General features: G+C 34.5%; 7 protein-coding genes across 15 annotated transcripts; 6 read left to right on the top strand and 1 right to left on the bottom strand.

Moving 5' to 3' along the window:
* Positions 1 to 9,036: 9,036 nt before the first annotated feature.
* Positions 9,037 to 19,456, top strand: LOC133286814 (ABC transporter G family member 39-like). 4 transcript variants are annotated; one of them, XM_061484275.1, is made up of 20 exons: positions 9,037 to 9,401; positions 9,500 to 9,620; positions 9,813 to 9,901; positions 10,546 to 10,630; positions 11,133 to 11,423; positions 11,523 to 11,613; positions 11,942 to 12,842; positions 12,999 to 13,159; positions 14,412 to 14,515; positions 14,648 to 14,813; positions 14,904 to 14,939; positions 15,244 to 15,380; positions 15,891 to 16,223; positions 16,334 to 16,624; positions 16,835 to 16,918; positions 17,334 to 17,467; positions 17,562 to 17,789; positions 17,965 to 18,136; positions 18,828 to 19,082; positions 19,187 to 19,456. In XM_061484275.1, the coding sequence occupies exons 1-20, from the start codon at positions 9,037 to 9,039 to the stop codon at positions 19,454 to 19,456; spliced, it is 4,314 nt and encodes a 1,437-aa protein (XP_061340259.1). The 4 variants fall into 4 exon arrangements, with proteins under 4 accessions (XP_061340259.1, XP_061340258.1, XP_061340257.1 ...); XM_061484274.1 differs by having other exon boundaries at positions 14,904 to 14,973; positions 15,266 to 15,380; XM_061484273.1 differs by having other exon boundaries at positions 14,904 to 14,987; positions 15,274 to 15,380.
* Positions 19,457 to 23,370: 3,914 nt separating this feature from the next.
* On the top strand, positions 23,371 to 31,686 carry LOC133286825 (ABC transporter G family member 39-like). Of its 4 annotated transcripts, none has more exons than XM_061484311.1 (20): positions 23,371 to 23,558; positions 23,659 to 23,779; positions 24,148 to 24,236; positions 24,567 to 24,651; positions 24,796 to 25,086; positions 25,190 to 25,280; positions 26,144 to 27,044; positions 27,221 to 27,381; positions 27,554 to 27,652; positions 27,792 to 27,923; positions 28,016 to 28,051; positions 28,388 to 28,521; positions 28,980 to 29,312; positions 29,426 to 29,716; positions 29,831 to 29,914; positions 30,051 to 30,184; positions 30,294 to 30,521; positions 30,673 to 30,844; positions 31,058 to 31,312; positions 31,417 to 31,686. In XM_061484311.1, the coding sequence occupies exons 1-20, from the start codon at positions 23,386 to 23,388 to the stop codon at positions 31,684 to 31,686; spliced, it is 4,080 nt and encodes a 1,359-aa protein (XP_061340295.1). In that variant the 5' UTR covers positions 23,371 to 23,385. The 4 variants fall into 4 exon arrangements, with proteins under 4 accessions (XP_061340295.1, XP_061340294.1, XP_061340292.1 ...); XM_061484310.1 differs by having other exon boundaries at positions 27,554 to 27,657; positions 27,758 to 27,923; XM_061484308.1 differs by having other exon boundaries at positions 27,554 to 27,657; positions 27,758 to 27,923; positions 28,016 to 28,099; positions 28,394 to 28,521.
* A 2,044-nt stretch (positions 31,687 to 33,730) lies between these two features.
* On the top strand, positions 33,731 to 34,604 carry LOC133286799 (uncharacterized). The gene is made up of 4 exons (XM_061484251.1): positions 33,731 to 33,747; positions 33,857 to 33,919; positions 34,010 to 34,136; positions 34,227 to 34,604. Exons 1-4 carry the CDS (start codon positions 33,731 to 33,733, stop codon positions 34,602 to 34,604), a joined length of 585 nt encoding a protein of 194 aa, XP_061340235.1.
* A 354-nt stretch (positions 34,605 to 34,958) lies between these two features.
* On the top strand, positions 34,959 to 36,544 carry LOC133286798 (protein FAR-RED IMPAIRED RESPONSE 1-like). The gene is made up of 4 exons (XM_061484249.1): positions 34,959 to 35,594; positions 35,681 to 35,845; positions 36,251 to 36,310; positions 36,422 to 36,544. The coding sequence occupies exons 1-4, from the start codon at positions 34,959 to 34,961 to the stop codon at positions 36,542 to 36,544; spliced, it is 984 nt and encodes a 327-aa protein (XP_061340233.1).
* A 4,484-nt stretch (positions 36,545 to 41,028) lies between these two features.
* LOC133286784 (1,4-alpha-glucan-branching enzyme 1, chloroplastic/amyloplastic) lies at positions 41,029 to 91,631 on the top strand. Of its 3 annotated transcripts, none has more exons than XM_061484233.1 (22): positions 41,030 to 41,308; positions 42,607 to 42,761; positions 44,809 to 45,089; positions 50,772 to 50,870; positions 57,608 to 57,650; positions 58,605 to 58,664; positions 68,832 to 68,912; positions 70,637 to 70,753; positions 72,113 to 72,196; positions 77,940 to 78,061; positions 78,253 to 78,372; positions 78,547 to 78,676; positions 78,770 to 78,880; positions 80,243 to 80,371; positions 80,560 to 80,663; positions 82,632 to 82,776; positions 87,182 to 87,329; positions 87,441 to 87,541; positions 89,572 to 89,649; positions 89,939 to 90,094; positions 90,801 to 90,875; positions 91,028 to 91,631. In XM_061484233.1, the coding sequence occupies exons 1-22, from the start codon at positions 41,188 to 41,190 to the stop codon at positions 91,136 to 91,138; spliced, it is 2,571 nt and encodes an 856-aa protein (XP_061340217.1). In that variant the 5' UTR covers positions 41,030 to 41,187; the 3' UTR covers positions 91,139 to 91,631. The 3 variants fall into 3 exon arrangements, with proteins under 3 accessions (XP_061340218.1, XP_061340217.1, XP_061340216.1); XM_061484232.1 differs by having other exon boundaries at positions 44,800 to 45,089; XM_061484234.1 differs by lacking the exons at positions 90,801 to 90,875; positions 91,028 to 91,631 and adding an exon at positions 90,354 to 90,790 and having other exon boundaries at positions 41,029 to 41,308; positions 44,800 to 45,089.
* Positions 46,708 to 48,309, top strand: LOC133286835 (expansin-A4-like). Its single transcript, XM_061484334.1, has 3 exons — positions 46,708 to 46,927; positions 47,495 to 47,804; positions 48,060 to 48,309. Exons 1-3 carry the CDS (start codon positions 46,708 to 46,710, stop codon positions 48,307 to 48,309), a joined length of 780 nt encoding a protein of 259 aa, XP_061340318.1.
* An 844-nt stretch (positions 91,632 to 92,475) lies between the features above and the next one.
* On the bottom strand, positions 92,476 to 94,714 carry LOC133286833 (growth-regulating factor 3). The gene is made up of 4 exons (XM_061484332.1): positions 94,510 to 94,714; positions 94,107 to 94,286; positions 93,517 to 93,808; positions 92,476 to 92,950 (listed from the first exon to the last, which is right to left on the bottom strand). Exons 1-4 carry the CDS (start codon positions 94,712 to 94,714, stop codon positions 92,482 to 92,484), a joined length of 1,146 nt encoding a protein of 381 aa, XP_061340316.1. The 3' UTR covers positions 92,476 to 92,481.
* Positions 94,715 to 121,843: the final 27,129 nt, after the last annotated feature.

Genomic DNA, 121,843 nt, shown 5'->3' with positions numbered 1-121,843 from the left:
TATACAACAATACATATTCTCCAAAAATACGTCTAAAATAACTAGTAGCCTCCGGCCACCCAGAACTCCATATCCTCATGCTAGTACCTCTAGCCACGGTTAGTGTCCTTGTCCCGTGAGGGCTCTTCAATTAACTGTGTTCCTGAAATCATATCCCCAAACGGGGTTAGAGACGAATTTCTAGTAAACTCCAGGTTTATGGAAAACTCTCCATACCCTGGGCTCACTCCCTGCATGACAGTCAGATACATAATATACAAAACATCATATAAGCAATTATCATAACTAAACAAAGCATATATACATATCTTATCAAAGACATACACATTCATTCCCAAGGGATGACCCCAAGCGAAAATCAACGCACGTAACAAATATCATTTACAAAAATCATCACGATACTCACATCAGAACAAAACGTGTTATATCAAAGACATACGCAATCATTCTCTAGAGATGACCCCAAGCGGAAATCAACGTACGTAACAAATATCATTTACAAAATCATCATACATATCACATAAAACATGTCATATAATCAAATATCATAACTAAACAAAATATATACACATATCTTATCAGAGACGTACGCAGTCATTCCCAAAGGATGACCCCAGGCGGAAATCAACGTACGTGTTCCCAAGGGAGGACCCCAAGCAGAACCAGAACATATCAGAGGTGTACACCATTAGTCCTGAGGGATGACCCCAAGCAGAAATCAGTGCACATAGGATCAATGGCCAGAGATCATCACATAACAGAGGTGTGCACAGTTAATCCCAAGGGAGGACCCCAAGCGGGAATCAATGCACATGTTCCCAAGGGAGGACCCCAAGCGAAACTCAACATATAGCAGATATATACACAGTCAGTCGCAAGGGAGGACCCCAAGCGGACATCATTGCATATAGAATCAATACAGAAATCACATCAAAACCTATCAAAGTAAACACATCAAAACATATCAAAGTAAACACATCAAAGCATATCAAAATAAACACATCAAAACATATCACATCACATCATCATATAGTTCTATATGAATGCATCTATATCATATATCTCATACATATCATACAACCTGACCACAGTCCGTACACTATGGTGGAACACAAAGTAGGAGCGAACCCCATAAACATAGAGCTTACCTATTGGAGCTTTACAATTTGCTTACTTGAAGAACAAGCTACTTATCTTGCTCCACGAGAATCCAAACGTTCACAGTCCCTAGGCACACCTAGAGAAGGAATTCAACACAAAACTCAATAAAATGATATAATGCCATGTAAATATACAATACACACTTTATTGTTTATTTTCTTTTTACTTAATCATATTAAGTCATGAGTGGGTGGTTCTTTGTTCAACAAATCCCCACAAAATTTCACATATTCACTTAGTCTTAGGATAGTCCCAAAAGGCCTTTAGAACACTCATTACTCCACTTAGCACCTAAAAGCCTATTTTCTCCAATTTAAGGCATAATGCCCATTACAAAGGAGCTATAAGATTTCTCTTTGTCTAGTGCCTAAACCCAAGCTTAGCCACCTATATAAATTATTTTACGCATATAAGTGTTCTCACTTTGCGAAACAATATCTCCGAACATATACCTACTTTGAAAATGGTCAAAACTCATTTTAAGGCCATACAAAGGAGCTACCTTATTTTCGTTTTTATTTCACCAAAGCGAAGGTCCATACACCTTAGAATATTATTCCACGCATAAAAGTATGCTTACTTCGTAAAACATTAACTCATAACACATACTTCCTTTGAAAATGGCTAAGAGGCACATAAAGGAAATCATGCCAACATCATGATTCTAATGCTTTAGTCCATCAAATTCAAGCTTATCACACACATCTAATCCAAGATTCATTAATTCATATATATACGGTATTGTTCATCTCTACAGTACTATTCATGTATACCTCACTATTCACGTATACGACACTATTCAAAAATACGGTATCTTTAATTTTCCAAATACATTTTCACCGTTAAAATTCTCATCTAAACACTTTTCTCAACATGAGCTAAACCTGAATCAAGCTCTAACATGCTTAATCAAACCAAATTTTCAAAATGAAAACCTAAATCAATCTTTCTCAAAACTCAAAGAAAACTAGGATTTCTTAACATAGACTTACCTAGAATCACCCAATGAGTGGATTTCCAACCTCAAATGAGATCAAAACGCCTTCTTGGACCTTCAATCAACAAAGGGGCACCACTTTCCCTTCCATTTTTCTCTCAATACAAGACTTTTTGATAGATTATAGATTAGGGGTTGTGTTTGTCTCCCAATTCTAAGCAACTTTGCTTTTTACCTCACTTGATTTCATCAAGAAATGAGTAAGTTGGAATTAAAGCCCTCTTTCAATGGCTACGGTCGACGCACAGAGAAGAAGAAGAAAAACGAGGCGCGTACGAGGAGAAAATTAAATGAGGTAGTGGTTTATACACTTAAGTATTTAAATTAGTTTAATTGGGTAAAATCTTATCTATCTACGCACCTCCATTCACTATCAAACTTTGCACACTAGTCCAGAATATTTTTATAGTAATACCAAAGGTGAGTTTATTTCTTTTTCTTTATAATTATCCTTCCATATTAAATCCATAATAAAATGTGAGGGTCATTATAAGGAGGCGGCTACTCGGGTAAATCAGCCAGATGTTTGAACTAATGACCCTTTTGATCATCTCTTCACATGTACCTGCAGTTATTTGGTGAATCTTCTCACCGTCCCTCGGAAAAGCAGTGTCTTGCTGAAATATGATGATGGCAATATAGAATTAATTGTAAGCATATCCTAGTCAACATGAGGCCCCTTACTTTCATTTTCGCACTGGGGGGTCTATCATGACCAAACTAGGCTCCACCATGAATTTAGAAACCAGAAATTTTCTTTTCTTTTCAGGCAAATGTTGCAGCCTTGTTGTCATAGTCTGAGTAAAAGAAGTTGATCCTTCTCATTTGTCCAATTACAGAGTTGAAGCCATTCAATCTCAAGTCGGCAGAGGAAGGATAGTGTTCGAACTTCGCCATTCTTGCTTGAGAAACACGATTTGCTTCGATAACAGATACTACAGAAGCCAGAATGCAACGTATACGTTAATAATAAAACCAAAATATATACAGAAAGAAAAATAGCTTTCGAGATTGGGAAAAAAATGGCACTGATCGAGAAAAAGGAAGATTTGGCTTATTTACCCGGGTAGCCGCCTCCCTATCCGGGTAAATAATTCAAGCATTTTCCCAATTTTATTAAATATACTCGGGTATCCCCCTCCTTATCCAGGTAGGGTAAAATTTTCAAAAAATACCCGGGTAGGGAGGGAGATACCCGGGTAGCCTCGATGGTCAACAGTCAAACAGGGGTAAATTGGTGTTATGTTTTCTGGAGAGGTTAAATTTTTGAAATAGTTTATAAACAAGGTCAATTTGGTAATTAATTATTAAATAAGGGTTACAGTGGTCAAAAAACCGATGATATTGTCTTACCGCATCAGGTCTCCAATATGATATTGTCTTATGCTTGACGTAGTTTCCAATATATTTTGATGATATTGACAAATATAAAAGTCATGGAAGAAGAAAGGAAAAAAAATTAATCAAGAACAAGAGCATATCCTAATCTGACTTTGTTTGATTTTTTTTTAAAAAGCTTTATTTTTAATAAGAAAATATGAAATTAATATCATTGGTCAATTATTTAGGAAAACAATGCAACCAGACGCGTGTTCAAAAGGGCACAATAGGGTACCACATCCAAAAAGGCACAATGGAGTATTGGGTTACTGGTTTAACCAACGAGTCATTGGTCGAACTGGTTCCGAATAAATTATGTAAATCTATATTTTATATTTAAAAAATTCAATGTAGAATTCTCAACAAAGTCACATCATATCAGTTTTCATATGAAAGTTGCTAAATTAATTACCTATCTTGTACATCAAATTCTACAAATTATGAAAAACTTGGGAAGTTGTAAATCAATTTCTAGTATGATTATTTTAACTAGATAAATCCACACATGGAAATTTGAAGTTTTTAAAATGAGGAAGGTTATAATTACAACCTTTTTTTTTACAACCTCTTACAATCATATCTTAACACCGTTGATTTCTGCCAATCAACAGTTATTATTTTCGCAAATTAAACTCATTAATTAATTATTAATTCACAATAAATGATAACCGTTGATTGGCGAAAATCAACGGTGTTAAGATATGGTTGTAAGAGGTTGTAAAAAAAAGTTGTAAGTATACCTCCCTCTTTTAAAATACATATTTTTAAAATTTTATAAAAAACCCACACCTGGATTTTTTACTATTCAAGACAAGATACACCAAAAAATATTTTATTAAGGACTTTATTTTTAAAATGAATTTTGGAGTTTTTCTATATGAAAAACAAAAAAAAAATTATGAAAACCATGAACACACTTGATCCTCGGCATTAAAGTGGTACTTGTAAACAATGCAAAGAAAGTGATGGTGCTAGAACAATGATGTTTAGAACAAGGGTAAAATTGTAAAATAAATATAAGGAGTCAAAAAAATTGGCATATATTTCACAAAAAAAAGTTCATCTCAAGAGCTTTTAACTTTTTTCTTCATTATAATTTTTTTTATAATAAGAGCTTTTATAAAATCATGTTTGGCTAACATTATGTTTTAAGGAGAAGAGAAACTAAAAACAATATATGCCAAATATTTGTTACCAAAAAAAGACATGCCAAATAAACACTAAAAAAAATAAGATAAAATCTTAACCATAACAACATGTAACATCTTTGTATTTCAGAAGTATAATATAGTTCGAAGGTTATATCTTTTATGGGTTTTATACTTCTTATATTACATGAAATGAGTCTTCTTATGTCATAGAGACATAAGTTATATGGTACCCATATGTTAGAAAAAGTCATGCGTGAGACCCATATCAGCCTGGAAATCAAGGGTGTATAGGAAAATTTCTCTTTTCATATTACATGAGAAGTATAAAACTCATATATATATATATATTATTTCTCTTACCACAGAAGATAAAATTATCAACCCAATGGGTGCAGCTCAGTTGGTAACTTGGCGCTGAGTTAGTGGGGTTGGATATGTGTTCGATTCCCGCTGAATGCATTCTTGGGGAGGGGGCTGAACCTTTAGCCATCACTGTTCCCCCGCACTCCGGATTAGTCCCATAGCCGGCTCAAAGAGTCGAAGCTCGTGGGGATACCGGGGGGAGCCAACTCGTCTCAAAGAGATAATTAGAGTTAGGTAACTCCAAAAAAAAAAAAAAAAAAAGATAAAATTATCTCTAACAATCTTAAAACTAGGTCGCGAAGGTTAAGAAAATTAATTAAGAGTGTTTTGAGAATTTTATTTATTTCTTTGTTATATAAATTTTATCAAAACATCCTTTATTAATTTTTCAAACCTCAAAATGAGTTAATTTTGGGTTAATAAAGATAATTTATCTAGGAAATTTGGTATCAGTAACCTGGTACTTCTGGAAACTAGAATAAGTGGGAGACGTGTTGTTCAAATAACTTGGTTTCAATTCCTATTTGGATTCTTTGATGGAATTTGGAATAAAGAAGTGGTAGACATTCAAGTTCTTGATGCGTAGGACCAGTTCATTCACTCTAAGCTAAGGTGGGTGAAGGGGGGAATGGAAGAACTCTCAACTTTCATCTATGGGATCCCCAGACGCACCAATCAGAAACATCTTTGGGATGGGCTCCAATATAACAGACCATTGGTTAATAGGATTTTAAAAATATCTTGGCACTAGCAACACCTTACTAGCTGAATTATGAATTATGGGGATGCTTCATTGGTTTGAACCTTGCTTGAGATCACGGATACCATATAGTTTGGCTTGAAGGGAGACTCTCACAATATTGGATCGATTTTATTTAGGGGTGTAAATGAGCTGAGTCACCCAGTCTACAGGGGTTAATCAGAGTCAGTCTATTAAATATAATGAAAAATAGAGCATACTTAGACTTTTAAAAAAGTCTATTTAGAAGACAGGTTATAGATTCTTTTTATATGTCGGGTCAATAAGTCTACATGTCAGCTTATATTATATTATTTATTTTAAATAAAATAAATAAAAATTATTATTTTAATAATTTTGAATATAGAGTGATATTATTTTACATTTTTTTTAATTATTGAATATTTGATAGGTTTAAACAGATTAACAGACCTAGAATAAAATTTTTATTTTTTAAAGACAGATCAAGTCAGAATTATAATTTGAACCTATATAAAGTTAACAGGTCAAATTAACCCTAAAATATTTTATAGGTACCTAAACTATTTAAGTCAAAGTCTAATATAACGTTGCCTATTTACCCTCCTAATCTTATTCATAAAGAATGTAACACGCTCATCCTGCCGCTGTCTTGGTTAATCGTATCAGAGACACTCTCCAAAAAGATTGGTTGATTCAAGTATTGCACACCTACGAAGAAGGAAATATTGTTGGGCTCTGCCCCTTTATTGTAGTGAAAAAAAGAAAAAAGAAGAAGGAAATAATGTTACTAATTGGCTTGCAAATCATGGACATCGCCTTGACTTGAGTTTGCTTTTATTTAGTTGTATGCATTTAGATTTAGTTGTTAGGGACTCAATCAGTGTTTGTCTACCCAGATTATGTAGCTATTTGTTTTCTTTTCCCTAGATTTCAAAAAAATAAAATAAAATTGAATTTTAACGGACATGTGACAAAATCTTTTATTTTTAAGTTATAATTAATAATTACACAAATCTTTAAAAAATGTTCAAAATTATTACAACATTTAATGAATATCATAAATTAATATTAAACATATTTTAACATGAAGTTTTAAAAAAATGGAATCAAGTGATATTAAGCATAAAGAAGTAAATAGAATAAATATATGTTAAATTTTACCAAATTTAATAAGTGACACACTAAATTATAGCAGTATAAACCGACCTGACCTATTACATGTAATCAAATCGAGCATGCTCATGCCTCAAAAAAGCCTATTTCTTTTACATGCCAAGATTGTAAGTCTACAGACTGGTCTATATCATATTATTTATTTTAAATAAAATAAAAAAATTATTATTTTAATAATTTTGAATAATAAAATAATATTATTTTAATTACTAAATGCCTAATAAGCTCAAATAGGCTAACAGGTCAAGGTAATTTTTATTTTTTTTACAATATAGATCAGATCAAACTTATAATTTGGATCTATATAAAACTAACAGTCCAGGCCAGATTTAAAATATTTTATTCACACATGGCATTTTTAAGGCAAAATCTAACATATTTACACTCTTACACTGAATTTTAATAGTTTGTATTATTCAGTGAGGAAAATATTTTCATTGACCAAAAAGTTGTTGGTATAGTGAGATCCTAATTAACACGCTGGATTTGATATCCCATAGAATAATAGGTTTGATTCTTGAGAATTGTATAAGATACTCCCACCCAAAATCAGACTAATGGGATGCACTCCTTATGTGGTATGAGTTAAAAAAAAAAATAATTGTCATGCGGGTAAATTATCTAATATCACTAAATAATTTTTTAAATACTCCATTTTAATAAATCATTTTGAAAAATGTCTTATTTTGAACAAAATGTCGAAACAAAGTCATAAAAGGAGACCGATCTTCTGGAAGGGAATAAAATCTTGCCAAATTGGGAAAAATTCTATGGCCTCTTTGTATCATGACCGTTTGGATGAGCTTTTTTTTTTTTTTTCTCTAAAAGCTACTTTTTTTTCAAGAAAAAAAAGTAATTTTCACTTTAATTTTGGTTGGATGTCTGCTTTTAAAAAAAAAAAACAGAAATCACAAAAAAGTCAAAAATTTATTTTTTTTAGAAGCTAAAAATTTTAACTTCTAAAAAATGTAGAAGTTAAAAGTCAAATATTTTTTTCAAAAACTAAATATTTTTATAAAAATATAAATAGCTTTAATTTTTATAAAAAATACTTCTAAAATAAGAAAGAGATAATTTTTTTTTTTTTTTATAAGCCCAAACAAAAGGAAATCCTTTCGCCTCTTTGTCTTAATATAGATCTTGAACATAATATTCATGTATCATTATATGTCTATCTACAGATAATTTTCTTAATAATATTATTTCCTTAATTCAATAACCAGAGTTAATATTATACTAAGGGTCTATTTGGTGTGACGTATAAGGCATGATAGTATAAGTTTATACTATACGTCATGACATTTTTAGTTATTTGGTGTGACTATCGTATAATATAAGCTTATACAGCATAATCCCTTAATACATCAAAACGATGTATAACTTAATTCGGCCTAAGGGTGAGGGATAAGGTCTGATAAGAGATTGATGTATTAACATCGTTGACCAATATAATTCTCAAAAATTAATATATTATTTTAATATTAATATATTAAAATAAAAATTAATTTTTCAATATATTAATTTTTAAAATACTGAATATTTTTATTTTTATAAAAATTAATTTATATTTTGAACATACTGATCAATAAATTTTTGTAAAAATTAATATCATATGATATTTTTTGAAGAATTATATAAATTCTTTATTAAAGGATATTTTTATTAAAAATATTTATTTTTATCATATATATATATTATACAGTGCATTACCAAATACTAGATGATATTATCTTATACAATATATTATTTTATACATACCGTGCCAAACGCTGGATAGTATTAAAATTCAATCAGGTCTTATACAATCAGACCTTATACTATCGGGTCTTATACTATCACGCCTTATCCTATACTATCCACCAAACATGCCCTAAATGCACACTCTTAATTTACTAATTCCAGGTTGTATTATCTCATCTTTCTCAATATTAATTTTGTCACTGCACTCAAATTTACTCCACTTTCTCTCCTTAAAAACTTGAAAAAGGAGGGGAGACACCTATTTTTTGTGCATATGTTGTATAAGTGAGATAGACGCGACTCTTTCTCTTCCTCTATTCGTTAGTTGATTGTTTCAGAAAATAAAAGCAATGGCATCGCCATTGGTGAGGGATGATTTAGCCGTATCAACAAGCAATCGCCGGAGCTTGATCTCGGCGAGTTTCAGGGAGGTGTGGACAGCGTCGCCGGACGTATTCAACGTCAGTGGTCGGCACACACCAGAGGATGACGAACGGGAACTCAAATTGGCTGCCATAGAACGCTTGCCAACTTTTGATCGCATGAGAAATGTGGTGCTTAGACAAGTTCTTGATGATGGAATGGTTGTCCATAAACAAGTCGATGTTACGAGGCTTGGCTTGCACGATAAGAAGGTGCTATTGGAGAGCATATTAAAGGTTGTTGAAGAAGACAATGAGAAATTCCTACGCAGTCTCAGAGACAGAGTCGATAGGTGTTTAATATTAATGTTTCTCTCTTTTTTCTTTTATTCTTAATTACTCTTATTTATTTATCTTTTCTGACACGGTTTGCATTTGTTACAACACACAGGGTGGGGATTGAAGTTCCGAAAATCGAAGTCCGTTATGAGAATTTATCAGTGGAAGGAGATGTGTATGTTGGGAGCAGAGCCCTTCCTACCCTGCTTAATGCTACTCTCAACATTGTCGAGGTTTGTTTCTACTCTAAAATCTAAACCAGTAATAGTGATTCAAGAACCTTATTTTCTGACATAAAACAAGGGTGCTTTCTGCACAGGTTTTGACGGTGTGTTGTATATGTTGTTGATTCGGTTTGTGTGGCTTTTAGAATTTGTGAGAGTATTAATGCTGTTTCAAGCTGATTCATTTGTTGTGCACGACAGAGTATGTTGGGATTGTTTCACCTTGCACCTTCCAAGAAGAAAGAAATTCAGATTCTTAAAAATGTTAGTGGAATCGTCAAACCATCAAGGTAGCTTTTTCGAACTGTATAAAATATCTCAACGTAATATCTAAACATTAAAAGGAAAAAAAAAATGTCAGAGCGCCATAATTCTTTTTATCAATTTTTAGCAAAGAATAAATGGTTGTCAGTATTTTTTTTTTCAGAGGTAATTGAATCCTAATTACTGGAGAGTTGGCTCGCCGATACCTCCCCGGCTATGGTTGTCAGTTTTTAAGATGGATGAACAGGGCAGTCGTTTCCGGAAGTGCAATTTATGCAAGATTATAATTTTAATATCAAAAAGAAAATTACCTCTCTCATGTTGATAGATGAAAAATCATTTTGCCAATTTTATTTAGCATCAAGGAGCTTTGTTAGCTTTCTCATCCCCCTTCGATTCTATTTCACATAATAAAATATTATATAAGACGAAATTACAACCATACATTGAAAAAAATTACCTCTTTCATGTTGATAGATGAATTCACTTGTATGATTATAATTTCCCCTCATAACCATATCATATTTTGTTTAACATAAAAAGATCCACTCCGGTGAAAAAAGTCTTGAACTTTATCAGGACCCATTCTAGTAGTAGGTTATTACTTAGGGGAAACAAAAATTATGACATTTGAAACTAATATTTATTTTATTTGATATGAAAATTTCAGGATGACTTTACTTTTGGGTCCTCCAGGGGCTGGGAAAACAACGTTGTTGTTGGCGCTTGCGGGGAAACTTGACCGGAATTTAAGGGTATGTTTTCCTTTCTTCAATTAATATTTTTTATTGATTTTCTTTGTTGTTTTCAGCATAATAGTATGAACTGGACCCGGAGTAAACTGGTTAGACCATAAACTATCCAATCAAAAATTGGTTAGATAGACCAAAATGATAGTAATTCACTTCGCCCATGAGAAATTAAAAGGTGGAAGTAAATGTTTGATCTCATCAGTATCATTTTTAAAAAAGGTTTAAAGTCTTGTCGTATGCATCCCGAACAGAATTACCTCATGTGTTATATATATATATAAAAAAAAAATTGGCTAGATAGAAGAACCCTGTTTTTTTTTTTTTTAACTCTGCTCACCGAATTCAATCAAAAAGAGAGAGAGAGAAATAGAGAAAGATCAAACCTTTCTACTTATCCAACAAAATTACCAGCTCCCTGGCTGTCTAGTTTTCCAGTAAGTTTACTTGTTATCATGTTAGTGTGTAATTTTGTTTAATAACACAATGAACTTAATGTTATGAGCAGGATTATGGGAGAATTACATACTGTGGCCATGAGCTCACTGAATTTGTTCCTCAAAAAACTTGTGCCTATATTAGTCAACATGACCTTCAGTTTGGACAAATGACAGTGAGAGAGATATTAGATTTTTCAGGACGCTGTCTGGGTGTTGGCACCAGGTATGAAATGTTGGTGGAACTTTCAAGAAGGGAGAGAGATGCTGGAATTAATCCGGACCCTGAGATTGATGCATTCGTGAAGGCTATAGCATTGTCAGGCCAAAAAACAAGTTTGGTAACAGATTATGTTCTCAAGGTTTGTGCCATTGTTGTATCGACTTCAATTATTAATATTACCTTTATGCTTCTATTTTTTTCCACTTTGTATAAGCTGACTTTTATTATATTCTGACAGATACTTGGGTTGGATATTTGTGCGGACATAATGGTTGGTGATGACATGAGAAGGGGTATCTCCGGTGGGCAGAAGAAGCGTGTGACCACAGGTTAATTTCTTCTCTATTAGACGCATAAGCAATGAACTGAAGTAATTAAATAATTAATTCAAGACGTCTGATAATTGACTCGTGAAGTTATATTCAAGAAGTTCAGGATACCTTCAAAACCCATGTTTTAAATAAATAAAAAGTAATTTTCTAGCTGGGAGCTATGCTACTTGTGCTATTCTTCTTACAACGCTTATATAATGTCTTGTATATTGCTCAGAATACATAATTGAGTTTGTAAATAAAAAATTTGTAAATATAACTCTGCCAGCTTTTAATGTCAATTATTAATTTATACTAAGTACTTTTGTGGTCAATCTCCGTGTAGGGGAGATGTTGGTAGGATCAGCAAAGGCACTCTTTATGGATGAAATATCAACAGGATTGGACAGCTCTACCACTTTTCAGATATGCAAGTTCATGAGGCAAATGGTTCATATCATGGATGTAACCACTGTGATTTCTCTTCTACAGCCTGCACCAGAGACCTTTGAACTCTTTGACGACATTATCCTACTTTCAGAAGGTCAAATTGTATACCAAGGTCCCCGTGAGGACGTGCTAGAGTTCTTTGAAAACATGGGTTTCAAATGTCCTGAAAGAAAAGGAGTTGCTGATTTTTTACAAGAAGTAACGTCTAAGAAAGACCAACAACAATATTGGTTTAAAAAAGATGAACCTTACAGATATGTTTCAGTTCCTGAATTTGTTGAGTCCTTTCATTCGTTTCCCATAGGAGAGCAACTTACGACTGATCTTGGGGTTCCTTATGATAGGAGAAAAACCCACCCAGCTGCCTTAGTGAAAGACAAATACGGTTTGTCAAACTGGGAACTATTGAAGGCATGCTTTTCAAGAGAATGGCTTTTTATGAAGCGTGACTCATTTGTTTATATATTCAAGACAACTCAGATAACAATCATGTCTATTTTAGCCTTTTCTGTGTTTTTTAGAACCAAAATGCCAGTAGGCAACGTTCAAGATGGACGAAAATTCTTCGGAGCACTATATTTTAGCCTAACAAATATGATGTTTAACGGGACTGCAGAACTAGCCATGACCGTTATCAGGCTTCCTGTCTTTTACAAACAAAGGGATTTCATGTTCTATCCTGCATGGGCGTTTGGGTTACCTATATGGGTTCTCAGGATCCCTCTCTCTCTTGTGGAATCAGCGATATGGATTTTCATTGCATACTATACAATCGGATTTGCTCCTGCTGCTAACAGGTAGTATGTGTTTGCGTTTTCTTGCTCAACTTGGCTAAGGAGCTTAAATCAGTTTTGGAAATATTTTTGTTTTAGCTTTGGTGGTGATAATTATTTTTTGAGAATAGAGTGAAAAAAAATATTCCTTAATTCACACGTGTCGCTCTATTTCATCAGATTCTTCCGCCAACTGCTGGCCTTATTTGGCATTCATCAGATGGCTATCTCTCTTTTTCGTTTCATTGCTGCAGCTGGTAGAACAGTAACCGTTGCTGGTATACTAGGTGCCTTGACCTTGCAAATGGTATTTGTGCTAGGAGGTTTTATCATCGCCAAGGGTAATTCCCTGATCACTTCTGTTTTTAGGAGCAACACCATTTAGTACCAGAGCATATGTTTTGAATTTGACTACGAAAAGTAAGAATGCATAATGTTCTGGACTCAAGTATTGCCTTTATACGGCTCATTTTCCTCTTTTCACAACAGAATAAAATCTTCTTATCACAAAATATCTCCTATCTTTTACGCAAATAACCATCTTCCAATGTTAAAGATGTGATTCCCCTCACACACACATACGCCTGCAAGGTTTTCATGCCACGTCACACATTCTCAAATATTTTCTAACCACCTGTGTAGCACATAGTGGCAAAGCCAGAAGAAAAACTCTGCAGGTGCAAAAGACCCAATCAGCTGGTGTCATAGTTGTATTATTTTTAAAAACTCAACTAGTGCTAAAGCTATACCATAATTTTCAAAGAAAAATTGTACCATTTTTAAAAATTAGCTGGTGTCAAGGCATCACCTAACTCCCAAGTGGCTCCGCCACTGGTAGCACAAAATGTGCTTGTGCACCAAACTATAGGACTTTTTGGGCTCATTCACGGATCGCTTCCTTCTCACTCATCCCATGCACTTCAGCTTTCTGGAGGCCTCCACATACTACCTTCTCTCCGCAGTTACGAGGCGAATCCACCCCTATCATCCATAGACTGACGATAACAGATTTTTGGTTCCCTTACACTAGTACCTGTAGCATGATTACCATATTAATCAGTGAGCCTCCTTACCGGGTTGCACAACTGGATCACATAACGATACATGAGTGGTCATCAAAAAGTAGTTTGTAACTATCTGTTAGAAAAACATAACATAAAACTATTAATATGGCATTCACCTAACACCTTAAGCTTTTAGGTTAAAATGGTTAAATTACATAGTATCAGAGCCTATGTGACCAAGTTTGATCCTCACAACCCCTCATTTTATTAACAAATAAATAAATATTATGGAATCATCCTCCCTTCAAGTCCAGTGAGCTCACTATAGTCACTATAGTGTGAGTGAATGTGTTAGAAAAATATAATATAAAAGCACACTAATATGACCTTCACCTAACAACTTTAACATTTTAGGTTAAAATGGTTGCATTTACATTATCCACCATCATCATATAACTAACCAATTTATAATTTAAGGAAACTTTTATATTTTAATATTTGATTAAATATCTTTTTTTTCCGCCCATGTTATATAGTTTGAGGCTTTAAGCAATTACTTAGTTCAACATGTTTTCATATATTTCTGCAGATGATATTAAGCCATGGATGATATGGGGCTATTATGTTTCTCCTATGATGTATGGTCAGAATGCCATTGTAATAAACGAATTTTTAGATGAAAGATGGAGTAAAGTAAGAAATCACTCTTCTCATTCTTGTTTTTCACTGCCTGTGATACTTACTTGCAAATTCAAAGACAAATTTGCATTGAGCCTAAATTACTTCCATTAACCTTAACCATTGTCAAATTTACACATTTTGCAGCCAAATACAGATTCAAGAATTGATGCACCTACAGTTGGAAAATTACTTCTCAAGTCCGGAGGGTTTTATACAGAAGATTATTGGTTTTGGATATGCATTGGAGCATTGTTTGGGTTTGCTCTTCTTTACAACCTTCTCTTCATTGCTGCATTGACTTATTTGAATCGTAAGTTATATCTTTTTTATCATATAAGTCCATAACTGAATGGAATTTTCAGCATGAGTAAACCCTTGTGATATCAAACCAAAATTTCAGCTTTCGGTGATTCAAAAACAATCATCGTGGATGAAGGTGACGAGAAGAATGAAAAGTCAACCTCTGGACAGCATATCATTGAAGGTTTTAATACCTTGTTCTTTTTCCGTAATTCCTTTGGTGATTTCAAGTGCAGTTTTATTGTTATTTATAGATATCCTGGGTATATCTTATCGGCAGCATTGATTGTGGTTGAGAAACAATAAGTAATTTGATTAAACCAGCTCTACTAATGAGTTTTTCCAGTACAGATTCTATTCTTGCAGTGTAGCAACATTTTTAGTGAAGTTTAGTTGCACAATGTTTTCATGAAATTCATCACCTTTCCAATAAATTACAGGTATAGACATGGCAGTGAAAAGTTCTTCAGAAATTACTGGTTCTTCTGATCAAGAACCAAAAAAAGGAATTGTTCTGCCCTTTCAACCTCTTTCAGTTGCATTCAATGGAGTGAGCTACTATGTAGATATGCCCGCTGTAAGTCACTATTATAAGAAGTTCATTCTTTTTGTGCTTACCCCTCATGAGTTGTATATGATTAAGAAATAACTCCTTGTGGATTGGACCTACTTTATTGGTCTTGTATCATCACTTTCAGAATAGTACCTATCTGTTGGATTTACTTGATAACTATATATTGAATGTAATAAAATCCTGTTATATATATGTTTCCCTCATTTCCACTTTCTTCCTCTCTTTTTTGTCCTTATGCTTTACAAAACAATGACACCATGTCTTAGATTTATGGATCCTCCCATTTATATAATCTTTACGTAACCATTGCCATCAAATGTAGGACTTTATCGCACTTCAATATCCCAATTTCAGCTTTCTTGGTTGCGTAACTAATATGCTATTTTCTGTTTTCACATGGAATCATGTACATAAGTTCTTATCAAATCATTGGAGTTTTCATAGAAAAGTTGAATTTCAAACATCCCGTGAAGTAGGCCTTCCAATGCTTTTGGTTTTGTTTTATCACACCAGGAAATGAAGAGTCAAGGAATTCATGAAGATCGACTTCAACTGCTACGAGATGTCAGTGGTGCTTTCAAACCAGGCATATTGACAGCACTTGTGGGTGTTAGTGGTGCTGGAAAGACAACCCTCATGGATGTATTAGCTGGAAGAAAAACAGGTGGTTACATTGAAGGAACTATCAGTATATCAGGTTATCCAAAGAATCAAGCAACATTTGCTCGAGTTAGCGGTTACTGCGAACAGAATGACATTCATTCTCCACATGTTACAGTCTACGAATCGCTCTTATTCTCAGCGTGGCTTCGTCTTCCGTCAGATGTTAGAACACAAACGCGAAAGGTGTGTTGGAACAAACTTTGTCTTCATGGCCATGAACAATTAACTATGTTCGTAATGCAACTCTTTCTCAATAGAATTTTGATTTAGTTGTATTTCTATTGATGTTGCAGATGTTTGTCGAAGAAGTTATGGAATTGGTTGAGCTTAAACAAATCAGAGATGCTCTGGTGGGGCTTCCAGGCGTGGATGGTCTATCAACAGAACAAAGGAAAAGGCTTACTATTGCTGTAGAGCTGGTTGCCAACCCTTCAATCATCTTCATGGATGAACCAACATCTGGCCTTGATGCAAGAGCTGCTGCTATTGTTATGCGAACTGTGAGAAATACAGTAGACACTGGGAGAACCGTTGTGTGCACGATTCACCAACCAAGCACAGAAATTTTCGAAGCTTTTGATGAGGCAAGTTTGTATTCTGAAGATCTTAGAGTTCACAAGTAATCTGTTTTTTATCTTTTAATTATTTATCTATATTGTTAGATATAAAACTATTTATACATGAAGATACGTGTTGTACAATAATTTATGTGCATTCACTTAACTGAAGCTTTTAGAAGATTTCGTGCATTACAGTTATCTTCAAATTTGATTCCTCTGTTATTGCCTTTATAGCTAATGTTGATGAAAAGAGGAGGACAAGTCATTTATGCTGGGCCTCTTGGTCGTCACTCACATAAGCTTGTAGAATATTTTGAGGTGAGTATTGAAGCTTTTATTTTACTGTCGTCTAAACTGTTCATATATCAACATCAATTTGAGCACAATGGGCTGCTTATGATTAATTTCAGCTGGAAAAGTTTCAGTTAGTTTTATGTTAGGAATGGAGCATCTAACAGAGAGAAAGAATCAAATAAAACAAAAGGAATTGTGTTTATTATCTCTTGCTTGGTTCCATCACAGTACATACATCACTATTTATATCTGAGTTCATACACAATGCTGCATATATCAGCTAACTGAATATGATATCAGATCACAACTACTAATTAATCTACTACTTGTAATCAATATCCTCTAACTCCTTTTACGATTCTGACCATTCTGTTATGCTTGAACCAATTAAGTGCTGTCTAACTATCCGTATCATTCAAATATAAATTTTCTGTTTCAGGCTATTGCAGGGGTTCCAAAAATCAAGGATGGTTATAATCCTGCTACATGGATGCTAGAGATCAGCACTCCTTCAATTGAGGCTCAACTTGATGTAGATTTTGCTGAGATTTATGCTAACTCTACCCTTTACCAGTAAGTCTTTTCCTTCTGATTTATGTTACCACTTTGAAGGCTATACGTCACAAGAATTTTAGGTTTATAACTATGTTCTCTGTACTTCCTTCAGGAGGAATCAAGAACTTATCAAAGAGCTCAGTACTCCATTACCTGGTTCCATGGACTTGTTCTTCTCAACAAGATATTCTCAGTCGTTTTTTGTACAGCTCAAAGCTTGTTTCTGGAAACAACATTGGTCCTACTGGAGAAATCCTCAGTATATTGCCATCCGATTGTTCTTGACATTAGTCATTGGAGTAATATTTGGTCTAATATTCTGGAATAAAGCCAAAATGATGTAAGATTTTAACATTTTCATATTCAAGATTCTTCTATATTCTTGAAAACACAGAGATTATTTCCCTATCATGTCTTATCAATTGTGTTTTGTATTCTTATAACCCTGCACATTTAAACTTGTATTTCGAGTTAATATTGACTATTGATGTTTGCTGAACTAATTTGGTTGGCAGAAAAAAACAACAAGATGTATTCAATCTCTTGGGAGCCATGTACGCTGCTGTGGTTTTCCTTGGAGCTATGAACACCACGGGAGTGCTACCAGTTGTTGACATAGAAAGAACTGTCTTGTATCGTGAAAAAGCAGCGGCGATGTATTCTGCACTATCCTATGCACTTGGCCAGGTATAAATGTAAAAGAAGTGAGACATAAGTTAATCTCTCTTACGTAGGGTGGTGATATACTATGTAGCACCGATACTGGTACGTGACACGATACGACACGACACTCGACACGTTAATTCTAAAAAATGTTAGATTTCGACACGTTAGGACACGTTTTGATATTAAATAATATTTTTAATTTATATAATATATATTATATTTAATATTCAATAATTTAACAAAAAAATGAATCTAAACTTATAATATTTATAAATTTTGCACATTAAACTCAATAAAATGGTAATAGTAATCCAATGAATCTAATAGTTGGAACTAAAAACTCAACGCAACGTAATCTTTGAACCTTTTTGAATTTCTATAATGCGTGTTGGAGTGTCGGAGTGTCCGAGAGTGTCGGATACGACACATCAGAGTTTTTAAAGTGTCGGTGCTCCATAGGTGATGTAAAATGGTATATACTAACGAATAAAGACATCCTCTTGATAAATTCTAACAAAATCCCAATAAATTCAATTTTGCTTTTCATTGAAGCTGAAGTACTAAGGTTTATTATGTTTCAAAAATGATGTATCTTTTTTTTTTTTTGGTAAACAAAATGATGTATCTTTATTAGACAGGTTTGTTGATAGATGCATTGTTCCTGGGGAGGAGAAAAATACTCAAAACTAAATGCACTTCACTGTTTCTGCAGGTGGCAATAGAGGCAATTTATAACGCAATTCAAACAGCCATTTACTCTCTCCTCCTTTACTCAATGATTGGGTTTGAATGGAAGGCAGGGAAATTCTTTTGGTTCTACTATTACATACTAATGTGTTTTATCTACTTCACGTTGTATGGGATGATGATTGTTGCACTAACCCCAAATCACCAAATTGCTGCTATTTGTATGTCATTCTTCTTGAGTTTCTGGAACTTGTTCTCTGGCTTTCTCATTCCCAGGACAGTAAGTGCCCTGCCATTTTGGTACATAATTCATAATTTGATTCTTGAAATGGGGTTCTTTCTTTTTGCAAATCTAAACTTATATTTTTCTCCTAAATGATACAGCAAATCCCTGTGTGGTGGAGATGGTACTATTGGGCTTCTCCTATTGCTTGGACAGTCTATGGCCTTGTTACCTCTCAACTGGGTGACATAAATGCTGAACTGGAAATTCCAGGAGCTGTGAATATGGGCTTGAAGTCTTTTCTTAAAGAAAACTTGGGTTTTGACCATGACTTCCTTCCGGTGGTTGCTGCTGCTCATGTAGGCTGGGTTATGCTCTTCTTGTTCGTGTTTGCCTGCGGTATCAAATTCCTGAACTTCCAAAAAAGATAGCCTAGGTTCTGGTCTTCATCTTTAAAATTAAAAATATAAATAAAATTGGAATACATCATATGTAATAAGGTGAAAAAAATATTATTATTGTTGTAAAATAAATAATAACTAGAAGAGAAGAGATAAGAGTGATAGGGGAATGTATTCTTGTTGTCTTCTCATATTACAATGATGCCTTATTTATAGGCTCGGAAAACATGAAAGTTACAATAACTGAAATATTCTCCAACGGTCGTAATATCTCCAACAGTCATAACGTCTCCAACAGTTATAACGGATATGGACAGCCATAAATTGTTTATAACACTCCCCGTTGGATATCCAATAATCCAATTGAGAAAAAATATGTATGAGAAGCTGTCTCATTAAAAACTTTACCAGGAAAACCCAATGGGACAAAACCATGGTGAAGGAAAAAATAGTGCAGCACGTATTTCACTCCCCTGACGATAACTTTATTTAATATCTCTGAGTTTACGCATCCCGATCTTGTATAAAAGTATCTTAGAACTTGAAGTAGGTAATGCCTTGGTAAATAAATCTGCCAAATTATCACCTGAACGAATTTGTTGAATGCCATGAAATAATTATGCTTCCACTTGCTATCGAAATCTTGTTTGGGATCAATCTTTCTATTGCTCAGGTAAATGACTTGCATTTATAATTAGTCTAGTATATTCATGATTTCCAAATAAGTTGGGTCCCATCATAGTCATGGTTCATCAAAGCAAAATAAAGAAGCTTCACTGATATATCATTCGACTTATTAAGCTTCCATATCATACAATCCGCACCATTTGATGCATGTGGAGGAAGCAAGCTCCTAATAGTTTGAATAGTATCAGCTGGGATGAGATTACGCAGTGCTTCAACATCCCACTCCCCATCTTGTGATACATAAGCACTGACTTTTTTCACCCTATCCGCTGGCTCAATAGATCCCACAGCACCGCGAGCAAGATTCTGATGATGGTCAAGTCATTTATCTTCCCAGAAATTAACTGAATTCTGATGATGGTCAAGCCATTTAGAAGTTTATTTGATAAGAAGAAATAAAAACGATATAATATTACCGAAAATTTTCTTAAAAAGTTTGTTTTAACGAGGATTGAAATACTCAACAAAGGTAAAAAGATATGTAGAAAATAAAAAATTCAACAATCTAAAAAACAAGTATAGTGGCCATCCAGAAATTTTTATGATGAGGGGTGAAAATAAAAAAAAATAAAAAATTTACAATAACTATGAACTCAATATAAAAAGTTTAAAAAATTATATAAAAATCAAAATTAGTTCACTTAACTCTTGCTGAATGTTTTTTCATATCATTAAACTCTTATATAATTGAATTTGTGCTAAAATTCAAAATAATTTCTTTTTCAATATATATTAAAATATTATAAACATAAAACAATGAGTTAGGAAAATTTCTCTCTATTAGCTAACAAATTTTTTTTCACTATTATTTGTAGTGTTTGATGTTTCTTGTACTATAGGAGATAAAATTATTTCTTACACACACATAAAAATGTGTGAGACCCATATGTGAACCTATGTGAAAAGAAGAAAGAGAAAAAGAAAATATGGATCCCACATATCCTTTTACACTGGCTATAAGACTAATATCGAGTGCGAGATGGATCAAAAATTAAGGTTTTATGCCCTTTTCCGAAATGGCATTAGTAAAAAAACCGAGATCTTTTCCTATACACTTAGGGCATGTTTGGTGCATAGTATTGGATAAGGTCTAATAGTATAAGACCTGATTAAATTTTAATATCATCCAGCGTTTGGTATGGTATTGTATAAAATAATATCCTCTAATATTTTAAAAATTAATATATTAAAAAAATTATTTTAATATATTAATAATGAAATGATATATTAGTTCTTGAGAATTGTACTTGTAAGCAATATTAATACATCAATCTCTTATCAGGCCTAATCTCACCTCCTTAGGCCATGATTAAGTTACACATCATTTTGATATATTGAGGAGTTCTGCTGTATAAGCTTATACTATACAATGATCATACTAAACAACTAAAAATATTGTAACGTATAGTATAAACTTAACTCCTTTGCACCAACTTAATCTAATCATTAATATTTTAGTCTTTGTCTCATTGCGAATATGCTCATGTGGCAAAAGATGACGTGAGAGAGTCAACAACATATTGAAATGATGATGTGGCAGATATAATAATGAAAAAATTATTTTTCATGTTATATGATAAGTGTTATTTTATATTGTGACCATTCGATTTGTATGTATTTTTTTAATAAATATGGAATTATCACTCGTTAAAATCAAGATATGAGATAACAATTCTCGTCTAACATTAAAAAATTAAAGTGCTGTAACAATTAAAACATAGTTGAAATGACTGAAGTGCAATCGGCTCTAGAACTACTCTTATTTAAATAAAATGTATAAATTATTTAAAAAAATAAAATGTATAAATTTAAACATTATACATATACATGACTAAGTTATAAAATTTAAAAATAATAAATAAAAATAAAAATTTATCCGCCAGAAAATGAACTGATCGAATTCAATTCGTGACTTCCAGCAACTTCCAATAAAACAATACTATGCAGTTAGAACAAATCTTAAATATGCCCACATCTTAAAATCTTGGGGTATTTTTTTTTTCAACCAATGAGATACTTGGGGCACCGGATAATTCAAGAGCATTCTATAGCATTTTTTAATATTTTATTCCATTTTTCTATCTACTAAATTTAATGCAGTCAATTTCACAAAAAAAATTAATTCAGAAAAAAGTTACTTGACCGCACAGTTATTAGGTCAAACGGTTCTGTCTTCATAATTATCACACATCACATATGTTCTAGATCCCCTCATGGTAATTTTTGTTGGTAAATATTAATGCATCAACACTTTAAAAATCTAATATATCATATTCCGATACTCTTCAATATTTTAACATTCATTTTGAAATTTAAAAAAAATTCAAAAATTGCGTTGTTTTTTTTATTCCAACCGTTAGATTTGTTGAATTACAATAACCATTGAGTTTAATATAAATATTTATGATATCTTATGTTTCTTTATAAAATTGATGGATATTATAAGTTTATTCTCTCTTTTTATTTTGTTAAATTATTGAATATTAAATATAATATACACTACATAAATTAAAAATATTATTTAATATTAAAATATATCCTAATATATCGTAATCTAACATTTTATAAAATTAACATGTCGTATCGTGTCCTGTATCAGTGTCTGTGTCGGGTGCAACATAGATCATGATTACATAAAATATTTCTAAAGTGACTTTATTTATAAAGTGTACAAGTACAAAATATATTAATTAATAGTTGAATTAAAAATAACATTATAGAAAATTCTTTTTTTTACCCATTTTGAACAAAATCTCGGTTTAGAATATTTTTTTTTCCCACATGAATGTCTTGATATTTGGACCACCATGCAGTCAAAGATTCAAAGCGTTGAATGAAACGGACATTCTTCATAGCTATCTCTCAGACGCGCCACGCATGTATCCATATGACACATACACAAAGTCAAATTTTCATCACCTTCTCTACACTAATTCTCCTGCCTCTACTTTCAAACTTGAAGTGCATAGGGCATGTTATATATATATATATTTGAGATATACGTAACTCTGCTATTCATCTGAAGTCCTTTGCTATCATCAGTGAGATCGTTTATAGAAACTAAAATGGCGTCAACATCATCGATATCGGCGAGGAATGATTTGGCCAAAGCAAAAAGAAGTCACCGGAGCTGGCCGTCGGCGAGTTTCACGGGATGGACGGCGGGAGGATCTCCTCATGAGGTGTTCAACAAAAGGGGTGGAAACACCCAAGAGGATAACGAGGAGGACCTCAAATGGGCTGCTATAGAGCGCTTGCCTACGTATGATCGCATGAGAATAGGGGTTCTGAGACTAATGCTTGATAATGGAAACGTTGTTCATTGCCAAGTTGATGTTACCAAGCTTGGGTTGGAGGACAAGAAGCTACTAATGGAGAGAATGCTAAAGATTGTAGAGAAAGACAATGAAAAATTCCTGCGTGGAGTCAGAGACAGAATTGATAGGTGAATTATCTATGAATATATATATCTCTTACTATATTATTATTATTATTATTTATTGCCGCTAAATTTTTACTGACTGTGTTTACATTTGTTACAATAGGGCGGGGATTAAGATTCCAAAAATTGAAGTCCGGTACGAGAAATTATCAGTGGAGGGAGATGTTCGTGTTGGAAGTAGAGCATTACCTACCTTACTTAATGTCACTCTCAACACTTTCGAGGTGTGCTTGTTTCGTTTTTTTCTCTCTAAAATGAAAACTACAGTGATTGAAGAACCTTATTTTTATTTTCCCCTGATATAAAAACAAGAATGATTTCTGCACCAGCATTTACAGTATATATGTTTTTATACGTTTGGTGATATCGTGTCTATTATTTAACTAAATTTGAGAGTATTAATTAACGTTGTTCCATATGCGGAAGGTTTATATTTACAAACTTTTTGTTTACAAATTTTCAGAAACTATACTATGTTGTCCCGGGGAGTACACAGTGTAATTTGTAAAATTTTATAAAAAAAATTTGTAAACGAATTCTTCCCATCCCATATATATAATTGTTTTTGATCCATTTTTGTTGTGTTTGACAGACTATTCTGGGCTTGTTTCACCTTGCACCTTCCAAGAAGAGAAAAATTCATATTCTTAAAGATGTTAGCGGAATCGTCAAACCATCAAGGTAGCTTATAGAAAATCTCATGAGAATATAAAATTTAAAAAAATAAAATAAAAATCATATTCTTACCATAAAGCAGAATGTTTATTGGATTTGAAACCATGATCTCTTAATCAATCGTTAAGGAGCAGCTTTCTCTCGGCTGGCCCTCTTTTCTGATGAGAATATATTAACAGAAATAATTATTAGCAGTTTCGAAGATGGATAAATCTTGCTTGTCTTGTATTTACGAGAGTTAGTTCGGGAAGAAAATTACATTTTATTAAATCATTTTATTATTTATTTAATGGCATTTAAAACTTAATATTATTTTATTTAACATGATAATCGCAGGATGACCCTACTTCTGGGTCCTCCAGGTGCAGGGAAAACAACATTGCTTCTGGCACTAGCTGGGAAACTTGACCGGGATTTAAGGGTTCGTTCCCAGTTATTTTCATTTTTCTTTGGTTTCAGTTGTCAATTTACTTAAATAATAAATAATGTCTTCTTAGCTCTTATAGTCTTATATATATCATCTTATGTGTAATTCTTTTCCACGACAAATTTATGTTATGAGCAGGCTCCTGGAAGAATCACCTACTGTGGTCATGAACTAAATGAATTTATTGCTAAAAAAACATGTGCTTATATTAGTCAACATGACCTTCACTTTGGAGAAATGACGGTGAGAGAGACATTAGATTTTTCAGGACGCTGTCTTGGTGTTGGTACGAGGTATGAAATGTTGGAGGAACTTTCAAGAAGGGAGAGAGAAGCTGGAATTAAACCGGACCCTGAGCTTGATGCTTACATGAAGGCTACAGCCATTTCCGGCCAAAAAACCAGTTTGGTAACAGATTATATTCTCAAGGTCTGTAAATACGTTGGCTCAACTTCATTTATTACTATATTACGGCCTCTATGCTTCTATTTACTTTTTATTTAGGTTGATTATTTCTCTCATATTCTTACAGATACTTGGATTGGATATTTGTGCTGACACTATGGTTGGTGATGACATGAATAGAGGTATCTCTGGCGGACAGAAGAAACGTGTAACAACAGGTCATATAATTACTTCTATATCCTTATGCTTATACAAGAACTTAATATTTTATTAAATAATTAATCTCAAACGTCTTAAACCTCACTCATTAATATGCCGGAGGTTCAATTCGCTTGTAACCATTTTTTCCCAAATAATAATAAAAATAGATAATGCTACAAAAAGCTACATCGTAGAAACACCTCATATTAATCTCATCAATAAGTTAGATTCATTCACAATTAAAAATTAACCATAAAATGAAAGATTCTAGAAAAAAAGACTAAAATAATGTTTACAAATTATTAAAATCCTATTTACAAATAATACGCATAATACATAGGCGATGATGTCAATTGTTTTCCTAATAATTTTAGGAAAAATATTTTCTGATGTTGCATGAGAATTCAACTCTCGCGTTGTGATCTTTCGATTTGTGTGCAAAAATTTTCTTTTCTTTTTTATATTTTAATAAATGTAGGGCTCGTTACTAGTTGAGTCACAACACGAGAAAATCAAATTTCATAATTTTAAGAGAAATAATTATCTTATATTAAATGAGATAATTATCTCATGCAACAAACAAGATAGCGAAGTCTTGTCTTTGTTGCATGAGATAAATAGATCGCTAATTCTAAAGGGGGCTTTGATTTAGTAATGAATGGTTTGGGTAGTTTGTATTAGATTATATATTCTATTCTCGTATCCAAAAAAATAAAATAAATTAAAGGGAGTATTATCGTCTAACTAGCATTTTTGCCCGGGTGCTTTTCTGCTTATAATCAATGGCCTGGAACATTTCCAACTAAAGACTTGTATATAAGCATTTGATTTGAAGTTATCTATTAATCTATCTAAATGCTTCAGTTGAAACCCGGTGCAGGAGAGATGTTGGTAGGACCTGCAAAAGCACTCTTCATGGATGAAATATCAACAGGATTGGACAGTTCAACCACTTTTCAGATTTGTAATTTCATGAGGCAAATGGTTCATATCATGGACGACACCATGGTGATTTCTCTTGTGCAGCCACCACCCGAGACATATGAACTATTTGATGACATTATCCTACTTTCAGAAGGTCAAATTGTTTATCAAGGTCCACGTGAGAATGTGCTAGAGTTTTTCGAAAACATGGGTTTCAAATGTCCTGCAAGAAAAGGAGTTGCTGATTTCTTACAAGAAGTAACGTCCAAGAAAGATCAGCAACAATATTGGTTTAGAAGAGATGAACCTTACAGATATGTTTCAGTTTCTGAACTTGCACAGTCCTTCCATTCGTTTCACATAGGAGAGCAACTTATGACTGATCTTGGGGTTCCCTATGATAAGAGACAAACTCACCCAGCTGCCTTAGTGAAGAACCAGTATGGTATATCAAATTGGGAACTATTTAAGGCATGCTGTTCAAGAGAATGGTTGCTTATGAAACGTGACATGTTTGTTTACATATACAGGATAGTACATTTAACAGTGTTATCTATTTTCGGCTTTACTTTGTTCATTAGAACCGAAATGCCAGTTGGCACTGTTGAAGATGGACGAAAGTTCTTTGGAGCACTATTCTTTTCTCTACTTACTGTGATGTTTAACGGGTCATCAGAACAAGTCATGATTATTCCTAGACTTCCTGTCTTTTACAAACAAAGGGACTTCATGTTCTATCCTGCATGGGCGTTTGCATTACCTATATGGGCTCTCAGGATCCCCATCTCTCTTGTGGAATCAGGAATATGGATTATCCTTACTTACTATACAATTGGGTTTGCTCCTGCAGCTAACAGGTAGCATGATTTTTTTTTTCTTCCAAATATGGTCCTTAATTTCCCTGCTAAACTTTGGCTGTTGTAAGAAACCTAAATTACTTTTTTCAAAATAATTTTCTGTTTTGGCTTAATAGTTTTTTGAGGTTAGAATGAAGAAAATTCATGAATTTACACTTATCCTTCAATTTTATCAGATTTTTCCGACATTTCTTGGCATTATTTGCGGTTCATCAGATGGCTGTCTCTCTAATTCGGGTCATTAGTGGAGTTGGTAGAACACCGGTTCTGGCTAATATACTGAGTGGATCGGTCTATATGATTGTATTTGTGCTTGGAGGATTTATGATCGCCAAAAGTGAGACATCAATCAATCGCTTCTTTATCTTTTAGAGCTTCTGTAGTTTAAGGAAAATTTTAATTTTTTAAGATTGAGATTAAATATCTTATGTTTTCTACTCTTCTTTTATAGTCACATTGTATGGTTTTGACAAGTACTTATTTCAGCATATTTTCTTTTATGCGTGCAGATGATATTAAGCCATGGATGGTATGGGGCTATTATGTTTCTCCTATGATGTATGGTCAGAATGCCATTGTAATGAACGAATTTTTAGATGAAAGATGGAGTAAAGTAAGAAATCATTTTTCTCATTCTTATGTCTCATTGCCTATGTTGTGCAAATACAAAGACAAATTTGCATTGAGCCTTAATTATCTCATACATTTTGCAGCCAAATACAGACCCAAGAATTGATGCACCTACAGTTGGAAAAGTGCTTCTCAAGTCCAGAGGCTTTTTCACAGAAGAATACTGGTTTTGGATATGCATTGGAGCTTTGTTTGGGTTTGCTGTTCTTTTCAACCTTCTCTTCATTGCTTCATTGACTTATTTGAATCGTAAGTTATACCTTTTTTAATTTTTAAAAGTGCGAAATTGAATGGAATTTTCGGCACTGGTAAACCCTTTTAATATCAAACCAAAATTTCAGCTATCGGTGATTCACAAGCATTCATCATGGATGAAGGTGACGAGAAGAATGAAAAGTCAACCTCTAGACGGAAAAAGTTTGAAGGTTTTTTAATACCTTGTTCTCTTTTTCTGATTTCTTGGTGATTTCAAGTGCATTTCATTGTTATTCTGGAAATGTAGGGTATAGCTAACCAGCAGCATTAGTTTTTGTTTAGAAACAATTTTTAAGTAATTTAGTTGCTTTAGTTCTGCTGAATGAATTTGAGTTTTTGAAGTGCAGATTTTATTTTCACGGTGATGCAACATTTTTAGAGAAGTTTAGTTGCACTTTGTTCTCATACAATTCAAATTATTTTGATGCTATTTCATTTAATATGAATTGGACGTTCAGGTATAGGCATGAAAATGAAAAATTCTTCAGAAATTGCCGGTTCGTCTGATCAACGAAGAACAGGAATGATCCTGCCGTTTCAACCTCTTTCACTTGCATTCAATCACATTAACTACTATGTAGATATGCCTGCTGTAAGTTACTCAGTTCTAAACAATGCATTCTTTTGTGATTAAGTAATATCTCTTTCTTGCGGATGTGCATACCTTCTTGGTAAGTATATTGTAATATCACTTTGATTAGGTTTTTCTCATACTTTTCAAAATAAGTAGAATGAAAATGTGGTGTGCACCTCTATTTTAGACAGTGCTTCATATTACTAGATTTTCAACATACATAGTGGTCTTAACTATGAATTGACTAGGATCTTAGCTTTCTTAAAATGCATAATATAACATAGGATAATATTTCTTATTTTTTTACTTGGAGTCATGTAAAGATGTTCTTATCGAATTCAATGCATTTATATATTGATCAAAATCGTTTTAGTTTTAATAGAAACAATGAACTTCTAGATAGCCTCCCTATAGATTGATTGGGACATATTTATTCTTCACAGTAAAGTTTTTTTGGTTTTGTTTAATTACATCAGGAAATGAAGAGTGAAGGAATCAATGAAGATAGACTTCAACTACTACATGATGTCAGTGGTGCTTTCAAACCAGGTATTTTGACAGCACTTATGGGTGTTAGTGGAGCTGGGAAGACAACCCTCATGGATGTCTTAGCTGGAAGAAAAACTGTTGGTTACATTGAAGGAACTATCAGCATTTCGGGTTACGCAAAGAACCAAGTAACATTTGCTCGTGTTAGCGGTTACTGTGAACAGAATGACATTCATTCTCCACATGTTACTGTCTACGAATCGCTATTGTTTTCAGCTTGGCTTCGTCTTCCTTCAGATGTAAAGACACAAACACGAAAGGTGTGTTGGAACAAGCTTTGTCTTCTTGGCAATTAACATTAATTAAATATGTTCTTAATGCAACTCGTTCTCAATAGAACTTTGATTTAGTTGTATTTCTATTGATGATGCAGATGTTTGTTGAAGAAGTTATGGAATTGGTTGAGCTTAAACCAATCAGAAATGCTCTTGTGAGGCTTCCAGGCGTGGATGGCCTATCAACGGAACAAAGGAAAAGGCTTACTATTGCTGTAGAGTTGGTTGCAAACCCTTCAATCATCTTCATGGATGAACCTACATCTGGTCTTGATGCTAGAGCTGCTGCTATTGTTATGCGAACTGTAAGAAACACAGTAGACACAGGGAGAACCGTTGTGTGCACAATTCACCAGCCAAGCATAGATATTTTTGAAGCTTTTGATGAGGCAAGTTTGGAATCTGAAATCATTACAGTTCATAAGTATAGTGTTATTTCTTTGGTTAATTATTGCTCTATGTTGCATGATATATCTTCATACTTGATTTCTTTGTTATTGCAGCTATTGTTGATGAGAAGAGGAGGACGAGTTATATATTGTGGACCTCTTGGTCGCAACTCACATAAGCTTGTAGAATATTTTGAAGTGAGTATTGAAGCTTTTCTTTATCTATTGTCTCAAGAGTTCTCCATACCTCATCTGCATACTTTGAGCACTTTGGCGGATTATAATTTCAGTTTTAAAAGTTTCTTATAGATCTAATATACATATTCTGCTTCAGGCTATTGCAGGGGTTCCAAAAATCAAGGAGGGTTATAATCCTTCCACATGGATGCTTGAGATTAGCACTCCATCACTTGAGGCTCAACTTGGCGTGGATTATGCGGGGATTTACGCCAACTCCTCACTTTACCGGTAATATTTTTTCCTTTGTCATTTGTGTTACTACTATGCATGTTCATATGGCATAAGAATTCGTCTAGCTTTATAACTTGTAACTTTATTTTCTCTGTACTTTCCTCAGAAGGAATCAAGAGCTTATCAAAGAGCACACTACTCCAGCACCAGGTTCCAAGGACTTATCCTTCCCAACCAAATATTCCCAATCATTCTATGTGCAGTTGAAAGCTTGTTTCTGGAGACAACATTGGTCCTATTGGAGAAATCCTCAATATAACGCCGTTCGATTCTTCTTTACATTAATCATTGGAGTAATGTTTGGTCTAATCTACTTGAATAAAGCCATAAAAATGTAAGTCATTTAATAATTTACATATTTGTTTTAACTTGTCTATAATCGTGTTTGGTAATTGGTATTCTTATAGTGCTGCACATTTAAATTGCATTTCAAGTTAATAATATTGACTATTGATGATAATTTGCTGAACTAATTTGATTGGCAGCCAAAAACAACAAGATGTATTTAATCTTTTGGGAGCCGTATACTCTGCCATGATGTTCCTTGGAAACATGAACGCTGCGGGAGTGCAGCCAGTTGTTAACATAGAAAGAACTGTCTTGTATCGTGAAAGAGCGGCAGGGATGTATTCAACGTTGTCCTATGCAGTTGGTCAGGTAAAGGAAGAGAGATCTAAACTAATTTGTGGTGATTTACAAGGTTACATACTTTTGTTTTTTGTTCAATGAAACCAATTTTATCATGTTTTAAAAATGATGTATCGTTATCAGATAGATTCCCTTGATAGATGCCTTATCCCAATGGAAAATAATATATATATATATATATATATATTAATCAAACAAAAATGCACTACATTGATTCTGCAGGTGGCAATAGAGGCAATTTATAACTTGGTTCAAGCAGCCCTTTATACTGTCCTTCTTTTCTCAATGATTGGGTTTGAATGGAAGGCAGGGAAATTCTTTTCGTTCTACTACTATATACTCATGTGTTTTATGTACTACACGTTGTATGGAATGATGACTGTTGCACTAACCCCGAGTTACCAAGTTGCTGTTATTGGTATGTCATTCTTCACGAGCACCTGGAGCTTGTTCTCTGGCTTTGTCATTCCTAGGACGGTATGTCATTTGCCATTTTGTTATATAATTCATAATTTGATGCTGAAAGTACGGCTCTTTTCTTTTGCATATCTAAACTTATATATTTCTCCTAAATGTTACAGCAAATCCCTATATGGTGGAGGTGGTACTATTGGGCTTCTCCTAATGCTTGGACTATGTATGGCCTTATTACCTCTCAACTGGGTGACATAAATGCACAAGTGGAAATCCCAGGAGTTGGAAACATGGGGCTGAAGGAATTACTCAAGGAAAGCTTGGGTTTTGACTATGATTTCCTTCCGGTGGTTGCTGCTGTTCATTTTGGCTGGGTTCTACTTTTCTTGTTTTTGTTTGCCTTTGGCATAAAATTCCTGAACTTCCAGAAAAGATAGTCTGGGATCCTCTTTGTTTTATTTTTCCTTTTTGTTTCAAAAGTATGGTTTATGTCATCTAAATAATGGTACAGCCTTGAAGCTTGGCTGTATTTTATACATCTTATATAAAGTATATATTGTAATGAATCATTTCTAAAATTTTGGTTCGATGGTTTTTCCGTTGCATGTGCTTCTGGAGGCGTACGATGGTTTTCACATTGCATTGATCCACCAAAAAGTAACCATATTAGAAAGTTTGGTTGAAACTTGAGAGACTGGCCTATTCGTCTTTATCTCACTTGAATCTTGTGAAAAATCGGGGCAACCTCACCGACATCTTTTTATTTTCTAAATTAAATGATGAAATAATGTAGGAAAGGAAAAAGATTGACTATTAGGATGGGCTTAAAAAAGTTATTTTTCGTTAATAAGCAATTAATCTTTCTTAAAGGTAGCATGACAGTGGCGTGGCGGAGCCAAAAAATTTTACATATCAAAATATTTATCATGATTATCCAAATTTATCAAGAAAAAAAATTACTATGAATTCTTGCATTTATCTACATTATTTACTAAATAATGTCACGTAACATTAAAAATTTAAATCAACAATTGCCAATAATTATATATCAAAGCAAACATAAAAAGAAACTAACATTTTCAGTAAGCATTTCACTTTCCTCCTACAGCATAATAAGTAATGAACCAAGTATTGTCTTAAGGATATGAATGCACACAAATGTAATAATTATATGTACAATAACATTTAATAAATAATTTAAAATATTAAAAAAAAATTGCATACCTAAAATTGTAAACAACGCTCTTTAAATTGATGAAATCTTCAAGGATAGAATCTGTAGTAAAAGTTTCAGCAATCTCTCTTTCAATATACACAACCAAATTATTTGCAAGAAAGTCATCTTCCATTTTGTTTCGAAGCCTTGTTTTCACAATTTTCATTGCTGAGAATGCACGTTCACTACTTGCTGTTGAAACTGGTAGAGTTAAGATAAGACGATAAGCCTATCAACCAAATGATAGGAATTTGACTTTCTTGTCTTAGCTAATCCTTGACACGGCTCAGAAATTGAAGATAAATTTTAAAGTTCTGGATGTTTTAGGATGTCCTTGTGAAAATGCTTCAAATGACAATTTAAATTAATTATCTCTTGCTCAGAAAAATCAAGAGGATAGTATTTCTCTGCAAAGCTACAAATGTCATCAACATTAAATGCTTTGTAACCATTCTTCGGATCTAATGAAGAGCTAAGTGATAAGAGTTCCATTTTTTACTTAGTAAAGTACGGAACGTTGGAACCCATATAACAATAACTCAAGAAAATGCAAAAAAATACACATAATAGGCAATAGCTCACCGAAATAAAATAATACAAAAATAATACAAAAATAAAATTACCAGACTACCAGAGGATGAGAGGAAGCAACTCCATCACTAGCAGTCAAACCTCAGATTTTTCCTTTTCCTCTCTACCCTTCTTTTTTTCTTTTCCCTTTTTTTTAAAGCTTTCAAAATCAGCTCCCCTTTCTTGCATCTCCCTGCTATGATGAGAATATCAACCTTCGAGCAATGTGTCGGGTTGCGTGTCTGTAAAAGCTACCTCCATTTAATAGCTAGACTAAAATTAGAGATAGAGAGCAGAGATTTCACATGGATTGAGATCCTCTAATGTCAAGTTTTCACATGACCCAGTCATGTTAATCAATCTCAGCCCTTTGTTATTTTTAATAATAAATCAACGGTTGTTTTTCAATTTTTTCTTATTTCTTTTCTCTCTAATCTATTTACTATTATATCTCTCTCTTTTAATTTTACTCTCCCACGTTTTTAGTTGCTCAGCAAACTTATTCAGCAAGCTCTCCCACGTTTTCTCCTCATCTTTGTCTCTGCTTCTACAAACCCCGCATATCTGCCTTTGCTTCAACAAAGCCTTCCGCCATTTTTTATCTTTTCTGCTTTGGTATTTCATCACTACGCCATTTTCATATTCCAATTTTCATTTTTTTATATTTTAATTTTCAAGCTTGTTGTTTTTTTGCAATGACCATGCTTGTTCTGTAAATTTCTCTTGTTTATTTATAAAATTTCAGTGAAAAGATTACATTTTTCAATAAATTTCAATAAATTTCTCTTGCATGTCTAAAGGAATTTTTTTTTTATATGCAGGTTGAGCAATATGGCTGAACTTGTCCATCGTCCATGGTTAAAACAACATTCAAATGCTAACGAGTAAGACTATGGAAACACTACGGTATATTTTTGAATTTTATATTTATAAATAATTTTTTATAGCTGAATTTATTTATTTTGTTATGTTAGGTTGCCAAGTGATTTAATTGTTGCACAAAATGCACTATGCATGGATGCAGAGTTAGAATGGCAACCTAGAAAAGGCAATACATTTAGTACTTTAGAAGAGGCATGGAAATTTTGGACTGAATATAGGGTTAGAATTGGATTTAATGTTCGAAAGCAATATTATAACAAGAACAAAAATGGAAGGATTTTGACTGTTAGATATGTATGTAGCAAATAGGGTGTTCGTAGAGTAGACAAAAGGGATCATTTAACTATCAATCCTCAACTTGAAACTAGAACAAATTGTCCGGTGAAATTAGGACTGAAATACATGAAAGATATTGAGAAGTATCAAATTTATGATTTTTGCGATGAGCATAACCATCCTTTGCATCTTCTGCAGACAAGTCACATGCTATTATCTCAAAGAAAATTGTCTCAAGTTCAATCTCATGAGATTGATTTGGCTAATGATTCAGGCCTTAAGCAAAAGACTTCATTTGAATTAATGAGTAGACAAGTTGGTGAAAGAGAAAACCTTGGTTACACATGCTTGGATCAAAAGAATTATCTTTGTAGCAAAAGGTTGAGAAATATGGCATATGGGGAGGCATGAAGCTTATTACAATATTTTCAACAAGAATCAATAGAAAACCCATCATTCTATCATACAGTCCAATTAGATGTTGAAGAACAAATCACAAATATTTTTTGGGCTGATGCAAGAATGATAATGGATTATGAATACTTCGGTGATGTGGTTACCCTTGATACTACATATAGTACTAATAATGCATATAGACCTTTGGCTATTTTTGCAGGATTTAACCACTTTAGAAGGGTGGTGATTTTTGGAGCTGCACTTCTTTATGACGAGACTTCGGAATCATTTGAGTGGCTCTTTAGAGAATTTTTGAAAGCACATAAGAACAAGAAGCCTTAAACTCTTTTCACGGATCAAGACCATGCCATGGCTAAAGCTTTACCACAGGTAATGCCTGAAACATATCATGGTTTATGTTCTTGGCATTTGATGCAAAATGGCATAAAGCACCTTGGTAATTTGATGAAGAATGGGTCTCATTTTTTGAAAGACTTTAGTTTTTGCATGTATAAATGCTCAGAGGAAGCTGATTTTCAAATAGCATGGGATAAATTGCTGGATGAATACAATCTTCATGATAACAAATGGTTAATAGGTGTGTACAAAGTAAAGGAAAAATGGGCAAAATGTTATATGAAAAATACTTTCACTATTGGCATGCAAAGTACACAATTTAGTGAAAGCTTTAATGCAGATTTGAAAACTTGCATGAAACCTGACTTGGACATAATACAATTTTTCAAACACTTTGAAAGAGTGGTTAGTGATAAGAGATACAATGAGCTGCAGTGTGAATTTGAATCTAGGCGAAAAGTACCGAGGTTGAAGATGGAAAATTCACCTTTATTGCAACAGGTTGCACAAATATATACTTTACCTCTTTCTGATATTTTTCAAAAAGAGTATGACAAATATGCAGCATGTTATATAAAAAAAGAAAATGAAGGTGAATTAATCCATGACTATCTTGTTGGGTTGTGCAAAGAGGATGGGGAATTTAAAGTTTCATTTAGGCCTTCCACAAGTATAGTTTCATGTAGCTGTAAAAAATTTGAAACTTTTGGCATTTTGTGTTGTCATGAATCAAGGTTCTTGATGTCAAAGATATAAAGAAGTTGCCCATTCAGTATATTTTGAAAAGGTGGACTAGGGAAGCAAAAAATGGATTTGTGAAAGATACACATGGCAAACATGTTCAAGAAGATGCTAATCTTGATAGCACACAACAGTATAGGCAAATTTGTCCTAAATTGGTGAGAATGGCCACACAAGCATCTGATTGTAAGGAAGCTTACATCTTTATGGAAAAGGCATAGAAGACTTACGAAAGCAAGTTGATGAGATTTGCAAGAAAAACTTGGGACTAGAAAATATTAATGTTGATCTTTCTTCCTCTTTCCCAAATGAAAATCATTTCTTACAAGTCAAAGGATTGAAAAGAAGAAATGGTATAAAGAATTGGAGAAAGCGTCCAAAGAGTTGGGTTGAGAACCAACCCAAGAAGACAAAAAAGGTCCCAAAAATTAGTGCTTCACAAAATAAACAATTGAAGGTAATTTTATTTGCAACAATATTTTATTGAGTATTGTGTTTTTAATTTTTTAGTTTTTCCAAATTTAATATTTTCTTCAATATTTTGTGTTGATGTTTTTGCATAGGAAAACAATGACATTTCAAGTTCTCATGAAAGTGATCATGGTTTTAATAGACTTTTAATGGTAAGAATTTTGACACTGTTTAATTTTTTTTAATGAAGCATATGAAATTTTTATTTATTTAAATAAATTTTGCATTATGTTTATAATATATTTGCATTGTTTCTTGAACAGGAGCCACTTCATGATACTTTTTTTCAATCAACAAGCACCGAGTTCGATCCATTGTCAATTCCTTTGAGTAATGTATCAAACCTAATGAGTAACCAAGTATCCATGGAGTACCAATTCCTTTGATGTAGATTTTTTCATATTGGCCCATGATGGATTATGGTAGCTCAGTTTTTAGAAAAGTTTAAAAAGACACCATGTATTTTGACTAACCACATGGATAATAGTGGGGTGTTGTAAAATCCTGAGCTATATTTCTGATGAGATTGTAGATTGAATTGGAAGATTTTGTGCTGACTCAGTTCAAGTTTTATCAATATTTATTTTGGCTCCTTTAACTTCAAGTTTGATCAATGCTAATTCAGTTGTAACTGAGGTAGTTCACTATACCAAGTTTGAATACCATAACTAAAAAGAAGATACATTGTGCTTACGTACACAGAAATTTGAAAATCAATTCAACCACATTTGAAAATCAAGCCTCGCCATCAATTAAGCATCATCTCAACAAAATTAACTAGAGGATATGATTATTCCAAGTGCTAATTAGTAATTACAACAATTGTTCCCCTTAAAATCGATTAATATACAACAATTTGTGCAAATTTTCAATAACCATACAGAATCTAATTGGTAAAGTGATATATTTATATTCAAAATGAAACATCAGCATCATCATCCATATCACTCTCTCGCAAAATCTTGGGCAGAAGGCAAACCAACAATAACATCTTCTTCAATCCCACATTCATTTGTTCTTCTTCTAAATATCCTGCGATTTAGATTAAAATAGTTCATTAACTAAGCCGTATCTTTAGTATCAGATATTCAAGGTGAAGAATAACTCAAGAATAAACACTATACCATAAGAGGCACACAAAAAAAAGACAAGAATAAACAGGTAATATAAACAACATATATGCTTCAAAATCCAATGAGCAGGCTCAGAGACAAGAATTTTCTATCTTTCATATTAATCAAAGAGGTTCCATTGTGCCTATGTCGTCCATGCTTCAAAAGTTTATTCATCCATCAGTCTTTGCTTGAAGAAGTGCAGAATTGACTCAATAATTTACTAGTGAAAGTATGTTTTTTCTTCTCAAGATCTAAATTCTTTCACTAAGGATGACTATGCTTCTCCTATCCCACTAGTCCTCTTATAACCAGCCACCATAATCTCCCAACCTCACAAAATCATAATACGAAAACTCTTGAAAAATATAAATAATCAAGAGAAATTTGCAGGCATCAACAAGCAGGACTGACCCCCCACCCAAAAAAAAAAACTTTAACATGACCATAACAAAAATAATCTTTTTTAAAAAAACCCTTAATCTATGCTTTTTTAAATAATCGTGATTAAAATTATTTTTAGACAATAAAAGAGCGGAGAGAGTTACAGTCTCAAAGACCAAGCATGGCTCTGGAAAAAAGAAACGAGCTTAAAAACTAAAAAAAAATAAAAAATAAAATAAAAATATGAAAATGGCGTAGTGATGAAATACCAGAGCGGAAGAGATCGAAATTGATGGAAGGAGTGGAATTGGATCGACCTATCTTTTTGGATGCAGAGCTTCGCATCCTCGATAAGAAATCCAGAGAGAAGGAACGAACACACGATTCGAATCGAGTGGGTCGAGCGATGATGAATCGTCGTCGCCCGAACGCACCAAATTCCAGAGAGAAAAAAAGGTTATCCGTTTTCTTCTTCTTCTCGTTTCTTCTTCTTCTTCCGGAAAAGAGGTTGAGGATGATCACATGAATGACAGAACTTGAGCAAACTTTTGATATTACATTTTGGATGAAACTGGGTTCGTTGAAGCACCGGCGGAGATGAGGAGAAATTAAGGGTCTGATTGATAGTGTTCTAGTTTTTTTGTTCTTAAAATAATTTTGTAAAATAGTTTATAAAAACTGTTTTTTAGAATAAAAGAAAGAAAAAATTTGTTTGATAAATTTGTTTTGAAAAGAGTTTTAAAAATTAAAGAACAAAAAAATCTGCTTGATAAATTTGTTCTCAGAACATGTTTTCAAAACAAAAAAAATAAAAAAACTCGTTTGATTGGTATTTTTTTATTAACTTATTTTACTGATTTCTATAATTATATGTAAAAACTCAGATATATTTCCATAAAATATATTTTTACGATCAAAACAAATTATATTACAATTCTTTTTTAAACCAATGCAGATTATATTAAACAAGCCATATCAGCTTTTTCTCAATCCACAAATTGTGAAAAAGGCTCTCTTAACAACATCCATGATGACCCACTGGCCAACCACTAACATACAACTAAACCAGTGAACACAACAAATTATGACAAAGCCAAAGTTGTCACCTTTTGTCGGAGTGAATTTCTTGTGTAAACAAAACGAAAAATTTAGGGGTTTTAGATTATTCATCGTCAGAAACCGTGCTCTTAAGGTCACAATACTAATCACGTTCCCAATTGAATAATTTGAAGCAAGGAAAAATCTTCTAGGGAGCAAAATCACGTTCACAATACTAATCACGTCCTCCTTTTTCTTATTCGGTTTCATCACTTCTTTGGATTCTTCCGGTGGTTTCCCTTCGGCAGCGACGGTGACAAGATAAGACTCTACGATGGTTCTGACAAGTTGCTTACACTCCGGGGACGAGAGATCGATGCCGAGGCGCTCTGAGGCAGCGACTCGAATGCTGAACTCCGAGGTTCTCTGGGTCTCAAATTGAGATGAATAATGAGATTTAATAAGAACAGTATAATATGAAAGTGACTTGATAATTACACAAATGCCATTAATGAGAACAAGCTATTCTCCGTTTTTCAATGTTTTGGGAACAAAAAATTAGAAATGAGAACAAAAACAACTTAGAGTTGTTCTCCAATTTCTGTTCTAAAAACAAGGAAAAAGAAATTGTTTTTAAAATCAGTTTTACAAAACTAAGGTCATCAAACAAGTTTTTTTGTTTTTTTGTTTTTAAAAACAGAAAACTGTTCTACAAAACACTAATCAAACATGCCCTAATTATCCCAATTCTGAATAAGTTTGCTGAACAAAAAAAACGTGGAAGAGTAAAGTAAAAAGAGAGATATAATAGTAAACAGATGAGAGAGAAAAGAAAAGAAATAAGAAAAAGTTAAAAAGCAACCGTTGATTTATTAATAAAAATAACAAAGGGCTGAGATTGATTAACATGACTGGGTCATGTGAAAATTTGACATTAGAGGATCTCAATCCGATTTCACATAGGCTGAATGTTTGGGACAACTGTTTATAAATATATTTTAATTAAGCCACTGGAAATATCCCGGTGAAAGATTTGAATAATGTGTATTAAGTTGTATGTTTAATTTTTACTTGTATATGAAAAAAATATGTTTTAATTTTTAGGTAGTGTCAAATTATAATTTTAACCCTAACTAAATTATAAGTAATTATATAATTATATATAATAAGTACAATTTATTGAAAGTGATCTGGTGCCAAAGTACCAGCAGGCACTAAAGTGGCTCCGCCACTTATAAACGGTCATTATCACACCCAGCATCAGCATGTCAAAGATATATATTTTTTCTCGTAATATTTAAAACAAAAAGAATCTTTCTTAATCTAAAGCTTTTGGGAAAAAGACTTCTCATGTTGCATGAGAAGTCTCCTCTCCTACCACTCTCACTTCGATGTTCGTGCCAATTATTTTTTTATTTTTTATTTTTTACTTTAAGGTGGACCTCACTCCTTTATCTCTCTGTAGGAAAACTTGAATTTCTCATGCAACATGAGAAATTACAAGCCCAAAGCTTTTATATATAAAAATCTAAAAGGTAGTTTGTTAAACTATCGTTATCATACCCAGCATCAGCATGTCAAAAGATATTTTTTTTTTATTCCAACCTCTCTGACAGGAAGGAACTATTGAACTAGAACATTATTATATCAAAATTCACGGGGTTACATCCAGTTTATATAAACTTTTCCCTCCTTATTGTAATATAAATTAAGAGTAATCAGTGGTCACATTATATATTATTATGTTTTGACTACTTAGATCAGAATCAGATAATCAAATCTATCTTTGGAATCTTCGTTTCCAATTTAATAAAAAATGGGTCTGATCTAAAGAGTACCCGTTAGAATAATTAACGGACTTAACATGTTTTGATTTCCCGCATAATCATATGTTTATCTAAAAATATTTTCTCTCTTTATATGGGCCCAGTGAGCAAGCATATACCCACAACCCAAAAGATACTTTAACCTTTCCCCGTTGCTTTTTCCTTTTTGGCACACACGAGTATATACGCAACGCAACACAACACAACGAAATGTCAAGTGCAAAGAAAGAAACAATCAAAACCAACCTCGCCTGTACCAGTCATTTCACATCCTTAGTGGCCATCTGAAGCGGGGCCTTATTATTTGTTTGTGAAGACAATGAACGATCAGAATTGGAGAACTGAGCCCAGTGGGCCCTGTTCTCACCATTATCAAAATACTGTGGACTGTGCACACACGTAGCAGCATCACTTGCTGTTTCGTTGGCACCTCCAGCCAGATAGCGCCATCCTTCACCGTACAATTTATATCTCTCTTTTTATTATAATTATTTAAGTCGTCGTTTATTGTTTCTAGAGCACCAGTGTCAGTGTCACGTTTCTCTCGGCTCCTTGAACTCCCAACACTCTAGAGAGTCGTGACTCGTAACTGTTGGATCTGTTTTTCATTGCTTTGGAAGAACACTGAATCCTAATCTCTCAGAGGTAAAACCCTAAGGATAGAGGAAGATGGTTTACACCATCTCCGGAATTCGATTTCCTGTTGTTCCTTCTCTGCATAACTCGAGCTTCCATGGCGATCGCAAGACTGCATCTCTCTCCATTTTTCTCAAAAAGGACTCATTCTCTCGTAATTAACCTCCCTCGTTTTCGCCTTAATGTTTTTACTATTCCATTGCATTCCATTCATATGTGGAGTTATGTGAGTAGTGCTTGCTATTTTTGAACTTGCTTTGTTACTGCTCTTTGTTTTAAATCGTTAAACCATGCATCGGCGGAAACTTGTTGAGTTTGGTTTTGATTCCATTTCTGGCGATGTTGTTCAGTTCCGTCGATAGGACTTTGATTATTTGTTCAATTTCAGGACGTTTTGAGATTAGCGACTTTGGTGTTGCTCTGTTTTGTGCTGTCGGTTAAATATGTTTCGAACTGAGATACTAGATGTTTATTGACTTTGGATCGAATTCTTATGGATGAATAGTAAGGTTTGTTTTGCGTTTTCGGAACTCATTAGTCATTTGCAGATAAAATAAAGGATGTAAACTTCGGCTGTGTTTTACACTATTTGTCAGAGCCTTGATTTGATCAACGTGTGCTGCCCTGTGAAAGTCCAACGGTGTCATTGTGATATTTATGTCAAGTAGAGTAGGGACGTGTATGGATGGCTTATTTATTCGAATTGTAGTTGCAATTCAGTGCAAAGTAATCCAACTTTCATATATGTTTCTTTTGTAACACATGTAATTTCTTTTTGGAACCTTGCATTGGCAATAATTGAGTTGGCAAAATGTATTTGGAATTTGGAATATTAATTACATGATTCTGTGTAAAATTTGTAATTGAGTCCTGATACTTAACTCTTCATTGTTTAATGAGAATATGAATTGAGTGATTGAATCTTCATCATATAAAGTTTTATGATGAAAGCAAAATCGTCTGTAATCTGAATGGCAACGATTGAACGAACAAATACAACAATGTGAAACTGGCTATCAATATCTAGGGATTGATTAGTTTAAATTACTAATACATCAACATGATAAATGAAAATAGAAAAGGCAAAGAATGTGATATATCTTTTAAGGAAAAAGAGTTTGTCATTTTAAATGACACAACTTTGTGTCATTTTAAATGAAACGATCTTGTTTGAATGCATATTTGGTGGTTTTTTATATTCTCTCTCCTTCCCAGAATCAGGAGGAGAGAGAAAAAGAGAGTATTGTGGAGGAGAGAAAAGGTAAAGACCCATCAAAACGCAGTCATTTCACTTATAATGACACAAAATTATGTCATTTAAAATTACAAATATTTTCCCCATCTTTTAAACTAGGATGAACATAAAGTTCACTCTAGTTTGCTTGTGGCACAAGTAGTTCTACATGACAGGCTTGAAAACTCTTCACTGATATAATTTATGGCTACTTTCAGGGAAAACCCTTGCTAAAAATTTTTCCCATGATTCTGACTCCACATCTTCCACAATTGCTGAATCTGATAAAGTACTTATTCCTCAAGATCAAGATAACTCTGCATCCTTGACAGATCAACTTGAAACTCCTGACATAACCTCAGAGGATGCACAGGTTCTTTTCTCCTTCTCCTTGTGGAATATATTTATAATAATTAATTTTGCGTGCTTGTCGTCACATGCTTTTCTTCCTATGGGGATTGTGGTTTTATTGTCATATACATCTGGAGAAACTTTTTTGGCATTTTGATTGCAAAAGTGGTGCAGTTTAGTTGAGTTTCAGCACAGTGTTCATTAGTTAATTGTGAGTATGAGCAAGAAAGAATCTGGAGGATGGAGGGAAAACAGATGTGGAGAAACTTGATTGCTACATAATGAAAAAAAAAGGAAACTATAATAGCACATTAGCTTTTCTTGCTGGGTTTAGCAAACAAAAGGTTGTCAAATGTTGTTTTTCCAGGTCTTCATTGAATATTTATACGCATACTTTTGATCTCCAGCTCACACTGTTCTTTAGAAAATTTCTGATATGTGACGTCTATTAGGAATGTTATTTGTCTCAGCTTAGACAAAAACATTTTTCATCCACATTTCAAACTCTATCTAACTGTAGTATACTATCACTATGAATTCTATTTATAGTACATCTAATATTCTAATAAACACATTAGGTTCCTACTGTTGTCCTGGATCCTGCTAATAGCAGTTATGGATACTATAGATTTTATCTAATTTAATGTGAGTTCAAACCTATTGTTAGATATTTAAATGAATATTAACTTTATCATATTACACCAAATTAATGACTTTTCCAAGTCCTTTATTACTAAAAACTGGCAATGTGCAGTCTTTGTAGTCCTTTTGTGCATATGGTTGGAGCTAAATGCTCCTATTTTAAGTGTTTTTTTGCTCTAAAATTGACCTGGGATGGGGTTAACTTTTGGCTTCTTTCTGGTATTCTGCTCATGGCTGCTTAAAGGTAATTGTGCTATCTCAGTCATGCATAGAGATTGAGCAGCGTGTTGCATTTTTAGTTTTCCTTAATGTAGACTTGGGGTATTTCTTATCCTCCTCATAGTTCTACTTAAGATGCTGAATTTTTAAGGAAATAGTTTGTTTCAATTAGGTAAGACGGTAAGAATTTAAATCATCAATGTCTGATGTTGAAAAGAAAGAAATGGTTCTGGACCTTTTTGTTTGTGGTGTCTTCTCATTCCATCATTTGAAAAATAAATATGGTAAGCAATCATACTTGTACAGCTCTCTGCCTTCTGACTTGACATGTAGAATTATTATTGTTTAACACGATTTGGGACTTGAAGGCAGTGCACTTTTTCTGAGTGTGCTGAAGTATACCAGAATTACATTAATTCAATTGGAAAATGGAAAATGAGGCTTCTTTGTAAATTATGCACACATAAAATTGAACTAAAGATAGAACGTATTTGTAGGCACCAAATTCTTGTGTTTTGTAGGCACTAGATTCTTGTAAGCATTTGATATTTTGGGGAATATTTTTTTGTAAATATATTTTGGGGAATATTAATATGAATTGAACTATAAACAAAGTATGCATGATAGTCTGATGCGTTGCAATTCACAAAACAGAAACGAAGAATAACAAGAGAAGTAAAATGATGCATGCCATCTGGAAGCTTCTATTTTGCTTCAGTTAATTCTGCTATGTCATGATTGGTTTGTAGCTTTGGTCCCCTGTAGTGTCTTCTCTTGTACACCTTAATGGGTTTAATGCCACCATAGTCATATTGTGGCTTTAGTGAACTAGTGGAACAAGCTGAATGATGTTTGAAGTGGACTAGAGGGCATCAGCCAAGCTTGTCTTGGTAGGGCAGAATCATTTGTATGTGTATGATCATTAATCATTTGAAAGATCATGTGCCATAGAGCTCTTTGCACTAAGTTACTACTCTTTTGCCAGTAGCGATATCTAATTTTCTTAGTCATTGTGTGTAGGCACTACTGTTTTTCTTTGTTTATTTTTACTCTTTGTATTAACACAGGCAGCATGCCCATAAATGCTGATTTCTTATTTTCTTTGCAATTTCTGTTTATTCTTTATTATTAATCTCAGAATTGGTTTTCATGGAAATCATAAATTTCTTTGAATGTTCTTAGCTGAATGTATATTCTAGTCTTTTCAGAACTTAGAGGATTTAACCATGGAAGACGAGAATAAGTACAGCAATGATGAGGCAGCTAGCAGTTACAGAGAGGTAGAGGATGGGCAAGGTTCTGCTCTGTCATCACTTGTAGATGTTAACACCAATGCTCAAGCCAAGAAGACACCAGTATCTATTGACAGGAAAGTAAAAATAGCAAAGGATGAAGTTAAACCTAAGATCATTCCCCCACCTGGCACTGGGCAGAAAATATATGAGATTGATCCATCTTTGCAAGCTCACCGTGAACATCTTGATTTCCGGTAAGTTAACTCCAATAGATGAAGCAAGTACTTGAATCTCTAAATGGAATAACGATTGCAAAGCATTGGGTGCTCAATTAACTGTGGAAGGTTAAAATGGGGCTATAATTAACGTTTAATTGATAATTTCATATTTCATGCTATTATATTAAAAAAAAAAAAAAATTGACAACTAATTGCTTGTATGTTCTGTTGGTGGCTAGCTAGGAGGTAGGAGTGGGACAATGCTTTCAATTAAGTTGCCATTATTTTAGATTTCTTTTGCAAAGATCTCTCTTTTTTATATTCAATTTAAGAGTGTGACTTGTTTACTATTTCAATTTATTACATCTTGCCATAGTTTCACTAGAAAAGAAGATTTGTATATTATTGGACTGTAACATATTTGTACAAGAGTTCTCTATTTAAAGAGATTAAAAAACCTAATGGGCTAAGCCCAAATACACTGATAGAGTATTCTAGAGTATTCTATTACAAAATAATAATAAAATAATTCTATTATTTACAATACTCCCCCTCAAGCTGAGGAATGAATATTTATCATTCCCAGCTTGGTAGTAAGTTCCTCAAATCTAGCATTAGGAAGACCCTTGGTTATGACATCAGCCAATTGACGACTAGAAGGAATGTATGGAGTAGTGATCAGTCCACTATCTAATTTATCTTTAATGAAGTGGCGATCAATCTCAATATGTTTGGCTCGATCGTGTTGAATTGGATTGTGGGCAGATTGATATATCTAGCTCATACTAGACCTGATCTAGCTTATGCAGTTAGTGTTGTTAGCCAACTTATGCATGATCCGAGGGAGAAACACTTGCAAGCTGTGGACAGGATTCTCCAATATCTGAAAGGCACACCAGGTAGAGGACTATTGTTCCAGAGAGGAGGAAACTTATCCTTAGAAGTTTATACAGACGCCGATTATGCTGGATCCGTGACTGACCGACGGTCTACTTCGGGATATTGTATGTTTCTCTGTGGAAATCTTATAACATGGAGAAGTAAAAAGCAAAATGTGGTTGCTAGATCAAGTGCAGAAGCAGAATTTCGAGCTATGGCTCAAGGTATCTGTGAGTTATTATGGTTGAAAATCATTTTAGATGATCTCACCTTGAGATATGAAGGATCTATGAAGTTACTTTGTGATAACAAGTCAGCTATTGAAATTAAAGTATCTATGATGATCATACACTTTTGATTTTAATTAAAGTATGACCGGTCAGACATAATGTAGTTTGTAAAAGTTTGTAAATATAACATTTCCATTTTCATATATATATATGTATATTGAGATTAATATATATATCTTCAATAGTAACGGAATAATATAATTACTCATTTACTAGAGAAGGAAAAAGTGGAAGTTCAGGATAAATGGAGAATAAATGCAATTAAATAGGTTTTCTTCCGCTTCTATAATTTGAATGAATAATTCACAGAATCGTTAGTATTAATGGAATACTGGAAATATTTTCCATTTGGAGAGGTGATTGCTGTGTCATTTCCAAAAACATTAGACAAAGTAAGAACCTTGGACCTTATATATATATATTTTCGCCAACACCAAGCTACAACATAATCTAGAAGAATACTTCTAATCAAACCTGAAATTCCGATGGCATTTCCTTTGGGAATTCTTTTGTTCTTTCTTATTGCATTGCCAATTTCTGATGTGCATGCAGACATTATCTCCCCATGGAGATATGAAGCTTATAACAATTTTGAAGGAGGTCACAGAGTGGGCGTTACCCGCAAGCATCATCGCCCCAAGTTTAGCCCTAGCCAATGGAAGGAGGCTCATGCTACCTTCTATGAAGGAAACTCCGGAACATTTGGTATGATCAATTTTGAATGCTGATCAATGTATAGTTTTCATTTAATCCATTACATATACTACAAACTTTTTCATCATAATAAAATAGGGGTTTATACCTCTCATGTCACTTCATTCAAAAAACATCTACCGCACTCACATCGATTCTTGTGCCCAGCTTTTTTTCTTTTCTTTTTCAAAAAAATAAATGAGACCCCAGCAACTGTTTCTATTGCATAAGATGGTTGTTCTCCTTTGAAAGGAGAAGTTGTTTTTCCAATAAAATATGTTCGTGTCTTATTATTTTTAGGGAAAAGTGTTTATATTTGCTACATTATATAAAGTTATCTCCAGCGACCCTAACACGTGACGTCGTTTTGGGATTTGGATAAAGAGTAATTAGTGTATTTCAGAAATTGTACTTTTCTTTTATACCATGAATTTTATAAAATTATTCAATATTTAAGTCCTAAAATAGCGTTGTTTTAGGGTTGAATGATTATTTTATGTAATTGGAGAAACGTTATTTTTTTTTTTATGCATACATGTCTTTTACTTACGAAGAAAAAGAATAACTTGATTGCATGAGGAGCTTGTGGGTATCAAGATGTGGTTAAAGAAGGTTATGGGATTGACACGACAGCATTGAGCACAGCTTTGTTCAACAATGGCCGGACATGTGGGGCATGTTTCCAGATCAAATGTGTAAACTCTCAATGGTGTAAAGGCCAATCCTCTATTTATGTCACAGCCACCGACCTTTGCCCTCCAAATTATAGTATACCAAGTGACAATGGAGGATGGTGCAACCCACCACGCAAGCACTTTGACTTAGCCATCCCTGCATATCTCAAATTTGCAGAATACAGGGGTGGCATTGTGCCAGTCATATATCGCAGGTTACATATACATGATCTATTTTCATAGGAGAATGATTCGTTTACAATTTTTTTTTTACAAATTATATTAAGTATGACCTGTCATACACTTTTGATTTTAATTAAAGTATGACCGGTCAGACATAATGTAGTTTGTAAAAGTTTGTAAATATAACATTTTCCATTTTCATATATATATATATATTGAAATTAATTTGCATGGTATATATTTGAAATTAATAATGTTTTTTTGTTACAATATATATGTATATGCAGGGTACCTTGTAAGAGGGAGGGAGGTATTAGGTTCACCATGAATGGGAATCCTTATTTCAATCTAATAAAAGTGTGGAATGTTGGAGGAGCTGGGGAAATAGTAAGAGTGCAAGTGATGAAGGATGATGGCAAGTTCAAATGGACAGATTTGAGGCGAAATTGGGGTCAGAATTGGGATACAGAGACCTGGGAAGTTTTTGCCTTCATAGGTCTGAGCAAACTGCCAATACTTAGGGGCGACACGCCTTGAGACACTGGACCTTCCATCACTTGCTGTCACCCTGAAGCTCAATCTCTCTCCCATGAACCTAACATCTGTATCCCAATTCTGACCCCAATTTCGCCTCAAATCTGTCCATTTGAACTTGCCATCATCCTTCATCACTTGCACTCTTACTATTTCCCCAGCTCCTCCAACATTCCACACTTTTATTAGATTGAAATAAGGATTCCCATTCATGGTGAACCTAATACCTCCCTCCCTCTTGCATGGTACCCTGCATATACATATATATTGTAACAAAAAAACATTATTAATTTCAAATATATACCATGCAAATTAATTTCAATATATATATATATATATATATATGAAAATGGAAACAGTTGCTGGGGTCTCATTTATTTTTTTGAAAAAGAAAAGAAAAAAAGCTGGGCACAAGAATCGATGTGAGTGCGGTAGATGTTTTTTGAATGAAGTGACATGAGAGGTATAAACCCCTATTTTATTATGATGAAAAAGTTTGTAGTATATGTAATGGATTAAATGAAAACTATACATTGATCAGCATTCAAAATTGATCATACCAAATGTTCCGGAGTTTCCTTCATAGAAGGTAGCATGAGCCTCCTTCCATTGGCTAGGGCTAAACTTGGGGCGATGATGCTTGCGGGTAACGCCCACTCTGTGACCTCCTTCAAAATTGTTATAAGCTTCATATCTCCATGGGGAGATAATGTCTGCATGCACATCAGAAATTGGCAATGCAATAAGAAAGAACAAAAGAATTCCCAAAGGAAATGCCATCGGAATTGCAGGTTTGATTAGAAGTATTCTTCTAGATTATGTTGTAGCTTGGTGTTGGCGAAAATATATATATATAAGGTCCAAGGTTCTTACTTTGTCTAATGTTTTTGGAAATGACACAGCAATCACCTCTCCAAATGGAAAATATATCCAGTATTCCATTAATACTAACGATTCTGTGAATTATTCATTCAAATTACAGAAGCGGAAGAAAACCTATTTAATTGCATTTATTCTCCATTTATCCTGAACTTCCACTTTTTCCTTCTCTAGTAAATGAGTAATTATATTATTCCGTTACTATTGAAGATATATATATTAATCTCAATATACATATATATATATGAAAATGGAAATGTTATATTTACAAACTTTTACAAACTACATTATGTCTGACCGGTCATACTTTAATTAAAATCAAAAGTGTATGATCATCATAGATACTTTAATTTCAATAGCTGACTTGTTATCACAAAGTAACTTCATAGATCCTTCATATCTCAAGGTGAGATCATCTAAAATGATTTTCAACCATAATAACTCACAGATACCTTGAGCCATAGCTCGAAATTCTGCTTCTGCACTTGATCTAGCAACCACATTTTGCTTTTTACTTCTCCATGTTATAAGATTTCCACAGAGAAACATACAATATCCCGAAGTAGACCGTCGGTCAGTCACGGATCCAGCATAATCGGCGTCTGTATAAACTTCTAAGGATAAGTTTCCTCCTCTCTGGAACAATAGTCCTCTACCTGGTGTGCCTTTCAGATATTGGAGAATCCTGTCCACAGCTTGCAAGTGTTTCTCCCTCGGATCATGCATAAGTTGGCTAACAACACTAACTGCATAAGCTAGATCAGGTCTAGTATGAGCTAGATATATCAATCTGCCCACTATTCGTTGATATTGTCCTTTGTCAACTGGAGAGCTCTCATTTTCACTTCCTAGTCTGTGGTTCCCACCCTTAGATCTAGCTTTTGGGGTGGTGTATCCCAAGGTTCTTTACAGTTTCATATTTTGAATTCCACACCATAATGTAACCGTTTGTGTTGTATAGCTCCACGCCTCCACCCAACAACATAATGATGATGTTCCAGTAAATCGTAGATTTAAAGAATTGTTCTTATTCATTGCATGAACTATGCAATTGGATAGAGCGCAATGACATTATTTATCCTTGTAGGTGATTCCACCTTGGGGGATAAAGTTTAATTGTTATTTTTGTTGTTGCGTGAGCTATGCTATTGGTGCTGACCAGAATGGCAAAAGAATTGGTTTAAAGTAATTAATTGGTCATGGAAACCTGAAACCCATAAGAAAATGATGAATAAAAAGGCAACATTTATTGGGCTTCGGCCTGTTTGTCTACCCAACAAAAGGGAAACATCTTCTGTGCATTGGAATTCCTTTTTACACGGCAGAGGTTTAAATATTTAAATCACTGTCATTACTCAATTTCCTGAAAATAATTTAATGTGCTGTATACCTTACTAATCTTGAATCCAAAAAACAAATTCATTATTCAATTTTCTGCTTATATAGGTAGTTGATTAACATATTCAGTGTTATTTTTTGTGTTTTCCCAACCGTACCTGCTATACTTTTGCACTTCTGATACTTAACATTCTGTAACTAAAACAAAAACCTGATTCTTTTTTAAATATGTATTTCTCAAATCTCAGTTATGGACAATACAAAAGATTGCGTGCGGAAATTGACAAGTATGAAGGTGGTCTGGATGCATTTTCTCGTGGTTATGAAAAATTTGGCTTCACCCGCAGGTATTACGTTACACTTATTTTTATTGGTTAATATCACACACATGCACACAACTTTTTCTGTTTCATAATTTAATGATGTCACATTCTTAAGATGATTAATGGCGATATCAATCTGACATATCTAATGCAGACCAATGAACAATATAAAAAATACCCACTAGATTGAAGATCCTTGGAGATTAAGCCTTGTATAATCGGTGAATGCAGCAACTCAAATGACCCTAATCTAACTAGAAGAAGAAATATGGGAAGTGGCAACTAAAGTAAAACCTTAATAGGCTATAAGTTATATTTAACTAGTATTAATAATTTGACATTGTAAAAAACAACCAAACTAAAATTTCAATTTCCCAATAATAAAACCCTAAATCCCTTTTAGAGAGAAAAATAGAAACATGAAATTGTGTGAATGATTTAGTGAATTACAATGTCTTCTTGTATTCTATTTATAATACTGCGTAATATGCTAGTATAAGGTAAGTACAATAGTACAACAATAAATGTACATAAAAAAGGAAATATGAAAATTGTGCGCATGTCTCTAATATTTATACACTCCCCCTCAAGCTAGAGCATATAAATTATGTGCACCAAGTTTGCTACAAATGTAACTTGAGATCCTTTGAGAGTTAATGCATACATCTACTAACTGATAATTGGGATTCACAAAGCTAGTGGCAAAGCATCCAAACAAATTCTTGTTAGAAAGTGGCATTTTACTTATATATGTTAGTCGTCATGAAACATTGGATTGAAGGCAATGTTTAAAGCGGCTTGATTATTGCATATTGGTTGCTTCTGCTTAACATCACCAAATCTCAATTCTTGGAGTAAATGTTTTAGCCATACAAGTTCCCATGTTACCAGTGCCATAGCCTAATACCTTGTTTCTTATTTTTCGAAGAAACTAAGTTGCTTCCGAAGTTCCAATCATTAAGTATCAACTTGAGGTGGATCTCGTATCTAAGGGGAAACTAGCCCAATCTGCATCTGAAAAGCCAGACTTGGGAATGACCATTGTCTTTGTATAGAAGTTCTTGGCAGGATCCTCCTTTTATATACCTGAGTATTCCACTTATTGTGTTCCAATGGCTATCACATGGAGATTGTACGAACTGACCAACTACACTTAACAACAAAGGAAATGTTTTGTCGAGTGATGATAAGGTAGTTCAGTTTTCCAACAAGCCTCGGAGATGGCGAGATCATTCAAGATCTGATAAGGGCTATCCTCATAAGTAAAAGCTCCGTGTTTGAATCCATTATTGTCTATAGGTCGACAATCTAACAAACGAGTTCCCTCTAAGATATCAAGAGCATGCTTTCTCTAAGAAATATTGATACCTGTTGAGGACTAAGCTATCTCAATACTAAGGTGCCATAAATCCTTGTTCTGAAAGTGACCAAATTGGTGTTGTTTTAGTTTACTAATGCCATCTTCATCATTGCCTATGATGATGATATCATCAACATTTACAGTTAGATAAATGCTTTGATGTTGTAGAGATTTGCAATAAAAAGCATAGTGATTTGCCTCATTGTGAATCATGCTAAATTGCTGAACTACTATGCTTAATCACCTAAAACATGCCCATGGAGACTGATTTAAGCCATAAACTGTAAAGAACCTTGGGATACACCACCCCAAAAGCTAGCTCAAAGGGTGGGAGTGCCCAAGGCCTTATAAATTCCACATTAGTTGCACATACAACCAATGTGGGACTATATATCTCAACACGCCCCCTCACACGCGAGCCCATTGGGCTTGAAGAGTGGAAGATGCAACAGGCCCAGCCTACCTGTGCTAAGAAAGTCCACAAGAGAAAGTGGGGGACAGCGAGAGGCTCTGATACCATGTAAAGAACCTTGGGATACACCACCTCAAAAGCTAGCTCAAAGGGTGGGAATGCCCAAGGCCTTATAAAGGCCATATTAGTTGCCCACACAATCAATGTGGGACTATATATCTCAACACGCCCCCTCACACGAGAGCCCATTGGGCTAGAAGAGTGGACGATGCAACAGGCCCAACCTACCTGTGCTAAGAAACTCCACAAGAGAAAGTGGGGGACGGCGAGTATCGAACTTGTGACCTTATAGTCACTCAAGCTCTGATACCATGTAAAGAACCTTGGGATACACCACTCCAAAAGCTAGCTCAAGGGGTGGGAGTGCCCAAAGCTTTATAAACTCCGTATTAGTTACTCATACAACCAATGTGGGACTATATATCTCAACACACCCCCTCACACAAGAGCCCTTTGGGCTTGAAGCGTGGATTATGCACAAGCCCAATTCTTGGTTTACCTTTTGTGCTTTTTGTTTTAATTCCACTTTAAAGTGGGAGACGGTGAGGCTCTGATACCATGTAAAGAACCACTTCAACCCAAAACCTTAAGGTGTTAGGTGAGGATTTTTTTAATGATTATTATTCTCTAACACACTCCCTCACATAAGAGCCCTTTGGGCTAGAAGCGTGGAATTGCAGAGGCCCAATTTTTGGTATACCTTTTTTGTGCTTTTTATTTTAATTCCACTTGAAAGTGGGGGGCCGTGAGAATCGAACTTGTGACCTTATAGTCACTCAAGCTCTGATACCATGTAAAGAACCTTATATATCTCAACATAAACATAGGAGGTTGCTCCATATATTTCCTTGGTAAGCTCACCATACAGAAAAAGGCATTCTCAAAATCAAGTTGAAAGAGAGGCTAATGACGAATGACAAACACGGAGAGAAGAAGACAAACAGAAACAATCTTGGCAGCAGTAGAGAAGGTATCACCATAGTTCAAATATAGATCTAAGTATAGCCCTTGGCCACTAGACGAGCTTTCAAGCGGTCAATCAGCCTGTCAGGGCCAACTTTAACAGCATAGAGTATAGATCCCTTGACACCCAACCGTAGACTTGCCCAGGGGAAGAAGAACTAAATTTGAAGTGTTGCTAGAGTCCTTTGGATACATAGGAATAGAATTAGAGGACAGAGATTACAAGTAAGCAAGCGTGGTAACTTAGAAAATTATAAATATGATGAGGTTACTACTAGAATGAATACTTTTGCGGGTGGCTATAGGAGGATTATCTAGAAGCAAGACTTAGTAACCCTAGATGGTAATCTCTTATTTATAGGCGAATAGTGTATGATTTGGACCTTCTACAATTGGGCTTTGTTTTAGCGAACCTAGTGCTCGTGCATTCTAGACGCCTCGACTTATAGCCAAAAATATATGCACTTTTTATGTTCTGGGTACTTAGGTTTGCAGATTGCGCGCCTAGACACTAATGAGACCAAAGCAACCATATTTTGATGCTCTGGGTGCTTAGGCATGCAAATTGCATGCCTAGACGCCCGTATGGCAGGTATGCGCATTGCTTTCTTGTTTCTAATCTAACTTGATTGTACTCTTTTGATTTATGTGATTTTGGTCTCGTTGGTAAGATAAGAGGAAGATCTACAATTTGTGTGATGACTTCAAGATCCAAATCTACAATTTGTGTGATGACTTCAAGATCCAAATCTATCATCTTTAATATGAAATTTTGGCCGAAAGACAGCATCATGGAGATTTTATGTTTGGGAACATGATTTCCATAAGGTGGTTTGCTATGCCCGAACTTATCACGATCGCTATGATTTTCCTTCTTAATCTTAGAGATGCTTCCTTGACTCTCTATTGTCCTTGTCTTATCCAAGTGCATCCTTTATCCAATTAACTGTATTTTACCTGCAAAAAAGCAAGAATCACTTATATTTAGCAATTTTTCCTAAAATGTCAAGTTTTGGCATTTTAATTATAATAACTTATTTCATGTTTTTTGACTCAGCTTAGAAGTTAATTAGTATATTTTTGTCCCTTAAAACGTGACAAACTACAAGTGGAAGTCATCAATAAAAGTCACAAGATACTAATTCCCAAAGTTGTGGGGATACAAGTAGGAACTCAGACATTTGTGTGTACTAAATCAAATGAGGACACTACCTGATTATTGACATGCTTGGGAAACTAACTACAAACATGTTTTCCAAGGTGATATGAGTCACTCTAAAGACGACAAACTAGGAATGATTTTCTGAAACTTGGAGCTGCTAGGATGGCCTAGCCAACTATGGAGACGAAAAGGTGAAACAACATATGTGAAGGTAGCATGGAATGAAGGCATTGTAAGATGGGCTTACCCCTTGCCAATCGTCTTTTCTATATCCTGGTCTTGCACAAGAACACAATCATCAGTGAAAATAATAGAACAATTGATACAACTGATTAATTTACGAATAGATGTAAGATTGAATAGAGTAGACAACCATGAACAATAAGAACAAAATCAAGAGCTAAAATCAAGAGCTGTGGAGGAGAAGGGGCGAATTGTCCAAGATTTTTAGCCAGGTTTTGTATGTGATAAATATCAGGATCCGAGAGATTTGTGAGTAATTCGTGTGTCTAAACTACACAACGGAAGTTTTATTATATAATTGAAAGGAAAGGAAATATAATGAGAAATACATGATGTGGGATTTTTAAACCAATATTCTTAACACTCCCCCTCAAGCTCGAGCATATAAATCATATGAAACAAGCTTGAACAAGAAAGACCAACAAACATAACATCAAAATAAATCTCTTCCTAAATGAGGAAGCAAAATCAACAATGTGCTAAAATGGCATCGGGATAGATATCGACGAATGATGGACATAGGCTAAGACATCTGTGCTGGAATGAATATCAACACCATGGACGGTGCCGGAATGAACACGGCAAAGACAACTGAGGTAGAATGACCATCAGCATACAGTGCCGGGATGATCATCGGCAAAAACAACTGAGCTGCTGGAATGAACATCAGCAACATGAGCGGTGCTCCCCTTGAATGGGGAACTTCTTAACGCTCCCCCTCAAGATGGAGGGTGAATAGCAAGAACACTCCATCTTGGGAAGTAAGAAGATTAAAAACGAAGCTTCACAGAACATAAGCCGGAGAAATTGGTAGCACAACAAATCAACTGGAATAACCAACAGTCTGAAGAGCTGGCAAAGAGACAGTGCTGCAACTGGGATAAAAGCCGACGAAGCTACTGTAACTGGAATAATCTACAGACCAAGCAACAACCGAGGTAAATGCTCCTCCCAAATAGGAGGCCAAAAATAAAGCCAAACAATGGGAAAAAAATACAAGCAAAATCAGACTTGAATAACACCACAAACATATGTAGGAATGAAATCAAATTGGCCAAATACAAGCCTAATCATAACAATATGTCAAACAATGGCAAAGTGGAAACAAAGACCAAATCAAGCCATATCAGACTTGAATAAAATAAAAAATTAAAAAATAGAGACAAAGGGGATAAGAAAAAAGAAAAAGAAAAAAAAATGACGGCGGTGGAAATCCCTCATGGAAGGTGATATCTCTCTATTACCACATTAAAATTATGGAAAAGAGAAATAAGGGAAGGCGGATTAGGATTTCTCTCGTTAGGCTCTGATACCATGTTAAATATCAGGATCCGAGAGATTTATGAGTAATTCGTGTGTCTAAACTACATAACGGAAGTTCTATTATATAATTGAAAGGAAAGGAAATACAATGAGAAATACATGATGTGGGACTTCTAAACCACTATTCTTAGCGGTATGCATTAGCCAAATCAACTCTAACAACTAACTAACTAACAGAGGCATTGTCATTCAACTAACTATCTGTTACATCTTCTCAAACAATTTTAACTAACAATGCCTAACTAACAGCGGCTGGCTCACTTAGTTCTTTGGACGCATGCTTATTTCTTCTAATATATTTTCCTAATTAGGGGGTTCTCATATTTTGCACGTGATTAGTGTGCAGAGGAGATTTTTGTATCACTGTGTACTACTAACCTAATTTGCTGAATATAAATACAGAAACTTGCACCCACATTGGATACAGTCTTCCTAGATTTCATTCTTTCTACTTTACAAAGATGAAGGACAAGTAGAAATAATGAAGGTCCAAATAGCACAAAGTAAAAATAACCACCATAATCAAAGCCAATGAATGGCTCAAACATATCAAACCTGATGTCGAGAAGGAGAATATGTCAGATTTGATCACTGAACATTGAGAAACCACAGCCCAGGAGAACTAAACAGCCACGAGAAGGTGGTGAACAAGGGTGAGGGTTGCTCGATCTAACTGGAGTAAAGAAAACCAAGGAAGAGGATTAGAGTATGCTGTCCCCCACACACACAATAAAGGCTGGCTGAGCAGTTTCTAGTGAGTGGTGCATGGTGGGACATCTGTGCTCCGGCAGCAACAAGCTTCTGCCAAGATCCCGGGTTGAGGACGGTGAACAAAGTGGTGGGGTTGTTTGGTGGAGAAACACACTTTAGATCTACAAGACTGATATTGCAGCCATGAGAAAGGAGAGAGAAAATGAATGATGAAAAATAATTTATTGTTCTATCCTAGGCTCATGATTCTATGTAAAATTGTGTGAATGAGTCAGTGGAATAAAATTTCCTCTAGCGTTGTATTTTTAATATTAAGTAATGATATTACAAGGTAAGTACAATAGTATGACAATAAATGTACATAATAAAGGAAATAAGGAAATTATGCACATATCTCTGCATCCCTACTTTCTAGTTGAATTCCTAACAACACCCTCCCCAACCCACACAAACAAAAAGAAAAAAAGAAAGAAAGAAAAAGAATGCTTTGTCTTGGATCTTTATTGACTACAAGCTTTTATTTGCAGTGCTACAGGCATTACTTACAGAGAGTGGGCACCTGGAGCTAAGGTATACATTATAATTCTTGGTATCAACATTGGTTCTAGTTTTTTGGTTCAAATTATTTTGCAGATTCCTAGAAAGCATGGATATGCCATGAGACATTGGGATACAACAAATTTTAAAAATATAGGACATGACACGGCTATAGTACAACATATAAAATTAACACAGACACAAATCTTAAATCAAATGAGAGAATTGGTATTTTAAAAGTTACCTTGAGTATAACAAAATGCTATCATTTATCTAATAATTGTGGTATTCCCATCTGTATAGGTATAAAAGTTCAAAACATAAAAGTAAAAAAATTATAAAATGCAGCTAGGAGTATCTGAAGTATTCGAACGGGTACGGCTACTATTTTGAACTGTTTTAGAGTATAAATCACTTGGATTATTTTAATATAACACTCCGCTTCAGTATACATTTTTGTAAGAGCACTATTGCAGGTTTTCAGAGCATTCAAATAGTTTGCATATAACGACTCTCAACCTTTTCATATATCTTAATAGTTAATGGAGTTCTCTAAGTTGCTTTAATGAACTAAACTTTGTCATCTATACATTGATTAAATTCATCCATTTACTTTAGTTACAGACTGTACTTATGGTTACTGACTTACTCTCAATATAGTGAGAATAATAATTGCAAATTGCCTGAAGGTGTAAATGCATTCATTTGGGCAGAAAAAAAAAATGCATTCTATTGGAAAGATCATATTCAGGATTTACCTCGGGAGACATTAGTATATTTTTTTAAGCAGCGGTGTCTGTCTTTTTCCTCACTCTCCTTCCCCTTTACCATTTTATCGTTATATATTTTCAAGTAAATTTTGGAGAAAATCTGGTTTTGGATGTTGTTCTGTGGTGTGTCTTTAAATGTTAAACTTAATCAATCTCTTTATAGCTGGTTTTTATTTTCTCTGCAAACCATTATGGATATTATTGGTTGCATTTTCAGTCAGCAGCATTAATTGGAGACTTCAACAATTGGAATCCAAATGCAGATGTCATGACCCGGGTATGGCATCCTTAATTGGCCTTTAAAGTTTATACATGTGAAATTTTTTATGCTTCTTTAGTTAAAAAGTAATATGTGAATGACAGTACTAGCTGTAGCATGGGTTGAACATCTTGTGGTTTTTTCCTATCTGTTTGACCTAGAATCTAGCCTCCTCTCTCCCCATTGTTCTATTCCTGATCTTTGTGTCAAATTAAATAGGATCTGTATTTTCCCAAAAAATAAAAGATCTATGTTTCTTTCCAGTTCTATGGAGACCATATGGAACTGGCAGAACTAGTTTTAGTTTGGGTTCTATGAATTTGTTCAGTATCTATGATCCACGAAGTACTATGATAGTAGGACCATATTGATGTATATTGTAAGAGAAATATATAAAAATTTTCATGTGACCTTCATCTACCAGCTTAAGCTTTTGAGTTGAATTAACGATTTATATGGTATTTGAGTCTCTGTGACCAAGTGGTCAAGAGTTTGATCTTTGGAGTTTCTTAACACGAATAGGTGGGCTTGTGCATTATAAACCCTTCAAATCCAATGGACTCTTGTTTAAGGGGGTGTGTTGTAGAAATATCATATAAAATTATTAATATGACTTTCAGCTAACAGTTTAAGCTTTTGGATTGAGTAAGCGCTTACATCTATTTTAATCCTTAGAGAACCAAATTGAGTATTTACTCAAAAAAAAAAAAAAAAGATGGAAACCCCCTTGACAGAAAACTTGGAATGAACAAAAATGGGTAGAATGAAATTTATTAGGATTAATAATTCAAACTAAATATTTTCTATTACTTTATGTATGATAGTAAGATTAAGAATAATTTGTTGTATCACGAAGATATTATTTCAAACTATTGCTTTAAAAATGCTGAAGGGCCGGCCTGGCTCAGCGGTAAGCTTGCTTACTGTGGTGTTCCAGGTCAGGGGTTCGACTCGGCCCCCCTGCAAAGCAGGGGTGAGGCTTGACTCAAATTTCCCTTCCCCAGACCCTCACGGAGTGGGTCTTGAACTGGGTCGGCCTTTTTTTTTTTTGTTTTAAAAATGCTCAATATGGTAGTTTTATGTCATGGTAATTATTTTATTCTGCTTCATGCTTGGTTTGCTGAGGGCTCTTCCAATGCTTAGTTGTTAAAGATGTAAAACTTTTTATGTACTTCTACCTAACAATTTAAGTTTTTGGGAGAGTTAGTTTTTGACATTATATCAAAGTGCTCATGAGTTTGAATGTTTGATCCTTCGCACCTTATTAAATTATAATTTTAGATCAGCACCAGATTTGATTGGGTTTGTGCTTTGTCTATGCTTCAAACCCAAAGGGTTTTTTGTGTAAAGAGGCATATTAGAGATATGGAACCATTCATGTGTCTCTCTGAGTCTATGTAACCGCTTAAGACTTTGGGCAATTTAACACTTAACATTAATAAACAGAGTTGTAGTCAATACCCAGTTTACAATCACTAGATTGTCTTAAAAAAGCCTTATTCAGAATTATTTGAACTGGACAATAGATATTAATGATTCTTAGATAGTCAGTATATTAAGAATTTGTTACAATCCTTGCAGGATCAAAATATTTAAAAAGAAAAATGAGTATGAAGGAAAAAGTGAGTCCTGGCTCATTATAACTTACGTGCTTAAATAGGTTTAGCTAGCAACATCATTGGTGAAACATGGAAAGCCTGAGGAAAATATCATGGTCCTGCACAGTGTAATGATTGATTCAATATTTAATACTCTTTGGAATGATAGGTTTCTTGTTACTTTTGAAATTATAATATTTAGGTTGTAACACCCCCAAATTTCTTACAATTTTTGTAAATATTTTTGTTATAATAGATTTACCAAAATTCACATTTAATTATTATTTAGGATATTATAAATACTGTGGAAGCTAATCTAAAACTAATTTAGAGAAATGTTACCGCCGCACCTGTAACAACGACAAGTGCAAGACTAACTTTATCATAATCTTATTCCAAAATATATTCTATGTAAGTATTTAAAAATTAAAATGTAAATCCATAATCTAAATATATATCTCATACATTTATTAAATCCTAAACATAGCTTGAAATGTCTGAGACGTTATCTTCAATGCTCACTACTAGCCCTAACCTTTGCAACATGCTTGACTGAAATTCTGCTCCCCTGAAGGATCATTGCAGCACAAAAACACAAACACAATAATCAGCAAACACTGGTAATCCCAATCCAAAATATAATCAACCTGCTTCATTGAAATTCTGTTCCCCCGAAGGATCATTGCAGCACAAAAACACAAACACAATAATCAGCAAACACTGGTAATCCCAATCCAAAATATAATTCAAATATTCACATAATTATCAAATCAAATATTAATTTCATCTTTCATCATATTTATCTTAAACGTAATAATCAAATCAAATATTAATTTCATTATTCATCATATTTATCTTTATTTAGAACACTAGTGTGAAGAGAACCATGGTAGACCCGGGAAACACTGTCAGTCTACCATGTGACCCAGGAAACCCTGTCATTCATGTATAATCAAATTTAGCCATTATCAAAACATCTCTTCCTAGTGTGTACACCTCTTTCCAAAGTTGCTACTAGTACACCGGGAAACCCTACTAGATACCACTTTGAGAAGAACGGATATCATCTTTTCACATCACATAAATATCGAAGGCATAAAGCCTAAAAGTTGTGTTCATCACTTTATAGAAGGTACCATCCCAAAAGCTATCTTCCCACTATTAATTAATCACAATTACACATGATTTCAAATTCAATCATAAATCACTGTAGAAAGAGATATTGGAATAGCTTAGAGAATTCTCTGAAGCTCTATTGTATTTATAATCAATACACTCAGCAATAATGTACAAGAACTTCAATAAAGAAAAGCATGGAGACCTATACTAACATAGAAACCCATGGTGGAATGGAAACCCATTCCTCAATTATACATACAGCAAATAATGAAGATGATGAGGAGTGGGTATTCTGACACTCCCCCTCAAGCTGGAGCATATATATCATATGCACCAAGCTTGTCACAGATAAATTGTATTCTTGGTCCCCTCAGTGACTTAGTAAGAATATCAGCAAGCTGATAGCTTGAGTTAACAAATTCAATGAGGATTTCTTTAGAAAGGACTTTCTCTCTGATAAAATGGCAGTCAATCTCAATGCGTTTGGTCCTTTCATGGAAGACGGGATTTGATGCAATATGCAATGCAGCTTGATTATCACAGTAGAGTCTCATTTGATTAGTATCTCCAAACTTCAACTCTTGAAGTAATTGTTTTACCCATATGAGTTGACATGTAACATTTGCCATTGCACGATATCCAGCTTCTGCACTGGATCTTGCAACCACATTTTGTTTCTTACTTTTCCAAGATACTAGATTACCACCAATAAATACACAAAATCCTGAAGTTGATCTTCTGTTACTGGGTGATCCAGCCCAATCAGCATCAGAGTATCCCATAATCTTAGCATAACCTTTATTTTCATACAACAATCCTTTTCCTGGAGCATTCTTAATATATCGTAGGATTTGAACCACAGCATCCCAATGCTCAATACACGGAGCTTGCATAAATTGACTTACTACGCTTACCGGGAAGGAGATGTCTGGTCTGGTTAAGGTAAGGTAGTTTAGTTTGCCAACTAACCTTCTATATCTGTCAGGATCTGAATACAGTTCTCCTTGATTTGGTAATAACTTGTGATTTGGATCCATTGGAGTGTCAACAGGCTTGCAATCTGTTAAACCAATCTCTTCCAAAATGTCTAGAGCATGTTTTCGTTGTGAAAGCACAATGCCACTTTGTGATTGAGCTACCTCAAGACCGAGAAAGTATTCGAGTCGTCCCAAATCTTTTGTTTGAAAGTGTTGAAACAAGTGCTCCTTCAACTGCAAAATACCCTCATTATCATCACCTGTAATCACTATATCATCAACATAAACCACCAGATAAATACATCGACCAAAGGGAGTGTGACGATAGAAAACTGAATGATCAGCTTCACTCCTAAATAACCCAAATTTCTGTACAACTGTGCTGAACTTGCCAAACCAAGCTCGAGGAGATTGTTTCAACCCATAAAGAGACCGTTTTAACTTACAAACTAGTCCAGACTCCCCCTCAGCAACAAAACCAGGTGGTTGCTCCATATAAATCTCCTCATCTAGATCGCCATGAAGGAAGGCATTCTTTATGTCTAGCTGATATAAGGGCCATTGCCCAATAGCGGCGATGGCTAGGAATAGACGAACATATGCCATTTTGGCCACTGGAGAGAATGTATCACTATAATCAAGACCATTAGTCTGAGTGTATCCTTTAGCAACAAGACGGGCTTTAAGTCGATCAAGACGGGCTTTAAGTCGATCAATACTGCCATCAGAGCCTACCTTAACTGCATATACCCAACGACATCCAACAACCTTTTTGTCTCGGGGAAGTTGAACTAAGTCCCATGTATCACTGTGCTCAAGGGCAGTCATCTCTTCAATCATAGCTTGCCTCCAACCAGAGTGGGAAAGAGCCTCATTAACAGTGTTAGGAATCTGAACAGAGGACACAGAGGATACAAATGCATAATATGACGGAGACAAACGGTGAAAACTCAAGAAGTTATAAATAGGATGAGGATTACGAGTGGTACGACTACCTCTACGAATAGCAATAGGAGAATCACTGACAGACTTACCGAGAGTTGATGCTGGTGCAGTAGAGGAAGGTAGGTCCGTAGTAGGAAAAGCCATTGGGATAGGACATGAAGTATAAGGATCCTCAGTGACTACCTCGGTTGTAGGAATGGCTGCCTTGGGACGTCGCTGGTAAGTGATGATTGGTTGTTGGGGAGGATCAAGCTGGTAATGATCTGGCAGAGAAACGATAGGTTCCTCATGATCAGGCTGAGTATCTGTAGGTACCTGTAAAGAAGACAAAGGGAGACCACCAAAGTATGGTACCGGTAAAGCTTCAGAGATTACTATAGGATCAGTGGTTGAAGTGAAGTAAGGTGTGTCTTCGAAAAAAGTGACACTGGCAGAGATATATTGACGATGAGTGATAGGAGAATAACACCGGTACCCTTTTTGCAATCGAGAATAACCAAGAAAGACACATTTGATAGCACGAGGGGACAACTTGTCGCGTCCGGGAGATAGATCATGGACAAAACAAGTACAACCAAATACTCGAGGAGGAACTGTATACAAAGGAATTTGAGGGTCCAACACCTGAATAGGGACTTGATGATTGATAGCAGAGGAAGGCATACGATTAATCAAATAGCAAGCGGTTAGGACAGCATCCCCCCAAAATTGCAGTGGCATATGAGCATCCAACAACAATGTACGAGTAGTTTCAATAAGGTGACGATTTTTTCTTTCGGCTACTCCATTTTGTTGGGGGGTATGCGGACATGATGATTGATGCAAAATCCCATGAGATGACATAAACAATGAGAAGTCAGCAGAAAAATATTCTTTGGCATTATCACTACGTAAAACTTTGATTGTTTAGCCAAATTGATTATGAATCTCACTGCAGAAGGATTGAAATATGGGAAAGACTTCTGAACGTTCCTTCATTAAAAATAACCAAGTACATTGAGAAAAATCATCAATGAAAGTCACAAAATATTTAAACTCAGTTGGTGTAGAAACACGACTAGGACCCCGAACATCAGAATGGATAACAGAAAAACTAGATGTTGTTTGACTGTTGACCTTACTAGGAAAAGAAGACCGAAAATGCTTGCCAAGTTGACATGACTCACAACTGAAAGACTTCAGATTTTCAAGACCTGGGACCATTTTTTTAAGTTTTAATAAACTGGGATGACCAAGACGGTGATGGAGAAGACTAGGAGATTCCACAGTAGCACATGCCATATGAGAGGTTGATTGGAGGTAATAAAGTCCTTGTGATTCATGTCCTATGTCAATCGTCTTTCCCGTACCACGGTCCTGGATAACAAAAGAATCAGAATAAAAAGTTACAGAACACTTCAGAGATCTTGTAAGCTGACTCAAGGAAATTAAATTAAATGGACAACCAGGTATGAATAAAGTAGAATTTAATGACATGGATGAATTGGGTGAAACAACACCAATGCCTCGGACAAATACTTTGGAACCATCAGCTAAAGTTACTAAACGAGGACAAGTTGGTGAAGAAAGAGAAGAGAAGAGAAGAGAAGAGAGACTGATTACCAGCTACATGGTCAGAGGCACCTGAATCAAGGATCCAGGGTGTGGAATTATTACCCTTATGAGAAATACAAACTGTAGGATTACCCGAATGAGCAACAGTGGTAGTAGAGGATTGGGTTGACTTTGCTGCTTTCAACTGAAGAAATTCCTGAAACTCCTTTTCTGTAAGAGAAAATGACTGTTCACCAGATCTGTTAAATCTCGTCCCTTCTTCTACACCAAGTTCAGACTGAGTGAGATTGACAGATTTATCAGGGAAACCATGTAGAGAGTAACATGTCTCCTGAGTGTGGCCTGATCGCTTACAGTATGTGCAGTGAAGATTGTTGTTGCGATTACCACGACCACCTCGCCCTCCCCGAATTCCTCGTCCACCACGACTTCCACGTCCTCCACGAAAGCCAGAGTTAGTGACCAAAGCGGAAGCTGAAGTGTCAATTATGTTGGGACGCGGGTCTGAAGGAGTGGAATTGGGGACCCTCAAGAGGCGAGTGGTAAGATAGTCCATGGTGGGTACTTCATGACTAGTCAAAAGTTGATCTCGAATGTGATTGAAATCAGGATGCATAGCACGCAATACTAGGACTACATATAGATTTTCCAACTTTCCCAACAAGCCTTGATGGCTGTCAGCCTGTAAAAACATTTTTAGTTTCTCCACTGTTGCTTGTGCCTGAGCAACAAAACTTGTCATATCATGACTATTTTGGTGAAGAGAAGCCAATTTCTAGGCTGCATCATAGAGTCTTTGAATGTCATTAGCAAATAAGCTGCGAGCTTTATTCCAAAAAGTGACACATGTTTTAAAAGTGCGAAAATTAATTAAAATTGTGGGTTCCACAGATTGCCATAACAAGGCACATAACTGATAGTCAAACCTTTCCCATTGACTTCGTTCTATTTGAGGAATATCAGAAATTGACTTTTCAAGATGGTCTGAAAGACCTTGACCAAGAAACCACAACTCAACAGAAGAGGACCAAGCTAAATAGTTCTTACTTTTTAACTTTTCAGATGTAATTGTTGGTGAACCTGAAAAAGCATAAGCAACTGGAGCATGACGTACCAGATTGGTAACTTCGGATGAAACAGGATCTTTGGGATCAGAAGAATCTTCATCATTTGAAGCCATATTTACTCCAATACAGGAAAAAACAGAACCAAACCGCACAAAACAAGGCAGAAATGATTGACAAACAAACAATAAGAAGTGGATTTGGATGATCCACTATTAAAACAAAGAGCAACTGAGTACTGTAGGTATATGGAGTCAAAGAAAGGAAAATGTCATGTTTACTGGCATGTGAGATGAAGAAGCAGTACTGGAAACAAAAAAATGGCGTTCATATAAAGAGATGAAGAAGACAAAGATGAAGAAACAGTTAGACATGTGAGAAAAAAGGAACTAGCAAACCAACACAGTACTGGAACAGAAAGAGGAGGCTGGGGCGAGCACGGCGAACTTAACGGTGTCCGGAGACGAGCAGTGGAAGGCAGCGTGTGGCCTTCACGCTCCAGGAGTTAGACTGCGCGTGGGACTCACGCTCCCTGACTGTGGAGGCGCGTGAGGAATTTTCTGCCGGTGGGGAGCTCCAGATTGGGTCGTCGGAAATTTCTGGTTTGAATGGGAGTATTTCCATCTCGATTTACTAAGGTTTTGGGGTTTGTTGATGAATTTCTAAGCTTTTGAACATGTACGGTAGTGAAGCTTTCTTCTCTTCACTGTGGTTTTGGTTCCTGAATGTACCTAGCTCATGATACCATGTAGAAAGAGATATTGGAATAGCTTAGAGAATTCTCTGAAGCTCTATTGTATTTATAATCAATACACTCAGCAATAATGTACAAGAACTTTAATAAAGAAAAGCATGGAGACCTATACTAACATGGAAACCCATGCTGGAATGGAAACCCATTCCTTAATTATACATACAGCAAATAATGAAGATGATGAGGAGTGGGTATTCTGACAATCACATATTTGGAAAGTTTTCTTAATCATAATTTCCACATTTATTCACACATAATCAATTTTTCGTCATCTAATTAAATATAGTAAATTATTCATCATCTCTATTTATTCCCAAAAATAATAATCCTATTATTTTTCAAATAAAATTTCCAAAAATACTCTAAATATCACATGTAGTAATTTGAATTTGAAAATTACCTATGATATCTTAAGGATCAAACTTCATACAAAACTAACCTAAGATCACCTGGGGGTTAGGATTATCTGATCTTCGTGATTAATGACTTCTTTGAGATTAGGATTACCTGATCTCCGTGATTAATGACTTCTTTGGAAGAAGAGCGATTTAGGAAACGTAGTTTGGTAGCCAAAAATAATAATTAAAAATAAAATAAAATTTTAATTAAGAAGAAAGAGAAGATGAGAAGAGAAATGGAGAGATATTGTGGGTTAGAAACGATTTAGTTTGGTTAGTTGAAGTTTTGGGTTCAAGATATGGGTTTTGTAGAATTTGTTTCCTTTTCTTCCTGAAATTATTTGTTTCATTTTTCTTCTTAGGATTTCTTTCCTTTTCCTTCCTAGAATTATTTGTGTCCTTTTCCTTTTAGGATTTTTTTCCTTTTAGTTTTCTTATGGGCTCTTGATAAGATATTGCTGACTCACTCATAGGATGATGCTAACTTGTGGCTGACTCATCCTAATCCAAAGCATTTAATATTATGATACAATAAGGATAATGTTATTATTTTTAGAAATTTTATCACTATTATTTTTTAGAAATTATCATTGATATATCTTAACGGATACAAAATTAAATAGAAATCATTATCAATTAAATCACTATTACTCACAATCAATATCAATGCTTATAACACTACTTTATGCTAAAACCAATATATCTAACATCATATAATATACGTATGGGTATACATTATTATTATTATTACTACTTTATTTTATTTATTTATTTATTTATTTTTTCGGGTATTACATAGGTAGAGGAGTAAAAGAAAGAAATGAGGCTCTTGGTAATATTTTGTTAGATTGATATGGTGCGTAATGACATAAATGTGATACAAAATACTGATCGAGTAGTATATTTGTCATGAACCAACTATTCCGTAGGCTCGCACATGAATTGTTTTATATCTAACATGTACCTTCACGTAAGAGTCCTTTGGACTTCAAGCATGGATTATGCACCAGCTCACCTTACCTTGCGCTGAAATTTAACTTTTATTTAGAAGAATGGGTGTAATAAGGATTGAACTGTAGACCATATGGTCATAGAAGCTTTAATACCTTGTCATAAATCAACCATCCAAAAAACTTAAGCTTTTAGGTTAAAAGCACATGAATAATTTTATATCTTTTGGTAATTTGGTCGAGTATTATTGTAGTATTACTAGTACAAGCCCAAATCTAATCAACCCTAATTAAATAAGGAAATAAATCAGGAATCATAATGAATTGGAAATAATTGTTAAGATTGTTTCCTTAATTAGATGACTAATTGATTCCACAATATATTATAAAGATCATGTAAGATATTGTAAAATATTCAGAGATGCAATAATGATTTTATAAGAGATTTTGTAGATATTCTAACAGTTGCATTGTCCTATGGTGAGTTATGTGTTGTGTGTTGCTTCTTATGTTCTCAAATGTATTCGTGACCCCCACATAGAATGAAGAGATAGCTGATTGTTAGTTTGCAATGGAAGTTTTACAATTGAAAAAGATAGCTGATTGTGTACCGTAGAAGTTAGTGATGCCACTCGAAAATATTTTCTCCCAAAAATGATATTGTTAGAAGCATGGAATCTCTAGTATCCTGTACAAATTGATGTGAATGTGATTGTGACAAATCTTACTGACTCCTGGTCCCGGATATTGGATATCCTTACTTTAATATAATTGAAAATTATGATGCTATTGGTAGTCTTCAAACGTTCTAGTTTTGTCTAAACAGAATGAGTTTGGTGTGTGGGAGATCTTCTTGCCGAACAATGTGGATGGTTCACCACCAATTCCTCATGGTTCTCGAGTCAAGGTAATTTTTATCCTGAACAGAATATGATTATTTTGATGATCTCCACATATGTGCATATAATCATTGATTATAGTCTTTATTTTTATTTCTTTATCAAATAACTATTTTTTTTAGTTGGCATAATGAATCATGTACCACAAATAATAAAGATTTTTCCAAGTATATGATCTGGTTCCACATAATCCTTTCCTATATATTTTTATATTTTTTTTAATCAAGAATTACAATTGGAAAGAAGACAAAATTCCTTGCATGTATGAAGAATAATGCTATCTGTTATTATAACGCTACCCAGTAATAAAGGATATCTGGAAAATTGTCCTCTATTATTGACAAGCTGACAGATATTTTCTGCTAGTCTATGCATTGCTAGTGTTTTTGTAACATATGACTGGTCATTTACAATGGAGTGATGTGTTGAATTTGTTTCAAGAATGATAGTAATGTGGCCTATATGCTTGGATATATGCTGTAAATTGTGTGAAGACAATTCAATAGAGAATATTATTCGAGGGTTAGATTGTCTTCTGAAACCATCCACCTGTATGTTCCATAATTTTTCTTTCGCTACATTTCCTTTTTCTTAGAATGTTTGGATGAATAAAAAAACTTCATTGCAGGAGATTTAAGATATTTATCTTATTGATGTACAGAGGGCTTTTTTGCATTATCTTTTTTTTATATATATATTACAGCATTTCTTATCCTTAAAATTTTTCTTTGTACATCTAAATAAGATGTTATCTTGAGGAATTGAATGTAGGAAGTCCTCTACCCATTATACACGTTCATTTAAAATGATGCTTCAAATCTTCTGTAGAAACTTCTTCCTTGAAAGTCTTAATGTGCCTTTCCAGTGCAGTACACGGTATGCCATAATAGGCAGCATGGGACAATGATTCTTTTTCTTCTTCTCCCAAAGCGTCTCCAACCTTTATTGTGGTTGACAACATCCCTGAAACACCAGAGAGAAAGTATTACATCCTGCTACTTGTCTGTGTATAAGTAGGTGGTTAACTCACTTTTTTTGCACAAACCATCTAGGAAGCACAAATACAACACGAGACACAGATATAATACAACATGGACATGGGGATATGGTAAATTTTAAAAATTATTGGACACGACACAACCATAGTACAACATATAAAATTAACATAAATACACAAGTCTTAAATAAAAAGAGAGAATCAATGTTTTGAAAGTTAGCATGAGTCATTGTAAACATAATAAAATGCTATAATTTATCTAATTATTATGGTGTTTCCATCTGTATTGTTGTAAAAGTTCAAAAAAAAAAAAAAATATACATATATATATATATAGAATATAACAATGAGTGTCTGAAGTGTCTGTGCGGGAAGTGTTCTGACACGTATACATGTCCAACACAGTTATGGCTATTATTTTGAAATGTCGATGCTTCCTTTCAAAACCCACCGGTCGTCAAGAAGATTGGCGAGGTTTGCTAGTTAATCTGTCTTTCTCTTTATATTTGGTTTTTAAGTGTTTATTGTTTCTTTTATGAGGATATCTTATCCTTGACTTATGTTGTTCTCTACTTTCTTTCTCTTAGTGTATTTCTTGTATCAAAGAAAAGTGCTAATGGGGACAACTTTTTAGCTAGGATCATGCATGTTAAACGTTTCTAGATATCTTGAACTAAGCTTGTGGGTTTGTTCTGTGAAGTGTGAATTAAGTATCTCTTAAATATATATTTGTAGATTCGTATGGATACTCCTTCTGGAATCAAGGACTCAATTCCTGCTTGGATCAAGTTCTCTGTACAGGCTCCTGGTGAAATTCCATACAATGGAATATACTATGATCCACCAGAAGAGGTAAGATTCTACATTTCTTCCATATGTAGGTTACTCTTAGAAAAAGAGATGAAAAATCTAAATATCTCTTTCCCTTTACATTTGTTATGGGATAACTTGAATGGAAAAATACAGAATTTTTATTTCTGAATGAATTAAACTGCACATAAGTTCATTATAATGTATAGACCTAGCCAAATATTGACTTGCCTAAAATAATGACCATTCTAGGTTAACAAAATATTTTTAAATAATTGCAATAATTTTATAGATAATATTATGGGGTTAAGGATGCGGGACTAATGTGAGACTATTACAACACTTTAAGAATGGATCTATTATTCCCAACTTGCGAGTAAGATCCTCAAACCTCTCCGTAGGAAGACATTTAGTTAACAAATCTGCTAGCTGGACCCCTGAAGAAACATATGTTGTTGTGAATTAGTCCCCTATCTATCTTCTCTTTTTTGAAATATTAATCTATCTCAATGTGTTTGGTTCTATCATGCTCAACCGGATTATAAGCATTGCTAATGGCTGATTTGTTGTCACAATCAACTTCATACGAGTTTCATACTTTATCTCAAGATCCTCCAATATAATCTCAATCCATAATATCTCACAAACTCCTTTTGCCATAGCTCAAAACTCAGCCTCTGGACTTGAACAGGCCAAAAAAAATTATTTCTTACTTCTCCATGTAACTAAATTTCCAGCCAAGAACATATAGTAATTAGAGGTTGACCTCCTATGAATAACCGATCCTGCACACTCACCATCTATATATGCTTCCATTCATAGATTTCTACCCCGTTTGAATAATAATCCTTTACCAGGTGTAGCTTTTAAATACTATAGGATTTTGTCTAATACTTGTAGGTCTCTCTCTCTCTCTAGTCATGCATGAATTGGCTAACCACACTAACAACGAATGCTAGATAATACTGCAATATTTAATTGTGTTTTGCAACTGGCAGAATACAGAATAGTATGGAAGTAGCTCTGTTAAAATATAAGTATAAAGGGCAAAGGACAAATTCTAGCGCACAAGGCTCCCCTACTAGTGAGGGTAGGAGTAAGGGTCAATTATATACAGTCTTACCCTTGCATTTTTGCAAATAGGTTGTTTTCCGGACTCGAACCTATGACCTTTCGGTCACAAGCAGCAACCTTACCGTTGCTCCAAGACTCGCTCTCGAAAAAATATTAGTATATCAAATGAAAATAATTATTTATTGGTGACAGTAATTTCCAGTTATCTATTTAAACTTTAGGTACAATTCAATATAGCATGCGATATTACTTAATCATTGACTTCATATATTTGATTTTCTGTCATGTACTACTGTGTTAAATGGTATTATTTTTCTCTTTTTACAGGAAAAATATGTCTTCAAACATCCACAGCCAAAGAGACCAAAATCACTTAGAATATATGAGTCACACGTCGGAATGAGTAGTCCGGTGAGCATTTTTTACTTTCTCTATTGTGATATTGGTCAGTAATCATTTTGCTGGTTGCCTTACTATGAAGTTAATGATCTATTACATGGAAAGTTTGATAATCAAGGACTAAACATTTTCGTAGTATATTATGATGGAAACCTCTTATAGAAACCGGGAATAAAACCCTAAAATCAAGGAAATTGAGACGAAAATAACAGACACGGAAGAAAAAAGATAGATAATGTAGGTTCTTTGAGTGACCTGTTTCATCCCAGCCCATATCCACCTCAATCCTTGCTTGCCTCCCTCCTTCTCCCTTCACTTTTATTCTTACCTTTCCCACCTAATCTCCTAACCAATTCTCTCTTTTCCTTGTGACCCTTCTTCCATGTAGGCGGGTGGTTAGAGTTGGAGCCTCCTTGTCAATTCCTAGTTTCCTCATTAACTCTGTGAGTGAGTTGTTGATTACTAAGAGCCCCCTTGTTGATTGCTATGCCTGTATCGGCTTCTTTTTTATTGTGCATCCTACTAATGGGTGAGTATCTATCATATTATATTTCTAAAATCTGAGAGATTTTGATTACTCTCTTAGAAGCCACTGCAGTTAATTGATAGAATCATAGATGCAAACATGGTTTAGGTTGGGCCCAGGAGGGCCTTACAAGTTTACACTGGTAGGCCTTAGACTAATAGCAATTAGAAGGGAAACAACATCCTTATCTGCATCCCTAATACTCTCCATCAAGTTGAAGTATGGGGGGCAACAAATGCCTAACTTACGAACAAGAAAATCAAATTGTTTCTTGTCAAATGCTTTAATAAAAAAATGGATCCATTGACGAATCCTAATTTATTCTTCGCCCTCAGCATGTATTGTCCAATTAATAGGCATAGAAAGGGAAACAATGATTTGTGAATTTAAGATTTTGTTGTCATTGTCATCCTTAGCCATGGTGACAATTGAGAAAAATGCTCACAAAGTGAATGAGGAAAACAATTGTGAAACAAAGCTAACAAATTAAAGAAAAGGCAGCACTTCACACTAGGACGACGAAAGAGGCGGTCACTGATAGTGTACATCTGAAAAATTCGACGGGGCCAAACTGCAATTAACAAATTTATACCCTCAGGATTTTTTCTTTTTTTTTTGGGGGGGGGGGGGGGGGGTGTGAAAATAAATTTAAGGTTGCTCTTGGTTTATGACTATGTCTCAAACGGAACCTTATCATATCACCTCCATGGCAAGAAGCTTAAACGGAACCTCGATATTTCTCTGCAAACAGCGTTGGCAATGGAGTACCTTCACTTCTCGATGATAGTTCACAGAGACATAACCTCATTAAAAAAAAACTCTTCAAATTTTAGGGGGGCGGCCACTGCCCCTGAATGTGATGTAAATCAAATGAGGAAATATTTTGGGCATGTTGGATTGCTGGCTGGGCATGACGGTGTTCTGATGATAGTTGATAGTGGCTAACAATGAACGTGACCTGAGATGCGGCAGAAGACAATAGACTGCTGAGAGAAGGTTAACTGAAAAATAATTGATGTAGAGTTCTGGATTTTAGGGAACTTGGCCGTGGAAAAGTGACAGGATAGGTCACGAAGGATGGTATCGCTCTAATCCCATATTGAAAGTATAGGGATTTAGGCATAGATGGAGAAAAAGGGAAGATTGAATAATATTGTATATTCATTTGATATGAAGTGGTGTAATGTGATACGAAAGACAAAGTACTAATCCTTATTTATATTAAAGGTTTAGTAGGGAGAACTTTGCCTCCGATCCTGCCTGGCTTTTATTCATATTAGTCAACGCCTGTTGTGCGAATGGGTACCTAATGGTTAAAAAAAGAAAATGGAGACTCCTAAAATAAGGAAACAAATCATGAAATATAAGGAAATAGGAAAACTAATCGTAAGGGATCCTCTAAGATACTCTAACTATATTATGATATAATCAAATTATCATATGATATCTTCAAGATATTCTAGTTATTCTAACAAAGAGAGGGAGAAAAAGATGATCTGATACAAATAGGACAGTGTAACAAAGGGAAGGAGACGTTTTTAGTTTTCGCAGCTTATACCTTGGGGCCATAGGAAGTTTCCTTTGCTGGGAGCATTGCTCTTACGGCTCTGTATTTTCCTCTAACTATCAGCATTAATACAATCTCCCTTGTTAGATATGAACTGATTCCCATCAATAATGGTTATCTTTGCTTGGGTAGCTTTAGAGGTTGCACTACCAAGCAGACAAATATACTTGGGAATGTGTGACTAGGCTGACCTAATAACATTCAGAGGATTCCGTTTTGATTTGGTGTTCTCAAAGAAATCATTAATCTATCTAGAAATGTCAAACTGCAAAGGGATACTTGTTCTGATATTATTTCTTTGATCTTTGCCATAAAATGAAGTTAGCTTACCGTTCACAAAAGCAATGCTAGTAGAGCTGATTACTCACTTGTTCAATAAATGCTAAGTGAAAGGCATTAGTTGTTACATGCAACAAGGCTTCAGATTTTGTAAAAGAAAACAATTATTGAATGATTTCTTTGCAATGAGGACAATTAGAATGTATGAATGTATTGTATTCAATTGTGTATAGAACTGTACAAAAGACCTCTATTTAAAGAGGTTAAATGACCTAATGGGCCAAGCCCAAATAACCTGGTAGAATAACAGAATAATAAATAATAGAATGCTATTATATTATTTCTAACACTCCCCCTCAAGCTAGTGCGTATATATCATAAGCTCCCAGCTTGTTACATATATGATCTATTCGGGGACCTCTCAGAGATGTAGTTCCTTAAGCAATTGTTTTAGCCAGATGAGCTCACATGTTGCATTTCCCATTGCCCGATATTCTGCCTCTGCACTTGACCTTGCGACCACAGTTTGCTTCTTACTTTTCCATGAGATCAAGTTTCCTCCAAGGAGAACACAATATCCCGAGGTAGATCGTCTGTCTGAAGGAGAACCTGCCCAGTCAGCATCTGAATAGCTAGATACCTTTGCATTCCCTTTATTTGTGTATAATAAACTTTTTCCTGGTGCTCTTTTGATATATCGAAGAATCCTGATAACTGCATCCCAATGGGAGTCACAAGGAGAGTCAAGGAATTGACTTGCCACACTAACTGCAAAAGAGATGTCTGGTCTTGTCACAGAAAGATAATTCAACTTTCCAACTAATGGACGATAACGACCAGGGTCTGCCAATGGCTCCCCCTGTCCGGGTAACAGCTTAACATTAGGATCCATAGGTGTATCAATAGGTTTACATCCCAACATACCAGTCTCATCTAGGATATCCAGTGCATACTTCCTCTGAGAAATGGAGATGCCCTGCCTAGACTGTGCCACTTCGATCCCTAAGAAATATCGAAGTCTGCCAAGATCTTTGGTCTAAAACTGATTGAATAAGTACTTCTTTAACTGATCAATCCCAACTTGATCGCTGCCAGTAATAATGATGTCATCAACATAGACCAGGAGATAGATGCACTGGCCATAAGAGCTATGCCTATAGAAGACAGAATGATCGACTTTACTTCTGGTTAAGCCAAAGGATTGAACAGCAAAACTAAAGCGACTAAACCAAGCCCGAGGGGACTGCTTCAGGCCATATAAAGATTTACAAAGCTTACATACCATTCCAGAATTCTCCCACTGAGCAACAAAACCTGGTGGTTGCTCCATATATACTTCCTCTTGCAAGTCACCATGTAAGAATGCATTTTTGATATCAAGCTGCAGAAGAGGCCATTGATGAATGGCAGCAAGTGCAAGAAATAAGCGAACAGATGCCATCTTGGCAACAGGAGAAAAAATATCCTCATAGTCAAGACCAAATATCTGAGTGTATCCCTTGGCCACCAAACGAGCTTTGAGGCGATCAACAGTGCCATCAGGACCAACTTTGACCGTGAATACCCATCGACAACCGACAACTGACTTTTCAGGAGTAGCATGAACAAGATCTCATGTGCCATTGGAGTGAAGTGCTTGCATTTCATCAATCATTGCTTGACGCCAACTCGGATGAGAGAGTGCTTCACCTGTGGTTTTAGGAATAGAAATAGACGAAATACTATAAGCAAAAGTAAAATGTGGTGAAGAAAGTCTATCATAACTCAAGAAACTATAAAGAGGATGAGGGTTACGAGTGAATTGAATACCTTTGCGAAGGGCAATGGGAGTAATTTCTGATGGAGGATCCGGAGGGGAAGAGTCGACAGCAGCAGGCAGTGAGTCAGTAAGGGTCAAATCCGCTGGAGGCACCGTCTGACGACGCTGATAGGTGAGAAAAGGACGGTCCTCAGGGATAGAGGCAAGGGGCTGCTCCTCCGAGATAAAGTCTCCTGCAACTGGTAAAGACAAATCAAGACAAGAAACAGGAAGAACTTGATCAACTTGTGTTATCTGAGATGAGATAGAATGAAAAGGTTGTTGATCAAGAAAAGTGACATCAGCCGAGACAATATAATGCTTGAGATTCTCCTTGTGACTCCTATTGGGATGCAGTTATCAGGATTCTTCGATATATCAAAAGAGCACCAGGAAAAGGTTTATTATACACAAATAAAGGGAATGCAAAGGTATTTAGCTATTCAGATGTTGACTGGGCAGGTTCTCAGAATAAGAAAGTGAAGTGAAGAGATCTTTATCACCACAAAGATGATGAGTAGCACCTAAGTCTATTATCCAGGGTCCAAGAAATGATTGATAAAAACAAGCAACATGATTACCAGTGTCTTGAGTAGGATGCTGAGAAGAAACCTTCTTGAGAAGTGCCTCATAGTCGGCACTTGAAAGAGTTACTAATCCAGTAGAAGGTGATGTAGCATCAATTTGAGCAAAGTTGGCAATCAGTGGCTTCAAATGAGGGTATTTCTTATAGCAGCGTTCTTCAAAATGCCCAAGATTCTGGCAATAATTGCAACGATACCTCTGTCTGCGGCCACATCCGCGACCGCGTCCACTGTTCCAATTGGAATCACTGGCCCGAGAAAAGAATGGAGATGGGGTAGTACTGGAGATGATGCCAGTCGTGTTTTTGGACGTATTACTTGAGCCCTCCATCACAAAATAAAACAAAGGAGATGACCAGATTTGAAAATAGGAGAGGAAGGCGAGCTGTTCTGTCTCGGAATGGCCGAATTTTTATTTTTATTTTGCGTGAACAGTGCCTGTACTGACGATGAACAGTGAATCTGTACGGACGATGAATAGTGAATATGTACGGACGCTATGAACAGTGGAACCGTAAGGACTATACGAACGCGGTGAACAATAGTTTTTTTTTTTAAAGACGCGTGAACAGTGTAGAACCAAGCCGGAGGGACGCACGGCGTTAGAGGAAGGAGAGAACGCCTAAGCAGTGGGCTTAGGGTTTTAGCGGAAGCGAAAATTCTCAGAACAAAGAGCTCTGGTACCAAATTAGAATGTATGAATGTATTGTATTCAATTGTGTATAGAACTGTACAAAAGATCTCTATTTAAAGAGGTTAAATGACCTAATGGGCCAAGCCCAAATAACCTGCTAGAATAACAGAATAATAAATAATACAATGCTATTATATTATTTCTAACAAGGACATTGGTCTCATTCATACAATCAACATCAATCGAATTTAAGTAATAGAATATTTTGCATAATATTAGAGATTAAATCTACGAAGTTCAAAAAGTGCCTATTTAGAGTTTCAATTCTTTTTCTATTATTAACAGTGTTGTCAACCTTGTGGTGCAGGAGCCAAAAATCAACACATATACCAATTTTAGAGATGATGTACTACCTCGGATTAAAAGGCTTGGCTATAATGCTGTCCAGATTATGGCTATCCAAGAGCATTCTTATTATGCTAGCTTTGGGTAACTCTTCTTGAGTGCCTATCCAATGTTGTCATTAATTTGTATTCCCTCTCCCAAATTGCTAATAGTTCTAATGTGATTCAAAGAATAACAGGCAGATTTGTGTGCTACATTTCTTGTTCTCAGTGCGTTAGTGTTTTCCTCCTAAAATTGATGGCCTGATTGTAAAAATATTTTTCTGCATGATACAGGTATCATGTTACAAATTTCTTTGCACCTAGCAGCCGGTTTGGAACTCCTGATGAACTTAAGTCTCTAATAGACAGAGCCCATGAGCTAGGTCTGCTTGTTTTGATGGATATTGTACACAGGTAATGATAATACTTTATATGCTATTACTTTTCATTTTTTTGGCAGTATCTCTAGTTCTTATTTTTCAACCTTGTCTTCAATTATCATTACATGAATGATATTACATGCAAGGATTTATCGATGGTTTTTTAAGCTGCTCCTTAGACTTGATTACCAATATCTCATGAATGTAGCCATGCATCAAACAATACATTGGATGGGCTGAACATGTTTGATGGAACTGATGGTCATTACTTCCATCCTGGGTCACGGGGTTATCATTGGATGTGGGATTCTCGCCTTTTTAACTATGGAAGCTGGGAAGTAAGTGCTGTCTTCACAGAATTCATTGACATAGTTATCTTGATTCTTCTATACCTTCTGGTCAATAGTAAGTGACTTTAATTCTTAATTTAGGTTCTAAGGTATCTACTTTCAAATGCAAGATGGTGGCTGGATGAGTACAAATTTGATGGGTTTCGATTTGATGGTGTCACATCAATGATGTACACTCATCATGGACTGGCGGTACATTCTAATTGGTTTTTGTGATTGACCTTTAAATTCTTGATCTTGGTATTATAAGATAACTTGGCTGTGTTCATAGTTATCAAATGCGGATTGCGGCATGTCGCGGCCAACTCCGAAAAACGCTATAGCGTTATAGCGGGTTGCGGTTGCGGAAATAGCGAAATAGATATATGACAGAAATAATGACAAAAAGAAACATTTTTTAAAGGCAGAGATAGCAGAAGTGACAGAGAGAGACGCGGATAGGCTAAAAAACCCTTAAATTTTTTATGTTACACATTTAAATTTAGGACAAAATTGACATTTTGCCTTATGACAGTAATATGGCCGCAAATGCGATCGCAGTGGCCGCTATTGCGTTCCGATACGGCGCGACGCGGTTTCTTGCGGTGAGGCACCGCAACGCCCATACGGCACGGCTCGCGGCGCTATTGCGGCGCAATTAACTACTATGGCTGTGTTTGTACTTGGTCATCAAGGATCGTTGGATTGCCAAGTGAAGAATAAAGTTGTCAGAGAATAAGTCCTGTCAGGACTGTTAGTCTAACTTAGGATCAGAATCTGTTTGGTCTGAATTCCAAATAGTCTCCTAACCATTGTACTTGTATAACTAACCCTAACAGTTTCTAGCTGACTGATAGAAATTAAAGAAATTTAGAACCTGAGAACTATTTTATTTTCTCTCAATCATCATCTCTCGATGATGGGTACAAAGATATATGATAGACAACTTCACAACAGACTTAGTCATCATATCTTCAAAAGATAAGATCAAGTTCTAAAAACTAGGAAACAGAAATCCTAATCAACAAACTGATAAAACAAGCTTAACTAACTAAACAAACTTCAAACAGAGTGATAAAAAACTAACTTAAAACAAATCTAACTAATTGTCAGAATTCTAATTAACAAAAGAAACAGAAACACAAATAATGATCAACACAAATCTGATTTCATGGTTCACATATCATTATCATCAACAGAAATGCTAACAGAATCAGTTATACCTATTCCAGATTCTAGATTACATTCTGGATCTACAAATATTTAGTTCAATGTACCAGCAACATAGACAGCACAATTTCAGTTTAAGTTTTAGAACTTCACTTCTCTTTCTCTTTCTCTTTCTCTTTCTCTTGCACTCTCTCTCAGAGCTCTTCAACCTCTCTGTTCTTCACCCATGCTCAACTTCAATAAAAGGGGTGAAATTTTAAATACCATTATGTATTTTTCAGAACATTGCAGAGGTTTCCCTTTGAAGAAAAGGGTTCCATTTCAGTCAGAGATAGGATTCTTTCTCAACTGTTCACTTTCTTTTGTTCTTCCTTTTTTTTTTTTAAATATTGAATCTTGCTGCAGGTAGCTTTTACTGGAAATTACAGCGAGTATTTTGGTTTTGCTACTGATGTCGATGCTGTGGTTTACCTGATGCTGGTTAATGATGTCATTCATGGGCTCTTTCCCGAGTCTGTTGCAATTGGTGAAGATGTATGTTGTCCTTTCAAGAGTTTGAAATTGTGTTACTTCTGTTACACCTCATTCAACCTATGTTAGGCGTTGTCCTCTCTCAAATTTTATTGAGACTCCATGGTCAAGTGTATAGATGGTTCAATAAATGTAGTAAAAAACTAAAAGACAATGCAGTGTTGATGTTACAATTTTCTTTCCATTTCCAGGTCAGTGGAATGCCGACATTCTGCCTTCCTACACAAGATGGTGGGGTTGGCTTTGATTATCGTCTGCAGATGGCTATTGCAGACAAGTGGATTGAGCTTCTCAAGTAACCTTTTGTTTTTATTCTGGAGCACGAATGCAGCATATTATGTTTTCTTTTAAATAGTCCTGGTTGTAGATAGTTATACATAAAATATGAGACATTTGCATAAAGTAGACTTCCGTAAAGAACCATTTCAACCCAAAAGTTTAAGGTGTTATGTGAGGTTATATTAAACCACTTCCCAATAAAGCCCGACTAGCGAGGGCGAGGGTGGGGTGAGGGAAATTCTTGTACACAGTCTTACCCTTACATAATTACAAAGAGGCTGTTTCCCGGATCTAAACTCATGATCTTTTAGTCACAAAGGAACAGTTTTACCACTGCTCCAGGCTATATTAATGGTTATATATTTCTCTAACACGTCCCCCGACACGAGAGCCCATTCAGCTTGAAAGGTGGATGATGCATCAGGCTCAGCCTACCTTTGCTAAAAAATTCCATAGTATTTAATTATTATTTTTAATAAAATAGAGGCGATGAGAATTGAACTCATGACCACTTAGTCATATTGGCTTTGATACTGTAAAGAACCATTTCACCCAAAAGCTTAAGCTGTTAAGTGAAGGTCCATCAATGGTTTATATACTTCTTTAACACTTCCCCTCACATGAGAGCCCAATGGGCTTGAAGGGTGGACAATGCACAGGCCCACCTACCTGTGCTAAGAAATTCAACAAGAGAAAGTGGAGGCAGTGAGGATCGAACCTGGTCGAACCTGGGACACGAGCTCTGATACCATATAAAGAACCATTTCACCCAAAAGCTTAAACTGTTAAGTGAAGGTCCATCAATGGTTTATATACTTTTCTAACAGATACCATGTAAAGAACCAATTCAACCCAAAATCTTAAGTTGTTGGATGAGGCTACATTAATAATTTTATATTTCTCTAACAATTTATTATGAAAGTTTGACCCCATATATGTAATCCTGAAAGAGCCCCATAGTGCTGCAGTGTGATAAAAATAACAAAAGAATGATCCAAAAAAAATGTTATAAATGGGCTCATAGGTATTCAATCCCTTGTATATTATTGGATATGCTTTTAGGTTGAACCCAATGAGAATTGGTGATGCAGAATGGAGAATATTAGGATTTTATATTTAATTGGGATCTATCTAGGATTTTACATTTAATTAGGATTTATGTAGAATTTTATATTTGATTAGAATTAAGATTTATCTGAGATTTTTATTATCTTTGCATTATAAATACCCGTAAGTGCCGAATGTTATTCAGACCTTTTGGCATAATTAATAATATTGAGTATCTGAAACCCAAGTCAAAGGAGTAGTTTGCCCTAGAGGAGCACTCTGGCTTAATTGTTCTGTCTTTCTACATCAAATATAAAATCCTAGATAAATATTAATTAAACATAAAATCCTAGATAAATATTAATTAAACATAAAATCCTAATAAATGCATCTCTATTCCACATCAATAGGCCCAAAAAATAGTATCAATCTAATGTTCAATAGTATATAAGCAAATCAAATACGACATTTTTTTCTTCTCATCAGTTATTAGCATGCATATAGAATACGGTAGTCCTTTGGAAAGTGGGGCTCTGAGATGCCAGCTTCAAAGGGATGCTAAATTGTTATTATTCTTAACTCACCTAGCCTCCAAAATGTAAGCAGTCATCTATGTCTAAATGAAGAATAATTCTGTGTTTGGATATACTATATTGAAGTTAGTCCTTCACTTTTACTAAGCTTGTTAGAGTTAGCGAATTCTTGGCATCTAGATAGATGCAAGTGCAACATTTTCTGTCTCAACATTGTAAGTGTCAATGGAAGCCTACATCTAATTGTGTCCCTTTGGTTGCAAGTTGTTATTCAAATCACAAACCCTTTCAAAAAACCCTTCCTCTCATTTCACCTCCATAGGCCATTGTTCTTAATTCTGACTGTTTTTTTAGTAGTGTGAAAAGAAAATCATGTTAATTTCAGCCTTGTCCTTTTTGTGTAGGAAGAAAGATGAAGACTGGAGAATGGGTGATATAGTCCACACACTAACTAACAGAAGGTGGCTGGAAAAGTGTGTGTCTTATGCTGAAAGTCATGACCAAGCCTTGGTTGGTGATAAAACAATTGCATTTTGGTTGATGGACAAGGTATTTAGCTTTTGAGTATATTGTGTTTCTCAATTATGTTAAAAGAGCTTGTTTTGGATTTAGCTATCACTTTTATTTTCTTCGAAGAGATTGGGAGTTGAGTTTCATCCATTTGAAACTGCATGCTGCAATGAAGTTCTTATTTTCAGCACATACATAAGCAAAGAATTGCTTGACTATTATAAATCTTGTGGAAAATTCTCTCATGCATTTGCAATCAGCTTCTGTGATTATGAAGATGAGTGTTGCAGCTTAGAAGAATCTATTGAAATATAAGACTGAAATGTATTTTTTCATATATTGATTGACACCCCAAAGGGTTCTATTTATACATATTACAAGGTAGTTAAGGAGATGAAGTAATAAATAAAATACACAGTAACCGAAGAGGCAGCACACTATTCAAAGATACTAGTAGCTAGAAACAAGTAAAAGACTCTAGAATATTCTACACTCCCCCTCAAGTTGGGAGATATATATTGATCATTCCCAACTTGCTAATTAAATCCTCAAAGATGGGTTTATGTAATCCTTTGGTGAGAATGTCGGCTGTTTGCTCCTTGGTAGGTATATATGACAAACATACACTACCCTCCTCTAATTTTTCTTTAATAAAATGACGATTAACCTCCACATGTTTGGTTCTATCATGATGTACAGGATTTTGAGCAATACTGACTGCAGCCTGATTATCACAATAGAGTCTGACAGGTAGAGAATAAGATATCTTTAACTCTTCAAGGAGTCTTCTTAACCAGATTCTTTCACAAATGCCATGGGCTAGCGCCCGAAATTCTGCTTCTGCACTGCTTCTGGCAACAACAGTTTGTTTCTTACTTCTCCAGGTCACAAGATTTCCCCAGACATAAGTACAATATCCTGAAGTGGATCTTCGGTCCATTGCAGAGCCAGCCCAATCAGCATCTGTATAGATTTCTATCATCCTCTTGTGTCCCCTTTTAAAGAGCATTCCTCGACCAGGGGTGTTTTTGAGGTACTTGAGGATTCTATAAACCGCACTAAGGTGTTTTTCCTTAGGAGAATGCATGAATTGGCTAACCATGCCAACTGCAAATGCAATATCAGGCCGAGTGTGAGATAAGTAGATCAGCTTCCCTACCAACCTTTGGTACTGCTCCCTGTCAACATCTTTTCCATCTTCAATTCCCAATTTAATATTGGGTTCAACAGGAGTTTCTACTGGCTTGCACCCGAGCATACCTGTTTCTTGTAGCAGGTCTAGGATATATTTCTTCTGAGATAAGGAAATTCCGGCCTTGCTACGAGCAACTTCCATTCCAAGGAAATATTTGAGTGATCCAAGATCCTTCAGTTCAAACTGATTAGCTAAACCCCCCTTTAAAGATTTTATTTCCTCCCAGTCATCACCAGTGACAATTATGTCATCAACATAAACAATGAGGATAGCAATTTTGCCACTATCGGAGTGTTTAAAAAATAAAATGTGATCAGTCTGAGCTTGGACAAATCCTCTTTCTTTAACAAAACGAGTAAACTTTTCAAACCACTCTCTAGGGGATTGTTTAAGTCCATAAAGAGACTTCTTCAACTTGCATACTGAACCATCTCCCTCTTCAAAACCAGGTGGTGGATCCATGTAAACTTCCTCATGTAAGTCCCCATTTAAGAAGGCATTCTTTACGTCCAATTGATGCAAGGGTCAATCAAGGTTGGCAGCAAGTGATAGTAGGACTCGGATAGAGTTAAGTTTGGCAACGGGAGCAAACGTCTCCTGATAGTCTATCCCATAAGTCTGAGTAAATCCTTTGGCAACCAATCTGGCCTTATATTTGTTGATGTTGTTATCTGCATTAAATTTTATTGTGAACACCCATTTGCAACCTACAGTTTTCTTTCCTCTGGGAAGTGCCACGGATTCCCAAGTTCCATTTTTGTTAAGTGCATCCATTTCTTCAAAAACTGCATCCCTCCATTTAGGGTCATTAAGTGCCTCTTGGATATTTTTTGGTATTTTTGTACTGTCTAATATAGTGTTGAAAGCACGAAAACCTGGAGATAACTTTTCATATGAAATGTGATGAGAAATAGGATGAGCAGTGCAAGATCTAGTACCTTTTCGAAGGGCAATGGGCATATCTAGGTCAAATGTACCGGTGTTCTCAAGTGGATTGCTGGAACTAGGACTCGGGTCAGAACTCTGGCAGTCTAGAGGATCTTGAGGAGATTTACGCCTGCTGTAGAATTTTCCCCATTTACCGGGAGGATCTTCAGTCTCTGGTACAATTGTTGTCCTTTTCTCCTGTACATTAACTCCCCCTATCTCCATAGGTAAAGAAACAACACTTGTTTCCAAGGATAAAGGTAAGACAGTAGAATTATTTGGAATCCAAGACTTGTCTTCATTTACACCAATAGACTCCCCCTGAAGAGAAGTCGAAGGAAAAAATGATTGTGTTTCATAAAAGGTAACATCCATAGAAACAAAGACCTTTCGAAGAGAAGGTGAGTAGCATTTGTACCCTTTTTGATTAGGAGGATATCCTATGAAGACATATCTAACAGACTTAGGATCAAGTTTTGACCTTTGATGTGGAGGAATGTGAACAAAAGCCACACAGCCAAACAACTTTGGAGGAAAGGAAGAGAAAGCCCGAAAGGAGGGGAAAAAACGGGTAAGGCAAGATATGGGAGAATGAAAATTCAGGACACGAGAGGGCATCCGATTAATGAGATATGAGGCAGTCAATACAGCCTCCCCCCATAGGTATTTAGGGACATGCATCGTAAAAAAGAGGGCTCTAGCAACTTCAATGAGATGTCTATTTTTTCTTTCGGCCACCCCATTTTGTTGAGGGGTGTTAGGACAAGAACTTTGATGGATAATACCTTGCTTGGTTAGGTAATCCCCAAGAACTGAATTAAAATATTCAGTACCGTTGTCAGTTCGCAGGATTTGGATAGAGGTCTGGAATTGAGTTCGTACCATAGCATGAAAGTTTTTAAAAGTGGCTGCAGCTTCAGACTTATCCTTTAGAAGATATACCCAGCATACTCTAGAATGATCATCAATGAAAGTAATAAACCAACGAGTTCCAGATATATTTTTTTCACGAGCTGGCCCCCAAATATCACTATGGATCAATGTAAATGGAGACGAAACATTATAATCTCTGAGGGAATAAGAAACACGAGAGTGTTTTGCAAACTGACAATCATCACAAAAAAAGGAACTTGGTTTTTTATTGATAAATAAGTTTGGAAACAACTTTTGAAGATAAAAGAAATTTGGGTGTCCTAAACGACGATGCCACAACAAAACATCATTACAATCGTCTGATAAACATAAAGAGTGATTTGCAAAAATTCTCTTTTCATGAGAATCTTCTTCAAAATAGTAAAGTCCTTCTTCCTCTCTAGCACTGCCAATCATCAGCCCCGAATCCTGTTCCTGAAAAACACAGGTTTTGGCAGAGAATTTAGCAACACAATGCAATTCAGAGGAAAGTTTACTGATAGAGATAAGGTTACAAGTAAGAGAAGGGACATGAAGGACAGAGTTCAGAGTAATATGATCAGAGAGCTTAATGGATCCCTTTCCCGCAATATTAGAGAAACTACCATCAACAGTCCTTATTCGTGACGGGTGATAATAAGGGGTATAAGAACAAAACAAGGATGCATTACCTGTCATATGATCAGAGGCTCCTGAATCAAGAATCCAACGACTAATACGATCAACATGGAATGCCATACCTTGTTGAGCAACATGACTAGTGACCTCAGCAGATTGAGACATCACCTTCTGGAATTGCTCATACTGAGCTTTTGGGATGAATACACCATCGGAGTTTGGAAAGGCACGAGACTCCTCACCCTTATCATCAGAAGAGATTTGATAAGCACGACTCTTGTTCAGCCCCTTTGTTTTCCAGTTTGGTGGTTTTCCATGAATTTCCCAACATTTTACGCGAGTGTGACCACTCTTATTGCAATGAGAACACCATCGGTCAGAACGTTTTGCATCACTAGGGGGACGAGGAGTATGTTTTGCTACTAGGGCAGATACATCGAAGGATTTAGAGTTCTTGTCTCCCAACATTACCTTTCGGCGAAGTTCCTCCCGTCGTACCATAGAAAAAGCAGTTGCAATGGAAGGTAACGGGTTCTGTCCCAATATCCTTCCACGAACATCATCAAGGTCACGATTAAGGCCAGCAAGAAAATCATAGAGACGTCTTGTCCCAAATTGCTACAGAATCTTATATGGCATCCCTCAATTCTCTGACTGTTTCTTGAATTCTTTTTTTTCTTACTGCGCTTCTGTTTAATCATTAAGGACACTTGTTTTTGTTTTGTAAGTGTGTATTACTGCAGTTTGGCATTGGACATTTACATTTGACTTTTATTCTGTTGGCTGCTTCAGGATATGTATGACTTCATGGCTTTAGACAGACCATCTACTCCTCTTATTGATCGTGGTATAGCATTACACAAAATGATTAGGCTTATTACCATGGGCCTTGGTGGTGAAGGGTATTTGAATTTTATGGGGAATGAATTTGGCCATCCTGGTAAGCATATGTGACTTGCTTCTTGTCCTTAGATTCAATAATGACTTGATCAATTATTGAATTTGATGTTATTAAGTTAATGTTATGTTGCTCATTCATTGTTCTGTTCAGAGTGGATTGATTTTCCAAGGGGTGATCAACATCTTCCTAATGGCACAGTAGTTCCCGGGAATAAATTCAGTTATGATAAATGCAGGCGTAGATTTGACTTGGTAAGTTCCTGGTTCCTTCATTCATGACCTGTGTAATTACTACTTTATGTTCCCACTGTTTATGTTATGGGGTTTCAGTTTTTTGAGCACTTCTTTGTGGTGAAATGTGTTTATCTTTTTACGGATGAATTATAAAACTTGCTATTGTAAATATTAGAATTATTTGATTATTGTTTTGTATCATTATTTTGTAATAGTTACAATATTCTAGAAGCTTATTTGGACTTAGTCCATTAGATTTTTTAGTCTCTTTAAATAGAGAATTATTGTACTGTTATTCATACAATTCAATAATATACAAATCTTCTTTTCAATTCTTGCTGAAGATATCATTTGTATACATGTTTGAAGAAGATTAGAAGAATGAGTGCCATGTAACATTTTCTTTCTTGATCCTTATTCTTACCGGTGGTTATAAGGATAAAATCATAAAAATACTAGTTGTGAAAGGAACTAAAGAATGCATAATAAGCTATCCATGGCCAATTAACCTGTGTATATGTGATTGATCTTGTGATTAGGACAGCAAACCCTTAGATTATTACAAACAATTTTATCAGAAAATAACTTTATTTTGCAAAGATTATTTACTTTATAATGGTCCTTCACTCATGTATCCTTCGGATTGGCTAATTTAATTGATGATATTTCTTCGTTTGGGGTTCAAATTAAATCTCTGGCCATGTTGAAGCTAGACCATGATATATTAAGAAAACAAATTACATCATCCAGCAGGGCTTAGTATTTCTATTTAGATTTATTTTTCTTTAAAATTCATGATGTAGGATATAAATATGCTTGGGCTTTTGAATATCTTTTGTAGGACTTTGAACTTTTACTTACTTTGACGATGACAGTTAGCTAATCTTCCTGTGGGATATAAGTCTTTTATCTTCTCTGCTTATATTGTCTTCGGTATGAGGATAAGCAACGGTTATGGAAGAAGTGTGATCTCTTTCTGCATCTTCTTTGCTAATGTTGATTGTTCTAGTTTTCTTAACAAACCTAAATTACAGAAGCAACACGGATGCCACTTCCATTGAAATGTAGTATATGCACGTTTCTTCTTTCTTGAAAATTGCTATGGGATTTTAGAATTGGAGTTGCTGAAGAAGGATGATATATTTGAACTGTTGAAAAAAATGGAGTAACGAAGAAACTAGCCTATATGACTAGGTATTGCAAGTGCATTTTAGTTGGTGATGTGTTGATGGGTCTCATACCACTAGAGCCCTTTAAGAAGGTATATAATAGGGGGCGAAAAGCCCATGTACGGAATAGAGAGTTGATGGCAAAGGAGAATCTGGGAGAGCAGTTGATTACAAAAGAGGCTGCGTGGCAGACTATGAATGGCGAGGAAAATATGCAAGGTAGTGGAAAGGCAGATTCGGAAAGGAAAAAGTAAGATATAAGGTAGTTAGGAGTGGGGGGAAGGATATGGAGTATTTTCACTAAAAGGAGGAGTGTTGTTGGGAGGTAGCCGTTACCAGTGGGTGTGGGTAGTGGTGTTGAATCTGTCTTTGTCCTTTGTATTTTCCAATCGGGTAGCTCTCTGTTGCCTTTTTACTTATTGTTCTGGAAAACTCTGTAATCAGATATTAATAGTGAATCGTTTTCTTCCTTTAAGACTTGTGCTTAATTTACGTTCCTGTTCTATTGAATAGCTGATACCAACAGTATCTTGGAAATTGCATGTTATGAAATTCAAATGAAGTTACTTAGAGATAAACACATGGATGAGAAAGATGAAACTAGCATACATCACAAGGTAGGACAAGATGTTTATTCATAGAACTAAAAAAACCAATAATGATTATGACGAATTGTTGCCTAGTAGAATCTCAGTTTTGTGGCAAAAACTATTAAAACATACGCTTTGTTTACTGTTTGCATTGTTACATTTAACGTTAAAGTACTTGTACTTATTATCAGCCACCCAGATTGCTAAGGCCTCTAGAAAAAAAGAGAATAATTTACCGAGGCAATAATTTCAAAAGTTACAAAAATTATTTTCTCCGTTGCTTAACCAGGGGGATGCAGAGTTTCTAAGATATAGGGGGATGCAAGAATTTGATCAAGCCATGCAGCATCTAGAAGAAAGGTTTGGTGTAAGTATTCTTTTCTTTTTTTTTCAATGAATTTCCCTAATAAAATCTCTATTGGAAAGATTTTTTACTGTGATTTGATGGTTTTGAATACCGTAATAATGGACACACTGTGAAGAAAGATTTTTTTATTTTATATTTCTTCCAAGACAAGCTCTACCTGCATGGTTATTTAACTTGTTATTTTTTATAGTTCTTCAATAGAGTACTGATGTTATTTAACCTAGATTTGTTCCCCATGGGTAGAAGCAGTTAATGAAAAAAAAAAAACTGTAATTTGCCTTTGATGCAGTTCATGACTTCTGAGCACCAATATATTTCACGGAAAAATGAAGGTGACAAAATTATAGTCTTCGAAAGGGGCAACCTCGTCTTTGTCTTCAATTTTCATTGGAGCAACAGCTATTCAGATTACAGAATTGGCTGCTCAACCCCGGGGAAATACAAGGTATTTGTTGTGTATTATTACTCTGGCAAGACTATAGTGGTAACGTTAGAAGTCCTCTATAACAATGCATAGCTGCCATCTGTTATTTCGTCCTGAGAAACATCCTTTTCATCGTTGGTACAGTTAGTCTTCTAACTCCGATCCCAATTTAGGAAAGTGCAGTATGTGGATTAAGTAATTCCAATCATAATGTTAAGGGGAAATGCAAGTTATTAATTGAAATCATTTGCTCTATTTCATTGTTGGTAATACTACCAAGGTCACCAGCAATCAAGCCTATCATTGTTGGTAACTACTCATTCTACTGAGTGTTCTTTGGGCAAGAGTGCCTTCGCCTGTCCACAAAATTCAAATCATCAACAAAGTAACCAGCCCAACAGACAGCTAATTGAAGCTTGGTTTAGCAAAGTTTAGTCAAGATCTATGAGCAAAAGGTCCCCAAATTCAAAGTAGTCATTTTTTCTCCATTTTCGTCATGGATGCTCAGGTGCCATCGTCTGTATCCCCATCTGTTAATTTTCTCAGAAATGGCGGTGTACTTGTCCATGAGAGCACATCTGCTTTTGTTTCAAGGCCACTACTGACACTGAATGCAAATGCTTGCAATAATATTACCAATACTGATATTTTTTTTTTCTCTTTTTATTTTCCATGGTTTGAGAGTATTTTAATCTTGCATAATGGATTATTCTTTTCCTGTTTCCAGATTGTCTTGGATTCAGATGATGACTTGTTTGGCGGCTTCAGTAGACTCAGTCACACTGCTGAGTACTTCACCGCTGTATGGGACTTATCTAAACTTGTGTCCTTGTGTGCACATGCTTTACATTGTGTCTTGTGTGCTTTTACATTCTTGCGGACACGTTTTTTTACCGTTTTGGCTTTCCCAATGGAATAAATAAACACTTAGAATTCTCTTGGGTGATTTTACAGGAAGGATGGTATGATGACCGGCCTCGATCCTTTCTCGTGTATGCCCCTTCTAGAACAGCAGTGGTGTATGCCCTTGCAGATGAAGTTGAACCAGAGCCAGTTGAAGCCTAATGACAAGTTTCTGGTATAATTGTGACAAGTGCGCAATGGCATGGATGCAGTAACTCCCTAGTCAAACTAGCCAACCAACGTCCTGTGGTTTTAACAGGCACTTAAACAGCAGAGCAGAATTAAAGTGGAATGTGTGGAGCGCTAGTTAATCTTTACTGAGGCAGCATACTAACGTCGAAATTTTGTACATGTGCCTTGCTAGGTAAGTTATGTATAGCACACCAAGCTTTCTGTTTTTACATTTGAAGGTTTAACGTTTTGACATGCACAATTCTCATCGCGTTTGAGGAATGTGAATCAATAAAACTACGGTCCACGGACCTAGAATCACTGTACCTATGCACCATCAATCTTCGTAAGTGCATGGTATAAATAAATTAAGATTTAGAAGTTTCCGATGGGCTTTACCCTGGGAAATTATGCGGGAGGCTTCGATAGATGTATTATTTAAATTTATAAGTTGAGTTTGTAGCAATACGAAAGTATATTTTTATGCCGTGCTAATAAAGTAATTGTACACGGTAAAAAAGTAAAAAATAAAGTTAATTGCCTTACTACAAACGGTCGTACCTTCCGTTTGCCATCTGTTATTTTAAAAACAAAATTAATAACGCGACTATGTTCATTATCCAAGGATTAGTCACATAGTCGGCTCAAAGAGTCGAAGCTCGTGGGGATACCGGAGGGAGCCAACTCGTCTCAAAGAGATAATTAGGGTTGGGTAACTCCAAAAAAAAAAAAAGGATGTCTCTTTCCTTTCATGCGATGGGCAAGTGGCAAATATTGATTTTTCATTAAGTGATTTGGAGAGGTTGCAGGAAGCTAAGCTTAAGCTACTCTCTCGCAGGTGATTTCGTGCCGAATTTGTAATAACACGTATTGTGAATGTTACTAGGTAATAAACATAGAATTAATGTTTTTCATGTTATTAGATGATTTTATCTTTTACATACAAAAAATATTTGTGAGTTCTATGAAGAATCATGTGAAAAGAAGTAAAAATATATATATATATAAATTCCACACTTTTACATGTAAGAAATAAAATTATTTTTTACATGAGAAATACTAATCCCAATAAATATTTGCGAAATTCAGGAAATGAAGTAATCTACTTAGATGAAAATATTGGCTCCAGTAAAGCAAAATGTTAATGGGCAACCAACAATTATAACTTAATCACATGTAATAAAGGCTCGGTTCCTGGCCCAGTTCGAAACAACAAAAGTAGTCCATAAAATTGTTACAAACATGTCTGTTCTCCAAGAATGCTCCAAAAGTGGAAAGTAACCCCAAAAAAAAAAAACGGAAAGATAATTGGAGCACCAACTAATTAACTAAATCTAGGTACTAATGAAGCTAGTCTCAGATCCAGAACTAGGAGGCAACTGATGCAAAACACTAGTGGGTGATGAAGTTGACGTAGATGATCTCAGTGCCTCTGCAAGTGGTCCTCCCATTGAGGCCACTTGATTAGCCGAAGTCCATCCTCCGGCCCAATTCAATTGCAGTTGTTCTGTGTCTGGGTCCACATTCCCATTTCTTGGGCACGGATCCTCTCCGTAGCCAGTGGACAATTTCAATGATACATCCGACGAAGTATTTCCGGGCATTGAAATAGATAGACATGTCGCCGAGTTCATCCCGCCAGCATTGTTTTCAGCGTTGTCAGTCTGTTGCAGTGATCGTGGCCAATCATCAAAGAAATGCCTCAGCATTTGACCCCCTGATTTGCCATCCCCACCCACATGGTCTTGGTTTTGGTTTTGGTTTTCAACCAAGACCTTGTCTTCATTCTTGGTCCCAGAGGAACTACATAGGGCCCAGCCATCAAGACACCAAAAATATCAAGCAGAGGCATTTAAAAAAAAAAAACTTATGTGACCGAAGAAATACAAGGACAGCATGATTTCTAAATTTAGTTTAGAAAAGACACGGTTGGGGATAATTTGGCACAATCTTAAGCTTTATTTCCCTAGCATGAGACATAGTGGTCATGCCCATAAGGGTCCGTATCCCATTTAGGAATCAGTCAGCCACAAGGATGAACATATCTCCTTAAATTATTTGGTTCAACTAGGAAAGAAACAAATTCAAACATACTTTTTGAATGACAATGAATCAATCTTTTAAAACACGATAGACAGAAAAGGAAATAAAGAAATTGTTGAAGCAAAGGATGTCCCACTAAATTAGATCAAGCTCGACTAGAAATAACACTTAGTCACCCTTTTTCAAAGCAAAGCTCACTCGCTGATTGTCTTTTATTAGATGTACTCATTATAGCTCAAAGTAAAATCTTAACTAGTGCTTACGCTGCTATCTTTGTTAACTAGTCATTTTAAGTACAGAAAAAGAAAGAGAGAGAGGAAGATTACCGTTCATTAAGGTGAAGAAGATCGAAAGGGGATTTCAGCGAGACAGTAGCCAGAGGCTGTGAAGAAATAATGGAAGATGAAGCAGCGAGAGATCCACCACCAGCGGCACTAGTTGGTGTGGGTAGTTCCACAGGCTTTCTTGAACGGTTTCGACCGCGATGCATGTGCCGCTCGCAGTACTTCTGCCCAACCACCACGTCCCTCGAGCACCGCCACTTTTTCCCGTCGGTCCTCCGACAACGGCCTGGCTCCGGATCCATGGCTCCTCTTCCCCAATACCCTGATTGCAACACTGATCCCACAAACAAACAAACATGTCCAAAAAAAAAACCAAGCCTTTACTTTCCATCGTAACTTGTAACGTATATGCAACAGGCATGTCCAGAATGTAAACTTCGATTGTTTTTTTTTTTTTACTATCATCGAAATAACTGAAACTCTCGCATAAAGAGAAAAATAACAAAAAAGGACGTTTTTGGGGGGGTGTAGAATGACCATAAAACACGAAAAAAATATGTTTTTGTATAGCATATAGAGAATCGTGTGTGACAGTAAAGAACAGGTACTATAGATTGGAGAGAGAAACTTACAAGCAGGCTGATAATGTTGGAGAGGGTGATGAAGGAAATATGAAGGGGAATGAAGAAGGCTTTTCTTGATTGGTTGAAGAAGCTCATGAGGAACAGCAGTACCAGCCAACATGTACCTAAATATCAAAGCCTGCAACTCAAGCTCCTGCCACTGAGCCAAGCTGAAATAACTTCCCATCCCTAAACAGTCATAATAAAAGACGAGTACCAACCCCCCCACAAAGGGAAAAAGAGAAAATGTAAGAACCAAAGAACTGGTGAATCCAAAAGAAAGAAAGGTAAAACTAGCTCATAGCAAACTCAAAAAGTTAGCAGCAGCAACTAAATGCCAGAAGCTCTGTAACCAAACTTTCCTAGTTTCTGTCACAAACGAGAAAAGGAAAAAAAAAAAAAAAAATCTTACTGGGAAATCCGTTAGTAGCAAATGTTGAATCTGACAGGGTGCTGACTTTGCTGTTAGGTTCAGGTAAAAACAAAGGAAGAGCAGATGCAGATGCAGATGACTCTGGCTGTTGATGGGATTCTGCAGGTAGAAGTTTTGGCATCTTTGTAGAATGTTGTTCCGCTGACTCATGCTGGTTTCTCCATTGCTTCAGATGAAAGTCCATTGAGAGAGAGAGAGAGAATAGCAACAGTTATATTAAGCTTGGTTCCTTTTAGCTAATTAACTCTGTTAGGTGTGCCGGATGTGTAAAGACCAAGTTTGTAAAAAGCTTTCGCAGTGACCTCTGTGGGATCCTTTATATCTTTGGCAGATACCTCAGAGAGAGAGAGAGAGAGAGAGAAGATTCTGACAGCAAAGCCTGCAAAGTTTGTTTTGAAGCCAGTGAGAGCCTTAGCCCTTAGAGCACTTGAGAAAAGACAGTCAGACAAGACAGTTGAGAGCAAAAAGAAGAGCTCACAAATAATAAAATAATGGTAACAACTGGATAGGTAGAGAGAGTGAAGAACCTGCGGTCTTTGTCTTTCTGCTTTGCTTTGGAAATAGCACTCGAGGGAGGGAAAGTGTAGTAGCAGCATAGGGTTTCTAAGTGGGAAAAACAAGTTTTTTATTATTTAACTACAAGTCTGTTAACAGTTCAACACTAGAGTGAATAGGATATTATTATATTCATTTGTCTTTTAATGGTTTTGTTTTAATTGAATTTAATTTGCTGTTTCTGTTGGTTTTGGATGAATCTGCTGTCTGAAACAATGCAAAGGCAGAGAGACACATCAAATTGCAGATGAATACTGACATAAGGAGTTTTGATCCGACAGTACAGTTCCATATTGCAGCTAAGCTGATGAGAAGATTTTCGTTATTCGCTTTTCTTGTGCATAGAAGGACTAAAAGCAAAGGAACGAACGCTCTTCAAGGGGAAAGCTTTCTTTTCAAGGTCTATGTTGTATATGCTCAGGGTGTTTTGGAGCTAAAATCCCGTTTTTGCTCCAACATATGCGGTTGGCAGGTGGCAACAGCAGATATTTTGAGCACTATTGGAGCTAGGTAAAGAAAATTACGTTTTGTATTGTTTAATACATGGGATCTATTAATCTCATCTTTGATACAAGAAACCGAAGTCTATCGTTTGTACAAAAAAAAAAAATAATAATATGGATCTCACTACTTTGTTTTTGTTGCATGAGATAATTATCTCATGCAACATGAGATAATTATTTTCCTTAATACATATTACATTAAGGGGGCGTTTGGTTAAGGAGGAATTTTTTGAATACTAGAGAAATGTAATTACTGTGGAAATGGTTGAAAAGTGAGTTTGGTATGTAAAAAATGTTGTTTGGTTGACCGAAATATTACCACGAAAATTTATTTAAATTTGCAAAATCTATATTCGAGAGAAACTTCGCACCTGTTTTTTCACTTCCCCAGTTATCTCAAAATACCACATCTCAAGTGGTATTCTGTAACAGTGAATTTCATCCAAAAATCAACACAAAAGTTATTTTCCCATCTATCCTATTTGCCTAGTATTTTTTAAAAAAACCTGAACCAAACGTGGTATTTTCCAATATCCACTTACACTTTCTCATCAATCCCAAAATAAATCTTCAACCAAACACTACCTAAGAAAAAAAACTACTCTTATGAGAGTAATTTATCTCCAATAGATCTATCGAAAATCGTGATAACCTTTTTCTTTTCTTTTTTCTTTTTTTTTGTAGATGGTGGGTCCCACCACATATGTGTCTACAACATGAGAGATCTTCTCTTATGCAACATTAGATTAGATTAACCCTTACATTAATTATAAAAAAAATTTGACAGAATATTCTTAATAGTAAAAAAATTTACATTTGATCCATTTGTATTCAATAATTCATATTTTTTAAAAATTAGAGACTAGATATTAGTGGAATCAATGATCAATATTAAGAGTGTAACTTACACGGTTGCAGAACAATCCTGAACTTTTTTAAATATAATGGAAACGAGTAGTAATGATAGGGTTAAGTGTCTGTCTTTTTTAAGGACACAATGTGTATTCTTTTATTTTTTAACATTATGTCTTACCAGTAAGACATAGTTATAATACGAAAAATTTCTCTTTTTCTCTCTTCATATCAGATGAAATGATTGAGGGAAGAGAAGAAACAAAAATTGTTTTTATATTATAATTGTGTTATGTCCTTTAAAAAATATTTTTCTCCAAACCATTACATTACAATCTCAACCAATTAACGGTATACATTTATAGGGTCAAACAAATCCTTTTGTTTATTTCTCTCTCCCCACAACCTTTATCATTGATTGAAATTGTAATCTAACATAATATCATATCCCATGTTAATAAAGTTGTAGAAAGTTTCAAATTGAAAAAAATGTTTATTCTCATGTTCCAATTTAGAAAAAGGACAAATTTAGTCTCGTGCAATGTTTTAATAATTACTTGGAATAGAAATAAATGGAACAAATTTCATATTCATCGCTTGTTAGAAGTTTAATGCATGCTCAAACTTGTACACGACCATATATAAGTTTTGAAATTTGAATGATAGAAAGATGCTAGAGTACTTTTCGTTTAGGTAATTTGAAAACTGCAAAGAAATTGATGAAATATTTTCAAGAGACAAAAGATAACAAGCTTTTTTTATAAGGTTTAATACTCTTAAAGGGATAGCATACCTAAATTTAGATTTCAATGGTTGTGTGAATACGGTAAAATCCGCTTATGGTTATTTATATCTTTTAGCACAAAACGTTAGCTTATGAAAGAGTGTGAAAGAATATATAATTATTGCATCCATTGTAAAAGTTGAATTTATGGCATACTTTGACGCCATGGTTTAGGTCAAGTGGCTAAGGAATTTTGGTGTAGTTGACAGTACTGCCAAGTCATTGAAAAATTATTATGATTATTCCATACTAGTTTTGTTTTGTAAAGACAAAATGTATTCCAAAAGTGCTAAGCGTATGAAATTAAAATTGACATAGTAATAGCATGCATTTTTATTTATTTATGCTTCTTGTTTTTGAGTTTATTTATTGAACCATGTTTAATTCATTTTAGATATGGATAATATTATTGAATTTATATGTTTATATTTTTATATATCTATATATATCCGGGTCCACTGGTTTGACCAGTAACCCAGTATCCCGACCGGGTCGATGCCCGGATCGAGTTTAATAACACTGATAAAAAGCTATGGATAAAGGTTATTTTTATAATCGTTTAAATTATGTGAAGAAGTAAATTTTAAAGATCTTGTAAGGTATCAAAAGCATAACAGAGAAGAAAGGAAACGAGAGAAGAAAGAAAGAATCAAGAAAGTCTTTCTAAATTCAGAGAGGGAAAAGTACAATATGATCTAGATAAGTGATACACATGAATATATAGATATCTACTATAACAGAAGAATTGGTTACAATGGTTAGCTAACGACTTTGAGTTTGTTAGGGAGGTTAAGGAGTTTTAACTACACAACTGCATATGTTTATATTCTATTATCCCCCCGCAAGCTTAATGGACTTGGCTGAGAGAACACTGAGCTTGGATCTAAACTCTATAAACTTTGAGTGAGAAATTACCTTAGTTAGACCATCAATAATTTGATTAACAGCTGGGACATGGTGAGCCGAGACAACTTTTTGAACTACCTTTTCCCGAACAAAGTATAATTCCAGTTCAAAATGTATGGTACGCGAATAAAAAAGAGGATTGACAGATAGTCACTACTAAAAAAACATCAATTAGATACAGAATAATTCCGTCACTAAGTGAAATATTTCCGTCACTAAGTAGATTAGTGACGGAATTAGGGACGGACAAAAATCCGTTACATTATGGCTCGTCACTAACAGGTGGAGACAGAATTATGAATCTGTCCCTAATAGAGACGAATTTTAGGACGGAACAAATTCGTCTCTATTTGAGACGGAAAAAATTATGTCACTATTAGAGACAGAAATATTTCCCTCCCCGATAGTGATGGATAAATCCGTTCCTATGATATTATTTTCTGTCACAAATTTATGCATGTGAAATATGTGTAATCTGTTCCTATTAGAGACGGAAGTTGTTAAGGACGGAAGTTGTTCGTCTCCGTTAGTGATGGATTTTCCCCTTCTCTGTTAGTGACAAACAATTTTCTGTCTTTGTTAGTGTTGGATAATTTCATCTCTGTTAGTGACGAATATTTTTCCTATCTATTTGCGTTGGATATTTTTCCCTCTCTGTTAGTGATGGATTGTTTCTGTCTCTATTAGTGAGGGAATTTTTTTTCTCTATTAGTAATATATTGTTTATATCTGTATTAATGATAATGTTTTCCATCCCAATTGATGACATATATTTCTGTCTTTATTTTTCTTTCCTAAATGAAAATATATTACATGAATGAGATATTCTTATAATTTAATTTTTCAAAATCAAATATTCATTAAAAATTTAATTTTTACTGAAAACTAATATTAATTATAATATAATATTCTTATAGCAAATCCAACTGACACAAAATATAAAGTAGCTATATTAAATGAAAATAAAGATCAAATCAAATCCAACCATTGTAATACAATAAGTTTTTACATGAATTCATAAAAAATAACAAATGTTTGAGATAACAAGCAATATTCACAAATGAAAATAAGAAAAGAAAATATGCATACTATCAATTATCATCATGCAAATGAGCATCACTATCATCATCATAATAATCATTTTGTGCATCTAGTGTCGAAGTAGTAGTAGTGGAGTTGCGCACATCTCCTCCTAAACGAACCATCAACATCGCCAACTGCTCTCTCATAATTGCCATCTCTTGGTCTGTTTTCTTTTTTATAAAAATCATTTGTTGCTGCGTGTGCTCATATTTTTGTTTCAGCTGCTCATTTTAGCTGGATAAGCTGGTGACCAAGTCTCTCATGTGATCATACTCATATGTGGAGACTCCTAACGAGCTAGCAGAAATCTTTGTGGACTTATAATTCCACGCCTTTGCACTTAAACCATATATTCGACCTTTCTTGTTCATACCACCAACAGCCTGCAATAATAACACTTCATCAGATTGACAAGTGGATACCTCTGCCCTAGCCACTAATGCATTATCACAATCAGTCCTTCGCTTCAAAAAGTCCTCCTAAAATTACAAAAATTACATTAGTTATCACTTAAGTTTGATTCAATGTCAAATAAACAAAAGTTCTCAAATATCACAATCTCTTCTTAATTTCAGAACCTCCAACATGTGCAGGTCCTTCTCATTTTTATTATTAGTGTCATATCTAATTAAATTCACGAATCAGCCAATAATTAAGCTAATAATTTACATGATGATAACAATCAAATTTTGCTACGTATAGATTTTACTCAGAGTCAATACAGGATAAAAATTAATGGCTTGGTATCCTAGAGAAGCTTATAAAAATGATGTAATAAAAATAATATATGAATTTCAATATTGCAACTTAAACTAATCATGCTTATATAAGGAAAGGTTTACCATTTGGAGAAGAAAAATCAATAATATACTCAGATCTGATAGATATACCATTTGGAGAAGAAAAAAAGGTTTACCTTTGGCTTGTATGTTTCTGATTGCTTCTATAAGGAAAGCTAGACCAGCAGCATAGATGAAAGCAAAAGAAGATAGCTTCAAGGGTGCAGTGCAATGGAAAGAGCATAGAATCCTTCCAACATGCTACAAGAAAGTATAAATGAATGAGAAAGTATAATAATTATCAAAACACAAGAAAAATTAATCCACCAAAACACAAGACATCAAGACTGCATGAAAAAACAAATCTTGAAGATATATACTAATCAGCGCGTTCACAGTTGGCAATAGCATACATAAAGCTTATGGCATTTTAACACCCTGGTATCATACATAGAGTATTTTTACCTTCTTTCAAAAGACCCAAAAATTAAAAAGAAAAAACAGATAGAGCAACCAAGACGTTATCTTTTTGTGTTAGGTGGCTTGATAAACCAAAAGGATTAAATATAAAGAACAGAAAGAAAAAATTATGTGTACCCGCGTGTTGAGAAAAGGGATGGTTTCAAAGGTGGAATGATAATTTTGAGTGGCAGATCCCGAAACTGTGTTGAGAAGGGGGATGGTTACAAAGCTGGAATGGTGGTTGTGTGTGGTAGATGCAAAAGTGATATGGGCAATGAAAATGGTGAGAGATTAAACTATGAGCGCAACAACTAATACACGTTCTTGACTAACAAAACTAAAAGGCGGGAATCAAGATTGGGAGGTGGGAATGAACTAAAACAGTAAAAAACATGGGAATGAAGTTTTGGAGGGATTGAAAAAAATAATAATGATTATTTAAATAATATCTCATACAATATGGATTTGATTGTCATCTCTTTATTTAGTTCTTATCTATATAAAATTTTCAATCTTGTGTGTAATTTATGAGTTTTGTTTTTAATCAAATTGTAAAAGCAATCCAAAAATTAGAGTTCGCCCGCTTTAAAAAATGGCAGGAATAAGCATGCTTTAATAAGTTAATATTACGATCCAAGTTCACTTTTTTAAAGCAAATAAAAATCTTCATTTTTTTATTGGAATATCTTTTGCAATTTTTTTCAACGACTTATGCTTGTTAAGCGTAAGTTTATAAATGCTTTCAGTATCTAAAAGATAGGGAGGTGGACGAGAAATTAGGGGGATGATGTGAGTGGGAAGTTATCAAATCTTATCTTATTTTTTAATTATTTTTTAATTTTTAATACAAGTTAGATTTTCTTAAATAATTTTTAAATGATAACATGGGTTACCTTTTAATATGTTTACACATGTTTTTCGATTAATACTTTTTGTATTTTTTTTTTTGGTGAAAATTCTTTTTGTATTTAATTATTATGTATTTCATTCCACTTTCGGTTAATACTTTTTAAACGATACCATTTTTTAATACTTAATTTTATTATGTATTTGATTATTATATTAATGTAAAATATAAAATAGATATTATATTATATTAAAACATCTGGATGTATAAAATCATAAAGAATTTAAATTATAATATTATTAATTAAAATATATTTAAAATTAAATATTAATATTATTTTACAAATACTATTAATATTATTACGATATGAATAAAATTTAAACTATTTAAATTTCATTCATGTGATAAGATCTCTATCTTATTTTTATCCTATCCGAATTCTAATTCAAAATTTAAATTAAGATAAGGATCTAATTCTTATTTAATCTAAATATTATATTTAAACTTTACAAATACTTGATCTAATTCTTTATAAATATTATATTTAAACTTTACAAAAATTATATCCACTTAGCACCTGCATGAAACTATCTCATAGGTTCTACATTATACTCTTATAGGCCCAAAACCATATGCTAGTCCAAGCCAACTAAGTGTTTATTTGGATCCTCTCTCTTTTAAACTAAAAGCTACTTATAAGCAGAAGTTAGGCCAAACATGTTTTGAGAAAAGCTCTTATAATGAAAAGCTCTTTTTAATAATGAAGAAAAAAACTAAACGCCGAAAGCTCATAGGAGGAGCTTTTTTTCAAGCTCTTATCTACATTTCTTTAATTGTGTGCATTTTTTTGAAATGAAGAGCTATAGAAATAGAGAGAGAGAGAGAGAGAGAGAGAGAGAGAGAGATTTATTAAAATATGTACTTTTAAGCTAAAAATTTTAAGTAGTCACCAAAAAACTTTTAGCTTTTTTTTAAGCTCTTTTGTTTTATCTTTAGCTTATAATTAGTCACTTCTAGCTTAAAAAAAGAGAGAATTCAAATAGGCTATAAGTGATATAGGTATATAAACTATTAGGACCAAATAGCCACTGATATAAATAAGTATGGGCTTACTAAACCCTTTTAGTAGGATTAACATGATCATACAGAGTATTAGCAATACTGTGTGGCCTCAAAGCTAGATGAACGATCAAGTGATCAACCTTACCCATAGGGTTACTGTGCCAATCCATCGTTTCATCTCGTTATCCATCTTCAAGTCAAGAGCAAGGATATCATATCAACTCTAGAATGACTGGAAGTTAGCTTTTACAGAACTAGGAGTCCTCTTCCATAAACTCTAAAGATGGATTCATGAACTCCTTTATAATCCCTTGTGCACGGATTCTCAAGTCTTACGGAAGTCATTCAAGTTCCCCTAGTCTCTTGTGGATAACTTATCTTTTGCAGAGATGATGAATCCTATCGGCTTGTCATAAGGGTGGCAATTCAGGTCAACACAACACGACGCGACACAAATTTGACATAAGCACGAAAATGCTCAACACGAACACGACACAAATTTGAAATCGGGTTAAAACCTTTGTCACAAACACGACCAAGGGCCATATATTAACAACAACCACCCCATTAATGAAGAAGATTCTGGAAAAAGACCAAGAGGCATTCCTTTTCTATAAAAAGGATAAAAATCTTTGGACATTATATTCTTTTATATTATACTATTCTTTTGGATTCTTTCTTATATATTATAATGAAAAAGACTTCTATATTATATCAAAACTGGGATATTCTTGCTATGGGCCAGTATAAGTCGTCGCTCAAAATCTTGAATTTTCATACTTTGTACCTACACAAATTATCGCTCCAAAACTAGGATTTTCTTACCTTGCGGTTGCAAAAGTTGTTGCTTTAATTTCAATTATCCGCCTTCCGAGCTCTCCTTTTTTTATATCTCGTGGGTCTATCGGATACGGTTGTCTCTTTTCATAAGTTTGTGGTTTGATTTCCAAAGAAATCTTTTAATGAGTCCAAGCTTGTACTATTTTGAAAATAGGTCAGTGACGGATTTAGAGATGGAATATGCATTTTCATCTCTAATTCTGTTACTATTAGAGACAAAAAAAATTCCATCTCTATTAGTGAGGGATCTTATTCCATTTCTAGTAGAGACGATTATTTTCTGTTTATATTTGAGACAGAAAGTGATCTATTTCTATTAGAGATGAATTTTGAGATGGATAATTTACTTTTGTCACAAAATCTGTACCAAATAGAGACACAAAATTTTTCATCTGAAATAGGGATGAAATAGAATCCCTCACCGATAGAGATAAAACAATTCCATCTCTATCAATGATGGAATTGGAGACGGAATATTTTTTTGTGTCTCTAATTCCGTCACTGCTAGAGAAGGAAAAAGTTTCATTGCTATTAATGATGGATCTTGTTCCATCCCTAAGAGAGTCAGATTATTTTTTGTCCCTATTTGAGATGAAAAGTAATGTGTCTATATTAGAGACGGATTTTGAGACAGGTCATTTACTTTCGTCTCAAAATCTGTCCCAAACAGAGACACATTACTTTTCGTCTCAAATAGGAACAAAAAATAATTCGTCTCTCTTAGGCATGGAACACGATCCCTGACTCATAGAGACCAAAAAATATTTGTATCTATCAGTGACGGAATTAGAGATGAAAATAAATGTTACGTCTCTAAATCTATCACTGATAGAGATAAAAAAATCTGTCACTAAATTCCTTCACTAAATCCAAATGTATCCACTTAATACTATCATTATTTTCTATATATTAAGTTCTGTCTCTAAATCTATCTCTATTAGAGACGAAAAAATAGTCGTCTCTATTAGGGACAGATTTAGAGACGAAACTATGCCTATTAGAGAAGGATTGATTTTTCGTTTCTAAAACTGTCAATAACGGAGACAGAAATATTATCGTATCTAATTCCCTCCCTATTTATGAGGGATTGTTATTCCTTATCTGAATTCGTCCCTTTTGGAGATGGATATTTTTTCGTCTCTAAATTCCGTCTCTAATCAATGCTTTTTTAGTAGTGAGTTGCACAGCACTAAGGTCACCACAGTAGATAGTTGGAACTTGGTGAACATGAATGCGTAGATCAGACAATAAGGATCAAATCCAGGTGAGTTTAGTTATTGTTACTGTTAGACATTTGTACTCAGTTTTAATACTTGGTCGACTAACTAGTGGTTGTTTCTTGGAGGACCACAAAATAAGATTTCCACCGTGAAAGGTACAGAACCCATACGTGGAGCGGTGATCATCAGAATCTGAGCCCCAATCAGAGTCACAGATTGTTGATAGATGAAAATGAGGAGACAACTTAATAAGAAGACCATGACTGATGAAGCCACTGAGGTAGCGTAGTATACGCTTGACTGCCTTTAAATGAATGTCAAGTGGATTGTGCATACATTGAGCCCGGCCCAGGCCCAGACTTTCTGAAAAGTAGAGTAGGCTTAGGCTTATAAAAAAGTTTTTTTAACAAATAGGTCATAGGCCAATTTTGTCAAGCCCGGCCTACAGCCTTGTAGGCTGGCCTATTTAATTTATTAAAATAAAATAATAAAATAATATTTATTTTATGTGGCAAAGACGCAAAGTACCAAATACCAATATCTCTTACTTTTTGTGCTATTTTATTTTATGAAAGGAAAACTTGTCTAATGTCTCCAAATTTTACATGTTGTTGCAGCTTAATACCATGGAGTAATGGACCTTGCTGGATTATGATCTTACTGATGAAGATCTTTCAATAATACTCTTCTTTCCCTTGTCTTGACGGTGGTTTAAAGATTTTTAGATAAATGACATTCTCTTGTAGACTTTATTTCAGCATCCGGTAATTGTATTTTTCTTATTTTCTCCATTTCTTTGACTCTATTCCTCTATGATATACATTCTAGAGCTGGGGTATTATGTTGACTCTTTCTTGTTTGTCATTTTTTTCTTATGAGAAGTACTAGTGCATGCATGAATGGAACTTTCTTTGCTCTATACAATTATTTTTTTTGCTTAGTATCTACAGTGGGAGGCCTACAAGGCCTGTAGGCCATGTCAGGCTTTATTATTTTTAAAATTGAGTCGGGCTTGGCCTACAAATAAAGTCTCTAATAGGCCAGTAGACCAGATATGCTGAATGTTTTTGACGTAGGCTTGGGCCAAAAAGGCCAAAGCCCAGCCCAGCCCATTTACTCCCCTAATTGCTGCTAAGGAATCAACAATCTTCTTGATCATCAGTAGGTGTTTTGAGATAGATCCATCATTTTTGGTGTTCCTCAATTGTACTTTTAACTGTTTCACTTTAGCACGCGTCTATGAAGCAAAAAATTCTGCAAGTTTTTGCCAAAATTCATAAGAAGATTGGCAACCTACCATTCTCATGTATAGAGTTCCAGACATTGATGCAAGTAGCCATGACACCAATAACTGATCTTGTTGCTCCCAGACACCACTTTCATATTCAGAGTTACTGTGATGAATTTTTGCAGCTTGTAGCCTAATTGTAGCTAAGGCTTGTTGTTTCCAAGGCAAAAATTTGCTTAATCTAATTTGAAGGGGACTGGATTTGAAAAAGTGTGAAGAGGTGTTTGCATTGAAGGTGTTTGTGCAGAAGCATCCATGGATCGATTGTGGCTTTGATACCATGTAAGGTATCAAAAGCATAACCAAGAAGAAAGGAAACAAGAGAAAATAAAGAATAAAAAAAATCTTTCTATATTCATAGAGAGAAAAGTACAATATGATCTAATCAGTGATACACATGAATACATAGATCTCTACTATAACTGAAGAGTTGGTTACAATGATTAGCTAATGACATGAGTTTGATAGGGAGGTTAAGGAGTTTGAACTGCACAACTGCATATGGTTATATTCTATCACCTCAATTATGTTTTTGTATAATAAATTCTAAGATAAATGACACAAATTTATATTTACATGGTGCTCTCAACCAAATTACTTGTCTAACAATTGACTATGTATATCAGCTGCCACCAAAGCTTAAAGACCAATGTTACCCTGAAAGAAGGCTCCAAATTCATGTTTATGACCTTCTAGGGTTTGTTGATGATCTCCTCATGCTCATAATTTATTATACATGGAATTTGTCCTATATATATATATATAGGGTTTTATTATTCTCCGTTTACATAAGATAGTCATCTTATGTTGTAGGGAGAAAATTGATGGGTCCCACCATTACAAGAAAAAAGAAAAAAAGAAAAATTTGAGGTGCAAAAATCGAAGTGAAAGAGTATGAGAGAAGTTATTTTATGTAAAAGAAGAGTAATATTTCCCATATATATATATATATATATATATATATATATATATAGAGGTAGGATCCTTTGACACCGGTGTCAAATTTGAAGTTTGACACCTCATCTGAGAGCCTTTAGATCAAAAAAGATCAATGGTGTCACATGCTTACAAATCAGAGGCGTTGATCTTTTTTGATCTAACGGCTCTCAGATGAGGTGTCAAAGGATCCTATCGGTGTCAAATTTGAAGTTTGACACCTCATCTGAGAGCCGTTAGATAAAAAAAGATCAATGACTCTGATTTGTAAGCATGTGACACCATTGATCTGTTTTGATCTAACGGTTATCAAATGAGGTGTCAAATTTAAAATTTGACACTGGTGTCAAATGATCGTAACTCATATATATATATATATATATATCTACTAATTTATTCTTATCCCATAATAAATTAAAATTGGGAAATTCTGAAAGTTTTTAAACGTGGAAGGAGCAAAAGCTATATCTTCTCAACTTTCTAACTAAGCTTCATGTACGTTACATGTGGTTTTTGCACATGATGAGTTTAATGAACATTTTCTTTTTATTTTTAAATGTAAAATTTAATTACTGACTACTTACATTTCACGAACAATTCATAGCTGCTTGCCATCCTTGCTTTTATGACGTATAGCTTAGGGAAGGACTCGAAATCTGTCCGAAATAAATAAAAATGGCATATGCATAACAATGTTAAATTAATGTTTTTTATAAAATTAAAATCAATATTATATTTTTTATGTAATTCTAAAATTTTTACATTTACCAAGATATTCTCCACTCATAATAGTGGTTTGAAATGCAGTTTTTTTTTTTATCGTTTTATTCCCCCCCCTGTCGTGTACTACATCACATGAGCCAATACGCTGCAATATGGATTAATTATCCGTGTTTGTCTTTAGTAAAATTTATAAAAGGCCGTTTCTTATGTATTTTTTTTTTATCAAAAAAAATAAAATATCAGCGTCTAAAAATGAACAAATTACATCACAAGGGTGGTTCGAATGCTATACCTCAAGATCACAAGTCTTAGCTTTTTTAAGTCAAAGTGTCTGATATTTAATTGCAATTTCGTGAAACAGAAAAACATGAAGTTTTTAGTCAATATCTTTCAAGATGAACTTGGAACAGTGACCAAAGTGTCATGTCTGGATAAAAAAAATTACCAGACTGTCACACTAACAGTAAATTTTGCTAAAATACCACGCGGCATAATTCGCTACACAGTGTAGCGAATTATGTATGCAAGTAATTCGCTACACAGTGTAGCGAAATATGCCACGTTAGAACGCACATAACCAAAAATTTCATATGTCAAATTTTGCAAAATTCGCTACCCTATGTAACGAATTACTTGCATACATAATTCGCTACATTGTGTAGCGAATTATGCCGCGTGGCATTTTGATAAAATTTACTGTTAGCGTGGCAGTCTGGTAATTTTTTTGTCCAAACATAACAAAATGATCACTCTTCCGATGAACTCATTGCGGGAACTCATTGCGGGACACGTCTAATGAGTTATGGTTAATAAAGGAATGCACATTTACCACGTCTAATGAGTTAATGTAAATGTTCAAACATCCAGCTCGCAAACAAATTTAAGAAAAATATTTGTTTGGGCTAATTCATCTATAAAAATTTAATAAACTAAATTAACAACTGATAAATAAACTATCACGCGAACAAAAATTTGTATAATTCTTAATATGATATTATAATATACTTGCTACTAATTAATTCAACTTATCCAAATTACATAAATGAAATCAACATAAGCATTTCTATCTAAGCCCTTAATCAGCTGCCAATTGCTCTCCCTTGTGAGGGTCAACCGAACCAGAATCCCAAATCACATTCCCTATGCCTGTATGCCATGTGCGTGCTTCTTATGTAATTTTTCAAATGACAGCAGCAACAACTATACATATATTTGATGTAAAAAAATATTTTAATAGTTTTTTGAGTAAACACCCTTTTTAGTCCCTGACAATATCTACGTTTTCAGTCCCTGGCAATAAAAAAAGACCAAATTGGTCCCTGAAAGTACAAGAAAATGGCCACTCTACATATTTGGGAGTTGACATAAGGAGTAACATGGCCCCTATTTTGTAATTTCAGGGACCAATTTGATCCTTTTTTATTATCAGGGACTAAAAAGGACTTCGTAGATATTGACAGGACTAAAAAGGGTGTTTATTCTAATTTTTTTAATAACTTTTTTTAAAATTTATAGTACGGCGCATTCTTAATTACCGTCAATTGCCAAAATAAGGTGTTATGTTTAATTTATGAGAATTATAAATGTTATGTTACTGAAAAAATTAAAATCATTCATGCACTAATAAAAACTTGTGAGTCCCATTAGTAAAAAAAAAATGAAAAAATAAAATAAAATAATCACCACAATCGATGTATCAGCAGAAAAGATGTTGCTTTTTGCTGCAACAAGGTAAAAACAACGCCCTTAATTTATATTGACTGAGAGATATTTATCTTAAATCTAATGTAAATTATTGTCTCTTCAATCTTTTTTTTTTCTAAAATGTTTTTTTGTATAAAAAAAAAAAAAACAAAGAAAGAAAATATTGGATGAACAGTGGTACGGATCTAGAGGGGGTCCACCAATAGTACCCCACGTAACGAAATTCGTCTGTATTTGGAAGGATAGAGTTGAATAATAATAAGATATAAAAACAAGGAAAAGGAAAAAGTGATCACATTCACATGTCTCAGAACTGAGGACTGAAATATGTCACTAACACTGACACATGTGTCAGTATATGACACTTCTGCCCACGTAGGTCCCATCCCTACCCTTAACTCTCTCTCTTTTTTTAACATTTTTTTGTTGAATAAAGCGAGGCACGCCGGCACGCGAGGCCTTTACCATCACTCACGTGTCTTCACGTGCCTTCTTTTCTCGAGGGGTCTTTTCTCTCTCTCTCATTTCCTTCATTTTGAATAGTTTATTATTTTACGAATTATATTTTATCTTGTATGGAACAGAAGCTGATAAGTTTTGGGCCAAACTTGTTGTAGAGGCCCACTACATTTTATGGCTCATTCATGGTTATGAATGATTTTTGTAGCTTAAGCTTAATGACATTATCTTGTGCACCCCAAAGACCTAAGTAAAGTAAGGCCATAAGGAATAGAATCAACTAGGATGGAGATGAATGATATGATAAAACCCACCGAGTGTCGATTGGAAGCCCGTTGACTTTCAAACTCGAAGAGATAGAGTTGTTATGGTATGAGACTCGAAAACTTTCTTTATGAAAAACTGAGAAACAAGTACAGTGCTGCTGACATATACACATGTTCGTATTATGGCTTAAATTGATCGATGCTCGTATCCACCTGCGGGTTGGCCCACAAGCCCACTTGTTTTGTCCCTTGACTTTTTTAGTTCCTTTTCCATTTTAATGGGTTGGGTCAAATAAATTTTTGTGACTTGCTATTTATAACTGGGAATCTGGGATGGTGAACGTATTTATTATGGAGTAAATATCATTTTCACTCCTTGACAAATTTTACGATGCCCGCTTTAATTTCTAGTAAATAAAAAGACTATTTGTGGTCTTAAGAAATTCAGAATGGATTCATTTTAGTCATTTTGAGAAACTAATGTGGATCTTTTTTGAATTTGTGAGGGACTGCGATTTCAACTAAATGGATCTATTTTAAATTTCTTAGGGACCAAGAATAACCTTTTTATTTACTAGGGATTAAAGCGGGCATCCTAAAATTTGAAATTTGCTGAGGACCAAAAATGATATTTACTCTTTATTCTAAGACATTTTCACAAGCTTATTTTGGTTTTGTATTTTCTTTGGCCGCTTTCAGTCGGAAAATTTTATGATTGGTTTTAGAAAATATCTTAAATTTCTCAAATGTCCTAGAGAAGTTTCTGCGATTACTCATTAATAAAGGAAATTTCAATTAAACAAAATTTTAAGAAACTATACCAAGGCCGTATCATTGCTGTGTCTTGTCAGACAGTTTGGGGATACAAAGTAAAAAACCATTTGTTGAGATATATAGTCCCACATTGGTTGTATGAGCAACTAATGTGGAGTTTATAAGGCCTCCGGCACTCCCACCCTTTGAGCTAGCTTTTGGGGTGGTAACCTCAAGGTTCTTTACGTAGTATCAGAGCTGGATTGAGCTCGAGCTAGCCTAGTGATTGGCTAGGAGGCGGGTCGAGTACTTTGCGCTTCGGGTACTCGGTTGAGGGGGAGCATACCAATGGTGGATTTCACTTGAGGGGGAGATTGTTGAGTTATTCAAGTGTGATGAGTCCCACATTGGTTGGTAATGAGCTAAGTGAGTATATAAGTGAAAGGACCCATGAACCCAATGCCTTAAGGTTTTGGGTTGAGACATGGTGTCGGATCCACTTGCTACGGTTGGTGTAGCCTTAGCTCATTGGTGGTGGCCCTCCGCCACGGGCTTCCCATGGACCCGCTTGACATTGGAGTTTGAGGGAACGAATTTCCTAACAGTGGTATCAGAGCTTGAGGTTCGATCCTCACCGCTCCCCACTTTAAAGTGGAAGCACAAAAAAGGTAAACCAAAGATTGGGCCTGTTGCATAATCCACGCTTCACGCCAAGAGGGCTCTTGAGGGGGCTGTTGAGATATATAGTCCCACATTGGTTATATGAGCAACTAATGTGGAGTTTATAAGGCATCCGGCACTCCCACCCTTTGAGCTAGCTTTTGGGGTGGTGACCTCGAGGTTCTTTACATTATAAGCCTTTATGATCATGGGTCGTGCTCGGACAAACTAGGTCCGCCTAGTTTGGATGAATCGAGCTTGCAAATGCATAAATCATTCAATCTAGTGTGTATGCACCCACAGGAGGGGTGTAAATGGGTTGGGCTGGGCTGGGCTTTGGCCATCCTGCCCCAAGCCTACGTCAAAAAAAATGCAGCCTATCTGGCCTACTGGCCTATTAAAGGCTTTATTTGTAGGCCAAGCCCGGCCAATTTTCAAAAATAAGAAAGCCTGACATGGCCTACAGGCCTTGTAGGCCTCCCACTATATATACATAGCAAAAAAAAAATTGTATAGAGCAAAAAAAGTTCCATTCATGCATGCACTAGTACTTTTCATAAGAAAAAAATGATAAACAAAAAAGAGTCAACATAATGCCTCAGCTCTAGAATGTATATCATAGAGGAATAGAGTCAAAGAAATGGGAAAAATAAGAAAAATACAATTACTGGATGCTGAAATAAAGTCTACAAGAGAATGTCATTAATCTAAAAATCTTTAAACCACCATTAAGACAAGGGAAAGAAGAGTATTATTGAAAGATCTTCATCAGTAACATCATAATCCAACAAGGTACTCATTGCTCCATGGTATTAAGCTGCAACAACATGTAAAATTTGGAGACATTAGACAAGTTTTCTTTTCATAAAATAAAATAGCACAAAAAGTAAGAGATATTGGTATTTGGTACTTTGTGTCTTTGCCACATAAAATAAATATTATTTTATTATTTTATTTTAATAAATTAAATAGGTCAGCCTACAAGGCTGTAGGCCGGACTTGACAAAATTGGCTTATGGCCTATTTATTAAAAAAACTTTTTTATAAGCCTAAGCCTACTCTACTTTTCTGAAAGGCCGGGCCTGGGCTGGGCTCAATGTAGGCCGGGCTGGGTCAGCCTGACACATTTACACCCCTATGCACGCAGAGGCAGATAAAACTTCCTGATATGATTCGAATTAAAATATAAAGGTTCACGGACATGCAAAATATACAAAATACAAAAAATCAAGGCGTTTTTTTTTTTTTTTTGGTACGAAGGGTATTTTTATTTTATTTTTGGTTACAGATACCCTTCTACAATCCAAATTGTAAGTCCATTTCCCTAACAATCCCATTCACGATTTGGTGTTGGGCTGGGCTGCAGACAGTAGAACCAATAATGAAAAAGCCTCATGGGTGGGAATTACGTACGGCAACGGGATGATCCCACTCTCAGCGTGTCCCACGTGACTATGTACTCTTGGCGTCTTGGCGACAACTTATAATCGAAAACGGAGAGTGTTCAATCATGTGAAACAGTACCATATGAATAGGACAGATCGGTAGATTGGTTGGATTGAGTTTGTTCAACCCCCAAAGTTATAGTCCAACACAACTTTCATTTGCAATGAAACTCCCCGTGTAATTATTTTAGGCATTTACCCATTCAAGCATCTCCATAATTTTTTATTTGCTCAAAGATGGTTTGTACTAAGCCACTAAAATTAGTTTAGTGCTAAGAAATTTAAATAAATTGTTTTAAGTTATGTATTTAATTCTCATTCATATAAAAAAAAAAGTTTGTGCGTATGAAATTCCAACGAACTAATTAAGGAGCGTTGTTAGTACTCTGGTATTTATTAATTATTATATAGTTGCAAAATATTGTCATTAATCAGCCAGGCTGATTCTAGTTGATAGCCACAGGAAATCACATTAATAACAAGGTTGATTATTAACACTACATAACATAACTAAAGCCAACGATTTACAGCAGTAATATAACAGAATTATATCTCACTTTCTCTCCTCTCTTTTCTTCCCTTTTATTTGCTGTGTGGAGGATAGAACCTACCAAGATAGCCTCTAAAAGGTGGACTTATCCTTTTACCAAGATTTGGTGCGACTTGTCATTGACGAGAAAAATATGATAAATAAGACTTTTACTTTGAATAATTGGGCAAATTAAAACATGTCGTGAATGTGGGTTACATTTCATCTCTTAATTATAGTTGCCAAACCACGCCGTTGAAATTTGGCATGACATGCGTACTTTTTCCAGTTTTCGGCCAGGTGGAAGATATATACAGTGCTACAACTTGAACGAACTTCAAATTTTGTATTCTAATAAGTAACCTTTCTTGGTAATGATCAACATAGATACGATGAATAAAAGAGGAAGGCAAAAAAAAAAAAAATTTCCTAATAAAAAATTTAATAATGTTTATATAGAGAATAATCGAAGTTGACTATCGAATTATTTTGTCTACTAGCTCTGCCGATCGACTAGCGAGCTTGCCAATTTTCTTCAGATTCAGCAGTATTTCTCACCAGTAAATGGGCCCTAGCGAAATTATCTTCCCTATAATGCGTCTGTGTTTTGGCAATCGTAGTGTTTTCAATTTTTAAGTTTTACGAAGAGACTCTTTTAGAAAAAAATAAAATTGAAACAACTTGAAAGAATGATATAAACTCTCACCAAAATAGATAAGTTGAAGTTCAATAATTAACAAGGAGAGTACTTTTACCCGACAAATAGTAAATATTTGATAGAGATTAAAAAAACGAGTTTAATGTTTGAAAGATGTTTTCTACATATTTCTTCATTTATAGTAAATCTCCGAAGTATTTTTACTCATATGCATGCATGAACCTTTTAGTTGCGAAGATATTTTCAGAGTTAAGGATCAAATCGTAAAATTATTACATTTTAAAAAAATTACAAGGATCAAATCATATAATAAATAAATTTTTCTATTTATAAAAAAGAAATATTATAACAAATAAATAAAAAAATAATATAGTTATTAAATTTTAAGTATGAATTTACTTATTATATTTTATGTAATCATAAGTATGTCAAACATTTTCAAGTAAACGTGATCGCTAAAATATTTTGAATATAAGATCTTTTAAAATAAAATAAAATAATTTCAGTATACGTTAATTACTGATCGACGTAATGGCCACCTCAAAACACCCAACGGCTACGGAACGCAACATTCTTGCGAGTACAAAATGGGTGGAATGTGATTTCCAACGGTAGACATTGTTGTCAATATAATTTTTATTTTCAAAATCGATCTAATTATACCACGAACACCTCTAGCGCTTAGCACTTTTATGCATACTATTGAAGTGTATAAAATTTGAGTGGTACTTGAAATATAGAAGTGAAACAACAATTTTTCTTTAAGTGAAATTAAATTTTATTTAAATTCCATGAGGTATAAATAATTTTACTCTTTCATTTATTAAAATTAGGAAAGTCTGAGTTTAATTTTGGATTCTTTTTTGGCCTTTAGCTTTTCAAAAAACGCAAAAAGATGGTAAGTTGGTAACCAAACTGGCTCTGACTCTTTCAAAAACATCCTTATTGTTATCAAAAAAAAAAAAAAAAAAAAAAAAAAAAACATCCTTATTTCATTCTCTTGTCGCACATCCACCTGAAATAGACTAACTCATTGTTATTTGTGACATATATAATATAACCTGCCTACTCCCTTGGGAATTTTGAAAACTCTGAGGCGCACATCCACCTGATGATTAATTTCCCTTTCACTCGGATCAAGATGCTTCATAATTTCAAAATAATTATAGGACGTGCAGTTGTTAACTTATCCAAGGTTATTCACATATATTAAACCGTACTTATTAGCAATATTTCGCCACGTAATAACATATTTTGAATGATCAAGATTTTTTTTAGTTATAATAAAATTAGAAAAGGATCCATTTCAGTTTTTGCAAAATTACAAGAACTCTTAATAAAAAAATGTGATGTAAAATATTCATTTCAGTCATTGGATTAATAATCGTATTTTTTGAAAAAAAATTAAACTGTATATATTTGTAATTTAATACAACTACGGAGGATAATCAAATTCATTATCTTTTTTTACCAGTTTAATTCAATAATGATAATTTAGAAAAAAAAATCTCTTTTTTTTTTGGAGTTACCCAACCCTAATTATCTCTTTGAGACGAGTTGGCTCCCTCCGGTATCCCCACGAGCTTCGACTCTTTGAGCCGGCTATGAGACTAATTCGGAGTGTGGGAGAACAGTGATGGCTAAAGGTTCAGCCCCCTCCCCAAGAATGCATTCAGCGGGAATCGAACAGTGATGGAAAAAAAAATCTCTTACTTAAAAAAGTATAACTATTTAAAAGAAGGGTTTAATATGTGTCCTTTTAAAGGATATAAAGTTATATCATTTTAAGTGAGAAAAAAACACAAGTAATAAAAGAGAAAATGAATAATTTTTTTAATTTAAATTTTAAATAAAAAATATTAAATTATGTCTTTCTCTCACTTGAAATGACATAACTATATATCTTTTAAAAGATAAATATTTTTTCTTAAAAGAAACAGAGATTATTTTTACTAAATTATTATAATTTAATTTGTAATTTTAAGACAACGGGTTTGAATCTATGCCAAGGAGGCCTTGATCCTAAATCCTTTCAAAGAAATTAATACGCTCTTTTTAGTGAACCGAAATTGCTTACGTGGACATTAGGTAAAGTCCCGTCCTTTATCGCTGTTTAATAGCCTCCATATTTTGCTTTCTTCAATATTTGGTAGGTTGACGCTAAGATTTTCTACTTTAGTGGCTCACTAATTTAAATTTGTTTAAATGAAAATTACGCATGCCACAGGTGAGTGTTGCTTTGTTTGGGCATCCACCGTGAGAAGTGGCCCCCACTTGAGGATTCCTTGATCCAAGGCTATTCCTATTCCTTCTCATCACCCATGATCACAGCCGTTGAATTCAAACACCTCCCATCCTGTTTAACTTCCTCTCCCTTTTTGTTCTCTCATTTAAGAATCTCATGTTGGAAAGTGTCCGTTGCCTCAGTGGATGATGGTCCCCAACACCAACGATGAGAGAGAGATTATGACTTATTAGTATTGATTTATAACGTGTAAAGTTCTATCAACCAAAATTACAAATATGTAAAGTAGACCCGGATTCAATCATAGCAACTAAAGAAAAAAAAAACCCAGTAATAAAACAAGAAAAAATATTTTAAAATAAAGGGGAAAAAAAGAATACCGATTCTCTCTTTGCAGGACAATATGGTGAGAAAATGGGAAAGAACAAAGGAGGCGATATTTGTCAAAAGGTTAAATAAGGTGCCGCCACTACTACTCCAACTTTGCCTTAAACCTCACGTCTTCCTTTTGATTCTTGCTCGGGAATACTCATACTTAATAATAGTATAATACTGTGCTCTTCTGTGTCTGCGTTCACTCCAGGCTACCCTTTCTGCCCAGTTCAATACAAAGCGTTTAACCCATGCCTATTCATTCGTGTATCATTCCACTAACGAATTTAGTCATAGTTGATTTTTCGTAATTAATCTAATAATTATAATTTATTAAAAATTATTGAGTCGTTTTTATTAATTAATTATTAATTTTTAATAAATTATAATCGTTAAATTGACAAAAATCAACAGTGATTAAATTAATTATAAGGATGATAAATTTTTGTTATGGTAATTAAATATATCCTGCCCCTTCATTTGCCTATTCAAAATAACGTTAAAAAATTGTATAATACTTTGTTTTTTTTTTAATCTTTGGATTTAAATTAAATCTAATATATTATATAAAACAAATATTGTATCTTCAAGTTTTGTATCAAAAGCTATCTCCATCTTCTTCTTTTTTCATAAAATTAGTTTCTTTTATAAGTTATTTCTCTTATATTTTTTCAGCTTTTCAAAAAATTATTTGGCTAAATAAAATTAAATAATTACAATAATATATGAATTAAAAATTAAAAATTAAAAATTAAAAAAATACTCATTTTAATTCGTTATTTGGTTAAATATATTTAGCAATATTTAATTTGACCTACAAATTTTTTTGCGTATATGGATATAGGTATTTGAATCAATTTATTTTTAGATTTCAAATTTTTAAAATTAATTATGCATGTTTTTCTTAAATATTTTTTAATTTATACTTTTCAAATTTTTTTAGTATCCAAAAGTATCTATTAATGCACAAGACACTTAGTAAAAATAAGTAATTGTTCGTTTACCAAAATAATAATAATAATAATTGTTCTTGGGAATATCCTTAACCTTCATGGCTTCATCACACCCAGGTTGAAATAGCAAAAATAATATATATACTTGGAAAAAAAAAACCTTTACACTGAAAAGAAAAAGTAAAACTAGAACACAGGTGTGTGAGTTGAACCAAACGTGGGATGACTCATGCAAACGAATCAAACCTGTAAGGCTAGAATATTATTCAATTTAGATTAGATTATATTTGAATTTATTATAAAATAATTTATGACAAAATAAGAAAATTGATGGAATTAGATCTAATTAGTGAGGACTCTTAATTTAAAAAGTCAAATTATTGAATTTTAGATCACAAAAATATTTTTTGAATTATAATTATAATTATCAGGAGTAGTACGTACTCTTCCTTTTCTCATTTTTATTCACATGCAAATATCTTTTATTACAGAAAACTTGTTCGAGTAATATTCTAAATTAAGTTGAATAATATTCATGCTTAAAATTATTTATAAATATATGCTAGTTATGGATGAAAACATTTTTATGATTAAGCCCGCTTTTCTTGGAAGTGTAATGAATATATATAATACGAGAGTCAGGTTACTGCGGTGAGGAGGTGATGATAACAGTAACAAACATGAGATCGATAACAATAGATTAATGACTATATATATTTTGATATTTAACAAAAAAAAATATTTATCCTTTTAAACGATATAACTTTGTGTCATTTTAGATTCTAATTATTGATTTTTGTCAATTAACTATTATAATTTATTTTAACTGTTGAAATCCAACGTATGCACCATCTAGCATATGTATAACACAGAAAATTGTGTTGATTAGAGAATTATTATCCGATTCATGAACAACAACAAAAGCGCATTGACTGGCACGATTTTCTTCCACACACTCCCACTTCCTCCTGGCCTAAATCCTTCGTTTGATACTACTCTTAGCTGGGTATGGCAGAAAGCATGCAATTAGTCATTGTGTTTTTATTGATCATGAGTTGGAGAACGTAACTCATAAATCAACGCGCTTTTCAGCATTAATTGTACATATGTTGGACAGCGTTAACATTTTTCCTTAAGTTGGTTTACATATGTTTGCGACTTAATTTTTTAAACTTGACCCTTGCCATGGATTTGGTTAAAAAATCAACCACTTGTAAGTTGGATCCTGCATGATGTAGGGTAAAAATGTCTTAATCTATCTTCTTCTTGATAAAATGTTTGTCTATTTTGACATGCTTTGTCCTATTATAGTAAATTGGATTTTTAACTATGCCAATAGTTGTCATGTTATCGAAGTAAACTTGCATTGTTATGTCATTGAGATTTAATTCCCTTAACAATCTCAAGATTCACATTCCATCAAATATTCCAAGTGATAGGTATCTAAACTTTGCTTCGATACTGCTTCTTGCACTATTGGCTGCTTTTTGCTTCTCCAAGTTACTAAATTTTCTCATACAAATGTACAATAGCCTATATAGTAGACCTTCTATCAATTGTTGATTCGGCCAAATTGGCGTGAGAATAAACTTCTATTTCCCTACTATCATTCTTAGAAAAGCATAAACCCTTGGTGTCATTTTTAAGTATCTTAGTTGGTTTGTTTATAAATTGACTAACCACACTTACATAAAAACTGATGTCAAGATGAGTGTGGATGACCAATCTTTGGTATATATGCCAATATCTGCTGGTGGACTTTCTTGAGTAAGGCCAATTACGTACTTTGATAGTTAAAAGTCCAATTTAACATGATAGGACAAAGAATGTTGAAATAAACAGACATTTTTTCTTGGAGAAGATAGATTCATGCATTATTGTCCTGCATCATGTATCTTGTAACTGACAAGTGGATGATGTTCTCACCAAATCCTAAACAAGGGTCATGTATGAAGAATTAAGTCACAAATTGAGAATCATCAACATATAAATAACACGGAACTTGAGGAAAAGTGTCTAAATCCAGCACATGTGTAATTGTTTTCCAGCGTATGTATAATGCTGAAAAGCGCATTGACTTGTGCGTTTCTCTGCCATATATAATTGACAAACAAACATTTGCGCTGTTGCACTGATTTATTTCCTTATTTTATTCCTTAAAATCATTCCTGAGTTGTTTCCTTGTTTATTTATTTGTGATTGATTTGATTAATACTTTCATAGAGAGGGAGGCAACCGAAGCTAGTCTAAGTTTAGTTCTGATATTTACTTGCTTGAATTTACCAACATGGGTTTCATAGGGAGGTGTATCTTAAAAGTTGTCAAGTGATAGTGGAATTACCAGCAAAATACCAAACTCTCTAGACTGGTTTTGTCCATTCCGCTAGTACAGGTCTAAATGCGCTGGTTTGATGCACCGGTACGAAGGAAAAATTGCCTAGTCGTCGGGCATCATATCCTTAAATTGTTGATTATATTTCTCTTGTAATTATGGCACAAACTCAGTGTTGGATATGATTTATATTCCGGTGTGAAGATTTTTATTGGCAGGATCAGCAGAAAGATAACATGCTAATGACTGATATGATGATTTTATAATTTATCTATATCAATATTTTTTTTATTTTTTTTATCACCACTGATACACCTTTATATGATCATGATTCTCTCATATAACATGGTAATGTTAAATAATATATGAAAGAATCCACTCTTATTTTATTTTTTTTCCGACTTATCATTATTTAATTGAAGAATAAGGAAATAGACATAAAAAAGACACTAATTTGATTCTTTAAAACAGTTGTAGAAGAATTTATTTTGTACTAAATAGCATTACTTTATTTAAAAAAACGTTTATAATAACTTTAATTCTAAACAATAAATTTTGAAATGCAAATGATGTTTTATATTTAAACGTATTATGTAATTTGCAACTACCCAATGTCCGGGACCCAAACCGAAATTACGTACAGAGAAATTTGCATGGTGAACCTGCCGGAAGATTGCTTGGCATCGTGGCAAAGTTGAGAGCTATCTGTCATACGCGTGCTTATACAACCCATTTTCTTGTCATGCAATTAATCTTTACCTGTACTAGTACACGCCATATGGATGAGTTAAAAAACGAAGAACAAGAGTTAGTTGAGAAATTTCAGTCTACCAACTTAAACCAAATGGCGATATAAGTTATAAGAATCTTGTATACGAATACAAGTCCCTTCTCCTTCACATGCATGTCATGCACAAATCAGAGCAGAAAATGAGGAAGAGGCTCGAAAGCAACCCGGCCTGCTGTATTAGAATTTACGAAAGTGGTTATTGTGTCGTAAAACAAAAATGCTAGGGACAGGACACAACGGTTGCATGTTGTGAATCTGTTAAACCTTGTGGGGCATGCATGACACTTACCACGCGGTACATCCATGGCCCTTATCTGAACTTGGTCCATATAAAGACCTTTTATAGTTAGTTTATTTTTAATGTCGTTGAGCCATATAAGAAAAGCAGATACTAATAGTTTTTTTTTCCCCTTTAGTTAATTATGTTAGAAAAAATGATGATAATATTATGGGAATAATCTTGTGTTAGAGAAATTATTTTCACAATATTTATATTTTCATAAAATACACATAAAAAATTGAAACATGCAATAATACACAGTTAAAGCGTACCGTACGAAAATATATGAAAATATATGAACGTGAGAAGGAAAAATTCGAACCCAATGTTAGACACACTATGTCTTTAAGATAATATTGCCCTCTTTATGGTGCCCAAGATTCAAAAACAATTGTCTCCCAATATAGAACAATTACCTCTATTCTCGTGGTGACACTTCCACATAGAATAGTCTTATATCAAACTCAACTTATGCATGACCAAACGCACTAAAGCAATGGAATGCAAATGCTATAAAGAACCAATTTAACCAAAAACCTTAAGTTGTTAGGTTAGGGTCTTTTTAATGGTTTATATTATTTTCTAACATACTCTCTCATGTAAGAGCCATTTGAGCTTGAAGCGCAGATATTGCGTAGCCCAATTTTTTTTTTTTGCATTTACCTTGTGCTTATTTAATACCACAAGTGGGGGCGGTGATGATCGAATTCGTGACCATATGGTCACTTAAGCTTTGTTAAAAGAATCAATTCAACTCAAAATCTTAAGGTTTTGGATGAGGGTCTTTTTAATGATAAAAAAAAATTATCTTTTAAAATTATGATTGTCTATCTATTTAAAATTCTGAAAAGACACACTAATTCAAGAATGAAACGACATATCCATTCATCGATGAAATGATACATCTATTCATCGATGAAACGACACATCTTTCCAAATCAAACTTCTTATTAATAAAAATAATTAATTTAAAAAATTAATTCCAACAAATTATGCTATTAATTAGCTTTATAGAACTCTCAAACAA

This window comes from Gastrolobium bilobum, unplaced genomic scaffold, assembly GCF_033153095.1.
Source record: "Gastrolobium bilobum isolate Gb01-03AN ecotype WA unplaced genomic scaffold, APGP_CSIRO_Gbil_v1 utg8265, whole genome shotgun sequence".
Classification (NCBI taxonomy): Eukaryota; Viridiplantae; Streptophyta; class Magnoliopsida; order Fabales; family Fabaceae; genus Gastrolobium; species Gastrolobium bilobum.
This window is presented reverse-complemented; position numbering and strand designations above follow the sequence as displayed.

Coding starts and splice junctions, on each gene's coding strand:
- LOC133286814 (XM_061484272.1), top strand. CDS start 9,037: ATGGCATCGCCATTGGTGAGGGATGATTTAGCCGTATCAACAAGCAAT. Junction 10,631..11,132: donor AACTTGACCGGAATTTAAGG/GTATGTTTTCCT, acceptor TGTTATGAGCAG/GATTATGGGAGAATTACATA. Junction 14,988..15,243: donor TGGACAGCATATCATTGAAG/GTTTTAATACCT, acceptor AATAAATTACAG/GTATAGACATGGCAGTGAAA.
- LOC133286825 (XM_061484307.1), top strand. CDS start 23,386: ATGAGAATAGGGGTTCTGAGACTAATGCTTGATAATGGAAACGTTGTT. Junction 29,717..29,830: donor TTTTTGAAGCTTTTGATGAG/GCAAGTTTGGAA, acceptor TTGTTATTGCAG/CTATTGTTGATGAGAAGAGG. Junction 30,185..30,293: donor GCCAACTCCTCACTTTACCG/GTAATATTTTTT, acceptor TACTTTCCTCAG/AAGGAATCAAGAGCTTATCA.
- LOC133286799 (XM_061484251.1), top strand. Junction 33,920..34,009: donor CAACATTCAAATGCTAACGA/GTAAGACTATGG, acceptor TTGTTATGTTAG/GTTGCCAAGTGATTTAATTG. Junction 34,137..34,226: donor AATTTTGGACTGAATATAGG/GTTAGAATTGGA, acceptor TGTAGCAAATAG/GGTGTTCGTAGAGTAGACAA.
- LOC133286798 (XM_061484249.1), top strand. CDS start 34,959: ATGGCTAAAGCTTTACCACAGGTAATGCCTGAAACATATCATGGTTTA. Junction 35,846..36,250: donor GGCAAATTTGTCCTAAATTG/GTGAGAATGGCC, acceptor GTTTTTGCATAG/GAAAACAATGACATTTCAAG. Junction 36,311..36,421: donor GTTTTAATAGACTTTTAATG/GTAAGAATTTTG, acceptor TTTCTTGAACAG/GAGCCACTTCATGATACTTT.
- LOC133286784 (XM_061484232.1), top strand. CDS start 41,188: ATGGTTTACACCATCTCCGGAATTCGATTTCCTGTTGTTCCTTCTCTG. Junction 50,871..57,607: donor AAATTTGGCTTCACCCGCAG/GTATTACGTTAC, acceptor TTTTATTTGCAG/TGCTACAGGCATTACTTACA. Junction 87,330..87,440: donor GAATGAATTTGGCCATCCTG/GTAAGCATATGT, acceptor TGTTCTGTTCAG/AGTGGATTGATTTTCCAAGG.
- LOC133286835 (XM_061484334.1), top strand. CDS start 46,708: ATGGCATTTCCTTTGGGAATTCTTTTGTTCTTTCTTATTGCATTGCCA. Junction 46,928..47,494: donor AGGAAACTCCGGAACATTTG/GTATGATCAATT, acceptor TGATTGCATGAG/GAGCTTGTGGGTATCAAGAT. Junction 47,805..48,059: donor GTGCCAGTCATATATCGCAG/GTTACATATACA, acceptor ATGTATATGCAG/GGTACCTTGTAAGAGGGAGG.
- LOC133286833 (XM_061484332.1), bottom strand. CDS start 94,714: ATGGACTTTCATCTGAAGCAATGGAGAAACCAGCATGAGTCAGCGGAA. Junction 94,287..94,509: donor TGCTACTAACGGATTTCCCA/GTAAGATTTTTT, acceptor ATGACTGTTTAG/GGATGGGAAGTTATTTCAGC. Junction 93,809..94,106: donor CCAACATTATCAGCCTGCTT/GTAAGTTTCTCT, acceptor TTGTGGGATCAG/TGTTGCAATCAGGGTATTGG.